This window comes from Coregonus lavaretus (genome assembly GCF_964263955.1).
Source record: "Coregonus lavaretus genome assembly, chromosome: 6".
NCBI classification, from domain to species: domain Eukaryota; kingdom Metazoa; phylum Chordata; class Actinopteri; order Salmoniformes; family Salmonidae; genus Coregonus; species Coregonus lavaretus.
Genome location: NC_139993.1, coordinates 8,308,637 through 8,439,149, shown reverse-complemented (window position 1 = coordinate 8,439,149; position 130,513 = coordinate 8,308,637). Strand labels below are relative to the sequence as shown.

General features: G+C 42.8%; 5 protein-coding genes across 8 annotated transcripts; 3 read left to right on the top strand and 2 right to left on the bottom strand.

Moving 5' to 3' along the window:
• The first annotated feature begins 3,125 nt into the window (after positions 1-3,125).
• Positions 3,126-7,163, top strand: LOC311130226 (CB1 cannabinoid receptor-interacting protein 1-like). The gene is made up of 3 exons (XM_084162924.1): positions 3,126-5,173; positions 5,728-5,872; positions 6,194-7,163. The coding sequence occupies exons 1-3, from the start codon at positions 4,992-4,994 to the stop codon at positions 6,356-6,358; spliced, it is 492 nt and encodes a 163-aa protein (XP_084019050.1). The 5' UTR covers positions 3,126-4,991; the 3' UTR covers positions 6,359-7,163.
• Positions 7,164-8,686: 1,523 nt separating this feature from the next.
• On the top strand, positions 8,687-22,990 carry LOC311131212 (calcineurin subunit B type 1). Its single transcript, XM_084164064.1, has 6 exons — positions 8,687-8,859; positions 13,847-13,886; positions 19,416-19,592; positions 19,978-20,037; positions 20,298-20,482; positions 20,757-22,990. The coding sequence occupies exons 1-6, from the start codon at positions 8,857-8,859 to the stop codon at positions 20,802-20,804; spliced, it is 513 nt and encodes a 170-aa protein (XP_084020190.1). The 5' UTR covers positions 8,687-8,856; the 3' UTR covers positions 20,805-22,990.
• A 5,509-nt stretch (positions 22,991-28,499) lies between these two features.
• Positions 28,500-32,740, bottom strand: LOC311130797 (ewing's tumor-associated antigen 1 homolog). Its single transcript, XM_084163594.1, has 6 exons — positions 32,404-32,740; positions 31,878-32,009; positions 31,690-31,769; positions 31,340-31,449; positions 29,529-31,243; positions 28,500-29,268 (listed from the first exon to the last, which is right to left on the bottom strand). Exons 1-6 carry the CDS (start codon positions 32,594-32,596, stop codon positions 29,144-29,146), a joined length of 2,355 nt encoding a protein of 784 aa, XP_084019720.1. The 5' UTR covers positions 32,597-32,740; the 3' UTR covers positions 28,500-29,143.
• Positions 32,741-50,322: 17,582 nt separating this feature from the next.
• Positions 50,323-84,194, bottom strand: LOC311130415 (homeobox protein Meis1). The gene is made up of 12 exons (XM_084163139.1): positions 83,980-84,194; positions 82,992-83,133; positions 82,730-82,780; positions 82,290-82,340; positions 81,569-81,715; positions 78,993-79,104; positions 74,420-74,571; positions 66,736-66,812; positions 55,847-55,905; positions 54,079-54,168; positions 53,518-53,619; positions 50,323-51,191 (listed from the first exon to the last, which is right to left on the bottom strand). The coding sequence occupies exons 1-11, from the start codon at positions 84,174-84,176 to the stop codon at positions 53,561-53,563; spliced, it is 1,137 nt and encodes a 378-aa protein (XP_084019265.1). The 5' UTR covers positions 84,177-84,194; the 3' UTR covers positions 50,323-51,191; positions 53,518-53,560.
• A 19,164-nt stretch (positions 84,195-103,358) lies between these two features.
• On the top strand, positions 103,359-129,380 carry LOC311130825 (sprouty-related, EVH1 domain-containing protein 2-like). 4 transcript variants are annotated; one of them, XM_084163623.1, is made up of 6 exons: positions 103,359-103,732; positions 117,900-118,077; positions 118,471-118,693; positions 118,897-118,961; positions 127,979-128,173; positions 128,456-129,380. In XM_084163623.1, exons 1-6 carry the CDS (start codon positions 103,707-103,709, stop codon positions 129,170-129,172), a joined length of 1,404 nt encoding a protein of 467 aa, XP_084019749.1. In that variant the 5' UTR covers positions 103,359-103,706; the 3' UTR covers positions 129,173-129,380. The 4 variants fall into 4 exon arrangements, with proteins under 4 accessions (XP_084019749.1, XP_084019751.1, XP_084019752.1 ...); XM_084163625.1 differs by having other exon boundaries at positions 103,361-103,732; positions 118,471-118,639; XM_084163626.1 differs by having other exon boundaries at positions 103,625-103,732; positions 118,471-118,639; positions 127,979-128,143; positions 128,456-129,250.
• Positions 129,381-130,513: the final 1,133 nt, after the last annotated feature.

Sequence of the window (130,513 nt, the reverse complement as noted above, 5' to 3'; positions counted from 1 at the left end):
ACTGTCCACTTAGGAAGCAACACTGATTGACAATACATTTCACATGCTGTTGTGTAAATGGAATAGACAACAGGTGGAAATTATAGGCAATTAGCAAGACACCCCCCAATAAAGGACTGGTTTTGCAGGTGGTGACCACAGACCACTTCTCAGTTCCTATGCTTCCTGGATGATGTTTTGGTCACTTTTGAATGCTGGCGGTGCTTTCACTCTAGTGGTAGCATGAGACGGAGTCTACAACCCACACAAGTGGCTCAGGTAGTGCAGCTCATCCAGGATGGCACATCAATGCGAGCTGTGGCAAGAAGGTTTGCTGTGTCTGTCAGCGTAGTGTCCAGAGCATGGAGGCGCTACCAGGAGACCGGCCAGTACTTCAGGAGATGTGGAGGAGGCCATAGGAGGGCAACAACCCAGCAGCAGGACTGCTACCTCCGCCTTTGTGCAAGGAGGAGCAGGAGGAGCACTGCCAGAGCCCTGCAAAATGACCTCCAGCAGGCCACAAATGTGCATGTGTCTGCTCAAACGGTCAGAAACAGACTCCATGAGGGTGGTATGAGGGCCCAACGTCCACAGGTGGGGGTTGTGCTTACAGCCCAACACCGTGCAGGACGTTTGGCATTTGCCAGAGAACACCAAGATTGGCAAATTCGCCACTGGCGCCCTGTGCTCTTCACAGATGAAAGCAGGTTCACACTGAGCACATGTGACAGAGTCTGGAGACGCCGTGGAGAACGTTCTGCTGCCTGCAACATCCTCCAGCATGACCGGTTTGGCGGTGTGTCAGTCATGGTGTGGGGTGGCATTTCTTTGGGGGGCCGCACAGCCCTCCATGTGCTCGCCAGAGGTAGCCTGACTGCCATTAGGTACCGAGATGAGATCCTCAGACCCCTTGTGAGACCATGTGCTGGTGCGGTTGGCCCTGGGTTCCTCCTAATGCAAGACAATGCTAGACCTCATGTGGCTGGAGTGTGTCAGCAGTTCCTGCAAGAGGAAGGCATTGATGCTATGGACTGGCCCGCCCGTTCCCCAGACCTGAATCCAATTGAGCACATCTGGGACATCATGTCTCGCTCCATCCACCAACGCCACGTTGCACCACAGACTGTCCAGGAGTTGGCGGATGCTTTAGTCCAGGTCTGGGAGGAGATCCCTCAGGAGACCATCCGCCACCTCATCAGGAGCATGCCCAGGCGTTGTAGGGAGGTCATACAGACACTACTGAGCCTAATTTTGACTTGTTTTAAGGACATTACATCAAAGTTGGATCAGCCTGTAGTGTGGTTTTCCACTTTAATTTTGAGGGTGACTCCAAATCCAGACCTCCATGGGTTGATAAATTTGATTTCCATTGATAATTTTTGTGTGATTTTGTTGTCAGCACATTCAACTATGTAAAGAAAAAAGTATTTAATCAGATTATTTCATTCATTCAGATCTAGGATGTGTTATTTTAGTGTTCCCTTAATTTTTTTGAGCAGTGTAGTTTAATACAGTGTGTGGGCCTACATCCTGCCGGTATGTCCATGCAAAGCATATAGCAACCAGAAACACCATCGAAAAACCTCAAAACAAAATACACTGAGTGTACAAAGCTCTTTCCATGACATGGACCGACCAGGTGAATCCAGGTGAAAGCTATGATCTCTTAGTGATGTCACCTGTTAAATCCACTTCAATCAGTGTGGATGAAGGTGAGGAGACAGGTTAAATGATTATTTTTAAGAGACATGGATTGTGTATGTGTGCCATTCAGAGGGTGAATGGGCAAGACAAAGATTTGCAGTGCCTTCAGAAAGTATTCATACCCCTTGACTTGTTCCACATTTTGTTGTGTTACAGCCTGAATTCAAAATTGATTCAAATTTTTTCTTCTTACCCATCTACACACAACACCCCATAATGACAAAGTGAAAACATGTTTTTAGAAATGTATTAGTATTTATTTTATTTAAACTTTTTTGAAATACAGAAATATCTAATTTACATAAGTATTCACACCCCAATACATGTTATAATCACCTTTGGCAGCGATTACAGCTGTGAGTCTTTCTGGGTAAGTCATAGGAGCTTTGCACACCTGGATTGTACAATATTTGCACCTTAATATTTTTTGTAATTCTTCAAGCTCTGTCAAGTTGGTTTTTGAGCATTGCTAGATAGCCAATTTCAAGTCTTGCCATAGATTTCCAAGCCAATTTAAGTCAAAACTGTAACTAGCCCACTCAGGAACATTCAATGTAGTCTTTGTAACTCCAGGGTATGTTTGACTCCGAGTGTCTGTTGGAAAGCAGACTAAACCAGGTTTTCCTCTATGATTTTGCCTGTGCTTATTTTCATCTTAAAATACTCCTTAGTTCTTGCCGATGACAAGCATACCCATAACATGATGCAGACACCACCATGCTGAAGAGTGGTACTCAGTATTGTGTTGTGTTGGATTTGCCCCAAACATAACAGGACATAAAGTTCATTTATTTGCCACATGATTTGCAGTTTTACTTTAGTGCCTTATTGCAAACACAATGCATGTTTTGGAATATGTTTATTCTGTACAGGCTTCCTTCTTTTCACTCTTTCATTTACGATGCATTCGGAAAGTATTCAGACCCTTTGACTTTTCCACATTTTGTTACATTACAGCCTTATTCTAAAATTGATTAAGTTAATTGTTTTCCTCATCAATCTACACACAATACCCCATTTTTTTTTTTTTTAAACAACAACAGATACCTTATTTACATAAGTATTCAGACCCTTTGCTATGAAACTCGAAATTGAGCTCCGGTGCATCCTGTTTCCATTGATCATCCTTGAGATGTTTCTACAACTTGATTGGAGTCCACCTGTGGTAAATTCAATTGATTGAACATGATTTGGAAAGACACACCTGTCTATATAAGGTCCCATGGCTGACAATGCATGTCAGAGCAAAAACTAAGCCATGAGGTCGAAGGAATTGTCCGTAGAGCTCCGAGACAGGATTGTGTCAAGTCACAGATCTGGGGAAGGGTACCAAAACATTTCTACTGCATTGAAGGTCGCCAAGAACAACCAAGACTCTTCCTAGAGCTGGCCGCCCAGCCAAACTGAGCAATCAGGGGAGAAGGGCCTTGGTCATGGAGGTGACCAAGAACCCGATGGTCACTCTGACAGAGCTCCAGAGTTCCTCTGTGGAGATAGGAGAACCTTCCAGAAGGACAACCATCTCTGCAGCACTCCACAAATCAGGCCTTTATGGTAGATTGGCCAGACGGAAGCCACTCCTCAGTAAAAGGCAGATGACAGCCCGCTTGGAGTTTGCCAAAAGGCACCTAAAGGACTCTCAGACCATGAGAAACAAGATTCTCTGGTCTGAGAAACTAAGATTGAACTCTTTGACCTGAATGCCAAGCGTCATGCCCGGAGGAAACCTGGCACCATCCCTACGGGGAAGCATGGTGGTGGCAGCATCATGCTTGGCACAAATATAGGTGTGCCAAGCTTGTAGCGTCATACCCAAGAAGACTTGAGGCTGTAATCGCTGCCAAAGGTGCTTCAACAAAGTACTGAGTAAAGGGTCTTATACTTATGTAAATGTGATATTTAATTTTGTTGTTTTTAATACATTTGCGAACATTTCTAAAACCCTGTTTTTGCTTTGTCATTATGGGGTATTGTGTGTAGATTAAAAACTATTTAATCCATTTTAGAATAAGGCTGTAATGTAACAAAATGTGGAAAAAGTCAACAGGTCTGAATACTTCCCAAATGCACTGTAGGTTAGTGGAATATTTGTATTCTGTTCCTTCTTTTCATTGATACACCATCCAGTGTGTAATTAAAACTTCACCATGCTCAGAGGGATATTTTTTACCCATCTACCAATAGGGGCCCTTCTTTGCGAGGCATTGGAAAATCTCCCTGGTCTTTGTGGTTGAATCTGTGTTTGAAATTCACTGCTCGACTGATGGACCTTACAGATAATAGTATGTGTGTGGTACAGAGATGACGTAGTCATTCAAAAATCATGTTAAACAATATTTTTGCACACAGAGTGAGTCCATGCAACTTATTTACATTTACGTCATTTAGCAGACGCTCTTATCCAGAGCGACTTACAGTTAGTGAGTGCATACATTATTTTATTTTTCATACTGACCCCCTGTGGGAAATGAACCAACTGAGCTACATCCCTGCCGGCCATTCCCTCCCCTACCCTGGGCCAATTGTGCGCGCCCCATGGGTCTCCCGGTCGCGGCCGGCTACGACAGAGCCTGGATTCGAACCAGGATCTCTAGTGGCACAGCTAGCACTGCGCCACTCTTATGTGACATTTTTACTCCTGAAATTATTTGGGCTTGCCCTAACAAAGGGGTTGAATACTTATTGGCTCAAGAATTTCAGCTTTTCATTTGTAATGAAAATAAAAATTGTAAAAACCTTATTCCACTTTGGCATTATGGGGTATTGTGTGTAGGCCAGTGACACAAAATCTCAATGTAATCCATTTTAAATTCAGGCTGTAACACAACACATTTTTGAAAAATTCAAGGGGTGTGAATACTTTCTGAAGGCACTGTAAGTGCCTTTGAATCGGGTATGGTTATAGGTGCCATGGGCACCGGTTTGAGCATCCCTGTGGAACGCTTTCGAAACCTTGTAGTCAATGCCCCGACGAATTGAGGCTGTTATGAGGGCAAAAGAGGGTGCAACTCAATATTAGGAAGGTGTTCCTAATGGTTTGTAAACTCAGTGTATAATTACGTGCATTCAGATCAGATCTTTATTTGTAGGACTATCTATGGCAAAAGGCTATGGATAATTTCAATCCGTATGGTGATTATCCTCAGTGAGGAACTGTGTCGGAGGGATGCAGCCATCATTATTTGTGATGTTACCCTTTTCGCCAGCTGTACACGTCACAGCATCCTCTCTCTGGTGCGGTTGGAAATACACAATCGCTGCATCATTCTGCTTTCTCTTTAATAATTATAGGGGGCCCCATTTCAATCATGGTCGACGATGTTCCACCGATTATAAATATTGCTATCGCTCTAAAAATTCAACCGAATGATGGACCGGTGTTTTTCAAGGTGGATGGGACCAGATTCGGCCAGAGCAGGACAGTAAAATTGCTTACAGGATCGAAGTATAAGGTTGAGGTGGTTATGAAGCCGGGCAATGCTGATGCCACGTAAGTACAAAACACTCTAAATCAAGAAAACCACTGGAAATTTGCATTAGTAGTATTGAATTCGTTTACAATACACTCAAATTAAATTCACCAGTCAGTCTTATTATAGCCCAGTACAGTGCGTCTGTGGATGTAGCCTGATGCAGGCGCTATATCCTGCCTTCCCAGAGTGTTTGATCAAATGTTGTTTTTCTGACGTATAGGCCTATGTATCTGCATGGTACTGTATCTCCAAATGGGTTGACTGCAAATGTATGTCTGCATTCCCCTTATATCTTACAGGCTATTTTACAATGCATAGGCTACAGTAGCCATCTGGGGGCCTATCCGATATTCTGCGTTAATAAATAATGTGTTGATGTGGTCTGTGAATGCATTTTTAATCAAATCAAGGACGGTGATGACAGAAAGCTGCCGATGGGAAATCAAGCAAACAAGCTAGAATAAAGTTAAAATGGGTCTGCCATTAGCCCATAATCAGGTAGGCTACAGGCCCATTGGGTGGGGTTGGGAATGATGCCCACTAACTAAAGGGTATGTTTCACGATTCCCAGCACCATGAACATAGGAGGTATCACCTTCCCTCTGGAGCAGCAGTCCAAAGATGAGGAGTCAGTGGTTTACCATGGACAGTATGACACCGAGGGAGTGCCTCACACCAAGAGTGGGGACAGGCAACCTGTCCAAGTCAGCATAGAGGTAATCCAGTAGAATACTTCATCCTAATTGTATAACTAAGCGGTAACTAACTGAGTTATTGATAATTAAGTGGTGTCTTCTGGCAATATAAATGTAAATTTTCTCATATTTAGACCTAACTCAAAAGAGTGATATTATCATCACCAATAACTCATCAATTCTCTTATCAAAACAATTATCAGACATTTTAAAATGCATTTGTAGTAAGAAATGTGCTATATACAGTAAATACAGTTTGATTGATTTAAAGTAATCTACAGCATCATCTGATTGAGTCCCTTCAATGAATGTCTTTCTTTTCGCTGTGTGTTTTTGTGTCAGTTTGGAAAGGCGGGCCAATTCGAGACAATATGGCAGGTAAAGTACTACAACTACTACAAGCGAGACCAATGCCAGTTTGGGAACAAATTCACCAATATCGAGTACGAATGCAAGCCCAATGAGACGCGCAGCCTGATGTGGATCAACAAAGAGGTGTTCAATTGAGGAGCACCAATCAACTCATCCTTCCAATACCCAGTAACGGAAGAAAAACAAGCAGAGGAGATGAGTTGCACACAATAACTCTTTTACCATCAACTTAAGAGGGAAAAAGCCTTACTGTAGGCATGCGTTTCAAGTCACTGAGCACCATAATTGTCTGTTTTAGAGAGAGGGGGGCAGTTATCTACCATGCTGATCTCGGGGGTTGTTCTTGATTGGTTTTAATCGAGACACGTAGTCAGGTTATTATCAGCAATATCATTGGGAATCACAGCTATACAACATCCGCTGTGTTGACTCTCAGCTCTGGCCACACGAGCTGAAGCTGTGACCCTCCTGGACCAGGATTTGAAGACAGCTGTGGGTGGAAATGTATCTAATCTGACTTATTACCTGTGAGGTGTGTGTGATGTGAGTTGTATGAATAAATTGACATCATATTTGAGTTATCCTATGTGTTAGTTCTAGTGTTGTTTAAGCATTTGAACAGTTTAGCTGTCTACTTCTGAACAGCACAATTGTGATTAGCCTATAAAGGGGTGAGACAGTCTTTTTGTTAAACTTCTATGTTATTTTATGGAGATATCCATATTTTATAATCTATTAAGTGCTTATATTCTTGTTATGTTGTGGGTCGCTATCATTGTTTTGTCTCAGTTTTGTCTGTAAATGTATGGCTGAATAAATCTATGCCTAAAGGTTTTGTTCTTCAAATGCAAAATGATATCAGATTGCCTCAAATGTTCCATTTTGTTATAGATGTAATTGAAAAGTGTGGAAGTAAATAAACCCATACCAGTTATTAGCCTACTTGATTAACAGAATTGTGCAATAATTTGAATAAGTAGTTTGTTGTTGCTGTTGTTTAAATTGTCCTATTGAAGACACTAATTTCACAAAGTGTTTATGATCCATTTCTCATTTCAGAAGCCTTCTTATAGATTGCAGTTGTGCCATTGCTTCCTTGTCCTCATTAGCAGTGTAAGCCCCCTTATTTACAGTGAGGGAAACAAGTATTTGATCCCCTGCTGATTTTGTACGTTTGCCCACTGACAAAGAAATGATCAGTCTATAATTTTAATGGTAGGTTTATTTGAACAGTGAGAGACAGAATAACAACAACAAAAATCCAGAAAAACGCATGTCAAAAATGTTATAAATTGATTTGCATTTTAATGAGGGAAATAAGTATTTGACCCCCTCTCAATCAGAAAGATTTCTGGCTCCCAGGTGTCTTTTATATAGGTAACGAGCTGAGATTTGGAGCACACTCTTAAAGGGAGTGCTCCTAATCTCAGTTTGTTACCTGTATAAAAGACACGTCCACAGAAGCAATCAATCAATCAGATTCCAAACTCTCCACCATGGCCAAGACCAAAGAGCTCTCCAAGGATGTCAGGGACAAGATTGTAGACCTACACAAGGCTGGAATCGGCTGCAAGACCATCGCCAAGCAGCTTGGTGAGAAGGTGACAACAGTTGGTGCGATTATTCGCAAATGGAAGAAACACAAAATAACTGTCAATCTCCCTCGGCCTGGGGTTCCATGCAAGATCTCACCTTGTGGAGTTGCAATGATCATGAGAACGGTGAGGAATCAGCCCAGAACTACACGGGAGGATCTTGTCAATGATCTCAAGGCAGCTGGGACCATAGTCACCAAGAAAACAATTGGTAACACACTACGCCGTAAAGGACTGAAATCCTGCAGCGCCTGCAAGGTCCCCCTGCTCAAGAAAGCACATATACAGGCCCATCTGAAGTTTGCCAATGAACATCTGAATGATTCAGAGGAGAACTGGGTGAAAACCTACCATTAAAATTATAGACTGATCATGTCTTTGTCAGTGGGAAAACGTACAAAATCAGCAGGGGATCAAATACTTTTTCCCCTCACTGTATATGCCCACTTGCACATCCTATTCCAATCAGTTAGAAAAAATAGGCCTCATCTTTTAAATCTAGTACAGTAAAGCTGCAATAGTCAATCTCACTTCCATACATCTTTATGGGCAAGCCTGTAGGTGTGGCATTCATATTCACTGGTCGATTTTTCCACATATTTAAACATTAGTGCATAGGTCTACATTTAGAAAATGGATGAGGAAATAGGCCTACGTCGAAAAGCATTAAACTCATCGCTTACATTTTTTTATTGATGGATAGCTTACAATTTTATGTAAATGTCACAATACATGGTTGGCATACATACATTAAAAGAAATAGACAGAGTACCCGGATGCACTGTATAGTCGCACCTCCCCCTATTCCCCTTTCAACCTCGCTCGCTCTCTACACCAACACAACCTCCTCTGCGGATCCACCGTAGCTACTGCAGTGAATCCGTCATCCGTAAAGAGAAAAGGCGAGAGCAAGTCAAGCTGGTCTATATTTATTACAACCAGAAATATATCCCTGAAACATAGTCTTAATTGACTGTGCAACGTTGTCCTTTCAAATTGTTTCCCTTGCGCAGTAGGTGAAGAAACCCAACCGACAGAATGGTAAGGAAAACTATAGCTAGCTATTCTAGTGTTTAACCAAATGTGTACAAAATCTTACACCATACGCATGCATAGCACTCAAGGCTATCCTAAATCTCGATGGCACTACGTTCTACTCTTCCGACCAAATGAGCTTGAAAGCGTTTTGTGGCGTTACATTTTTGCACGCACAATTTCATGTTTACATATATGACAATATGGCCAACGTTGTGTTTTGGTGATTTATCGCATTCTGGTGTGTTCTGAAAAGCTAGATTGAGACTTCTCAAATGTGTGACAAGTAGCTAAACCAACCACCTAGCCAGTTAGCTAAGCTATAGGCACATGAATAATGGCGCGAGCTTGTGGGGTAAAAGTGAAACATCGTATCGTTTCTGAACCTGCAAGCAGGCAACACTAACAATATCGATAGGCTGTCACGCCTTAGTTTGCGCATAAATTAGATGCGCTTGTCAACTTGTATCGGCAATATTCCGCTTTATAACGCATGTCCAACAAGGTTGGACTAGCACTAGTTACAACATAGCCACAACAAATGGGCACTTTTCCTGGTTGTCACTTATGAGAGCTGATCCGTATGTTAACGTGGTTCCCAATCAATACAGCTAACTAACTACTCGTGGAAATGTTTTTAAAAGAACAGGACTTATAGTTAGTCAGTCACATTTATAAATGTTAAACTACGTTTCCAGGAAGAAGCAATTGCTTCCCAAAGAGCCACCTTTTCTTACATTTTCTTTATATTACCTCTTGTTACATTATTTTATTTATATTTTTACCAGTCCTAGTACAGGGATCTGAAGAAATGGCTTTACAATTACATGCATTGCAGAAGCTTCAATACTACCTCAGTCATATCAATTTGCATCAGAGTTCCATTAAAAAAAGATTGATATCTTGTAGTACACTGCTCTATTACCATTTCCTGTTCCTCCCAATTTCCAACAGTCATAGGCCTACATTAATTTGCCCTTGCATAGCCCATGTTTGGGGGGGTTAGTAGGCCACTTGATTATTAAGCATGCATACCGGACCTGTATGCATTTCTGAAGAGCCTGCATTTAGCTCAGACCAAGTGTGCATAGTGGTTTCAGGAAAAAGAACACAAATGCATCAACCACAAATACCCTATAAGATCTGAATAATTGCTTCAAACTAAAATATAAACGCAACATGTAAAGTGTTGGTCCCGTGTTTCATGAGCTGAAATAAAATATCCTTGAAATTTTCCATATGCACAAAAAGCTTATTTCTCTTAAAATGTGTGCACAAATGTGTTTACATCCCTGTTAAGGAGCCTTTCTCATTTGCCAAGATAATTCATCCACCTGACAGGTGTGGCATATCATGACACTGATTAAACAGCATGATCATTACACAAGTGCACCTTCTGCTGGGGACAATAAAAGGCCACAAAAATGTGCAGTTTTGTCACTCAACATGATGCCACAGATGTCTCAAGTTTTGAGGGGTTGTGCAATTGGCATGCTGACTGCAGGAATGTCCACCAGAGCTGTTGCCAGAGAATTGAATGTTAATTTCTCTACCATAAGACACCTCCAACGTCGTTTTAGAGAATTTGACAGTACGTCCAACCGACCTCACAACCACAGACCACGTGTAACCATGCCAGCCCAGGACCTTCACATCCGGATTCTTCACCTGCGGGATCGTCTGAGACCAGCTGATGAAACTTTGGGTTTGCACAACCAAAGAATTTCTGCACAAACTGTCAGAAACCGTCTTGGGGAAGCTCATGTGCGTGCTCGTTGTCCTCACCAGGGTCTTGACCTGACTGCAGTTCAGCGTCGTAACCGACTTCAGTGGACAAATGCTCACCTTCAATGGGCACTGGCACGCTGGAGAAGTGTACTCTTCACGGATGAATCCTGGTTTTAACTGTACTGGATAGATGGCAGACCACGTGTATGGCGTTGTGTGGGTGAGCGGTTTGCTGATGTAAACGCTGTGAACAGAGTGCCCCACGTTGGCGGTGGGGTTATGGTATGGGCAGGCATAAACTACGGACAACGAACACAATTGCATTTTATCGATTGCAATTTGGATGCACATAGATACCATGACAAGATCCTGAGGCCCATTGTCGTGCCATTCATCCGCCGCCATCACCTCATGTTTCAGCGTGATAATGCACAGCCCCATGTCGCAAGGATCTGTACACAATTCCTGGAAGCTGAAAATGTCCTGCATACTCACCAGACATGTCACCCATTCAGCATGTTTGGAATGCTCTGGATCGATATGTACGACAGCGTGTTTCAGTTCTCGCCAATATCCAGCAACTTCGCACAGCCATTGAAGAGGAGTGGGACAACATTCCACAGGCCACAATCAACAGCCTGATCAACTATATGGGAAGTAGGTGTCGCGCTCCATGAAGGCAATTGGTGGTCACACCAGATACTGACTGGTTTTCTAATCCACATCCCTACCTTTTTTTTAAAGGAATCTGTGACCAACATATGCATATCTGTATTCCCAGTTATGTGAAATCCATAGATTAAGAACTAATGCATTTATTTAAATTGACTGATTTCGTTATATGAACTGTAACTCAGTAAAATCTTTGAAATTGTTGCGTTTATATTTTTGTTCAGTGTACTATATACTCCTATAGGCTGTCACTGCAGGCAGCCAGGACTCGGGATGACGCTGATTTGGTTTTAATGGATTCTTTCGGTAGATGGATTGTACACTCAAGCTGTCTCTTTGAAACCACATTCCAATTGTAAGCAGGCCCTCGGTGAGAACTGCTGAAGTCAAGTGTATTAGGCTATCGCTGCAATATATCACATTTTCACACAATGTATTAAGTTTGCAGCGCTTGACAGATAATGCTGTCATGTTGCTCACAAGCACAATGTGTAGCCTACTACCAACCTTGGCACATACTGTAACAGTTTTTCAATACAATGCGTGTCAGGAGACTGGCTTGCCTCTTCTTAACCCTTAATACAGATGTTTTAGATAAAACAAAGGGGATGGTTTTGGAAGAAAAGACTCCTCACTTTCTGAACCCAGTTGTAGTAATGTGAGAACTAACTGGTAACAATGTTGAATAGGCCTTTTTTTTTATGAGTCATTAGTGACAAATTAGTTGCCTGAAGGAAAGGATGTTGAAAGTAACAAGTTCATTCTTATTTTTATATGTCTGAGTTGGCAATTGTGGTACAAATTACGCAGCTGAGTTAGGCCTAAATCCAACCCATCTGCCCTACCACCATTTTGCAACGTTATAACTACAAAACTAGCTTGACTTCTAGAACTCCCACTGTTTGGTTACCACACAGATGTGACCTTACACCAAGTAAATGGTGTAATCCTAAACCCCTCAATCCACTTTAATTTAATGCTCTATCTGTGTGACATGAAGTCAGAGGCACAGTACTGTTGCAGCATCAACACTATTGTGCCAATGATTTGAAAACACTTTGAGCATGGACATCTATGGGCTTCTTGGAGTTGAGGTTAGCCTATATCAAATTAAGAAAGTGTGAAAGTACATTTGATATTCGCCAAACCAAAAGTAACATACACCAGTCATAGTGACAAAGGTCTCATGCGCTGGATGTTCAAGCCTAATCCTAAAGGGCCATCCCTGTCCTTGAAACAAATTGAATGATGCTTTTCTTGACTTCCTTTGCTCTTTTATGACTTCAAATGATGGGATATGGAGCCATAATTATTTTGTTATTTTATCTAAAGCTTAGCTAGATGGAAATACTCTAGAAAGATTCATGGCCATGTCTTTCTGGTTGTCAATTATCCGTCTTTGGTTATAATAGGCTTTGTGGTCGGCAGCAAGTCGAAACAGGTCTCCTACTTTCGCTGTTTTGCATTCGGCACAGAGAAAAGGAATTTCAGCTTGCACTCCCGATTTCAGATCTGCCACAGAGTCATCATAAGCACGTTCTGATTGATGTGTGGATTTACACAATGTAGCCTCGCTAGCCATTCTAACGTTTGGCAGACATTTCTATCCAAAGCAACTTACTGTACAGACAGTGCATAGATTTATTTTAATGTATGTGACCTGAGCAGGAACTGAACCCGCGACCCTGGCGTTGCTAATGCCTCTTACCAACTGAGCCACAGAAGTGCTCTATGATATTCAGGAGATGATGATACGCTCACATGTTTTCACTGGGATTTAAATTGATAGTTATTTAGAGGCATTTAGGATAGTCCATGCCCCCTTTTGGCTAGACATTCAGTTAAGGCCCAAGTCTTTTATTTAATGAGGAAGCCACAGCCTTCCTCTATCAGCCTTTTTCAATTCCTTTATGTCCCACAGAGATCCGGTAAGGCAAAGGCAGTGGATTGCCCTAATTTCCGGCTCTGGCAGAATCCAGTTCATTCTGTTGTTCTCATGCATAATGGAGAATGCCACTTCTTAGGGATAAACAGAATGCCTTGAGTGGGATGGACTGAGAATGAGTTTGAAATCTACCTGCTGTTTTAGAGGCAGGTGGCAGGATATTGTACCACTCTGTAGGGTTCATTTTGTTTCCCTATTAACGTACCAAACTCACATCAACATATTTGCACGTCATCATGTGTTAATGTTGAGATGGTAGTATACCCCGGATGTAAGGATCGGTATGGCGTTTGTTTTATGTGGTGCACACAATCAGGTCTTTAAATGAGATTGTCACCACTCAACACCCCCCCCCCCCCACCCCACAACTACCTTGATCGTCACTAAATCTGATTAGGAAGCTAAGACACTGGAGGACGCTATTTTGGTCTGTCCAGGGAGACTTGTTGCAATGTAATAATCAATGGTAAATGGCAATATTTCAGACCCTTGGTGCAAATGCCATCTTATTATAGCAACATAATTCCTATATTTGAAGAAAATACAGATTTTAATGGTGAATGTTATATGCTATGGTTTCTTGTCTTTATTTCTGAATAGACATTAAATCGGATCGTCATTCTCACAATTTTTCCTCTTTCTTTCTAGGGAAACGAAGCAAGTTATCCCTTGGAGATGTGCACACACTGTAAGTATTTGAGATTATGGCTGACAACATCTCCAATACTGCTGTCTGTGATTCAAACAATATCAGCTGTGGGCTGACCTGTATGTAATATTCAGATATGACTGGAGTTTAATCTTAATTTCTGCATGTAAATACGTGAGAGAGACAAACGTGTTTGTTCATTTGATTGACCGAGAATTATTTTGATGTCAAAAGTTTAGGCTTTGGGATTGCATTGTCTCTGGTTTAAAGAGTCAACTCAAAGGCCAGAATCTACCATGGGCATGGCAGTTCACAAAAGTCTGGGACACTTAAGCGGTAGACAACTGGTCCGGTCGGGGGAATCAATATGACAGCCAACGTTGAGCAGACCAATATATACATCGCCGCACGCTATACTGCATTCTTCAGGCCTCCGTCCTTCACAGTGTGACCCAGTCTCAGACGCTGCTGGGAGGCGTGAGCACTTTGCTGCCACGGCTAAAAATGCCTCCCCCCTCATAAAGGTCAGTTTCAGGGCTTGTGGGAGAGCCTTATTTATTTTTAGTCTGAGTAATATTCCATTTTTAATTGGTTTGTCGCCCTGCTGTGCCATCCCCCCCACCCTCATCAATCCCCCCACCCCTCAAGAGAAAAGGGGGCTAATTAGAGTTTCAGGACTGAACTTTCTGGCACTACTTTTTCGGGAACTCCCTCCTGTGGAGGATTGTGGCGTGCAGAGCCGGAGCTCGGACGTCAATGTTGGCCGGTGTCGAGTGTGTTCTGGTGAGGTGGGAAAACAGCGCAGGGCGCCCACCTCTGCACCTCCCTAACGAGCTGTTACGACGGCACTTGTTACTTTACTTGCCTTGAAACCCTAAACAATCTCCCTCTCTGTTTCTCCCCACCCAGGGCCCAGTCTTGTACAGAATGTGTTTGGTTGGAAAAGCAAATGCCAAATGCTCAGTTTTCAATCATTTTGAGAGAGACCGGACTATAACGTAGGACTTTGGCAAGGGTGCAAGGAGACGGTTCAACTTTCTGGAGTTGATTTAGAGGTCCCACTTCATAAAGACTTGCCACTTTGATGCTGGCCTCAGTTTTACATTTTCTCAAACAGCTTGGGCTTATGGACCAGCTGACACAACCCCTACCATCAAAACACACCTGTGTTTCAGAGTCCTGTCTGGGTTGTGCACCTGCAGGACAATAAAAACCAAAAGACTTCAACAGGTGTCTCAAATCTCAGCCAGCCGATGGACTTCCCCACAGTGGGATATTTTTGGGAGTCTACCACCCCCACCCTCCTGGGAGCAGGGCGTGGGGCAGCTGTTCACCGTGTCAAGAAGGCGCACAGCCTTAAATCAGCTGTGCGCTCTGAGCTGGCAGCGTCTGAACACTGGTAGCTCACCCAGATCCCTGTCTTGGTCCACTAGTCTGGGCGTTCATTAGTAGACCCCTAGAATGCTGGTCAGTTCAGTTTTTTTTTAACCCCGAATGGTAAAGGTTGGATATGGAGAAGGGGAAGCTGATCCTAGCAGAGGGGAAACGTCTACTCGGAGGGTTAGGTGACTCCCTGTGCACGGCTGAAGCTGTGGCTAAACAGAAAACACTACTGGTCCTACAAAGACAGTTTTTTTGCTTCAAGAAAACAACATGGTGACTCCCTGCATAACACCTTCAATTGAGTTGCAGACTTCCGCTTTTCTGTAGTAGTACCCACTAACTGTTCAAAAACGATGACCTGCTGCTCAATTAGCCCTCTGAAGTAAATTGTATCGAAATGATTTGAGATGCATCAGGAGAGTAAAAAGACAGAATCTAGTCAGTCTTTATTCATCCCCCCCCCCCCCCCCCGAAGTCTTAGCACAGTGTGCATAACGCTTAGTGGCAATCTTTAGCATCTGCGGAGAGCTTTGGGCGTGTCGTAAGGAGCACCAGTCAAGCATGGTGATGCAGCAGAACATGGCATGCATGCGTACACGCACACACACAGCCAGACATGCATGTACACACACAGCCATGTATCGGCTACCGTGTTCTTTGGAGCAGTTCATGATCTGTTCTTCATCAAACTATGAGTATCTGCATCTATATAGTATACAGGTTGTATTCACTTGTTTTTTTGTACACAGATACATTCACACAGGCACATTCCAATCAAAAAACTTCACAAACACATTATGTATGAAAAAAAACCAAGATAATAAACCATCTAAATTGAGCTACAAACCAGCACATCAAGAAAAACTAACTTCTCATATATTGTAGAGAGACAGAGCTGAGAGGATTTATTTGGCTGTTTGGGAGAGCTGCAGTGCTTTGATGCGCCCCTGTGGGCGCTGCTTTTTCAGTAAGATCAGTAGCGTGACTGGGCCCACATGTAGGGGGGGTTGTGTTTCTGCGGCAGTGAATTAAGAGAGATGGCAGCCCATTGAGATGGCACTCATCGTAGCCCCTTCACGTAAATGGCGGCGTAGTCACCGCTGCTGCCTCATTATCTGCCTCTTGTCAGATGCGTGTTTGGTTTATAGGTGTGATGTTGGCTAGCTTGTGTAGCCGTTATATCTCATTAGGGGGGAGGGGGGACGACATGATTTGTTTACAGGTCTCTAGAGCAAACCAGTGTCTAGAATGACTAAAATTACTATTTAGACTCTAATGGGGCTACATCTTGACACCTGCCTGAATGCTAGTAACATTAACATAACAAATTGTTGATAATCCATTTGTGGTGGTAACCCTGTTCCTAAAATATCATAACCGGGTCTTGATTCATGAGGACTCGAAGACAGTCTCAGAACTCTCAAGCGCACACTTGACTGCCCTGGCTTCAGCATTAGCCTACTTGCTGTTGTGTATGTGTGGTCATTGGTTGCGAGGCCCAGTGAGCCGAATTATGAAACCTATGTGAATGTAACACGTCGTCTCCTTCTGCAGCTCAGTTTGTGTTGAAAGCCTCTCCAGCTGGCTGTCTGACTGCAGCCCTCAAAATACCCTCCCTCCCCTTCTGTATGTTAGCTAGCAGGGCTTCCTTGTTGCTAGGGGTTTCCCGAGGGGAGGGCAGCACCAGCCATTTAGCTGTGTGTGTGTGTGGAGTGAGGGGTGTTTCTTACTGCCTTGTGGCTATAAATACTTTTTTTTTTTACTCTGGCATATGCTGTTGTGCCAGTGTAATTGAATTAATGCAGTGCTGTTGGGGCCTGTGCCTCTGCAGCTGCATTTTTGTGTCCCCGCTAGAGGTTGTGTCAGGGGAGGAGCTATTGAGGTATTTTAAATATTGTCTCAGTTAGTCTAGAAACTTGTATACAAGATTCAGTCCATCATTAACGCTGAAATTATTCAGTTATTAGTTAAATCAGTTTAACTAAAATGATCATCAATGGGCTGGCTATATCCAAATTATTTTCAATGGCATCCTTCCTTGTCTCAATGTTGGACTACTACTGAAGGGCTTTTGGGGGCTGGAAAAGAGCGCATTAGGCATCACTTTCTGGCTTATATTGATTTGTCTTCAATTCATTCTCCATTGAATGAATAAGGTTATTAGTGTAGAGATATGAAATTACCAATGCATAAGCACCTGTTGCCTGGTAGTTTCACGTAGCCATCCAAAATGTTGTATTAACAAAAATGCCTAGAATGGGCCGCTTAATTCCAGCGGCTACATTTTGATTGGATGTTAGATTTCAAGAACCCTCCCCCCACACGCCCGTAGAAAGGCGCTGCGTGTTTGTTTTCTTATTTAGGTAGGACACATTTTGCAAAGAATTGTTCCGTATGCTAGTTTGCAACATTGCATAAAATGGAAGAAAACCTAGAGTAAAAACTGAGTTCTGTTTTGCCAGAGGTGTGCTCTATACACACAATCGAGTCGATGAAGGCATTACAATTTCTCTACTTGAACACTCTACAAAAAAAAAGGAGAAGTTATATAAGTGGGCACCTTTTGGAGCTCCGCCCAAGCAAGGAATTTGATTGGTGTTGTGAGACGTCACTGTGTTTCCAACAATTTTTAGCTACTTTCTACCATTTGATTTCTAGCTTGAAGCAAGCTGGAAGCAAGCATGAATATTAACCACGAACCAAGCAAAATTGACATTACTTATCTTTTAAAATAGATGTTCTACTTCTCTTTAGCTGGAGTTGAATTGAAGCATTTTGTTTATCTTTAGTTTATATCTGTATCATTTTAGAATTAGTGCTGACCTTGTATTGGCTTTGTTATCAGCGTTTGGAACTGAAGCGCCCCCTGGCAGTGAGGGATCTGGGGAATTTCCCATATCTTTATTGAGCGATGCCTGCCCACGTCGAAAGGTGCTGCCAACATTGTCGTCTACACCCTACAACAGGAAGTCGGGGTGACCGGGAAATATCTAATGGCCGCAAACTAAGCTGTCCATGTCGTAAAAGTCAGTTCATTCATATAGGCCGGCCACTTAGCCATGCTAAGCCTAAGGGAATGCTCACATATAGATGTAAAAGGGCATCAGTTTTCAGTGTAGTGCTGTATTGGCACCGCTCACATAGCCACCATAGGGTTATTGGAGTTCTTGTGACATCCCACTCACTTGTGTTGTGGTACATCTAGTGGTGGGTCTCGGTTATGGCAGCAGCCGGTTCCTACTTGTTAAGCCTGTCATCATGGTACAACACTGCTGACTAAGACACAACTGCCATGTCAAGGTGCCCAGAGGAGCGGCTCAGCAAACCCAAACCATATCGGGTCAGAGAGAAACTCAGGATTGCCTGTAACTGTCAAATAAAGCTGATGCAAAAGACCTTGAGTCTGTAGATATGAATTGTGCCACTAAGACTGATAAAAATAGCTTGTTATTTACAGTGAGACTCTGTAGGTGATTAATACTAGTGCGAGGTTGATCATATTAACAAACTGCTGGAATATTATTTATCATATATGTAGAATTATATGTATTGTATGAGCCCCCTTTTGATAGTCCTTGGTTGGAGGCCTTAAAAATGATATGGTGTTTAAACGCTAAATATAGAGAACTGGATCAAGCATTGTGCACAGAGCAGCAGCAGGGGAAAGGTTCATTCTTTGAAGTCCCGCCCCCTCACAGCTCACACTTAGTCTCACTAAAGTCCACCTCATGCTGTTGTGTCCACGTTACGATTAATGGATATCAGTCCAGTGATTAGTGTGTAAAGGAGGCGTCACGTGACACAGTGAAAGCGCTTAGAGTGGGGAACCGAAAGGTATGCCGCTACTGGAGCTCAAGGTTGGCCACCAGTATCAAACTACACTAGGTGGGCGGTAGCTTGGGACAGATATGATATGGCCAGCACTCGCAAGAAATCGGGTAAGAATCCATCGGGGACGGGTGAATCGATTTTAAAGGCAGCGAAGGACCATAACACCAGATGTAAGTGACCGTGGCGAAAGTGTGCTTCCGAAACCCAGTGTGGTGGTGGTAGTAGCTACCCTAGCAAATGGAGTCTGCTGTGGAAGTTTTGTTCCCCTATATGTGAATAGGTCAGTTTTAACACCTCTCTCTCTGTCTCTCTCTCTCTCTCTCTCTCTCTCTCTCCCCCCCTTTTCTATTTCAGTTGATGCTGATGAGATTAAGAGGCTAGGAAAGAGATTTAAGAAACTCGACCTAGATAACTCTGGCTCCTTGAGCGTGGAAGAGTTTATGTCCTTACCAGAACTCCAACAGAATCCCCTTGTACAGCGAGTTATCGATATATTTGACACAGATGGCAATGGGGAAGTCGACTTCAAAGGTAAGACTGATATGGGGTTATTCACCTTTTTTAAATTATAACTTAAAAAGAGCCTTTGTTGTCTGGTGTCTTTGTGTAGGCTGTCCTTGTGGATAAAGACAGGTGCCGTTTCACCTTGAAATTAAATCACCAACCAAATGCTTAAATGTATAATGTTTTTTTTCTAGGAAGTGTTAGCCTGCAATATGTTATGCTGACCTACTTAAATCAGAAAATGCCTTAACAGTTGTGAAAGAGTTTGTTGTGCCGTTGGGCATTTTCCTCGAAAGCACCCTCAGGCTCTTATACAACTGAGTGAATGGAATAATGATCCGATGTGTATTCATGTCCTTGTTACTGACCTTAATTGTTGGTTGACTCAAAATGGCTTCACGTTCTTTTACAGAATTCATCGAGGGTGTCTCCCAGTTCAGTGTCAAAGGTGATAAAGAGATGAAATTGCGCTGTAAGTATAATGCCAACTTATCTCAACTGATTTCACTGTAAAGTTTCCTCTGATTACCCACCTTTGTTGATACACCAATGCTGAGCTCATAAAGCAAATGTTTGTGATTTGATTTCCTGTTTGAAAAATGATCCACCTTCTCGGATGTTCAGAAGTTCTTCCTTCAAAATCCTCAAAATATGCATATTGGCAGATCATTGCAATGAAAACCTCTTCAAATAGAGGTCTGACACAATCTTCTGTCTTTCCTTATCCTATAGTTGCCTTCAGGATCTATGACATGGACAAGGATGGCTACATATCCAATGGAGAACTCTTCCAGGTCCTCAAGATGATGGTGGGAAACAACTTAAAGGACACCCAGCTTCAGCAGATTGTCGACAAAACCATCATCAATGCAGACAAAGACGGCGATGGGAGAATATCCTTTGAGGAGTTTTGTGCGGTGAGTCGAAGAAACAAAGTTTTACTCTGTTGTAGGGTTGCAAATTTCCTGAAACCTTCCATAAAATGTTTTTGAGAAATCCTATTTGGAGGATTTCCGGAACCAGTAGGGAATAATCAGGGAAGAAATCCTCCAAGGATTTATTCTAAAAACTCAGAACTTTCTGAAATGTTGCAATCATATTCCCATGATCGCGGTGCATCACTTCTGTTAAAATTCAAAGGTGTCTGTTGCATCCGTGACAGTTTCTTGCCCCTCCTCTGTCTTCCATTAGGTGGTGGGAGGATTAGACATACACAAAAAGATGGTTGTGGACGTGTGACTGACCTCACGGGCCCCCTCAAAACCCCTTTTCGCTTTCTTCTCCATTTCTGAGGATCTGCTCAAGGCGTCATCCAGCAACGCTCTCTGTGTATTTTTCAATGGAAGTATTTTTCTCTGTGAAGCCACCGTTTTTCCAACCTGAGCCTTCTGAAGCCAACCATTTTTAAGTGTTATTGAACATGAATTCTCTCAATAACCCGGTGTAGCACTTTAAAAGCCTGAAGGACAGCTTTTTATCGTTGAGCGAGTATTTCAGTTTGGTGGAGGAAGGTTAGTGTGTTTCTTTTTCTTTCTTTTTGAGGCAGTTGGGATTTTTTTATATTTATTTTGGTCTTGGCTTTTTTGGGAGGGATGTGTGTAGCTAGCTGTGATGTAACTTGATTTCAACACAACACAAAAATAGAGCATGAAGTGCCAATCAGAACGTATAATAAACCGGTTGAATATAATGGTATATATCTTCTATAAAAAAATTGGTATAATTGCTTATTTCAACGTGCATACTGCACGATTCAAACAATCTGATTACATTTTCAGGACTAATGCTTTTCCTTCTTCTACTTTCACTCAATATTTTGAACAGCTAAGTTTAAGATCATGTAAGACAGCTTTTTTAATAAGGGGGATTGTACACTATATATGTTTATTGTCAGGGACATCTATCATCTTGCTTTTGGAGATGGAGTGGAGTAGAGAAAATAATATTTACATTTCTGCACATACAAGCTTACGGTTTACTTCAAGTCTTTTTTGAGTCACTGGTTTGTTATGCAAATCATTTTCACCTTAGTCTCTTATTCCAACAAAAAGCACGTCTTTATTCTGTAAGTTATGACATCACAGGCCATTAGAATATTCTCGTTAATGTGTTTTGTATTTATTGCTTTAACGTCAGCCATGTTAAGTTACAGATATGGATTGGTTACAGACTATCATATAGAAGTAGAGATGAGTGCTTTTGGTTTAAATGTTTGTGATACGGTAAATCTTGCTTTTTTTGGGTTGTATTTACCAACTTAACTGCAGGCAGAGCTGAGGTAACATTGAGGGATGTTGTTAAGTTGGTTAGGCTTATGAGAGGCGTTGATTTCAACGTGCACATTTTGCCTTCTTGACAACGTAATTAGCTTATATTTCATGAACATCTTTAATTCGGTTTCTCAAACATTGTATGGACTCTTGCCATGAGTTGGCGTAATAGTGCAAAGTCACAGGTGTGCTGTCCCTCTTCCTCCCTACCTCTGACCATTCTCTTTTTTTTTTTTTGAGTTTTGTTGAGAAGATGCAACCAACAACAGCATTTTATTACAAAGCTACCAATGTTTTTTACACAGAGATAGGGTTTTCTTTTTATCTGAACATTTTATGGAATTAAACGTATTTCAGTTTGTGGCTCTGCTTTTTTGCTCAAATGGATGCACCAACGGTGCGGGTGTTGAAGTGCGTGATCCTGTGCCGCATGCGCCCGCCCGCCTGGCGCCACTGTTTTCTTCAATGGCGTGCTGCACGACGATGGCTCTTAACTTCGGGGCCTTTTAGGATCAGATTTGTGGTGTGCTTGCATGACATGGAGTGTTCTCTTTTTTCCCCCTTTTTTTTCTTTGTGCATGTAGATCCATTTTTGGAAAAGCTCTATGTTTACATATGAATCTTAATGTTAATATATTATAACATGAATGAAAATGACATATACATGGATGTTGCCAAAAAAAGAATTGGTAAATGTTGAATAAATATGGAAATGACTAAAAGGAACTCCACTACATGTAACTGTTATTCTAAACAACTATAATCTTTTGGATACGTGTGTCACTTCTATTCCCGCAAAGCTTCACTTATGCCCCAGAGTAGACTACCAGTTCTGTTTCAGGGGGAAACCATTCAACATTTTCTTTTCTTTTGTTTTTCTTTTTACAGATATTTGTTATTAACATGGTAGTATTAGTGCTCCCTCCTTAGTTGTTGTTGGTCTGTGCTAAATAGGTCCACTATTGATGAATGGGATCTGTATAGGTGTGTGTATTTTATTATGGGGTGTATAGGGTGGAGGCAAAAACGGTTTCAGTCTTAGGTTTTACTTTTCTTATCCATCTCTGCATGCTGCGTCTGCTGTGGGAACCATCTGCTGTGGGAACCATTGAAACTTCATACGTGAAAAAGAGAAATAAACTATTTGAAAGTTGTTACGGAGGCTGGGAATTGTGTGACAATACATGTACTGTGTGCGTTATGTATCCATGCGTTATGATCGTTGCAAGATGGTGCTTAAATTCAAATGAATGCAGTTGTGATAGCACACCGCAGAATAAGTGTGAATGCGCTTTGATAGAATGCCAGCCGATTTGTTAAAGACCAGCAGCAAAGGGATATTTGTTCTATGAAAGTGGGGGAAATGGGTTTGTATTGATGATTAGTATCCCCACATGTATGATGATGTTTTCATAATAGGACAAGACAATTCTATTGTACTGAAAAATGCACTCAACCAAGCAGGAGCAGAATGCACTCATGGGTATGTTATTGTTATACTATAAACTGACCGCTAGATGGCAACATAAGAACAAAAAAAGTTGCTATTGAGTGTCTGGGTGAATCTCAAAAGTATTTTCCTTGTGTCCTCTCCTTGTCTCCTCAAAACGGTTCCTTCCCTCGGGCCTTGTTTTTAGGAGGCGAAAGGACGTGTGTCTTCAGAGTAGTGTTTGTTATTAGTTACCGAACGGCTATCACGAGCTTGCCCCGCACTTAATATCTTGATACTTTTACTGATGAGAGATTAAAGCAGTGTCATCTTAAGTGCTGCATCTTCCGTTCACATTGCCTTATTTTCCATGCAAGTACTGCACCCTACTGTCAGTTTTTTTTTTACGGAAAAGAAGAGGCAGGAAATGTTTCGGAAGCTGGGTTTGATTTCAAGCTCAAGGCCACTGGAAAACCATCAATTGTAATCAGATACCCTTATTTTACAGTAAGCCACAAAAAAATATACCCATGGATGCGTGCGCTCACACATACATCATACTTCACCAGTGAACTAGATTCCCCTACCCTCAGATAATGTGTCACTGTTTTCTGAACGGTCCTAATTGAGCTCATGTAGAATGTGGCCAGTTGCGCCTGTCACTGCCAATTAAAAGTCCCATTTGTATTCCTCAGCCGAGCCACACATGGACCTCCGAAAGACTGCCATTCTCATGGAACCTGCTCATCTGTTTGTGATTTGGACTTTCAGCGAGTCTTCAGATTTATTTTTACACAGCCCAACATGAAAGACCCCAAGAGCCAACTTCAAAAATGCCATTTTGGCCTCTCAAAATAATCTTGCATAATAGCTGAACCCTACACAAATACAATTACGACCGATGTGTAATTTCAGACACGTTTTAGAGGGGGAGAATTTCCCTTGATTTCAGCAAGTGTTTTGACAAGTGTGAGGTTGATTCCATTGCATGGTTCTATAGATGGAGGATGCAAAGGAATGTACCTGAGAGTATGAATAATGCATAGAAAACTGCATTTATGGTACCAAACAGTTTGTTGAACGTTTAACATTTTGCATCTCAAAGCTTTCATTGAACATTAGACAAAGACCATAGTTGTTCTTAGTAAATCCCAGCAGTACTGATGGCCATGGATAGATAACCTATGGAAAAAGCGCCAACTGGTGCACCTTTATTCTCATGAAATGAAACTGTACTCGATTTGAACCTCTGGTTGATCTTGAGGACCTTTATACTGTAAGGAAAACCTCCGGGAGGCTTAGTAGCTCAGGTTACTGAAAATGCCCCAATGTGAAAAGGGACAGCATAAGTTGGAATGAACTCCAGACATCCTACAGTTACACTAGCATGGGGGGGAACTCTGCCTCATTTGTACAGATGTCATAATCAATTTCTCTGAGGTGTGAACGGTTAAACCAAAACTTCTAGACCAGAACCCATAGCTCAACCTGAAGCAAACTGTCGAGCAATAGAGAAAGTACTGTAGGTTGGCTTTGAAGTGAGAATATAGAATTGGTGAGAGTTGCTTGACAGGGTTGGGGTCAATTATAATTTAAATGTGGTGAAGTACAAATTGTTGATCGTAATGGAACTACACATCTCTCAAGCTTTGACATTGAATTGTGGAAAAAATATTGGCCTTTCAGAAAAGTAGCTTTTTTATCAATGTCATTCTTGAATCGTGTGATGAAATTCCCCCCAAAAAGAGAAGAATGTATAGCTTTCCAAAAAACCAACTCCCTTGGTGATAGAGTCACTGTTAATGGAAACCACACTCTGACCGATCTCCCAGCTGAGCTACATGTGGTTCTGATTACTCTGGGCTACTTAGTTCCACAAAATTTCGTGCAGCCCAATAGTTTTTAAATGATTATGTCGGTTTTCCAGCTCTTTTAATGAGGTTCGCTCGTAAGTTGCCTGTGCCCTATGGGTGTTATTTCAAAAGCCATTTTCATCAAATTACCTGTATATTTGTTTGCTGTACATTAAAATCAGTAAGTTGGGTAATAAGAATTACTGATTGAGCCTTTAAGATTCTTCACCTCGCATGGCAACCGTCGTTAATATCCAAAATGCTTATTTTGGATTTGCTGACAACTCAACTCCATGGTTAAGAAAGTTTCTGATATACTCCACCACCGGAGTTGAGCAGAGACCAGGCTTTGTGGAATTCAGCTCAGACTATATACTTTTAAAAATTTAAATTATGAAATGCTTCCCTTGTACCTATGTTTGTCCTCTGTGGTTGCGAGACTTTATTTGTTTGCTGAAATCCATACTTTTTAAATAAACGTTAATCAAATGTTCCTTTCTATTCCTCGAAGATGGCAAGTGTGAATGTGCATGTGCCAATTAAATCTCCGATAACATAGGTCTGTCTCCAAATACTCATAAAATCACACAATCTACAGATGGTGTAAAGTTGCCATCTTCGAGAAACAGAAATGAGCAAAGTCTGTGCTTGTATTTGATTACTGTTTAATAAAAAAGTATGGATTTCAAACATAGGTACAAGGTAAGCGTTTCATAATTTAAATGTTTTTAAAGTATTGACCTTCGGTGAATCAAAAGGTCAATTTTTGCTGGTTTCTGCTCAACTCCATTGGAGGAGTTAATCAGAAACCTTACACCATGGAGTTGAGTTTAGTCAGCTAATTTTGTACCAAAAGTCTGTAGTTCCTTGTCTATGCCGCGTTAAAGCAACCAAATACATTAATTACCATCTATCAAGAATAAACTTGGTCTCGCCATCCATGCTAATATTAATCCAGTGAGATAATAACACTGTTTGTCAGCTTCCCATGTCAATGAGATTCGATATTGCTCAAATGACCTGCAAGCTTTCAGGTTTCCCTGAGATAGGTGAACTGACTTCACTGACTGATCGGTTGATTCAGGCTAAGCAACAAAGACAGTTATTATACGAGGATGGGCCCTGGTCAAAGCAGTGCACTATATAGGGAATAGGGTGCCATTTGGGACGAAGGAAGCCTAGAAATATCAGCGTCCTCACTGATTGGGACGAGACTAATTAATGGAACGCCGTGAATTGGGGCAAAGAAGGGGTCATTGGGAGTTCAATGCAATTCTCAGATAACGTAATTTCACCTGAAGCGATTGTTAGGTGGCTGCAACAGGGAAACATTATCTGCAGTTAACACTTTCGGCCATCTTGTTCTAGGTGTCAGGTGGGCCATAAAACAACAAACTGTTCCCCTTAGGTGTGTCGTGTAGGAGGTGATATCAATACAAAACTCCTCCCAGTTTTCTTTAAAATATGTGCAATAGTGAACTGTGAAATAGTGTTATTTACATTTGGCAAGAGAGGGTCTAGTCAAATCACTTTACAAACGGATAACTTTTTATAATGAAACGTTGTGAGACAATAGCTTTGTGATTAAGTCCGGTAGGTAGGAGATTGGCATCTTGGTGCCACTGATTTGCAGCAACAATACTGTGCACCCAGACTACCGGTACAGTTACATGATGATGATAACGCGACTCTCCTTACATGTGCCCCAGCCGGGGTGGGTAGCAAGCCTATCTCTCCATCAGACAGCTGCCAGCCTACTAATGAAGGGACCTGACGAGTCCGTCCGGATGGGTTGACTGCATAGGCTGGGCTACTGAGCAAGGTGCCTCGGAGCACTCCTCGGATGAAACTGAAACGCACTGAGTGGTGTGTGTGCTGGGTTGAATGATTTGCCAATCTTCATAGATTTAAAGATGCAGTTCAGAATCTTAAGCACTTACAAATTCGTAACATATCATACGAATTGCAAAAATAAATAAAACATGTAATTGCAGGTGACGTAGTACAAAATTGTGCACAATTTTCAGGGACCCATTTTGGCTCGTGAGCACTACTTTCAAAACGACTGTCTGAATTTATACAAAAGTCCTGGAGCATCACTTTAACAGTAAGATTCCCTCAAGGTTTTGAGTGGTGTGTGAGTGTGTGTGTGCGCTGGATTGAAGGGTTCACCATAGACATTACAGTAAGATTCCTTTATTGTCTCTAATGTCTATGCTTTGTCCCATCAAGACGGTGAGCAGAGCTTGCAGACAGACCAATACAGCTCCTCGAATAACCGAGTGTAAAGGATCTATGTAATAAAGTGATACATGGTGTGGATGTGATTGAAGTGGGGCCAAATCCAACCGAGTGGACTGTTCAGTCAGGGCCAGATCCTGAGGCTCCCACGGTGCAAACTGATATTCGACTATGGCTGAAGGATTCATAAGATCCCATGTTACAGGACCCTGAAAGGGTTCAGGTCTCTACTCACACGCTCTACCAGACTGCATGTGTGGTGTAGTCGAAGGCAAAGCCACTTTCAAACCTTTCTAAAGCCATGTTTATACCTGGTTCTAAGAGGCATAATTTGTTCTGATCTTGTCCACATTCAGATTGTGCCCACATTTTTAGACAGGTGTAGATGATTAAAAGATGCATTGTGATCTAATCTTCCTGACCAACTCCGGAGGTAGCCGGGGTTCCATTGTATCTGGATATCAATCAAGTGTAAACAAATCTGGATGATCAAACTATTGAAATCATCATTATACAGGTCTCTAAATTAATTGACAGGTATCACCATTGGCTTATGGCATCAATTAATTGCTTAGAATGAATAAATTAATATTATTTTGAAAGAATATCTGTCAAAAAATGTGCATACAGGGAGGGACCAGGATATCTGGTCACAATGTGGACAGACAAGAGAGACATTTTACAACCATGTGTAGATGCAATGGCTACAATGTGGGCACAATCAGAATGTGGATAGGATCAGGAGAAAGGATGGATGTTAGCACCAGGTATAAACAAGGCTTAAACCATGTGTGCATCCTAAATGGCACCCTACTCTCTATTTAGTTCCTTATGGCCCTGGTCAAAAGTAGTGCACTATACAGGGAATAGGGTGCCATTTGGGACATCTCCCATCTCTGTTGAAAGCACTACTCATTACTATGTGTGCCGGTCCTAAAGGAGCTCATCGTCCTGTGTTGGCTGTTGCATCGGAATGGTTATTTTGTGCTTAGTGATAGTAGTTCACTTACACTCAATTGTTGTATTCCACAAGAAGAAATGATGGTATGCTAAAGGAAGAGTGACCCTACATGATACAGAAACAAAAGGACACTAGATGTCACTGCTGTACACAAGATAGTATTGTCTGGAAAGGGGGGGGGAATCTTTTTGCAACTTTATTATCTGTGTGCCATCTTTTGAGGCAGTTTCATTATTGTGCAAACGACAAACATAAACATTGTCCAAAAAAAAGACAAGGTAAACATAATATATAAACATATGATCGTTTTTCCTGACAGAGCACAAGGCGACTCGTGTTTTATATCAGAAAACTGCTCATGTTGTAATGCTATGTAATTTACACAACTGATATACAATATAATGAAAAAGTGACAGGACAGGCTTAGCCTATTCTGCAAACACAACTGATAACATACTCCCTGAAAATACGTTATTGTTTATTTAAAAAAGTTAATTTATTAACATCTTTCCAACAGTTTATCGTAAATAAGAACATGTATATTCATATTATTAAAATCATATTCAGGAATGGATTGAGTGATGTAAATGATGAGTTGGAACACAGAGAAAGGCAGCACTAGCCTCGTCCAACCATCCCAGTCTAGCGAGCTTACATTCTGTTTTGCTACGAGATCAGGATGGTAGTACGAGGCTACAACAACTCTAGTAGGTTTACTTTCAAGAGCTCTGTATGGTCAGTCTAGCACAAGTCAGCGTTTAGAGTAAGCCAACACTGTCCAACTATAATTGGGAATCTTCTTGTATGTGTGCACTGTACCAGCCTCAGGTTGGAGTCCTTAGGTTGTGGGCAGTCTGCATCCGTTGCCGTCTCCTCTCCAAGGCCTGCTGTTTCTTCAGTTCAATCTCCACCACAGAACATTTCCCAGCTGCTGCGGTCGAAGCGAAAGCTGAAAAAATGAGGATAGGCAGATGAGTCAGAAAAGGGTTACGCCATCATTGACTCTCAGTGAAGTACAAGTCTAATGAATATGACTTACTATTTTAACACAGCAATAGAAGGGTCCAATATTCTGGGCCCTGATGCTTTAATCGAACGTCCACATAAAATAACGCATTGACCTCATAAAATATGCATTGACGTCAATACGTTTACACGTTTCAAGTTGAGATTCAATCATTTTTCACAGCTGCATAACACATTTCTTACCTTTGTTGGTCACAGTGATGACAGGGTTGGACGCGCAGCCAGACTGTCTCTTAAAGGTGAACTGAGTGGAGGTTTCAGTCACATTTACAGGTGACGGGAATGACGACGGCCGCGCTCCACTCCCAGTGCCTTGTTGATTAGCTGTGCTCCCAGCTACACAAGTGCTTTTGACCCGAGTACTTTTGTATGGCCCTTCTCCTCCTGCAGGGTTATGTTGCCTATACGTGGAATTAGCAATAGCATTTCCAGCTGAGGCATTGTAACTCGGTCTGTTAGAACCAGAGACCACAGTAACAGGTACTTTGTTGTTATGGAGAGAGTGGGTGAAAGTGTTACCATTCCCAGGGGCCGATTGTGAATAAACTGAAATGTTGGGATATTTGAATTGTGTGGTCTCGGTCGTTTGATTTACATTGTATCTGCTGCTATTCAAAGGTGCAGAGACAGGGAGAAACTTCTGGCTTTCTGTCTGATTACTGGGCAGGGAATGGGAGCGTGTGATAACAGGGTCCTCCATGCTCTGTACCTGGCTTTCCAGGTTATCACATGCTTGGCACAATAGGTCATCGTCTTTGTCATCCCAGATGGAGTCAGAAGCGAAGAGAGAGTCCAAGTCGTCCTCTGGGACGACGTTGTGGCTAGCTGGGGCCTTGATACCGGTTCCCTTCATATTGTTCTCTGTGGGCTTTTGGTAAGAGCTATTCTCAGCCTGAAGGGGCCACGTTGAATAAGGGTTGGTGGAGGTTGATGTGCTTGAGCTGGTTGAGATCGATGTACTTTGAAAAAGAGGCACCTGCGGCCAAGTCTTTATTCCATTAGACTGGTGCTGCGTTTGCTGGCTACGTTGGTAACTGGACTCCATAGACTGAGCTTTGTTGATTGGTTGGTTTTGCTGTACGTTCCTATGTGGTGCTGGTTTGACAGTGTCGGAGACATGCCCTGCTTTTGGTAATGCCTCTGAGAGGATACTTTCCGCTTGTACATTAGGATTTGCTTCAAGCGTGAAAGTTTTTCTGTTTTTCACAGTTTCACTCTGTCCTTTAGACACAGCTGGTTTTGTCTCTTTACTTCCTTGAAGAGCATTTTCGGAAATGGCTGAGGGGTTGTTGTTTTCATGTTTAGTTTCATTCGACCCTCTTTGGGTCGAACAATGATTAGGAGCGGCAAAGAGGTCTGGGTTTTGGGTCATCTCAAAAACCAGCGAGCCATCCAGCAAATTGTCATTTTCCCAGTCATCGTCAAAGTTATTATTTGTGGAGCTTCTTTTGACAGGATGTGATGAGGAGACGGTTGATGTGTGGCCATGTATGGAATCAGGATATTTTCCAGGAATGGCTTTGGAGGACCCAGTGAGAGCAGTCTTCACCTCCAAGGACTGAGGCAATGAATTCTGACTTAAGTTACCACTTATTTGTTGAGTTGGTCCATCAAATAAAAAATCCAAATCATCTTCCATCTCATGGTCAGGAGGTATCTGGTCTTTGGAGTTTCTTATGCTGTTTGTTTTAAGGGCGGACTGTGGGCTTTCAGGTGTGACATTACTCAGTAAGGGCGGAGGCTGGTTCTCGTTGCCATCTAAATCCAATATGTCCTCCGAGTCTGACAGAAGCTGCAAACTCTGCTCGTGCATATTATTGACTCGTTCTTCATCTTGCTGAAACATGTTGAAATCAAACAGTTTCGCCAACTTTAAAAGGTCGTCCACTCCATTTGGCCTGTAGGGAAGGGGAAAAAATGTAGCTATTTGCAAGTGACAAGCTCTATTCTAATAACTGTACAATGTAGAAGAGAGGAGGAGCATGTTATATTGCCTTGGGGATTTCTTCTTGGCCTTGGGCTGCTGCATCTCTGGGGTGCAGGGAATAGCACTGTCTCCAATCCACTGGAGCAAGGATGACTCTGGAACTACAGGTCTCCCATGCTTAAATAAGATAAATTATACTAAATATTACTACAGTAAATATTTCAGAATAACATAACATAGTATCTGTGAGTATTGAACAGCACTATACTAAGAAAGAGCCCAATGAAAAAGGTTGGATGATGAAGTATGAGAAAGTCACATCACTGGGTCTAGTAATGAATATTGTTATAAGTTCGAAAATTTTTATACATTTATTTGATGGCACACGTGTGGCTAGTTAGCCAGAGTGTTACTAACCGTGGGAGCTATCCTGTTGACGATTTCGGAAATGTCCACAATTCCAACATTTGCTGAGTACTTCTTGCCTCTTTTGCTACCTAAGAAAGAACATGAAAAAAGTTAAGACAGATAAGGTAAACTTTAAATTGATCATCACTGCTTAGCCTACTACGTGTGTAGTTATATTGACATGTAAATATAATTGCCTGTCCTAAGGGGTGAAGGGGAAGTTGCATCCCAAATTATATCCTGTTGAAGTTCTGATTCATTCATTGGCGATTCTCCTTTGTTGAATACATTGTTGTATCTCGATGTCACACGAGTTGGCGTCTTGAAATCTGATGATAGAGATGTGAATGATTATGTAATTGGCTCACGTGGTAATAGTTAGCTATCTAAACTAAACAAAAAAAGTAGCTAGCTACATGACATTAGCTCCTAGCTAGTTTGCGGACTAAACTTCCTTCAACATGGAGTGGAGTTCAGTCTGCTACTAACTAGTTTGCGTTGGGCACCATCTAGCTAGAAAATAGCCAACGTTATATAACTAACTAACGTTAGCACAAGGAACGTTAGTAGACCAACACTGCACATAAGTTAGCTAGCTACGTTACATAGGAGCTAATAAGCTGTTTTCATAGCTTACTGGCTACAGGAAGAGCTATTTAGCTAGCTAGTTAGCTGAATCAGTGACAGGTCAATTCAACACATCATGGCTTGCAAGCTACCGACCTTGACAGGTTTTTGGAGAATCAATAAGAGATGGGGTTGCCTGCGTTTGTCTGAGGCTTCTTCTCAGTCTGTTTGTTTTCGGCTTCCCTCCACCTTGCTTGCTCTCGTCTAAACCAGCTGTCATTCCCGACGCGGACGTTTCACAATATTTTCGCCATTCTGTCATATTGTTCGCAGGGATAGTAACTGGCATTTATAGTCAAACTTTATATAAACATATGTAGGTACCAGAATATCTTTAACTACATCGTGTAATAGCGAAATGTAGACAAGTTGTTTTGGAACTTCAAACATTCCGCCATGTTGTTCCCATGATTCAGTTCGACTTTTGTTCAAGAAATATTTGTTTTCGTGGTCATCCAATTTGCGTTGTTGCTGCGCATCACATACAGTCGTGGTCAAAAGTTGAGAATTACACAAGTATTGGTCTTCACAAAGTTCGCTGCTTCAGTGTTATGAGATATTTGTCAGATGTTACCGTGGTATACTGAAGTATAATTACAAGCATTCCATAAGTGTCAAAGGCTTTTATTGACAATTACATTAAGTATATGCAAAGAGTCAATATTTGCAGTGTTGACCCTTCTTTTTCAAGACCTCTGCAATCCGCACTGGCATGCTGTCAATTAACTTCTGGGCCACATCCTGACTGATGGCAGCCCATTCTTGCATAATCAATGCTTGGAGTCTTCTCCGGACAATGTGTTTTCCGGATGCCCCAAACAATCGGAAAGGGGATTCATCAGAGAAAATGACTTTACCCCAGTCCTCAGCAGTCCAATCCCTGTACCTTTTGCAGAATATCAGTCTGTCCCTGATGTTTTTCCTGGAGAGAAGTGGCTTCTTTGCTGCCCTTCTTGACACAAGGCCATCCTCCAAAAGTATTCGCCTCACTGTGCATGCAGATGCACTCACACCTGCCTGCTGCCATTCCTGAGCAAGCTCTGCACTGGTGGTGCCCCGATCCCGCAGCTGAATCAACTTTAGGAGACCGTCCTGGTGCTTGCTAGACTTTCTTGGGAGCCCTGACGCCTTCTTCACAACAATTGAACCTCTCTCCTTGAAGTTCTTGATGATCCGATAAATGGTTGATTTAGGTGCAATCTTACTAGCAGCAATATCCTTGCCTGTGAAGCCCTTTTTGTGCAAAGCAATGATGACGGCACGTGTTTCCTTACAGGTAACCATGGTTAACAGAGGAAGAACAATGATTTCAAGCACCACCCTCCTTTTAAAGCTTCCAGTCTGTTATTCTAACTCAATCAGCATGACAGAGTGATCTCCAGCCTTGTCCTCGTCAACACTCTCACCTGTGTTAACGAGAGAATCACTGACATGATGGCAGCTGTTCCTTTTGTGGCAGGGCTGAAATGCAGTGGAAATGTTTTTTTGGGATTAAGTTAATTTTCATGGCAAAGAGGGACTTTGCAATTAATTGCAATTCATCTGATCGCTCTTCATGACATTGCAAATTGCCATCATCAAAACTGAGGCAGCAGACTTTGTGAAAATTAGTATTTGTGTCGTTCTCAAAACGTTTGACCACGACTGTACAGGCATGCATAGGGATACAACGACAACATACAACTAAAATAGTTACTGTTCCGAATTGGAAATGTTAGCTTTGTTATGAATTATTTTGTTGAATTTGGTTAAATAAAGGATACATTAAATTATTATTTCTTCATTATTATTATTATTATTATTCTATATATTCAATAGCGTAGTCCATGTTTATTATGAGGTCTAGATCTTTATATGGCACATCTAGCTCTGAAACCACAGTGGCCAGTTATCATCATGCCCATCATCCAACCTGTTCCCTTAACTAACTAGGCCTACTGTTATTATGATAGATTTCTAATGTAACTTGAATGTAATTATACATTCATAAAATGTAATGTAAATGGATAATGTCTATTTTTTTTACATTTCACCCAAGGGGGGAAAGCAATGACTATTTGAAGGGACATTTAACTTTTTTGCTTTTTGTTCTTAAAAATTTAAATAACGTATGAGGTATTGTATAAATTGTATATACATTTTTGTCCTGGCACCTATAATATATTTTATATGGGCCTCATCAGGCTCTTTCTCGGAAAAGACTGGAGGCAATGTCTGCTGCAGCAGCACGGTGAAAAGTCACTATAACACCCTCTGTCACACCAAATGTGAACACTCCGCCCAAATGATAGTGAGATGAAAGAGCAGGGGCCATAGGCCCGTCACTTCCAATTTAGGTATGAAGCGTCAAACCCGCAGCCAGGAGATGCCTTGGTGGCCTCTTTTGTTGGAAAATTCAAAACCAAAATGTCATTCGCCTTGGAGGGAATACCATGACTGTACAGAGCCCCACACCTCAACACATTGGCCTTACTTCATTTGTTTATCTAGCCATAGGTGGTTATATGGCACCTAATGGTGAAGCACCTAATTGGTGAGTTCATTAGGGGAATGTCATTGGTGTAAATGGAGCCTATTGCAGATCACAGTAACAGCTGTGGTAGTTTGGTGGAATTTCAGAGAGAACACCAGCACCGTCTGCTCCTCTCGTGCCTGAGTGCTTTGCCACTGGCAGTGTAGGGGTTCATCAGAAACCAGTGGGCCTTAAATTTGAAGGGCAAGATATAAGCATACAGATACATGTAATTCCTTGCAGGCTACAATGGGTGATATTCTGTACACATAGAACATGTCAAATATTTCCTGGCTCCTCTAGGCTAATGTTGTGTGTTTACACACTGTTGAGCTTCCAATGAGGGTAAAGTTAGTTATGTATCCCTTGGTGATTCTGGACTATGACGAAAAGCCTAGCATTCATCAACATCCCTTCACTTTGAAATGCCGTACCACTGCAACTGGCTCCTGGCCAAAGACAGATATGCACGATATTTCATGGAGAGTGCCTCGGAATAGAATACCCTGCTGTGCTAAAGAAAACTTTGTGTTTCTATGCACTGAAAAATAATCCATCGCCGTGCTGTCAGAGGGAAAAAGGTACCTACCTGTTTTTTGCATTAGAGTGGGTAGGCTTCTATGGGGCTGTTTTCCCAAAAAACATTTAAAATGTGAGCCATGACAATGGCCTAGGCTCTAATAAAAGAGCACAGAGCTTTTAGGTTAGCAGATCTCTTTAGAGCCGTCTCAGATTATGTTCTGTAATCGCTCCTCAATCATTGTCTACTTAGGCCTACACTCTTAGGAAAAAAGGTTCCAAAAGGGTTCTTTGCGGAGGAATAGGGTTCTACCAATAACCGTTTTTATCAAGGGTTCTTTGTAAGGCAAAGGGTTCTACCTAGAACCTTTAACATCCTAAGGACTGTTTTTGCAAGGAAGGGTTCTTTGATGATTCTTTGGAAGGCAAGAAGGGTTCTACATAGAACCATACAGTGGCTTGCGAAAGTATTCATCCCCCTTGGTATTTTTCCTATTTTGTTGCCTTACAACCTGGAATTAAAATTGATTTGTATCATTTGATTTACACAACATGCCTATGGATTTCACATGACTGGGCAGTGGCACAGCCATTGGGTGGGCCTTGGAGGCCATAGACCTACTTGGGAGCCAGGCCCACCCACTGGGGAGCCAGGCCCAGCCAATCAGAAATAGTTTTTCCCCACAAAAGGGCTTTATTACAGACAGAAATACTCCTCAGTTTCATCAGCTGTCCGGGAACTGGTCTCAGACTATCCCGCAGGTGAAGAAGCCGGCTGTGGAGGTCCTGGGCTGGGGTGGTTACACATGGACTATAGTTGTGAGGCTGGTTGAACGTACTGCCAAATTCTCTAAAACGGTGTTGGAGGAGGCTTATGGTAGAGAAATGAACATTACATTATCTGGCAACAGCTCAGGTGGACATTCATGCAGTCAGCATGCCAATTACACGCTCCCTCAAAACTTGAGACATCTGTGACATGGTGTTGTGTGACAAAACTGCACATTTTAGAGTGGCCTTTTATTTTCCCCTGCACAAGGTGCACCTGTGTAATGATCATGCTGTTTAATCAGCTTCTTGATATGCCACACCTGTCAGGTGATGGATTATCTTGGCAAAGTAGAAATGCTCACTAACAGGGATGTAAACAAATTTGTGCACTACATTTGAGAGAAATAAGCTTTTTGTGTGTATGGAACATTTCTGGGATATTTTATTTCAGCTCATGAAACATGGGACCAACACTTTACATGTTGCGTTTATATTTTTGTTAAGTATAATTCAGGATTTTAGACAAATCTGACGGAGTTTATCAAATATCCGGACACATCTTTTAGGAATCCCAGTTTTGAGAGAAATAGTCTTTAAAGTCACAGAGGGCTATTGCAAGAAACTATATAAGATAATTTGTCAGTTAATATCCATTATTTAAAAAACTGGGATCCTTTGGTCCGGACAAGGGCATTTCCAGGCATAGAGCTGACATGGAAGTGAATAATATTTAAAGTATTTAGAAAACTCCCAAACAAATATTTTCCCTTATAACATTCTCCTAAATGTAAATTTTAAGCTCAAATAATGCTACAAAAATCAAATTTGTTCAACTGTAAAATTAAAGTTTCCCTACCAGACTATAGGATTGTCCTGACTTTCAAGAATCTCTGAGCTAATTTCCTGCGATTCTACACATTTTGCCATGAGGCTGAGAGAAAAATGTGCAGTTTTAAAGCTAATTTCCTGTCATTCTAAACATTTCCTTCATGGCTTATGACGTGTTCATATGCTATCTGGGGGGCCTGACCTCCGTGGGGATTCCAACCCCCTTCCCCTCCCAAAATATATATTTATTTTGTGTTGGGGGCCCCCAAAGCTTGTGGGGACGCAACTATTGTCTCATAAAGTATATCAACGTAACAGTCTCTGTGGACAAGATTTATTCCGGGGAGCTGCAACGGGTTTATTTGAGTTTTCCTGGTATTTTTAACGGGGCCTCCGAGAAACTGTCATTGTGTTTCAGACACATTTATTTGAAGAATAAAATGAGAGAAATTAGGCAATTTAACAGTAATGAGAAATAGGGTGCTTTGTTGAAATCTTAGAATTCCCCCAAAACTGGAAAATGGCTGCTTTCGTGGAAACATTTGGCCCAAAATGGTGTCATCCAGAAAGAAAGAAAAAATAATTTCAGTGATCAGGAATAAAGATTTCCTAATTCAAAACAGTGGAGTCATTGCTTATCTACTGAAAGACAAGGATATTTCTGGAAAGAATGTCGCCTGAGAAAAGCATGCACTTTTTCATTGAAAAACACTTAACTCAATGAAACATGGGTGTTGGCCCTTGACTCAGAGAAGAGGCTAGATGAAGCAAAAAAGACAACGGAGCAGACACGATGTCACAACTGCATTGAATGCCTTCCTTTGACTATCGGATTCACTTTTAATATTGGGAGATGTGCAGCTAAACCGTTGGCCACTCTTGAAACAGAACTTTATCGATAAACACATTTGTTAAGTCTCCCAGAGCGTTGGCATACCGTTTACACACGCTGCACTTGAAATATAATATTTCGAGAGCCCCCTTTAGATTTCCACTTCAACACTCACTTTAATATGTGAAAATTACTCTCAGTTAGAGTTTCATTACTGTACCATAAATTATATGATAAGTGGCTCAGTCAGATCCAACTGAAAGCGCTCCAAAAAGTTACCCCTAAAAGTGCCCACTTATTCACGTCAATGTAAAATATGCATGTGTTTAGGTTGAGTTTAATACAGCATTTATTGCCACTGACTGGTCTGAGCCATTGTAATGTAATGCATGTCATATGGCTCTCAGTTCCTAGTATTGTGAGAAACATGAATGGGAGACACAGAGCACAACTCCATAAAGTTGTGTGTCCTGAGGGAAAAGGGCAGCATTTGTCAGTTATGTCAAGAGGTGCCAATGAGATCTCCAACCATCCTTAAACTATGCTTAAAGTGACTAACATTGCATGCACATGGATTGCCTCATTGTGTTTGAGTTAGGCTAAAACATTACTCCTCCACCGCAAGCATGAAGTGTCAAAACCTGACTCTTAACAGGTCCTACATGTGATGGATAATTGAGAATGTGGTTATTTTAGGCTTTGTTTAATTTCCTAACATGGAAATCCTAGGATACATAACAGTACAGCAGCAGAACCCATTTCAATCAAATGATCTTGTTAGGGCTTCATTAAAAACAACAAACACTGTAATATCAAGGGTCTGCACTAAAGCATGTTCATGAAGCACCATTATTATTAAACCTCCAGACCACCTGTCATGTGATGTTCTTACACCTACCTGTATCCATAAAGCCTTTCAGAAAAGGAGTGCTAATCTAGGACCTTTTGCCTTTTAGATCATAATGTATGAGATTACAGGGGGGACCTGAGCATAGAACAGCACTCCTACTCTGAGTTGCTTTATGAATACAGACCCAGATCTACTCTGAGAGGGTTCCACTGAGCACTGTGTGTGTACAACAGCATAACTTGTTTCCCAGACTAATTTCATATCTGGTTCCCGGGACAGTTACTTCGGAGGCAAAGTGAAGCCTGCTTGGCTGTTCCAGGACAAGGGCTGTTTCAATTTATGGAGAAGCTTTACTGGACTATCGGGAACTAGCCTGCAATCACTGCACTGCAATGAAAAACTGAGATTATCCCGTCTTTGGCAATAGTTGCTTTTATTTTGACTGTACAGATTTGAGATATTACATTTCCCACACATGTCATATTGGTCTTCATAAGACTGTTTCATCCATCTGTGCAACTTTTATGGACACTATTTCTCCACTTGCTTGCGCCCCTGAGAGATGAACGTAAAGTGTGCTACCATCAGAGAGATGTAAAAAGTTAATGGAAATTAACTTCCTTTACAGAAAGGAGTTGAAGAGGACTTTTAGAACAGGGGCGTTGTCCTGCTATAGCCTACGATCATTTTGCAGCACAATGCTATTGCAACAGGTTTAGGTTTCTAATGGTACATGTGGTGCCGACTCATCCACCAGCCGGATCTCTATCTGCAGTAGCAATTAGCCTTGGGACAAGGTTACATGTGATGCCATATCGATACAATAGAAGAAGAAAAAAAAGGCAAAAAAAACTATTAAAAGCAATACAATAAACGTAATATGGAGAGTGCATTAAAAGCTGCTAAAATCTACCTTGATATGCATAGCACTTTTGCTCAAACTGTTTGATACAGTCAAAGGCTCCACAAGCTTCCTCCTTTCAATATCACCTCTATATCACAATCAGAGATTGCAGAACCTACCACGGTGATTCTATTTCCTGCAGGGGGTGCGGCGGCGGCTGGTGCTGACCCACTCCGACAGGGATCATTATGACTGTTTATGTCTCTTCCATCCCGGGGCCGACCCGGCTCCTGTGTCGCCATGCTTCGCCTGCGCCCACTCCCGTGATGGATGACCAAGCGAGGCAGCCTTATTGGAAAAAGGCTTGATTTACAGCAAGGCTGGCTGCCACCGGGCTAATGGCTTAATTTCTCTCTCTACTCCGCTCGGCGGCACGTGATGTCATCAGCCCCAAGGTCGTTTGTTAGTTGAGCCCCGATATGGCTCTTTGTTGTGGTGTCCAGAGGAGTATGGGGGGGGGGGGTTGATGTGCCTTTGATCAGTGGTACTTGCGAGACCATATGTGTGTGTGCACTCTATGAGCTTTTAGCTTAATTACCTTGATTCGGATGATTATTTATATATTCAGCGCTTTATTATATACACTTTATTGCGCTTGTGTTACAGTCACCCCCTACCATTGCGTTTGTGTTACAGTCACCCCCTACCATTGCCGCCTTCTATTTGCCTCCAATCATTCACCCGTGTTGAGTTGCTATTTCAACTCACTGGCGGCATGTCAGCCTACTACTCCCAGTCCCACCTACTTTAAATGAGTACCATCAAACAAGTGTAGTATATTCTCCGCATACATGATATCAAACATCTCCTAACTCACGTTACACTGCAGACGACAAAAGATTAATACTCTTCTGGGATATTTGGTTTCTATTGACAAAGCGACTTGCTTTTCAGATAACTAGCTTACCTAATTGAGCCATCTCTAAAGGTAAATGGACAAGCATTGGGCCAAGGCACTCAGTGTCATTAGTAAGATTAATTTGAGTTTCCCCGCGTACCAGTTTTCCTCTTTGCTATTGATTATTTGTCATTTGGTGTCATTAGGTGTATTGGTAAACAAGAAAAATGAATGGAGTCTAGACAGACTGGGAGTGCAAACAAAGGAGGAATCATTAACTGGAAGGGATGGTGATTTAGAAGTGCCAATGAATGGCGGCCATTTTGAACTGCACCTTTATTGTGAGCTCTTTAAACTTGTAATGCCTTTTTCCATAGGCATAAACACTAAAACACACACTAGATAAGAATAACATCAACATCGTGTGCCATAACACTCTTTAAAAAGTATAATGGTAGCTTGTGAATGGTTTCTGAAACTATTATATATTACATGTGTGAGGACTTAACAAATTCTTCATATAGACGGGTTGGCTGACAATGTCAGGAAAATGATGTGCACATATCGATAGGGCCGGAAGCCGTGTGGTGTTATGATTCTGAACGGTCAGATAGCTAGCAACAATGACAAGAAGCTGCCAATGACGAAAAGCTGCCACTAGCTGAAACGAGGTGGCTCATATCAGATAGTTTTACCTTGTTCTTGTCATGTCTATGCTAATATGGCTAAAATTGTAATGATGTATTTGAGAGACAACAAGTGCTCATTGTGCAAATTTATTTTATTTTTCAAGAAATATTTTGAGACTAAATCTAGTTTACATGATGTCAACAATCTAATCCAACTCTGTCTGTTTTGCCCCATAGTTGCACAGGTGTTGTTTTTTTTGCTAAACAACCAACCTGTCTATAAACTTTATAACATTTCAAACCACACTCCGCCACTGCAAGGACCCTGTACCGCTACCCTCTGTATGACATACAGGAATGGCAGTCATCTTTGATATGTTTGCCTTTGGTGGGTAAATCATGGTAATTGTTCCTTTAAATGCAGCAACTTCCTGCACACTGGGTCAATGTCTCCCGTCGGCGTAACCCGACCTCCCACCTTCCTCTCCCGGGGGTAACGATGATCCACGCCTCCCTGGATTCCTTGATCCTCTGTCCGTCACCCAATACCTTCCCCCTCCACTGGCGCAAGGAGGTACAACATTTAATCTCATCTTAAATCAAGAATGTAATTAAGAGTCATAAATTATCACATTTCTATTTGAACGCACTTGGATTCTACAGGCGGCCGGGAAACGTCCTAGACTTTCGGAGAGACAAAGATGTTGGACGCTTTTCAAGAGTGGGAATGAGCTCATGGCGAGTGTTATTCTAAAGCAGACTATTGATGGCCTAGGTCACGCACCCAGACCAAGACCTGGAGGAGTGGAAGGGGAAAACCTTGCTTTTTAGATTGATGCCTTGCTGGAATTTGGTTCTGTTCAGACTAATGTTGGTTATGTGAGTCCAAATTAGGAGCTGCTTTGTTTATATAAACCCCTTACCTCTCTCTGGGCTTTTCGCCTATAGCCAGAGAGGGGTCATTCCATGGGCACTCACTACTCCCATCATTTCGAAGGCATATATATCTCCGTCTGTATCTCTCGCATTCTTTCCTATTGAGCGAACACACAATGCGGGGAGAAGGGCCTCAGAGCGTTGCTTCAAATCAAAGTTCACCACACACATACATACACACACACACACACACACATGCATGTACATTACGCACACACATACTGACATGTGCACATACAGTGGGGAAAAAAAGTATTTAGTCAGCCACCAATTGTGCAAGTTCTCCCACTTAAAAAGATGAGAGAGGCCTGTAATTTTCATCATAGGTACACGTCAACAATGACAGACAAATTGAGAAAGAAAAATCCCGAAAATCACATTGTAGGATTTTTAATGAATTTGTTTGCAAATTATGGTGGAAAATAAGTATTTGGTCACCTACAAACAAGCAAGATTTCTGGCTCTCACAGACCTGTAACTTCTTCTTTAAGAGGCTCCTCTGTCCTCCACTCGTTACCTGTATTAATGGCACCTGTTTGAACTTGTTATCAGTATAAAAGACACCTGTCCACAACCTCAAACAGTCACACTCCAAACTCCACTATGGCCAAGACCAAAGAGCTGTCAAAGGACACCAGAAACAAAATTGTAGACCTGCACCAGGCTGGCAAGACTGAATCTGCAATAGGTAAGCAGCTTGGTTTGAAGAAATCAACTGTGGGAGCAATTATTAGGAAATGGAAGACATACAAGACCACTGATAATCTCCCTCGATCTGGGGCTCCACGCAAGATCTCACCCCGTGGGGTCAAAATGATCACAAGAACGGTGAGCAAAAATCCCAGAACCACACGGGGGGACCTAGTGAATGACCTGCAGAGAGCTGGGACCAAAGTAACAAAGCCTACCATCAGTAACACACTACGCCGCCAGGGACTCAAATCCTGCAGTGCCAGACGTGTCCCCCTGCTTAAGCCAGTACATGTCCAGGCCCGTCTGAAGTTTGCTAGAGTGCATTTGGATGATCCAGAAGAGGATTGGGAGAATGTCATATGGTCAGATGAAACCAAAATAGAACTTTTTGGTAAAAACTCAACTCGTCGTGTTTGGAGGTCAAAGAATGCTGAGTTGCATCCAAAGAACACCATACCTACTGTGAAGCATGGGGGTGGAAACATCATGCTTTGGGGCTGTTTTTCTGCAAAGGGACCAGGACGACTGATCCGTGTAAAGGAAAGAATGAATGGGGCCATGTATCGTGAGATTTTGAGTGAAAACCTCCTTCCATCAGCAAGGGCATTGAAGATGAAACGTGGCTGGGTCTTTCAGCATGACAATGATCCCAAACACACCGCCCGGGCAACGAAGGAGTGGCTTCGTAAGAAGCATTTCAAGGTCCTGGAGTGGCCTAGCCAGTCTCCAGATCTCAACCCCATAGAAAATCTTTGGAGGGAGTTGAAAGTCCGTGTTGCCCAGCGACAGCCCCAAAACATCACTGCTCTAGAGGAGATCTGCATTGAGGAATGGGCCAAAATACCAGCAACAGTGTGTGAAAACCTTGTGAAGACTTACAGAAAACGTTTGACCTGTGTCATTGCCAACAAAGGGTATATAACAAAGTATTGAGAAACTTTTGTTATTGACCAAATACTTATTTTCCACCATAATTTGCAAATAAATTCATTAACCGGCCGCGACCGGGAGGCCCATGGGGCGGCGCACAATTGGCCCAGCGTCGTCCAGGGTAGGGGAGGGAATGGCCGGCAGGGATGTAGCTCAGTTGGTAGAGCAACTGAGTTGATAGAGCATGGCGTTTGCAACGCCAGGGTTGTGGGTTCGATTCCTGACTGTAAGTCGCTCTGGATAAGAGCGTCTGCTATATGACTAAAATGTAAAATGTAAATGTAATAAAAAATCCTACAATGTGATTTTCTGTATTTTTTCTTCTCATTTTGTCTGTCATAGTTGACGTGTACCTATGATGAAAATTACAGGCCTCTCTCATCTTTTAAGTAGGAGAACTTGCACAATTGGTGGCTGACTAAATACTTTTTTCCCCCCACTGTATGAACACACATACACACGTGCACATACACACATACACACACCTCTCTCCCTCCCTCCACCCCAAAGCCTGTTGAGTACGACGGACCTGTCAGACAAGAGGCCGCTGGGGTACTTGTGGAGGGAAAGTGCCTTATGGAGAGAAGTCTGGAATGCACAAGCCTTTAGCGTAACCGGAAAATCTGCCAAAAAGGAAAACACTGCAAACCTATTCATTATCCACCCCGTGACACTTTTTTCCAACTTCGAGACTAGTAAAATATCTCCATACCTCCCGGGCCAGTGATTACGTGTGCATTACCGATTGCGCTCTTGCGAAAGGGTGACAAAATCCCATCATACACCCCATCAACTCTCAGAGACTAATTATCTGTTGGAGAGGACTATAGGTTTACAATGTACACACTGTGGTCTGTGTGCCAAATGGCACCCTATTCCCTATATAGTGCACTACATTTGACCAGAGCCCTATGGGCCCTGGTCAAAAGTAGTGCACTATATAGGGAAAAGGGTGCCATTTGGGAGGCACACTGTATGATGTTTTGACTGCCTGTATCGACACGCCTCCATACCACGGCATTAGCAGAGGATTAGAAAACCAACTGAAAAAAGTATGCTAAAGTAAGTGTAGCATGAGTATGGTTAATCCAAGTCATTGGAAGACATGACGTTACATTGAAGCTATTCCATGGACACTATTCTAGAGTCACTAAGGTGTGTACGAAATGGCACGCCATTATCTAGTGCACTACTTTTCACCCGAGCCCTATGGGCCCTGGTCAAATGTAGTGCACTACATAGGGCTCTGAGAAGTACAAAAAAGGGGCTGAATAGCACCATATAGGAAGTAGCAGACAAGAGAGACAGAAAAGGCTATGTGTTTTGGTTTCAATAATCACTTATTGGTCATTATCAATTAGGTAGGTTGAGGGGCCCGGGCCCATAGCAGCCACTGTGTAAATACACTGGCAAAGTTCAGCCAGCAGAACTCTTGACAAATAAATGGCCCTGTCACAGACAGCCTTTCATTAATCTCAACTTGTCATCCTTGTTTATTCAGGTTGGGGGGTTGGAAATCCAAGAATATTACATCTTGTATCTATAAGTATATACATGTTAAAGATGAAGTCCGGAATCTTAAGCACAACAAATTCGTAACATATTGCACAAATTGGATTCGTAACATACTGTTCCACTTGAATTGCCATTTCCTGGTTACTAAAATTCTAATAGTTTGCCAAATTTCAGTTTATGTGACAAAACAAGCAGTCATTGTGTAGAGAATCATTGTACCATCTAAATCGCTGTGGCATATCTTTTCCATAACCAAAAATATTGTATTTGTTATTTGTTTGAAGCTGGTGTACAAAACCCAAAGTAAAAGACGCAAAAACTAAACTTAAGAACGGGAAGCATAGAAATAGCTCACATAGAGCAGATCTAGCACTTTTTAGAATTGCTTTTAATGAGAATGACAGATCTAGAACTCAAATGTTTTATGTGAATTTGGTCGGGTCACCCAAAAAGTTACATATTGTAGCGTTAACATATCAAACGAAATGACTTAGTACAAAATTGGATGGTGTAGTACACAAAAAAACGGAGTCTGTTTTGGCTCGTGAGCACCACTTTAAAACGACTGTCTGAAATTATACAAACATTTGAGAGTCCATCATTAATGACAATGGTTTATTTGATATATTTTATTTTTTAAATAAACATAGAACAGTGATCTAACTGTACAGGACCTTTTTCGCAGTAGCACCACATTCATCATAAATACCTCTTCCGCAATATTTTCTGACATTTGGCATTTTTCTTTAAGCCTTCCTTACATTTAATTAGAAAAACGGCCCTGTACACGAAACACAGACAAGTGATTGATTGTTTTTGTGCAGGTTTGAAATAGCGACCAAATTATTTTTCTTGAGGGGATAAAGGTAGTAGTTGCCTTGGGTGGCCAACCAGCACAGATATTAGCCACTCTATCTGTCCTCACAGAGATAACATTGTCAGTCTGACTCACTCTGTCACTCGAAACCTGATAACAACTTTAACCTAACCATCTTTCAATGTTTTGGAAGTTTCTGCTGCTTGTACCAGCATGCCATAGTTGCATGTTAGTCTGCAAGGAATTTTTATGTCAAAATCTTATATACCTTTAACGGAATGTTCACTTCTGAACTTCACAACATTGGTAATGAGATATTGACCTTACTAGTCAAGACTTGTGAAATCGTTGCATGTGACTATATGGAGAATTCAGAAGGCAAAACTAGTAATGTAGCATTCGTTGTTTTGCAGTTGCTCTGAAATTGTTATATGGATTTGAATGGAATCTAATGGAATTTAATTTAATTGAAATTGAAATTAACAGAAATTCATTTCATAAAATGTAAGTTATCTAATCTGAAGTGAACTAAATGAAATATTCCCCACATAAAGTATTTCCATGGTCAGTGGAAATCTTCGTCTTCCTCGTCTTCCTCTCTCCTCTGGTAGGTCCAGGATGAGGTGAGGTAGTGGCCATGCCTTGGCCCCTGCAGCACCTTGACACATAGAGACCCAGAGCAGTGACCCACCTCAGGAGACCAAGTCATCCGTCACTGCATGTCGGGCCCCCAGGACCCCAGGGGTCGTGGCCTGCTGATTCCATCCATTGTTTCAGGGTGACTGCTTCTCCTAGTTGCCTCAAATACAAAGGATATTTACACACTGGCTCTGAGATGTCTCCAGTCCTCATCTTGATTGCCATTAGCATTACTTGTGTGCATCTTTAAGTCTGGGTTTCTTGGTTTTACGTTTTGTGACAAATTACTTTGTTAAAAGCTCTAAATTAAAATGAAACTTGATATAATTCATTGTGATAGATTAGATGGACTAGATACAGTGCTTTCAAAAAGGATTTATACCCCTCGACTTATTCCACATTTTGTTGTGTTACAGCCTGAATTCAGAATTGATTATATAAACAAAATTCTCACCCATCTACACACAAGTTTCATAATAACAAAGTGAAAACATGTTTTTAGAAATGTTTGCAAATGTATTGAAAATAAAATACAGAAATATCTCATTTCCATAAGTATTCAATACATGTTATAATTACCTTTGGCAGCGATTCCAGCTTTGAGTCTTTCTAGTCCTTGCCAATGACAAGCATACCCATAACATGATGCAGCCACCACCATGCTTGAAAATATGAAGAGTGGTACTCAGTGATGTGTTGTGTTGGATTTTATCCAAACATAACATTCATTTCTTTGCCACATTTTTCACAGTTTTACTTTAGTGCCTTATTGCAAACAGAATATGTGTATTCTCTACAGGCTTCCTTCTTTTCGCTCTGTCAATTAGGTTAGTATTGTGGAGTAACTACAATGTTGTTGATCCATCATCAGTTTTCTCCTATCACAGCCTCTGTAACTGTTTTAAAGTCACCATTGGCCTCATGGTGAAATCCCTGAGCGGTTTCCTTCCTCTCCGGCAACTGAGTTAGGAGGACACCTGTATCTTTGTAGTGACTGGGTGTATTGATACACCATCTAAAGTTCTAAAGTGTAATTAATAACTTCACCATGCTCAAAGGGATATTCAATGTCTGCTTTTTTTCTACCAATAGGTTGCCTTCTTTGCGAGGCATTGGAAAACCTCCCTGGTCTTTGTGGTTGAATCTGTGTTTGAAATTCACTGCTTGACTGAGGGACCTTACAGATAATTGGATGTGTGGGGTACAGAGATGAGGTAGTCATTCAAAAACAATGTTAAACACTATTATTGAACACAGAATGAATCCATGCAACTTATTATGTGACTTGTAAAGCTAATTTTTACTCCTAAACGTATTTAGGCTTACCATAACAAAGGGGTTGAATACTTATTGACACATAAGTAAGTGACACAACATCTCAATTTAATTAATTTAAAATTCAGCCTGTAACACAACATGTAGAAAAAGTAAAGGGGTATGAATACTTTCTGAAGGCACTGTATATATACTTTGTTGATTGATTTGAGCTTAGTTCAGAATTTATTACAGAGTAATAAATCAACACTGAAATTGCCACACACCATAATCCCTAAAGTGGCCCCACACAAACTTGATGTATTTTATATTTGTTGTTTACACTGCACTTTTAGCATATTTAATGAAGTGCCATGATGAATCCTCAGCTGGAGGAAATCTGCTACTGATGTCTAATCACACATTTAGGTAGCGTCCCAAATGGCACCCTATTCATTATATTGTGCACTAGTTTTGACCAGAGCCCTATGGGCCCTGGTCAAAAGTAGTGTACTATGTAGGGAATAGGGTGCCATTTGGAACGTAACCTTAGATGGGAAAAACAGTCAGATGAAGGCAGTTTCCAAAATCCCCTAAAGATGGCAGTCAAACATGGGACTTAGTTCACATTGGCTTTATTGGAGTAGACAACCATGTCCCTCAGGAATGTGAGACTTGCAGTGGAATCATGAGGAGCAGAGAGATTAGGGGAAAACATGACAGGAAAGAGTTACATTTTCTTAAACATTATGGTGCTATTTTATTTTTAAATTACATTTGTGGCAAAAAAAGATTTGTGGCAGCCACATTCACCCATAATCTCGACTAAAAGTCGATAACCAACCGAAATTCCACAATATCCTTCTGTCCTCACACCAAATTAGTAATTGATTTTAAGAGGAAGATAAATGATTCCTTTGTGGCCATCGGCTTTGAAATGAGGTGTATCTAGGGAACTCCCAGAGGATTGGGAGAGCACATCTATTGAGAGGGAGAAGTAGAGCGTGAGCAGGAACTAATCTCTCCATTTAAGTGTTTGGGGCAGATTTACGCAAATCTCTTCTTTCCCCCTCAAATTCCAGGGAAGACTCATTTGTATCTAGCTAGGCCTTTCTCACTATTTAGTATCTTGGTAGTGGATAGTGTATATAATTTGTCTCTGGAGAGTCTCACAAAAGGATATCATATAAATAGTAGGCCTATGTCTATAGTAGAAGATCATGTTTTAGTAAGTGTCAGCATATTTTCAGTCCCTCAAATTCCAAGGAAGACTCATTTGTATCAAGGCCTTCTCACTATTAAGCATATTGGTAGTGGATAGTGAAGTGTATGCCATTTTCCTAATGCTGGAGGATGCCACAATAACAATATGTTATATCAATAGTAGACCTCTGTCTATATACTGTATAACACCATGTTTTAGTGTCAGCATATTTTTTTGTCCCAGTTGCAGCAAAAGTAGCCACAGTTTGGGGGGGCTGGATTTCAGTGATGTGCATTTCAGCAGATATTGTATTGGTAATGATGCGGGAGTTCCAGATCTATACCACATTATGCTTCCCTATATAACCTCAATTTATATTCTATTCTTCCTAAATAAAGAAAAATACTGAAGTATTCTCAAACATTCTATTTGCCAAAACAAAGCTTCCAGTTAAGTTGATTTTGGTTAAACCTTTTTTTCTCACATTGTCATTCAAACCTGAGAGACTATAGGTCTTAGGCAAGTTTATAATGTATTATTCCAAGATACTAATATTGACCAATTAAAGACAAGAACAAGAAGATAGAGCAATGTGCTTGTTCATTTAGTGGACCTTCAAAGCCCACCTGGTCTGTTCTCGCCGGGGTTCGGACTTGACAACAACGTCCGTTTGGCAGAATAACCTTTTGGCCTCAACAGCCTGCTTCCTTCAGCCACACCTCATGCAGCAGCTGAGAAACCAAAGAGCGAGAGATAGCGACCCTGCTCTGTTCTTACCCCCACCACCAACACTGTGGATGCATCCCAAATGGCACCACATTGCCTATAATATATGGCACTTTTGACCAGAGCCCTATGGGGCCTAGTCAAAACAAGTGCACCATAAAAGGGATAGGGTGCCATTTGGGACGCAACCTGTGTCTGCATAAGCCCTTTCCACCACAGTCGGTGAATCAGACAATTAATTAGTCAGTAAATACGGAGCTACCCATGCGAGGCAGGGAAGGGGGCAGCCGGTAGGCATGGAAATCTACTGTGTCATTTTTCCCACCACTGTACTGTACCAAGCTGTACCCTCCTAACTGTCTGGGTTACTAACTGGGGTTATGGTAGCACTTTACATTGAGTTGCACTTATACCTGTGTAGTAGCCCTGTAATTACTACTCTTATAGGCTACCTGTGTTGTAACGCTGTAATTACACTCTAGTTATTTAAGTGTTACAAAGCTCGTTACCACATAATATAAATTGTTTGACAGGACCTCAAAGCATGGAAATGGTTCCTTTCTGGTTTGTTCATACAGCAAACTGAGAGAAACGGGTCCTGTTATTTCTTTTTATTTTCAAATGCAGATTTGTGGGGGTAGGAGATAAAAGTCTATGAAAAAAGACACACACATAGTGTGAATTAAACAAGTCAAGTCCTTTTTGAAAAACAGCATAGTACGGCAAAGCAATACCAGAGCACTTGCAATAGTTATCGTTACTCGTCTGTAGAGTTTGTGGTAAAACGGTAAACAGCACACTATTGCCTCACCTTATTGTCATTTTCCAGAATTACAACAATTTCATTATAAAAAAAAAAAAATGGTTTCCAGGGTGTCTGTTGTTTTAAAACGACCCCCCAGGAAATACAGACATCGGCTTCTTCTCTTGGTACAAGTCCACTGCCAAGACAAGAGTGTCTCCACCCTCTATAACTGTCCATGCCATGCAGCAGAGGGGGGGAAAGTTAAGGACGAATTGTTTGTTTCTATTGGTTGAATTAACAGAGTATCGAAGTATCCACTGGAGAGCTCCAGTAATTGTAGTCCCCAGAAGGGAAGTCCTCACAACGTCAGAAGTCCTTACAAGGCATGATGGGGTTTCCAAGGCCTCGCATAGTCAGGGTGGTGGTTCAGTAACAGTGGCTACTCAGACTAAACCACTTGAAGAAATGGGGGGAGTTGGAGAAGGGGGGGCACCAGCTCCACTGACAAACAGTCAGGCGATGGTGGTGAGTTCAGGCTGGGCACCCGCGCAATCGATATCGCTGGGTCACGGAAGAGTCACGGAGGGAGGGGCAGCAGCGAGAGATCATGCCCCAGTGGTGGGGCTGGTTGGTGGGAGGGTAGAGGTGATGGTAGGGACACCAGTGGAGGTCAGAACGATGCCCATATCCGTGCTGATTGGACAGCCATGGGACACGCCATCCTCGGGAATACCTGGCAGTTCTAGTGGGAAAACAAAGAAAAAACAAACAATGAGTAAAACTGAAAACAACACCAGTGTGAACAAGATACTTTAACAATAAAACTGTGTAGTGTTACTTTAACACTATAACACTGTGTAGTGTTAGTTTAAAACTACAGCACTGTGCACTGTTACTTTAACTCCCACAGAGACATGTACTATACATAAAAAAGAGGTAAAGTGAAGCAGTTGTGTTGTGTGCAGTTAAGCAGCACTACAATTGGGTGACATGTCGTGACAAATGGATTTCACCTATCCCGCTAACTCTTAGATCAGTGTTCATGAAGGAAAGGAGAGGAGGAGGGAGGAAAAAGAGGCCATTGGTCAGGCATTTAGAGCCGGCTAGAGTGCAGTAGTCTGCGGCTGAGCAAGAGAGCAGCGCGGCTGACCCATTCTGTTTCACTGACACCGGGGGACCCAATCAACAGGCGCTACTTCCCGATGGAGAGCAGAGGCTAAACGCCCCTGAAGCCTTATTTTCTCTTTCTTCTCTTTCGTTTCCTTTCTTTCTCCTGTTAGTCCCTTTACCGATCCTCCCCTCAAAAGATGGCAACCCTGACCCCTCGGAACGATGTTAGCAAACCTCGGCCAAATAATTGGCGGAGGGCTCCTTTAAACAATGGCCTCCAGCGGTGTTAGAGCGACGCACAGGGGTCAGTGAGGAAGTTCACCAAATGATGCCTGAGGGGGTTTCTGGGTAGAGAGAAACATTTTTACGGGGGGAAATAATCCTGTACGCTCGTTATTAATTTGTGGGCCCGTAATCGCCTATTGTCTGGGAAGGGAAAAGGACGATGTTGCCCAGCCTTGGCTAATTTTGTGGAAGAAGAAGAAAAGACAGAAAGAAAGGGGGCCAAACGACCAGGGACGGAGGGGTCCGGGGGCTTCTGCATGGCTTGCTTCGGATCCGAACTGACAGGTGCATTGTTTCCCAAGGACCCATAAGCTCGATAATCGCGAGGGGAAGAAAGCGTAATGCTCCTTCTGAGAAGTCTTTAATTGACTTTGGTTCGGAGTAATGTTGCAGAGTGACCGTATTAGAAAAACCGGCCGAGTCCCGAGTCTCTCTCAAGTCTCGGCCGTAAACGGCTCGCTTAATCTTCCCCATTCGCCGAGCTTAATGAAAATAGCTTATGAAGGAACTGGAGCCCTTAATCAAATAAGAGGGGGAAACCGTTTTATGTCCCTCGTTAATGATCAATTCATTCAATGGGACGTAAAATAATATTGCTCATCTCTTATGATTAATTGACCCTGCAATCTTTGAGCACTTTAGCTTAATTAGCCACTCTATAAGGCCGAAATGTAACTGTGAGGGAGCTGGATGCCACCAACACTCAATAGACGGCAGAGGAAGACTGACTCTCAGTCTGTCTGTCTTACTTCTGCTCCCATAGGATTTCAGATGCCACTTCCTACCCCATTAACCATTTTTACATGAGAAATTCGTTAGCACTATGGTTTTTCATTGAGCATCCACTTTGGTTGTTTCTAAACAAACATCAAATATGCACATCTGAGAAACAGAACTATGCTTTCTTTTTTCCGATGGTAGACCCTTTGAAAGTGGACAGCCATAACAGGTTCTTTCCCACAGTGTGTGTGAGAAGCGGGAGCAATGAAAGGTCATTATTTCTGTCCACAAGACCAGTCAAATAAATCAATTGGTCACACCACTGGCGTATACATATTTAATTTAGACAAAGTCAATTAGCTTTTGCCAGCCTTTTTTCATCCTACTGCAATGTGGCAGTAGCTTATGCTGCATTTATAAACAGTAGCCTTTTGCTTCGTGGGTCCGTGCTAGCATACCACTTAGTGTGCATGCCTTATACATTCTTCATGATACAGTGAGCTTGGGACAGTGACACATTTTTTGTTGTTTTGGCTCTTTACTCCAGCACTTTGGATTTTAAATGATACAATGACTATGAAGTTAAAGTGCAGACTGTCAGCTTTAATTTGAAGGTGAACCGTTTAGAAATTACAGCACTTTTTGTACATAGTCCCCCCATTCTAGGGGACCAAAAGTATTGGGACAAATTCACTTACATGTGTAGTAAAGTAGTCAAAAGTTTAGCATTTGGTCCCATATTCCTAGTACGCGATAATTACATCAAGCTTGTGGCTCTACAAACTTGTTGGATACATTTGCTGTTTGTTTTGATTGTGTTTAAGATTATTTTGTGCCCAATAGAAATGAATCGTAAATAATGTTTTGTGTCATTTTGGAGTCACTTTTATTGTAAATAAGAATAGAATATGTTTCTAAACACTTCTACATTAAGGTGGATGCTTGATACTTACAGTGCGTCCCCTTGGGCTCTGTGCTGGGTCCGTTAGCGAGGGGTCACATGTAGTGCCACTGTCCCTCCACGCCCATACCCATGCCCATCCCACCCATGGGTCCTACGGGGAGAGAAGAGGGACAAATTAGAGAGGTGTGAGTGAGGATGGGGGAAGAGAAGGGGGACAGAGATAAAGAGGACAAAGACTTATTATTTGGGTCAGTGAGGTGAGGCAATGCAAATATTGCAATGTGACCAATCACACCTGGTCAAGACCGTGTCTCGGCAAGGTGGGGGGAGAGGGAATGCAGGAGAGATAGGGTGAGCAAATTATACTGTGACAGGAGAGGGGTGCATGGGAACCAGTCAGGTCCATGGTGTGTGTTAGAGGGATTCAAAAGTGTGTGTGTGTGTGTGTGTGTGTGTGTGTGTGTGTGTGTGTGTGTGTGTGTGTGTGTGTGTGTGTGTGTGTGTGTGTGTGTGTGGTGCGTGCGTGCGTGCGTGCGTGCGTGCCTGCATGTGTGTGCGTGCGTGCATGTGTGTGTCTGGGACGTAGGAGTTAAGAGATAGGAGTCTTTACCAGGTGGTCTGATTCCCATGTGTGTCTGGCCGTCCATGACGAACCCTCCCATTGGTTGACCATCTGGGGTGTAGGGCCCTCCTCCAGTCACTGGCGAAAAAACACAGGCCAAGACAGAAAGAAATGCTCATTAAAATCTTACATAAGTTTTAATTACCGGTGCACCCCCATAAAACGTCCCCCCTCCCTCTCCCGGTTTGGTCTGTCCTGTTATTTGCTCTCTATTATCCTCTAATTACAAGATCATTTGGGAGGTCATTTTATTCATCAACAGGCTTAATTACTAGCAAATGACTTAGTATGTATTGGTAAGAGTTAATATCAAATTGTCCTTAAGGCTTATGCTGTGTAAGAGCAAGTTGATATCAGCAAATAGCTTACTGTTCTGGCAACTAGAACGTAATTACCTCGAATTACACAGCAGCACTGTAAATGGGAGACAAGTAACTTATAACAACACTTTGACTCATTAAACACGCGTTTAAGCAAACCGCTTAACCATGATTACAGTACGTAATTAAGGAACTACTTTTCCACCAGGTTACTATTTAAATCATCCACTATCGCTTATGGAACAATTAGTGGCGGAGGAAGGATAGGACAGAACGGGCTGTGATTCGGCTTTCTGTCTCCCTCATATCATAAAAGTGTAGGCAGCCTCAGGTAGAGAAGCTGGTTCTGGTTACATGAGCCGGAGCAACAGTTCATGCTCCTCGGTCTGTCTTTGAACTTTACAGAGTCCCCCTAATGCAACCCTAACCCCTAACCCTCATCACAGGTCATACATTTTACAGCAGCTCCAAAACAAGGCATGTGCCAGGGGACTGCTCTGTCTTTAGCAGAGAGGGAGAGAGAGGAAGCGAGAGAGAGAGGAAGAGAGAGAGAGGGGGGGGGGAGAGAGAGGGGGGAGAGAGAGAGGGGGGAGAGAGAGAGAGAGAGGAAGAGAGAGAGAGAGGGGGGAGAGAGAGAGAGGGGGAGAGAGAGAGAGAGAGAGGGGGGAGAGAGAGAGGAAGAGAGAGAGAGGGGGGAGAGAGAGAGAGAGAGAGGGGGGGGAGAGAGAGGGGTGAGAGAGAGAGAGAGGGGGAGAGAGAGAGGAAGAGAGAGAGAGAGGGGGAGAGAGAGAGAGGGGGGAGAGAGAGAGAGGGGGGAGAGAGAGAGAGGGGGGAGAGAGAGAGAGGAAGAGAGAGAGAGACTAACGAAGTAAACCAAAGTCCTACTCAACAACTTTTTACAGTAGTCAATATGTGTTTTTATCAAAAAGTAGTAATTCTGAAATTAAATGTCAATTTGTAAAAAAAGCAAGGGCAAATGACTGGTCATATTTTAGCTTCAGTTTCACTTGCTCCTTGTTTGTTTTTAATCCAAGGTTAAACTTTCAATGGACTGGCCAGTCAAAGTGATTAGTGTCTTTGTCTGGGCTAATCCGCTGGGTTTTAGTGGCCATTCACTCCCATAGTTAAGTCCGTCCGTTCAGTTAAACACATTGAAGACCAGAAGGGGCAAGGCTGGCGATAGTAGCAGGAGAAGTACACAGGCCTTGAGCTGTTTTGTTTGTTTTGTCAAAAACGGATTACATTTATGTTTTAATTTATGTTTACATTTTGAAAGGTTTTTATTTTATTTTATTAAATTCAAGATTTTTGTAAATGTATGTTGATCTGTTTTCTTGACAAATGTTTTCTTGACGAGTTCATATTCCTGCGTTGACTTGAATTGAAACAACTTTACCACATTCATTGAAACCATTCAAATTTGACGGCAGACTTGCCTGCTCTATTGGACTGGTCGATCATGGGCTGTACTATTCTTCGTCTCGCGTTGATGAACCTGAAAGAGAGGGAATGAGAGAGGGAGGGAATGGGGGGAGGGGGGTGGAGGAGAGAGAAGACAGCAACACGTTATAAATGAGGCCTGGCGAGCAGCATATGATTTCAATGTACTGTTTTGGGACCACAGAGGAAAAGCATTCATTCACTTTGGCGTTATGAGAAGAAGAAAAATACTCGCTGTCAGCGATGGTTGCCTGACGTTGTCCAGGCGTCTGGTCTACACTTCACTTAAAGAACATGGAAACCTCAACGTCCTCTCAAACTGTGGCTTTCAAAGAAAAAAATTGCTTCTTGGACAGTAACTGTGATTCTTACCAAACCAAACACCTGGAATATCTATGAGTTCATAGCAAACGGACGCTGCTGGTGCAAGCATATACTTCTTTGATACCTACCAGTACAGTAGACACTTGATATACTGTCTCTAAAAATGTTGGTCCTTTAAGTCCAAAACATTTCATGTCACAGCAAAATTATATTTAGCTTTTCATTACATAAAATACACCATGCACTGATAAAGTAAAGTCCTAAAGTACTAGTATAGTTTTTTACTGTACCATCCCTTAGCACACATCCAAACAAAGCTCATACAACTAAATCTCTCTGCAGTGGGATAGCTTAGGTGCATTATGGAATAGCTATGTTTGCAGAGAGTTGTCCTACATTCATACACGTCCTCTCTAAATATAATTGTGCTCTTGAAAGCCATCATCCTGGTATGCATGACCCCTGACCTTTGACCCTGGCGGCCCCGTGACCCGGCGCCCTCGGCAGAGGAGCACTCTGGTCTTGCTCAGCTTAAAGCCTTGTGAACCCGCCCCGCGACCCCTGCCGACCCGGGGAGTGAAAGCTCAGTGGTTCCAACTTGATTTATGTCCCCCTGCCTTTTTACCCCTGGTGGGATGGTTCCATTTCATCTTTTTCTTAAAAAAAAAAAGAGAAAAGAGAAAAGGGGAGGAACGGGTTTCCTTTTCAGGAAAACAAAAGCCACACCACTCCTTTCAGCAGGGCCCGAAAAAAGGCAGAAGCAGGGGGCGGGAGGAGGAGTGGAGGGGGGGGTGAAGATGAGGGGGAGAAGACGATACTAAGACAGAAGTGAGGAGAAGAGGCAGAGGACAAACTGAACTAGCAAAACAGAGGCATATGATGAAGCCTGTCTTGAGCCGCATGCTTTTTCAGTGTAATAACATACTGTATCTCTCTATCAGACAATAAAATGTGGCTATTAGGTGATGCTTTGGATGATAGAACCACAAAAATAAAGGAGAACCAATTACTTTCATATCAACAAAGCTTTGACAAATGAGGCGCAAAGTGCCTTAGGCCAGAGTGCTTCCACAAAAACCACAAGAAGTACATATCCTTGATGATACTGTGACGAATCATGGTGGGGAGCACAGGGGGTGTATGTAGTGTTAGGGGTCTCGAAGTAGAGAGAGATAGAGGGAGAGAGAGGGGTGGAGAGGCTGTGGGGCGCTCTGTTGTTCTGGGAGCCCGGGCGGCACCACACACCCCCTAGCTCCGCATTTTAAGCAGCCAATGAAAGGGGGAACAGAGCGCCATGCGGCGTGGCCAAGGCTGCGTCCTCTGTTAGGGAGTTAAAAGTTTCACCCCTGCACGAACCCTTCACACCATGGGACTGTGTTTATGGCCCTGCTTCAGCCCTCCGCTTCCCACCACACAATAAGTGCGACTATCCACCCCTCTCTGGCTCCCATTCCCACAATAGAGGCCTATTCTTCTGACTAGAGCTAGACGTGTCGTAAAAACCCTCCACAAGAAAAACATTATTTTACGACGGCTTTGTATGATATGAACTTGTATGCTTAGTGTGTAGTGAAGTAAGCACCTAAAGTAGTCACTTCTAGATACAGTCAGGGTATCCACAATAGGGTTGGGGTCAATTCCATTTCAATTAAATCATCTCAGGAAGTATTGCATTGAAAAGCCTTCACTTTACTTTAACTTCCTGAATAGAAATGGAATGAACCCCAACCCTGATACACAACTTTACAAATAATACCTCACCACCATGCACCATCAAATTTACACATAAAAACACAGCCCGAAAAGCATTTTTTGTTTAAAGGAATGCCCTCAAGAACAACCCCAACAACTGAAATATCCTCCTTTAGCTAATTTGGTGCGGTGGCATCTGTTCTCGTCCACTGCAGGCTGCAGAGCTGGAGCCTCAGCACGGTGACACGCCTCTCCTGTGAGGATTAAAATAAACGAGCGCTCCCCTCCAGTCTGGGCTCCCCTGGTCGTAAAATGGCCCCTAAACCCGCCTCCCCGGGTGTCATTCTCAGGTCAGCTTCCCCCCGCCCCCCCTCCCCCTTGGTCCCCCCCAACTCCCCCCTTGCACGCTCACCCCTGGGTGTGTTTAAATAAACCAGTCCAGCTGTTTGCCGTGAAAACGCTATTGACATCAACCCCCCCCTTCTCACCTGTTCCAATCAGCACATGGCCCTGTTATGAGGTGGGGGGGAACTTAAATGCTTCGGCAACCTATCCACAACCTCTCCGCAACCTATCCTACTGCACTTAGTATGTGACTGACAAACGAGCCCATGCATGTACAGTATGTTCAAAGCACTAACAGCAATGTCAATTGAACGATGACTATGCAATGCATGTGTATGTCAAGGAAATGGACTGTACTGCTGCTCCATTTAGATCAGTGGTGTAAAGTACTTAAATAAAAGTACTTTAAAGTACTACTTAAGTAGATTTTGTGGTATCTGTACTACATTCCTAAAGAAAATAATGTACTTTTTACTCCATTCATTATTTTCCCTGACACCCAAAAGTACTCGTTACATTTTGAATTTATTGTATTTATTATTTATTTTACCGTTATTTAACTAGGCAAGTCAGTTAAGAACAAATTATTATTTACAACGACGGCCTACACCGGTCAAACCCAGACAACGCTGGGCCAATTGTGCGCCGCCCTATGGGACTCCCAATCACGGCCGGTTGTGATACAGCCTGGAATCGAACCAGGGGGTCTGCCACTGATCTGGTGGACTCACTAAACACACATGCTTTGTTTGTAAATTATGTTGGAGTGTGCCCCTGGATATCCATAATAATAAAAAACAAGAAAATGGTGGCGCCTGGTTTGCTCAATACATTATATAGAATTTGAAATGATTTATACTTTTACTTTTGATACTTAAGTATATTTTTTACCAAATACTTTTAGACTTTTACTCAAGTAGTATTTCACTGGGTGACTTTCACTTTTACTTCAGTCATTTTCTATTAAGGTATCTTTACTTTTACTCAAGTATGACAATTGAGTACTTTTTCCACCACTGATTTAGATTAATAAGTTCCAGAGAGGACATAGAAAAAATGGGAGAAAAACGTCAGTGCCAGCCGCTGAGTTGAGAGGCCAAACGGCTCTGAATTCCTACACACACTGCTGGAATATCTGTAACGTTCCACCGCAGCCGGCAATTCCAAGAGTACTTGTGTGTGTGTGTGTGTGTATGTACAGTGGGGGAAAAAAGTATTTAGTCAGCCACCAATTGTGCAAGTTCTCCCACTTAAAAAGATGAGAGAGGCCTGTAATTTCCATCATAGGTACACGTCAACTATGACAGACAAAATGAGAAAACAAATTCCAGAAAATCACATTGTAGGATTTTTAATGAATTTATTTGCAAATTATGGTGGAAAATAAGTATTTGGTCAATAACAAAAGTTTCTCAATACTTTGTTATATACCCTTTGTTGGCAATGACACAGGTCAAACGTTTTCTGTAAGTCTTCACAAGGTTTTCACACACTGTTGCTGGTATTTTGGCCCATTCCTCAATGCAGATCTCCTCTAGAGCAGTGATGTTTTGGGGCTGTCGCTGGGCAACACAGACTTTCAACTCCCTCCAAAGATGTTCTATGGGGTTGAGATCTGGAGACTGGCTAGGCCACTCCAGGACCTTGAAATGCTTCTTACGAAGCCACTCCTTCGTTGCCCGGGCGGTGTGTTTGGGATCATTGTCATGCTGAAAGACCCAGCCACGTTTCATCTTCAATGCCCTTGCTGATGGAAGGAGGTTTTCACTCAAAATCTCACGATATATGGCCCCATTCACTCTTTCCTTTACACGGATCAGTCGTCCTGGTCCCTTTGCAGAAAAACAGCCCCAAAGCATGATGTTTCCACCCCCATGCTTCACAGTAGGTATGGTGTTCTTTGGATGCAACTCAGCATTCTTTGACCTCCAAACACGACGAGTTGAGTTTTGACCAAAAAGTTATATTTTGGTTTCATCTGACCATATGACATTCTCCCAATCCTCTTCTGGATCATCCAAATGCACTCTAGCAAACTTCAGACGGGCCTGGACATGTACTGGCTTAAGCAGGGGGACACGTCTGGCACTGCAGGATTTGAGTCCCTGGCGGCATAGTGTGTTACTGATGGTAGGCTTTGTTACTTTGGTCCCAGCTCTCTGCAGGTCATTCACTAGGTCCCCCCGTGTGGTTCTGGGATTTTTGCTCACCGTTCTTGTGATCATTTTGACCCCACGGGGTGAGATCTTGCGTGGAGCCCCAGATCGAGGGAGATTATCAGTGGTCTTGTATGTCTTCCATTTCCTAATAATTGCTCCCACAGTTGATTTCTTCAAACCAAGCTGCTTACCTATTGCAGATTCAGTCTTCCCAGCCTGGTGCAGGTCTACAATTTTGTTTCTGGTGTCCTTTGACAGCTCTTTGGTCTTGGCCATAGTGGAGTTTGGAGTGTGACTGTTTGAGGTTGTGGACAGGTGTCTTTTATACTGATAACAAGTTCAAACAGGTGCCATTAATACAGGTAACGAATGGAGGACAGAGGAGCCTCTTAAAGAAGAAGTTACAGGTCTGTGAGAGCCAGAAATCTTGCTTGTTTGTAGGTGACCAAATACTTATTTTCCACCATAATTTGCAAATAAATTCATTAAAAATCCTACAATGTGATTTTCTGGATTTTCTTCCCTCAATTTGTCTGTCATAGTTGACGTGTACCTATGATGAAAATTACAGGCCTCTCTCATCTTTTTAAGTGGGAGAACTTAAAAATTGGTGGCTGATTAAATACTTTTTTCCCCCACTGTATGTGTGTGTGCGCATGTGTGCCAGCGTGCTTGTACACATACATACGTGCATACATGCATGTGTCTGTGTGTGTTTGTGCACGTTTGTGTGTCTGTGTGTGATTCAAAGGTTGGTGCTTTTAACGAAGAGGACATACGCGGGGGTCGCCCACAACTCCCCATGGCAACATTAGGCTCTGTTGTTGAACAGTGGGCGGCCATTACCTCATTACTAAACCCCCCTCCCCATTACCCCCCTTACACCCCTCGGTGGGCACCTATCGCCAAACTCAGAGGAGTGTTTCCATTAACTAAACTGTGAACCCGCCACCTCTCCACACACAGACAGACACACACACACATTCTGGTAGAACATAGAAATACAGACATATACGTGCACACACACACACACACGCGCGCACAAGTCCATTTAAAAGCATATATGGGAGAGACACCAACAAGAAGGCCTCATTTGCAGTTTTCTGAAAGCAAAGTTGGCTAAACTTTCGAATTCATTTGTATTTCTAAGCATTATACAAGAGAAAACCCTGGAATCCCTCTGAAAATCAGCCCGTTAGCCAAGTTACCACGGTAACAGACGAATAATAGTTGACACAATATTAGCATTGCTGCTACACTAATAGCAGCAGAAGTCATCAATCTCCATCAAATTAAACAATATTTCCCATACACCACCCCTCACCCCCCATCCAGAATGTGTAAGCATCCTATCTGCCCCTCGCCATATTCTTCCTCTCCCTCCATTCCCCACCCCACCTCTCTCACAGCCCTGATTCCCATGGGGCCCGTGTGGTACCACTACCTGCATGCTAGGTTGAGCAGCTAACCAAATCCCCTGAGAGCCTATCCTGTCTGCATCCCTAATGGCACCCTATTCCCTATATAGTGCACTACTTTTGACCAGGGCCTATGGAGCACTGGTCAAAAGTAGTGTATGGGGCACTGGTCAAAAGTAGTTCACTATATAGGGAATAGGGTGTCATGTGGAACACACACAATGTGTCACGACCTCACCGTCTTTGAAAAAGGAAAAGTGTGTAGCTGAGTGTGCACTAGCAACACGCTGGGCTCTCCTCTCTACCTGGCTACAGCACATGTCCTTTCTGTATGAGTTTTGAAACAGAGTGAAACGGGAAGGTACTACCGTGAACTGTCCAATAACAATGCAGATTTTCGTTTTCCGTTGTAAGACATTTTTCTACTGTGTGCCCGACTGAACAGGACCCAGGCAGGCATAAGTGCTGATTGCAGCTGAGTGTGCAGGAACACGCTGGGTTCTCCTCTCTACCTGGCTACAGCACCTGGCCTCTCTGTGTGAGCCATTACCTTCCGCCCAATAACCATGGCAGGGTGGCACACCGCGGGCCATCTTCACATGTTTTTGCTAGTCATTACCTCACTATTCAGAGAAAGGCAATTTTGATATTTCAGACCTGATCTTTGTGGCACATGTATTTGTATTTGTATTTATTATGGATCCCCATTAGCTGCTGCCTTGGCAGCAGCTACTCTTCCTGGGTTCCAGCAAAATTAAGGCAGTTATATACAATTAAAAACATTACATTATATTTCAGATTTCACAAGTGTGTGCCCTCAGGCCACTACTCTACTACCACATATCTACAACACAAAATCCATGTGTACGTGTGTGTATAGTGCGTATGTTATCGTGTGTGTGTGTGTATGCGTGTGTCTGTGCCTGTGTGTGTGTGTCTCTTCACAGTCCCCGCTGTTCCATAAGGTGTATTTTTATCTGTTTCTTAAGCAGATTTTACTGCTTACATGAGTTACTTGATGTGGAATAGAGTTCCATGTAGTCATGGCTCTATTTAGTACTGTGCGCCTCCAATAGTCTGTCCTGGACTTGGGGACTGTGAATAGACCTCTGGTGGCATGTCTTGTGGGGTATGCATGGGTGTCTGAGCTGTGTGCTAGTAGTTTAAACAGACAGCTCGGTGCATTCAATGCATGTCAATACTTCTCACAAATACACGTAGTGATGAAGTCAATCACATGGCTGGACATTAGTCCAGGTGCGACAAAAATAGGGCTTGTAGGACCTGCCTTCTTGATAGCGTTGTTAAAAAGGCAGAATAGCGCTTTATTATGGACAGACCTCTCCCCATCTTAGCTACTGTTGCATCAATATGTTTTGACCATGACAGTTTACAATCCAGGGTTACTCCAAGCAGTTTAGTCTCCTCAACTTCCTCAATTTCCACATTATTCATTACAAGATTTAGTTGAGGTTTAGGGTTTAGTGAATGATTTGTCCCAAATACAATGCTTTTAGTTTTTGAAATATTTAGGACTAACTTATTTCTTGCCACCCATTCTGAAACTGACTGCAGCTCTTTGTTAAGTGTTGCAATGATTTCACTTGCTGTGGTAGCTGATGTGTATAGTTTTGAGTCATCAGCATACATAGACACACAGGCTTTACTCAGAGACAGTGGCAGGTCATTAGTAAAGATTTTAAAAAGTAAGGGGCCTAGACAGCTGCCCCGGGGAATGCCTGACTCTACTTGGATTATGTTGGAGAGGCTTCCATTAAAGAACACCCTCTGTGTTTTGTTAGACAGGTAACTCTCGATCCACAATATAGCAGGGGATGTAAATTCATAACGCATACGTTTTTCCAGCAGCAGATTATGATTGATAATGTCAAAAGCTGCACTGAAGTCTTACAAAACAGCTCCCACAATCTTTATATTATACATTTCTCTCAGCCAATCCTCAGTCATTTGTGTAAGTGCCGTACATGTCGAATGCCCTTCTGTTGTTCATTTCTTTACTGGGAAATAGCATTGTATCTGGTCAAACACCATTTTTTCCAAAAGTTTACTACGGGTTGGTAACAGACTGATTGGTCGGCTGTTTGAGCCAGAAAAAGGGTGCTTTGTTATTCTTGTTAGCGGAAGGAATTTTACTTCCCTCCAGGACTGAGGGCACACACTTTGCTGTAGGCTTAGATTGAAGAGATGGCAAATAGGAGTGGCAGTATAGTCCACTATCATCCTCAGTAATTTTCCATCCAAGTTGTCAGACCCAGGTGGTTTGTCATTGTTGATAGACAACAATACTTTTTTCACCTCTTCCACACTCACTTAATGGAATAAAAAATTACAATAGTTGTCTTTCGTAATTTGGTCAGTTATGCATGGATGTGTAGGTTCAGAATTTGTAGTTGGCATGTCATGCCTAAATTTACTAATCTTGCCAATAAAAAAATCATTAAAGTAGTTGGCGATATCAGTGGGTTTTGTGATGAATGAGCCATCTGATTCAATAAATCAAAATTTCATTTAAGGTGCTCCAAATCTTTTTACTATCATTCTTTATATCATTTATCTTTGTTTCATAGTACAGTTTCTTCTTCTTTTTGTTCAGTTTAGTCACATAATCTCTCAATTTACAGTACGTTTGCCAATCGGCTGTGCAGCCAGACTTATTTGTCATTCCTTTAGCCCCATCCCTCTCAACCATACAATTTTCCAATTCCTCATCAATCCACAGGGATTTAACCGTTTTTACAGTCATTTTCTTAATGGGTGCATGCTTATTAGTAACTGGAATAAGCTATTTCTTAAATGTGTCAAGTGCAGCATCTGGTTGCTCCTCATTAAACAGCAAATATTCTTTACATCTTCAACATAGGAATCACTACAAAACATATTGTATGACCTCTTATACACTATATTAGGCCCAGCCTTTGGAACTTTGGTTTTCCTAGATATGGCTACTATATTATGATCACTACATCTGATGGATTTGGATACTGCTTCAGAGCAGATTTCTGCAGCATTAGTAAAGATGTCATTAATACATGTGGATGATTTCCTTCCTGTGATGTTTGTAAATACCCTGGTAGGTTGACTGATAACCTGAACCAGGTTCCAGGCACTGGCTACAGTTTGAATATTTTTCTTGAATGGACAGCTTGATGAAAGCCAGTCACCCAAAAAATTGACCTCTGTTGATATCACATACATTATCAAGCATTTCTCACATATTATCCAGATACTGACTGTTAGCACTTGGTGGTCTATAGCAGCTTCCCACAAGAATGGGCTTTAGGTGAGGCAGGTGAGCCTGTTGCCATATTACGTCAACAGCATTTGACATGAGATCCTCTCTAAGCTTTACGGGAATATGACTCTGAACATAAATGGCAACACCTCCACCATTGGCATTCCTGTCTCTTCTGAAGATGTTGAAACCATGTATTGCTACCACTGTATAATCAAATGTATTATCTAAGTGAGTTTCAGAGATAGTCCGTTTATGAATGTTATCTATTGCTAGCAAGTTATTGCTTATTTCATGAACCTTGTTTCAGATTAAGATTCACATGTACAGGGTTGCAGGTGTGATTGGAGGGTAGAGTGAAAATCTTAGGCTTCGAGCTCCAACATGCAGGACTAAGTGAAATAAAATAATGAAAATTGTAATAAAAAAACAACAATAGAAATAGAAATAGCCCTATATACATAATAACAACTGTAGCAGTGATGAATAAATACATGTCCATTGGGGTGGAGGCAGAGTAAAGGCTGTTGAGGGGTGAGGTGGGGTGGAATGACCATAGGGGGAGCAGCATGACCATTGACTGGAATAAAAACAATACATATTGTAATAAAAAAAGTAATAATATACATTAACAACTGCAACAGTGATGAATGCCGTTGGAGTAGGCTACATATGTTAATGTGGGCTATTTTTAGCACTTTTCTGGGATTCGTGATTGTTTTTATTGCTTTACTGGGAGGCTTATCAGAGGTAGACATGACAGTGATATTTATGTTTGAGATGATAGTGCAGGGTGAGTTGCCACAGTGGACTTCCAACTCGGGCAAACCGCCACAGTGCTAACAGTATAACTCCGGTTCATAGGCAAATGATTACTGAATACAATAGCTATAGGATTGACAGAGGCATTGTTCTGTGAGTATTCCTTTTGACAGATGCATATAGGGAAATACTGTACATAGTGCATGCATATAGCAAAGGCTAAACAGTAGTTGGAATGGTGTAGAGTTATACCATAAACCATTGATTGCATTTTCTGTATTCTGTATTTGCTAATGTATATTGCTGCATATATTTGCCTAGGCTAGGGTTCAGTTGGCTAGGATGTCTGTACATCTGTACATGTGAAGATTGAGATTTCTCATAGAGTGATTGAATCATCATTCTTGTCTATGTTTTGCCTCCATAACCAGCCAGAATAAAACACCTTGCAGGCTATTACCTCATTCTTCGTTAATAACTGTTAATATTTATTCATAAAATAGATCAAAGTACAGTGAAATGTCCTAGTTTCATTCAGAGTAGTAAATAATGTAGTAAATGCACCCCGCACCACTGGAATTATTCTACAGGTTTCCTCTCATTCCAATTAACTGAAGCCAACCGACTGTAAGGGGGGATATTTTCAGTTGGGTGTTCCCAGAGGAATTAATCATTCAAATCATTAGACCTAGGTTGCCTGGGGCGGGGTAAACTAACTAAGGCTGCATCCCAAATGGCACCCTATTCCCTATATAGTGCACTACTTTTGACCAGAGCCCTATGGGGAATAGGGTGCCATTTGGGACGCAGCCTAAGTATTATAAGGGAAATAAGGGAACGGGGTATACCTAGTCAGTTGTACAACTGAATGCATTCAAGTATTACTTCCATGTAAACACATGTAGACACCAAACAACCCCAATACAACTCACCAATTGTTGACTTGTAGGATCGTTAACCCTGTGTCCTGGGCCAGTTGTTTCTTCTGCTCTTCCGAAGGGTAAGGATGCTGTTTCAACGAGAAAAAGAGAAAGAAAGAACACATGAATATAAAGGAAATAGTAACTGAAAGAAAACAAAAACAGAAAACGGCTTTTGTGTTGTTTGTGTTGTTGTGGCTGTGCTAGCTTAAAAGCAGCGCCGGCTAATTAGCGTGAACAAACACAAACGGAGGTGTGGCTCCAAAGACTCATTAGGGCAATATGAAATGGAGCATAATTAATGGTGTGTGTGTGTGTGTGTGTGTGTGTGTGTGTGTGTATATATGAGTGTGAATGTGAGTGTGTGTGTGAGCCAATTAAAGCGTTTAGCCGAGTGGAGAAACAGCTACATTAATTAGGGGTGCTACTGGTGCTTTGCACATACACACACAAAAGCTCCTGATATGACCTCGAGTAGGTTGAGCTGGTTCTCTTTGCAGTGGTGGGATATAGATACAGGCGTGTGTGCGTGAGTGCGCGTGTGTGTGTAGAGATGGGAGTGTAAGTCACACGGGAAGAATCCCAATGCATTTAACAGCGCTCCCGTTTCTATTTACCTTCCCCTCCTACTCCCTAATCTAAAAGAAATGGATAGGCGAGCACTATGTCAGTAACTAAACCAAGCTTATGGCTTTCAACCATCCCCAGACCTCTCAAGTCAGTGAGAATAAGGGAGCTAGGATATAGGAAAGGAGGTCAAACTTTGGATTGACCATAAGAGGAAAAGGTCAAAACATCTACTGTCCCAACGCTTCATAACATCTAATGCTATTTAACATTAGAAATCAGACCTCCACTGTGACCAGTTCAAACCATCTGAGACGCCAAACACCCGCAGGCCAATTCCACACAGGCACAAAGCTAGAAATGACACGCTTTCACCTGGAGAATATTTATCTACCACATCCGGTTTCTGTGGCGACAGGGAGAGGGTCTTTGATGTTATTGAGTTTTTTTTCCCACCACTGAATCAATTGGTAATGGCTGCCTCGCCCTCTTGTTTCCATGTGATTTGATTGTAGGTAATTGGCCTAAACTGAGTCTAATTCGCCACAGAAAGTTATTATCTCAGTGTCGCCTCATCAAATTGTCCCTCGCTGTCTGCCGGCTACGTTCCATGTTCCTCCCAGTGCCCTTTGTTCCTGAATAACGTGGATAATTCTATCAACTAAGAGAAGGATAAATAGCAGCAAAACATTTATGAGAAAGTTTGAAAAAACCCAGGGACACAAACTCTTTGATCTTCACATTGTCCTGGAGCGAACTAGAATTTTTATGACCCCTTGTAGGAATCATAACAGAACTATTTACATCAAAGTCAAAATGCTGACACCATCATGACAGACCATCAAACAACCAACATACCAGCGAATTTAACTAGCCTTGAACCAATCTCTACAATGACATTCATAAGGGAAAACAAGTTAAGATACCATAACATTTTCCCAGAACACAAAAGTGACAGCACAGTCACACACATGCACACACATGCACAAACGTGCACACACACTCACGCACACACACACGCACACACACACACACACACACACACACACACACACAGGAAAGGCTGGTAACCTCAGGCCTAATTTCAGAGATTCCACTCTGGGACCTAATCCCGACCCACCCGCTCATTATGAATTATAATCCTGTTAGCAAGGACTAGCGGCTCTAACCGATCCAGAGCTAACCGCCCCAGAGTTAAGGCCGGGCCATCTCCAACCCTGTAATCAGCACTGAGGCCTTCGTCCTGTTCAGTAGGGCACACTGTAGCGAAACGATTTGCAACCAAAACCTTAAAATATGTGTTCCTATTGGACAAGTTCAGTTCAGTACCTCCCCTTTTTGGTCTGTTTCAAAAGTTTTCTCCCTACTGGACATGACCCTTGGCTCTGACACGAGAAAGATACATTTGCCTCTCAACGCTGATCCAAGGTCAGTTTGTGATTTTTCACTATAAAGGTTAACGTTAGGATTATATATAGCATTTAAAGCTGATCCTAGATCTGTGCCTATAGGAAAATTATACTCGGAGCACTCTGACATGAGTGGCAACACAGATCTGCCGCCAGCTAGCAGCCACTCCATGCTCAAGCAAGGACTGCGTTCTAGCATGTTGGGACAGAATGAAACCATGCCCTCCAGGTGAATGGCTAACTGACGCCAAATCTCCAAGGAGACAGAGGACACCAACAGCAACAAAGTAGTGCAGATCAACACAAATACCTGGGGGCAACAGAGCTGCGCTAAGGCTTAGCTGTCAAACAACTAACCTGAACATTTATGTAACTTGGCTTAGCTTCCAAACAACTAACCTGAACATTTATGTAACTTGGCTTAGCTTCCAAACAACTAACCTGAACATTTATGTAACTTGGCTTAGCTTCCAAACAACTAACCTGAAAATGAATGTAACTTGGCTTAGCTTCCAAACAACTAACCTGAAAATGAGCCTAACTTGTCTTATCTTCCAAGCAACTAACTTTTACAAACAACAAATTCTACCTGAAAAGGAATATAACTTGTTTGACTTTTTAACACAATTGACTCTACCTGAAAATTAATGTCACTTGTTTTCAACTGTTAGCATCGGATACTGAGACTATCAACAGTCAACAGTTTCCCTCCCTCTCCCTCTCCACTTCCAGCCGGCCTGACCACTCCGAGGGGAACACCCCGTCGCCATCTCTTTCAGCACCACATTAACAGCAACAGAGGGAAGCGTCGTCAACCAGGCCGATCCTAGCAGGCAGGTCTGAACACATCAAATGTAAAGGGGGCTTTTCTCTCAAACTAGCGAGAGAGTGAGTGTTGGAGGGGTGTTGGTTGGAGGGGGGTAAACACACATGCACATGTGTGAGTATGCACGGATGCACGTACGCACTCACACATACACACATGGACATACTCTACACACACACACACACACACACACCATACACTCTTCCACCCTCCTACAACACACTACACTACAACTCACATAGTGGGCCCTGCCTGGCCTGGTGTCGACCACTAAGTGGCTGCCGCTGGGCTGTGGGTTGTGAGGCAGCCTAGGTGGTGACAGGCCAGCTGAACCAGTCTACCACCAGCCTCCCACCTAGCAGCCAGCCATCCAGCCAGGCAGGCAGGCCAATGAAGGCCTTAAACAGGGCCCAAAGCCCCAGGCTACATTCCTCTGCTGATAGCCCCAGCGATGGAGCGCGTCAACCAAACCCCCCCCCCCCCCAAACAAGGGCCTCTAATGAGTGGGAGTACCTACTACTGACCAATCTCATTAGTAAACGGCAGTAACAGAATACGTGGCATTTCACGGCTATGGGGTAAGAGGGGAGGCAGGGGGGCTTGCCACTCTGTTCCACACCTGCTGGTTGGAGGGAAGGGTTGCTGTGAGCAAATGGGGGTTTGAGCTGTGAGCTCTTTGAGTTCACGACTGAGTGATCAGCCCAGGCCAAATCAGGAGAAGTTTTGGGAGGGTGATTATGTTGTTTACTGGACCAGTAAACCTGTTAGGAGGTTGTAATTACTCCTCATTTGGAGTGAGGAGCCACTCCGAGGGCGGTCGGTCCGCCGTGCCCACAACCTGATACAGCTGAGGAGGACAGGCAAGAGGTGAGAGAACCGGCGGCGTAGTGGAGGGTAAATGTACTGTATCTGAACCAAATTTAAGGAGCTTTTTTAAACTTTATTTTTGTCATCACGATCTGCAGAGTTCACCCACCTTTATTTAACACTACATCCCTGGAGAGATCCCTAGCTTTAGATGGGATGCAATTGAACTAGAGTAAGGCTAAATGCTAAACTTCACAAAGCCTTCAATATCCAGTGCTCTCAACAAACTCAGATTTCTTAGCCGTTTGTGGCCTTTTGGCAAGGGTAAGGAGAGGGACACTCCAAAAAAAATGCAACAGGCCACACACATCCTACGTGTGTCCAGCTGCTATAGGGAAAAGCAATCAAGACAAAATAAGAAACAAAAAAATTCCAGCTCAAAGTATCGCTGCTCCCAAAGATGAATTGCAGAGCAACACCATACAGCACCAACAAGTCAGGTATAACTGCTGACCTCATCTCCCAGCGCACCCCCAATCAAACTTGGCTAAAACTTGAACCTGTGTCCACTTTCCCCCATTCACTGTGTACTGCCATCTGCCAATCTCCTCCGTCCATCGGCCCTCTTCTCCTCACTTCATTATCTTTTCGGATCTAAACACTGCCCATTTACCTTGTCAGAGAAAAAGGCCCGAGCCAGTGATGTATGTGACCACATGCTGGATTTCTGGGGAGGTCAATAAAGGTGACCCCCGCTGGGCGCTGAGTCCCAAGCCCCTGGGGTACCCTGGGGGCCTGTCAAAAAGGTAATGGATGATGTTTTCACTGCAGGGTGAGGGACCCAGAGAAAGAGCGAAGACCGTCCCCTGACACAATGGGGCGCCAGCATTGGATAAATGAACAGATGCCCCACAGGTCTCCTAAAAAGACCCTGTTTGGCTGCCCCTTCTTTCTGCCCCTCCCTTCTTTGTATCAGTCTCAAATGGCACCCTATTCCCTACATAGTGCACTACTTTTGACCAAAGCCCTATGGGCTAGTAGTGCACTATGTACGTAATTGGATTGCCACTGACTCCAATACTCGTCTTCTCATTACTTCCAAATGTTTCCCTGGAACTCAAATAACTCAAATGGGCATCGAGAACAAAGAGGAACTAAAAGAAAAGTTTAAAAACAGTGGTAAGAAGAACTTCAGATATTGCTGCCCCAACAAAGAGGAGCATTCAGCTAAAAAGGGAGGGTCATATTTTTAGTCCAAGAGGCCGAGACACGATTATACACCATGTGTAATGTTCTTTATTCTTTAATTGGGTGGCGCCAACGATTCTGAGTGCTTGCTTGGATGGAATTAAGGAATAATCAGGAACTGTAGGTCCCGGGACTAAATGTAATTTACAAATATGAATATTTTTGGATGGATTCGTCACACGTACATGAGTGGGGCTAGTCGGGGGGGGGGGGGGGACAGTAAATACACAGTGTGTATGGGGACAAGCTTGGGAAGTCCAGGATTTTTTTGGGGGGGTCAGGAGAGACCAGTCAGGCCATAGTACATTTTTTATTTGTATCATTTCATGTCCCAGATCTAATGACATCAGGGCAAGACCGCATTATAAATGTGCCTCTGGGTAGATGGGGGAGGGGGAACAGGGAGGGGGATGGGGTTGGCTGGCGGCCGTTGGCATGGGACAGGGATTCCTGCCAGGGTACAGGCTGCTGTGTGGCACACCACAGTTTGCCATGGGTGACTGGCGCGTCAACATCCAAGGGGGCTCTGGCAATAAACAACCAATGACGAATGGGTTCAAATGACCTGTCGAACTTTGACCTTTGATGATCCTGGGGCGAGAGGGGATGAGGTCATTCCAGAGGCTTCCTGTGAAACGCTAGCCAGACTCCTCTTTTTTCTGCTTAGGAAGGCATTCCTTTTTCCAGAGGACAGGAAAGCAGGATATAAATGTTTCTACATTGCATGGGTTATGTGCACTCTAAGGTACTCTGGGTTATGGGCACTCTAAGGTTCGGGAATTAGGCCATCTCCACCCTACTTGTCTAACTGAGCAGTTTGCCAGTTCAGAAGTTCTCTTCACCTCTGTGTAACCAAAGCATTCCGTAACTCACAGATGTGGGTGTTTTTTAATTACAGGTAACTTGTAATTTATTCAAACCCAACTTCAATAAACAAAGTTACAGTACACTTAGTGACCTAGCACAACTTCTTTCCCACCCGTTTCTGCTCAGGTTTGGGTAGAATGTGCTTGCAGGGTTGGAGCACACATTATTATTACAGCACATCTGTGAGCAAGAGGGTGGCAAATTAGCCTCTAATTGCATTAACAGGGATTATGGCTTCCAGTTGATTTTTGTTTTTTTACATGAAACACTTTGTAAAAAGAGAAGCGGAAACATGTGAAGAAAACAGCACGTTCTGTTGTGGTTTCTCTTTTACAAGCTGTGGCTCCCCTCTCACTCGCAGGCTTTAATATTATGTGCACAACTAAGAGGGAGAAATAAATAAATAATAATAATTAATAAATAAAAAATGAGGGCGGGAGCTTGCTAACCCCTTCCCCCTCCGTCGCTCCTCACCCCGCCTCCTACCCCCTCACCGTGGTAATGACCCACCAATCCCAGTGGAACCTCCCACAATGCAGTGGGCATGGCAACAATCTGAACGCCTGGGTTTCGTCCCATTACCCTATCACATAATGACCTTTTCATTGGGGAGCCCCGTGTGCAGAAAACAAGCAGAGGGGCTGTTTCCTAAATGGTACCCTATTCCCTACATAGTGCACTACTTTTGATCAGAGCCCTATGGGCCCTGGTTATAGGTAGTGCACTGTATAGGGAATGGGGTTCCATTTGGGATGCAGTCAGGGTCTCCTTTGGGCTTTTCTGGGCAATGGCTTTCGTTTACCACTCATTTCTTGATCTATTAAAAAGGAAAATACCATTTGTGTGAGTGGGTGAAGAGAGAAAGAAAAGACCTGTGGTTCCCTGTTGGAGGGGCAACAGTGCCGCCTATTTCTCACCAGGATTCGTGGTACACACACACACACACACACACACACACACACACACACACACACAGCCAGCTTGCTAGACCACATGCATAAACATTTACTTAGTCCTTGAGAATCGATATGGTGGAAATGGAAGATACTGTGCTCATAGTTCTAAATACCACTTAACTGACAATGCACACACACACCAACATTTTACTCTCCAGAGAACCTGGGAATGTCTATGGTCAACTCTCTCTCCCTCTCTTCCTCCCTCTCTCTCTCTACCTGGGTTATCTCTCCTCCCTCTCTCCCACATCCCATCTGCTGCAGGCTGCATCTACCCCCAGGTTCAGTGGTAGGTCCTGGCAGCCACCTTGACACCCATCGAGACATCCTGATTTAGCCTCTCCTTGTATGGAGCCCAGACAGGAAAAGGGGGGAAATGCCTGCATAGCAAAATCCTCTCAGTGTTTCTCTCTCAGAGGCCTGCTGGCCAATTGACTAGCTTGCTAGCTTTGGCCAAAGCTGTAAATCAGATATGTCCGTGTCTGTCAGATATGTCTCCCTTTAACAGTCTGTATCCGTGAGACTATGGACACAGAGAATATGGCCTCCCTTTTTACTGCTACTTCGTTCTAGCTCTATTGGATGGTGTAAATGTTAACCAAAGTCTTTTCTCACAACTCACTTCACTCGTAGCTACTGACAGGAGAGTTAGGGAGAAGTTATCTACAAAATAATTCTCACTATAGCTTTGACATGCCTAGTCAAACAAACACACACGTAAACACCCGCATGCATGGTTCACTTTGGCAACTTCGGTGGTCATTTCAAAAGTCATTTCAACAGCCAAATCCTCCTAAACCTGCTAGGCCGCAGTGGAAAAGTCCCCTCCCTCATCGCTACATTTCAGACTTGTCACAACAACCCTAAACACCCATAAAGAGTCTTGAGGTGACATGACATACCTGGGGCGTAACTGAGGCTAAAGGGCATAACATGGAGCTCAAAATGGCCGCCGGTATCGAGGTCTCACTGCTTGGCTTCTAAGAAGTGTAATGGTGATCCACCACTCTACTCACCGTCAAGTGCTGGAAGAGCCACGCCCTCATGATGTTGGTGGCCACTTTAGGGAAGATACCTCGCTTCTTGTTGTGACGATCCCTCTTTTCCTTGTCAGGGTCGTCGTCGTCCCCAGTGCTGGGAGAGGCCACCCCGTTGTCCATGCAGTCACCTGTCCAAACAAAGGCAACAGTTAGTGTGGGTGGCTGGTTCCATGGGGAGCTAAGGGGGGGCGGTTTGGGACATTTCGGCTCCAACCTGGCAACCGACTATCTCCTCTTGGACAAACAGACAGCAACTGCTCGTTTAACTTCAGAAACGTAATTTCTTGACACACTTTCGCCGGGTTATGGTGGGAATAACGACAGACCATTCTGCTACAACATGGTAACCTGCTATCTTCTCTTGGACAACAGTCAACAACTGCTCATTTTGCTTCAGGAATTCTAACCTTTCAACATAGCTCCTCTGGGTTGTGGAAGGAATATTTAAAAATTGTACATGATTAGCCAGCGATCGTGCTTTCCTGGCATTGTTTAGCTGAATGTGTTTCGTTGGTGCATTAAAACAGAAATGTTTTCAACCAAAAGGAGAGAATTCTGCTACAGCATCCTGGGCAAAAGACAGCAACGGATAATTTTTTCTTCAGAAATTCTACCCTTTTTACACAGTTTTATCACTGCTCTGAAAATATTGATCAAACTGTAGGATGCCGCAATAGAGTTACTGCTACAGTCTATCGGAATGCGAGGAGAAAGCTCTAAAGCTGAAATATGGATGGATCTGGTGAAAAATATATTTCTCTCTACATTTCTGACGATTGACTCATTAACATCGTCATCCAAGAAACCTTCATATATTTATCAGATGAGAGCGTCTGAACGAATAGGTTGATTCTTCAATGTTCCAATCAAAACACTCCCATGTACTGTACACGCGATGCACCAACCCTCCCCAGGACATTTTATTTTATTTTGTAAAGATTTATGAATATACATCTCAGAAAGCTTTTAAGCCAGGGGTTGAACTCTCTGACTCACTGTACTGTGGATTTGATATGACCCACCCAGAGCACCATCTATCCACCCCCAAAATCCATACAGTACATCTCCAAGATATCACAGACCTAGTGTGCGTCCCAAATGGCATCCTATTCTCTACATAGTGCACTACTTTTGACCAGGGTCCATAGTGCTGCACTATGTAAGGAATAGGGTGCCGTTTGGGATGCAGATGTCGTCCAAAACCAGCCAATGATTTAATACCCAGTTTGTTCCTCTCGCTGTTTTTTCCGCTAAAGTTCGTCTTCTATGTTTACTCAGCTCCCATCTGGCCGGGAGAGCTACACTGCTGGCCCTGGGTTCGTAATCCAAGATGTCTCATTGGATGTGAATGCTCCTTCGATCTAGCCTGGTCTCAGATCTGTTTGTCCTGCCTTGCCAACTCCTATGGTCATTGTCTGGGGCACAGCGGGGGCTTTGCTAAAGATGAACTGGAGGAAATGCTGGATTGAAGGTAGCCTGGCCATAGATCTCTCTGCACCGTCTTGCCAACTCTATCATAGGAGTTGGCAAGACAGCACAACAGATCTGGGACAAGACTTCCTTCGATCCAACATTACGTCAAGTTCATCTTTAGCAAAGCCCTCACTAACTGCTAACCTCTCCTCCACAAAATGCAATTACCAATCATGCCGTACGCAGTATTTTCGTCAAGTGCCAGAGAAACGTCTGAGCCAGTCCTTTTATTGCACCTCTTCTGCCCTGTAATGAGGTTCATTTTCATTTATTTCCCCCCCCTTTTAACAGCAACTGGCAAGGTTAGAGACAGTCAGTTAAAGCCGAGCAGAGCAGGCATATGGCAGCTACCGACCACATTAGTATAATACCAGTGGTGACTTCACTAATAATAAAAATAATAATATGCCATTTAGCAGACGCTTTTATCCAAAGCGACTTACAGTCATGTGCGCATACATTTTTATGTATGGGTGGTCCCGGGGAACTAGCTTGGCGGTTGACTTTGCTTAGGCTTCTCCTGCCATTACCTCTGCCGCCAAAACAGAGGTGAGATTCTACGGGGACCGACAAGAGTCTGAGAAGGTGGAAATAATCATAAAAGTCCATAAACAAGCTCTCGGCATCATTAGGGGGATGACGACGGGCTCCCTCAGGCTGATTTACACTCCACACTGCACCGTGTTGCGGCAGCGTTCTCTAGTCCAACACCACGAGGAGAGATACGCCGCCGCCGGGGTGACTTTGGGCCCAACCTACTAATGGTTTGTGACAGCTGCGAGCTTCACAGCGACAACCTGTGTACCGGGTGGAGACGGGGGGAGGATAGGTGTCTTGTGAAATGCCCTACAGTGACTAGAGCTGCACATGTCAAATCCTCGTCCTCTACATCCAGCTATGTGTGACTGTGAAGGGGGCTTGTGTGAAAAGACGAAGGAAGGAGCAAAGCGATGCAGTGACTTGGGGAGGTCCGGAGAAAGTGGTAGTGGCATGGGAAGTTGCTGCTACTCTCGGCTTTCCTGTCTGGCTTCCAGTGAAGGAGTGAGGCCATACAAAGGAATTTGTGGCCCCGAAAAAAACTCTGAACATGAAGTCAGCTCAGCTGTGGTTATGCAGCCTTGACCGTGCCCACGCCAAACCAAAGGGTTCATTGCTCACCCTCTTTCACTCTCTCTCCCTCTTCTTTCTTTTATTCCCGTTGCCCTCATTCTTTTCTCACCCTTTTTCTCTTCTACCGTTCAATATCGCTGCTCGCTCCTTTCTCTTCCAGCATCAAGATTAAGAGGCACAAAAATCCACTCGCACTGTTCACGCAAACATTATAAGTCAAGCTGTCAAAGCTCGGCGCTCGCAGCAGCTGCTGGCCTGCTCAATTGCTGAACTTTTCAGAAGTGTTTGCACAAAATGTTATTGGCCATGGTCTGGTGAAAGGGGCCTGGGAGGAGAGAGGACCTTTTATTTTGTACCACGCTTCCACCATTGGTCATTTCTTGCAAGACACACTTCTCCATAGGAGCGAGGCAGCCATGTGACCATTGCCGGCCAATCCAAGGGTCTGTGAAGAATGGCCTCGCTGCTCAGGTCTGTGATAACTTCAAGCAACCATGGACAACAAAACACGGACATTGCACAAAGGAAAGATTGAGATGAATTGACTACTTGTCTTGGATGGACTTTCTCTATTGGCTACCAGCAAGTTCAAATGAACAGAAGCTAAATGTCTGACCAAACTGCAGACATCACCATAGCGATGAACTAAGTCATTGAAACTGTTTGCCTTCTTTGGGACATTATTTACCAGCTTTCCCTCTGGTTTCTTTCTTCCTCCCTCTTTTTCCCGGCACTTACACCTCCCCTCCCTACAGTTAAAGTGAGAGATAACAAATCTCTCCTCAGGTATGCATCAGGTTTTTCCTGAAAAGTCAGAAAACCATGACTATCCAATGGTAGCTTCTCTGGCCTATCTAGGAGATGCAAGGAGCCAGTGTAAAGGTATCACTGGACTACATCCCCCAATATGGATCAACCAAGAATCCACTTTCCAACAGAAGCTCAACCAATATGTTTCTGTCAAATACTTCCCTTGAAGGAGCCACAATTCCCCAACCATCCAAATGGGGAATAAAAAGGGCATTAGGGGTGTTTGTGTTCTGGGCCTTGTGTTCTGGCTGTGTGACAGTATTTGTGTTTGGGAGTTAAAACACACAGATATCCCCGAAGCAGTCCACCCGTGGCGGTGCTAAACTGAAAATGTATGCGGGAGATAACAAAACCCCTGAGCGCTTGTTGCACTTGGCACACAAACAGCACTTTGCAAATGGCCCTGGTAATAGGTGATACACATCTGATTGAAACTATTTTGACAGTGTGGCGGGAGTCCACGAACCCAGATCCCTGCTCATAAAGACGGCCAATAGCAGAGGAGAGAGAGTCCCTTTAAGTTTTCTTCTCTACCTCAACCATTAGGAGCTAGCCTAGCATCGAATGTGTGTGTGTGTGTGTGTGTGTGTGTGTGTGTGTGTGTGTGTGTGTGTGTGTGTGTGTGTGTGTGTGTGTGTGTGTGTGTGTGTGTGTGTGTGTGTGTGTGTGTGTGTGTACTGCTCTCTGTTATTACACTTTCCCCATGTCCAAATAAAAGAGGTGCAGAGGCTGGTATATAAATCGTCGCTCAGTCGACTAGAACATAATGCGCCCTTTCTTCCAGATCCAGTCCCGGTCTGAGCTCCGCATTCACATTTTTCTGTCAACCCTCATCATTCACTCTCTCTTTCTCTCTGCTGTCTCTCTTTCTAGTCAACATCACATCCAATCCAAACTCGCCAACACGTGACACTCCCTCATTGGCTTGACATCGGATCAGTCCCAACACTGTCCCACTAATCTGAAAGTACCTGATAGGCGAACGCGATAATGGTGGACACCTTTCTAGTATTTTTACCTGTAAGTGAATATGATCTGTCCCAAAACTCTAAAATAGCTTCCTCGTTCCTCCCACTGATATGAAAGTATACTTGAAAGACAAAAGCAATAATGATGGACACCTATCCAGTTATCTTACCTATCAGTGAATCCTTACCTTCTTCACTGTTGTTGTCCCCACTGTGTGATGTGTGTCCCCCACTGGAGGGCCCAGGCGTCCCCGCCGAGCGAACTGACACTGTGTCATCGTGGTCTCTGCTCCACGAGATCTGATTGGATGACATGACACCGACAGTCAGCCAAGAAGCTACGATTTACCACAGAGAACGTGTCAATGGTCTATGCGTCATATTGAAACCAAGGGCTTTAAGTGAAGTTAGTCATAGAGAATAATCCACGGCCGACTGATTAAAAGAGATATGGATGGAGACCCAAAGGTATGTCGGCACGAAAGCCACATTCTTAGTTTCCTTACATATCATATCCATATCATACGCAGTACATATCATGTGGGGAAAAGGAGAAATAGCCTGTAGTCATTGCAAACACACAGCCAAACAGCCCTGTCCACACTGACTAGCTACTCCCCTCAGTTGGCGGTGCATCGTGGCTAACTCATTGCTAACTCCAGGTCAGAATGCATACCCATTTATTCATAATCGTTTTTGACCAGCAAATGACTAATAATAAGTCCTCTTTGGGAAGGAAAAAAATGAAAAATATATATAATGTATTACGCTGCATACCAAGTGAATGCCGTCAGGCTGTGGTAATCTAGAACATATGCTCAGAACACAAATGGTTAAAGCAGCGATGGCCAACTCCAACAAGAGGAGTTCCCAACTAAACTAGCAAGGGGGATGGAAGAGGGGGAGTGAGTATAGGGCTGAAGAGATTTGTTCTATCAGAATGGAACCACTCCCGAGAGATGGAGGGTTTCAAGTACCGAGACACACACACACACACGCACTCAAACATGTACACAAACACACACACACATGCATACACACACACACACACACACACACACACAACACCGCCACCACCTCCCACTATTCCCCCATAACCAGTGTTAGGTACTCCCTATACAGCCCCACTTGAGAAGAGAAATTAAGTGTGGAATTAAGTGTGAAAATGGTACACTATTGGGCTAGAGGTGTGGGGACAAAGTGCCTGCAAGGTAGGGTGTGTGTCGGGCGGGTGCTGTACCATGCATGGACTTATGAGTGGGAGAGTGACGGCTGGTGGGACAGGTTATTGGGTTGACCTCCACATCAAGGGGCTACACTTTAGTGTGCTACTTCATAATGTATCCCATTTAGCAGACCCTTTTATCCAAAGCGACTTACATTTGAGTCTATGTAACCCCAGTGGGAATCGAGCCTACGACAGGTGTTGCTAGCGCCACGCTCTTACCAACTGAGCCACACAACTTGTTTAATCAATAGTATAAATAAACAGTGCTTATAAGACTCAGGGGACCCGTGCTTATCAGTTGATCACGATGATTGATCGATAATAATAAAAATACTCTGGCAGGTGACAGCACAATCAACGAAGGCTATCAAAGTGCAAATCAGCAGATGTGATCAAAGTACTACTGGATGGAAGTCTCACTACCTGATATAATATAATAATATAATATGCCATTTAGCAGACGCTTTTATCCAAAGCGACTTACAGTCGTGCGTGCATACATTTTTGTGTATGGGTGGTCCCGGGGATCGAACCCACTACCTTGGCGTAACAAGCGCCGTGCTCTACCAGCTGAGCTACAGAGGACCAGTGAGAGGACTGAATGGGATACATATTAATTTGTGATATATTGTAGATTGATTCACACTAGAATACAGCTTGGATAGAAGACTATTTTATAATACAGAGCTTGGAAGCCTGAAGTAAAGTGAATGGGACACTCAGAACATCTCAACAACAGGCTGACATAGGCTAGGGAGGGTGTTTGAAACTAAACACCGAGACATATGAGTTGTGCGCCATTTGACACTCCACTAAGCTGCCTGAATTTATGCTCGTTGCTTTGGTAAATACATTGTTAAATGGTTAACAAGTCTCTGTGTGGCTGACATGGCACTTGGAGGAAGGGATTCCATATTCCTAAAGCCTTGCTTAAAGGGTGGGTGCAACTTGACTTCAAAACTGGCTTGATTGCATTCACACGAAAAAGGAGCAGACTTGACTCTTCACCTCTTGCCCCTTTTTTGGTCAACGGTAACTTTTTCGAGCACATGCAGCACAATGAACATAATTAACACATAAAAACACCATAAAATAGCATAATAACAATTAAAATGTTTCCCATAGTCCCTCGAAGCATTTAATCATGAAGTAATATAATAAAAGCTATTGTTTACCGGGATCCTTGCTTCAAACAAGTTTTTTCCAAAACATGTTAATGGTCATGTCAGAAAAAAGTAGAAACCATTTATTATGCTTGGAAATTAAATGGAATATAAACTGTGTTCACATTGTCATTTTGTCAAATGGGTAGGCCTACATTTGATATTTGATTTATTTTAAGGTCACTTATCAATCTATATCTCTAAGAGGAGGCCAACAATTTCCTAAATTATATTTTTTCCATAGGCCTATCTATTTTGATAAAACTATCTAGACAGCATAAAACGCGTGCGACGTGTTCTCTGTATAGGCCTACAATTCAAATGCACTTATTAGACAATTATATTAATACGCATGTGATAGGCAAGAGCTTACCTGATCAAGAGGCCCAGACGATCTTGTAAAATCTTCACTGTCAGATTTATTTCCACCGTCCCTGTCGTCTATGACCAAATCAATGGGCATTTTTCCTTTCAAGCAGCTGATGTATCGATGACAGAAATTATCGCATAGCTCGTGTACCTGCAAACATGTATCAAAACGGAGTGAACACTATACCCTATGGGAAAGCCCTAAAAAATAAAATGTAGATGGTGGTAATTAGTGATATTATAAAGAATTGCCTATCCCTTGCCCTTGTGACAGGCCTAAGTTACGATTCAAGCAAATTGGCTTCAAAAATAGCAGAACTACATTACATACATTTGACATGAATTGTAGAAAAACGAATGATTACTTTTTTTTCTTACTTTTTTTTTTATATAATTGTGCGAGAACTGTAGGATACTTTAGCAACGTGATCTCCTCACTAATGAAAGTTGCAATATAGGCCTAACATGAGCAATATGGCGACTATTATATAAACGCCCTCGCATAATATTTTGCAAGCGCATCCATCAATGGCAACATTATCAACTCCATAGCATAAAAATGTTATTTGGGCAACCAAATATACTACCACCACTATTACACCTCTACTACGAAGTTATAGCATAATGCTATTCATCATCGCAATCGATTGCGATAAAATATCTGATTTTTACAGCACGAGGCCTATCAGTCACACAGTGCATGAGATGGTTATGAGTAAATCTACCTTCTCCAGCTCGAGCAGATGAAACCGTAATACTTGAATTGCTTGTATCATCTAGGAGGAAAAGGTTTGCATTAAAACATTTTTATTCACATTTTGGAGCATTACATTATTATTAATATTGTGTGTGTGTGTGTGTGTGTGTGTGTGTGTGCGTGTGTTTGCACGCGCACGACCATTAAAAACGTGTAGACAAAATGGATCAGGATCAACATTATGAAAATAATTAGCATGAAAGCAAACAAACTTTATGACAAGAAAATCGTTTTGACAGAAAACGATTACACAAACGTGTATCTGTTATGACACCATTAATAACAAGGACTGTGATAAAGTCAAATTCACACTAAAGTGTCGGCTACTGTAGACAATGAATGCATGTATTCATAGGCCAACTGTTCGATACTGTTCTTGTGAATGACCTAAAGCAAGTGAGTTCTTACCAAATTATCAATTTCCGGATTTGATGAAAATATAGGCTTCTCTGATCGAATCTGAAACAAAAGTGTTACAAGTTCACTGTTTACTGAGCGTCGTACATCATTGATAACCATGGTGTTCACATGCATGGGACAGCTTTGCTTACAAAGTTTTCACAATTCAGAATTACACAACATGTAAATATGCACAACAGTTATTTACCCTAAAATATTAGAATTTGAACAATTTGAACTTCACCAAAACAAGTAAATAGATATGTCTAACCTGTTTTGAAAATACTGCTATATCCTCATTGAAAGACTCGGAGGAACACACGTCGCCTCCAGCGACCCCAGTTTCTCTCGGTGTGCAAGTTGCTAATTCACATTTTTCAAAAATCAGTGCTAGAAGTGGGAAAAGGGGGTGCCTAAAAGGAAGAGAGAGGACATTAACACTATACGCCGCCTTGGAAAGTTTGCGAGTCGGTATAGGCCCAAACTAAGAAAGTAGGTTACATCGACTTTCAATCACATTGCCTTCTGTTTTCAGTTGCAAGTTGAATAAATACTGCACTAATAAAACATTCAGAAATGTAACAGCACAATAATGATATACAAGTAGGCCTAGTCCTACTGCATGAAAATAGTTGGTCATATAGGCATAACTGGTCGTATGGCAACCTCAGCCCTCGAGTGCCTTATTTAGAACACGATTCAACATTTTAGGACAACGAAATAACACCATATTCTTCAGTGGGATTACATTATGAGCTTTACAATAGAGTATAAGACTATTAATTTTGCCCTGAAAATAGGCTTATATTATGGTACACAAATATAAACAACGCTGCCTATACATTATTGTGAAGTAGGCAGGGCAGTTTGAGAATGTGTTTGATGTACAATTGTTTAATTCTGAGAGTTGGATTTACAAACATTTTGGGAGTTAGGTTATCTAACTCAACCACTGGCTCCTGTTAAACAATAGGCTACATCCAAATCATGAATTTTGTGAATGCAAAATAACATTATATTTAGACTGAAAGCCAAATGCAAACGTAGCCTATGCATCTTTTCGAAATCTCAGGGGACAATGTCATAAATTAACATTTCAAAACAGATATACAATGTTTAAACAAGCCTACACAGAAGAGGTTCTAATTAGCGAGAATTTCCCAAAGCCTCCCTCTCTCTTAAACTTTCATCGCTCACATTTGTGGTGGTTAATATCCCCAATGGCTATACACTTTACGTTGGTAGTAAAATAAACGTACCCATAAATGGCATCTTTGTCTCTTTTTATAGCGTCGTTGACGGAGGAGCCCATACTGGGCGGGATGGCACTGGCGTGTGTTGAGTGCGGGTACTGGTGCGAGTGGAACTGGGGCCCGTGGTTCAGGTGAACCGCCTGCATGGAGCGCGCTGCATGAGGGTCCCCGTACATAGTCGAGGGCAGCCCTACTCCGTCCATTCCATAGTGGGGAAGGTCTTCATACTGTCAAAAGTGAAATATAGAGAATGTTCTAAAATAATAACCAGTGACTGTTGTGCTACCTCTCCTAATTTTGAATGAAGGCCTGTGTTGATAATAGCTATACTAAAAGTCATAATGTAATGATACTGACAATAAAAACGAATTATAAAGACTAATAACAAGAAAAATGTATTAACAACAATAGTAAAATAGCTAGAATGATGTTGTTGGCAGTCTATACTAATAATATCAAATACATCTAGGCCTACTAAATTAGTATATAAAAGAAGTGCTAATGTGTTAGGTATATGGTGCTAATAGTAACCTATGGTATGTTTAGTGGTGGGAATAATATTAGTGGCAATAAAAGCCTATGTTGATCATCTAATTGAATATCAATGGCAAATGTTCATTGTTTGTGGATTACGTTGAATCATTAACATTTTAAAACGTTGTGAAAAGGCTGTTAACTTTTATGTGTCTAAAACTTTCAAACGTTTTTGGTAGGCTTAATTATTTCAGCCGATTAGAACAACAGGGTCTAGTTTAGACAAAACAATATCACAAATGTCTACACTTTTCAGTCTGTATTCTTGATGATATTTCAAAGAAAGAAAATATTGTTTTGTTCATCTTGACAAAACTAATAGCTTAAAGAAACTTTAAAAAATGACAGATGCATTTTAGATAGGCTAATTGTTCATGCATGGCTACATGGCCTATCTAAACTATTTCGAGTATATGTTGAGAACGTTTTTAAGTAATCACATTTTTTACACTAAATGTTTAATTGATTTATTTGTATGTCATATATCAAATAAAAATGCAAAATATTATGAAATGTTGAAAAGGACAGATATCAACAAACTAAACCCAAAGCGAACATTCTCTACATACTTTTCATATCTGTAAAGACTGATATTGCATACACAAAAAACATTTGTGAAATGTCGTCCATGTTCTTGTTACCAAACTTACATCATGTTTTTTTTGTAAATCTTTTAAGTTGATGTGTAACAACTTGGTTATAGCCTACATTAAACACTGGACCCCCAAAGATGGATGCGGCGTTTACGAAATGCAGAATATCAAAACACGTCATAATAGTTGGGTAAAATGAATTATGTGATGAAGTTTGCAGTCTGCAGTCTATAGTTCTTTAGACAAAATGAAAATGCAAGTGTTTATTGTACTCACAAACGTTCAAATGCTGAATAGTAGGCTAGCATGTAGCAGGGGTATATATAACAACTTATAGCTCTACCAAAGGGCTGAAACACCCTCTTATTGCATAGCTGCCTGCTTGTTGTGCCATACAAATGGAAAATTGCGCACAGTAATCAGCCACGTCTCAATTGTAGCTTTATTGCCATTGCTAAAAGTTCTGTCAATACGCACCCGTTGCGCCATCGGCCTGTCACTCTAGCCGATTCCAATCGGACTCTAAACGTCTTCTACGAGGCCAGGGCTGAGGGAAAATAAACACCTAACTCCAAATGCAAGATTAAGAATACTGTGCTCGTCTCTCCAGAGAGGATGGTTGCCAGATCGTCAGCATAAATCCAGCAAGACAAAAACACCACAATCCAGTATAGAGCTCCTTCGCTTTCTCCTGGAGACCGTTCATAAAGAAGCGACACTAGGCTACGACTTCACGCTTGCGACTGGTATAATAAAATGCCCCTTACATGAAAAAAAACATTGAGACTCTAGTCTCGCTCAACAAGCAAGCTGTCAATCAATATCGAGGTTGTCAAGTTGCTTAATTAATGATGACTCGTCGCGCTCTTCCCTCACTTGGAATGCTTCAGATATTCATGTAGAGATGTTCAAAAACAGTCCCCATCGTCTCCTCGATCACTTGCAACTCCAGTGAAGGTTTTCTTTGATGCAATACCATCCAAGTGGAGATCTGAAGAAGGAGGGGTGATATTTTCTGACTTAGTTTTTCTTAAAGGAGCCGTCGTCTATCCGTCCGCGTTTTGGTGGATCCGGATGTGCAGTGTGAATGCCGTGCTTGGGTCTCCAAATGCGCGCGCGTGTGTGTGTGTTGTTGCAGGGCGCATAACGCAGAGAGGGTAGCTTGAACAATTTGTGCAAACCCGGAAGTAGTGGTGGCCATAACTGGTCACATATTGGCATGGGCCACATCAAGTGGAGAAACCGGTGGGGGCGTTTGAGAACTGTAAAAATAGCATATTCAATCGCATATAGGGTTGCATTATCTGGTGCTCAGCTGTAAGATTTGTTGTGGCAATGACGAGCATGCCTTAAGTTTATTTAAAGAATACATATAAATATTAACAAAAGATGGGCTATAAATAAGCAAATAACTAACCATGAATAGAAACAGCTGTCAATTTTTCCCCAACATAAAAGTAGTCTAACAAATAAGCAATTAACTTTTTTTTTCAGGTTTATAATAGCACTCTAAAACATTTATTTTATTGGAGGTTGAGTGTAAGAATTTGACACGCCTTCACAGAATTGATTGACAGACCTTTTGTCCAATATGACAGTAGAAGTGGGAAGAGAATGGGCGCAATTAAGCGGACGTCAAGCCACAGGCCTCTGTTCTCTAATACAAAAATGGATGGTTTGGTGCATTGGGGACATGGACAGCATTGTGTAATGAGAGCTTGCAAATAGATGACTAACTGTACTTGTATGTGTAAAAAGAAAGTCACTGAACTATAGCCTATCAAATTCAGTTTACTAGCTACTGAACTATAGCCTATCAAGTTCAGTTTACTAGCTATTGGGGATTAAATCTCCCTCACCAACCATGCATAAAATTACGAATTTCTTTAATCACTGTAATTACGTTGTAGTTAGTCTACAGTTTAGTGTGTAAACCCTTTAACTTTTGAGTCCGTATCCAACAAAGTATTAATGTTATCAGGTCAACTTTAAATGAAGATTGGAGGAGCAGTGATTTAAATATGGCATGAAAGTCGTTTAGAGTTTGTCCAAACTGTTATCCAAAGACGCATAGCCTTGCCAAGCTTCAAACTGGTAGGCTGGTCGTGTTGCCTTCAAAATACGTTAGCTTTACCCAGAGAGAGTGGCTACCTTCTCCATAGAAATAAATGTGGCCTTATCTCTCTCTCTCTCGAGGATATACCTATGAGTAGATTCAATTTTACCAACCTCTTAAATACTTGGAATATGTGACGTTGTTTTCATTGGATTGAGGTTAAGGAAATATCTAAATAATTTAACCTCAATAATTGTTGATATTTCAAATAGTGTAAACCTCGGTGGTAGGCTATTAAAGCTGCTTTCAGATTATAACATACATTTGATTAAATGAAGCATAGTTGCAGGACGTGCAGGCAGGAAAAACCGCTTTGAAACCAAACTTTTGATTTATTCTGTAATTGGTTGTATGAAGAAGCTATCCAATGAGGTCCTTATAATGACATATATTTGTTGAAGGTACTATGACTAGGTATCCCCCTTTCCTTTCCTTTCCTTTCATGTATTTTTCTGTCAATCTTAGACTAAACTCTGAAAGTTATGGAAGGACTTGTAAGAGGCAATTAACGTTTATTTTAGTTTTGAAATCGTCAAATCAATAATTAGTATTATTTGGAATGAAAATTAATTAATCAATTTGTAACGTGAATTAACGAATATTTGTGTCTATGGGCTACTTTTACAGACTTTATTAACACTCCTAACATGTTTTGAACTTTACTCAAACCACAATCCACAATCCACATGGTTATTAATGTCTAGACTAACCAAAACGTGAATTGGCTCATTTGGAAGAACCACATTTGTATTGTGGTCAAGAAAACACATAGCTGTAGATACAGTGTAAGTTAACATCCTTTACTGCCCACATTTGACAGTTTGTTTAAAAAGCTCCCTCTCTCTGAATAGCTCATCAAATGTTTGCTGAACAAACTCACATTTTCTATTGAGTGACCAGATTTTCTTTTGAAAACCATTCAAATGTTTTTACACATAGGCCAAAATTATCGTACATTTCACAGAAAACGCAAACGTAACCTATGGAATAGCCTTTCACAGCTGAAAGTAACACGGAAATACATTTAACAGGAACTGGTATTGTCCCCTTTTACATGAGTCCATTCTTAATAATGTGATAGAAAATGTGTAATTTGTATATCTCATGACACTGATAGTAATCTGTTTTCAACATTACTGTAATCAAATGAAGCAATCTGTTACATCACAGGTCTAGCTGATTTAGGCATGCATAGCCTACCATGAAATATCTTCTGCGACCAAGATATGGGTTAACAAGTCATCACTGTTTTTCACTGACGCTGTTTGGGTATGCAGTTTGTTTGGTCGTTTACTGGACCATTTGCGCCATCTAGTATTAGGCAAGCGCAAGTTCAATTAAGATGTGTTTGAGTTGTGGTATTTATTGTAATAGGTCTGCTATAGAGTTGTTGTAGCCACTTTGCGACAGAAAATAAACATTTCACTTTATATAAACGTCTTTTATGCAGACAAAACGTATAGCAAAAGACACCTGTTACACCTGAGTTCCACAGATAGTTAGGCCTACATGGAATTGCATTGGTGGAAAAAGTACCCAATTGTCATCCTTGAGTAAAAGTAAAGATACCTTAATAGGAAATGACTCAAGTAAAAGTGAAAGACACCCAGTAACATACTACTTGTGTAAAAGTCTAAAAGTATTTGGTTTTAAATATACTTAAGTATCAAAAGTGAATGTAATTGCTCCCGAGTGGCGCAGCCGTCTAAGGCACTGCATCTCAGTGCTTGAGGCGTCACTACAGACCCCCTGGTTCGATTCCAGGCTGTATCACAACCGGCCGTGATTGAGAGTCCCATAGGGCGGCGAACAATTGGCCCAGCGTCGTCCGGGTTTGGCCGGTGTAGGCCGTCATTGTAAATAAGAATTTGTTCTTAACTGACTTGCCTAGTTAAATAACGGTAAAAAAATGTAATTGCAAAAATGTACTTATGTATCAAAAGTAAAATAATAAATAATTTAAAATTCCGTATATTAAGCAAACCAGATGGCACAATTGTTTGTGTTTTTTAAATGTATGGATAGCCAGGGGCACACTCCAACACTCAGACATCATTCAGAAACAAAGCATTTGTGTTTAGTGAGTCGCCAGATCTGAGGCAGTAGAGATGACCAGGGATGCGTGTGAATTGTTCCATTTCTGTCCTGCTAAGCATTCAAAATGTAACGAATACTTTTGGGTGTCAAGGAAAAATGTATGAAGTAAAAAGTACATCATTTTCTTTAGGAATGTAGTGAAGTAAAAGTAATCAAAAATATAAATAAGTAGTACTTAAGTAGTACTTTAAAGTACTTTTCCTTAAGTACTTTACACCACTGTGGAATTGAAATATCTTGATGTGATGGTATGGAACTACACAGTAACTAAACTATTAAATCATTTGAAACAAAATTTGGCAAGTTCCCTTTCAAAACAATTACATTATATTTTATATTTCTGCTGTCACCATGTACAGCTGTTGTGTAACTACATAAGATTTTACATGGCGTAAGAGCAACTTGTAAAGTGTTTTTGAGGACCCATCAAAACTGTTAAACTTTCCTCCTTCCTAAAGTTTGCGACTAAAGTAGAAATGTCTCTGTCCGTTTTATGAGCTATGCATTTTATACATGCATTAATTCCATTTTACCACAGCATATCCTATCTCTGGTCCAAAATAATAACTTAAACTAATGGTTGGTCTCTGAACATTTGAAAGAAAAATATGATTTCAAATAGATTCATAGTCATCATACATAGTCAAGACCTAAACTGAATAGTTTTCACATTGACTGTTCTCTGATCAAAGTTGTTACACTATAGGGAACACAACTGCATCATCAGAGCTAAATACAGGGGACCTCAAGCAACAACACAGCATATATGTTTCATTCTGCAATATGTCACACTATTATTAATTTATGGAGACAGATAAGTGCCAATATTATGTACAGTGGGGGAAAAAAGTATTTAGTCAGCCACCAATTGTGCAAGTTCTCCCACTTAAAAAGATGAGAGAGGCCTGTAATTTTCATCATAGGTACACGTCAACTATGACAGACAAAATGAGACGGAAAAAAATCCAGAAAATCACATTTTAGGATTTTTAATGAATTTATTTGCAAATTATGGTGGAAAATAAGTATTTGGTCAATAACAAAAGTTTCTCAATACTTTGTTATATACCCTTTGTTGGCAACGACACAGGTCAAACGTTTTCTGTAAGTCTTCACAAGGTTTTCACACACTGTTGCTGGTATTTTGGCCCATTCCTCCATGCAGATCTCCTCTAGAGCAGTGATGTTTTGGGGCTGTCGCTGGGCAACACGGACTTTCAACTCCCTCCAAAGATTTTCTATGGGGTTGAGATCTGGAGACTGGCTAGGCCACTCCAGGACCTTGAAATGCTTCTTACGAAGCCACTCCTTCGTTGCCCGGGCGGTGTGTTTGGGATCATTGTTATGCTGAAAGACCCAGCCACGTTTCATCTTCAATGCTCTTGCTGATGGAAGGAGTTTTTCACTCAAAATCTCACGATACATGGCCCCATTCATTCTTTCCTTTACACGGATCAGTCGTCCTGGTCCCTTTGCAGAAAAACAGCCCCAAAGCATGATGTTTCCACCCCCATGCTTCACAGTAGGTATGGTGTTCTTTGGATGCAACTCAGCATTCTTTGTCCTCCAAACACGACGAGTTGAGTTTTTACCAAAAAGTTCTATTTTGGTTTCATCTGACCATATGACATTCTCCCAATCCTCTTCTGGATCATCCAAATGCACTCTAGCAAACTTCAGACGGGCCTGGACATGTACTGGCTTAAGCAGGGGGACACGTCTGGCACTGCAGGATTTGAGTCCCTGGCGGCGTAGTGTGTTACTGATGGTAGGCTTTGTTACTTTGGTCCCAGCTCTCTGCAGGTCATTCACTAGGTCCCCCCGTGTGGTTCTGGGATTTTTGCTCACCGTTCTTGTGATCATTTTGACCCCACGGGGTGAGATCTTGCGTGGAGCCCCAGATCGAGGGAGATTATCAGTGGTCTTGTATGTCTTCCATTTCCTAATAATTGCTCCCACAGTTGATTTCTTCAAACCAAGCTGCTTACCTATTGCAGATTCAGTCTTCCCAGCCTGGTGCAGGTCTACAATTTTGTTTCTGGTGTCCTTTGACAGCTCTTTGGTCTTGGCCATAGTGGAGTTTGGAGTGTGACTGTTTGAGGTTGTGGACAGGTGTCTTTTATACTGATAACAAGTTCAAACAGGTGCCATTAATACAGGTAACGAGTGGAGGACAGAGGAGCCTCTTAAAGAAGAAGTTACAGGTCTGTGAGAGCCAGAAATCTTGCTTGTTTGTAGGTGACCAAATACTTATTTTCCACCATAATTAGCAAATAAATTCATTAAAAATCCTACAATGTGATTTTCTGGAATTTTTTTTCTCAATTTGTCTGTCATAGTTGACGTGTACCTATGATGAAAATTACAGGCCTCTCTCATCTTTTTAAGTGGGAGAACTTGCACAATTGGTGGCTGACTAAATTCTTTTTTCCCCCACTGTACATGATCAGAATACACAATCCTCAAATGTACATAAGTCACAATCCACAGACAGATACAATTTGCCTTGTACTCATACAGTATTATTAATGTGATTGACTTTACATCCTCGACCCCTCACCACCACCCAAATATGAGCCCCAAGGGGTGGATAATGACGGTAGGGATATTCTGGGGACAAGGGGGGAAGTTTGCAATGTCACTCCTGTTGTTATTCTTATTACAACATGGGGATGCCTTCCAAATGGCACCCTATTCTCTATGTAGTGCACAACTTTTTTACCAGATCCCTATGGTCAAAAGTAGTGCACTACATAGGGAATAGGGTGCCATTTTGGATGCAAACCGTGGGACAATTCAGATTGTACAATTCAGATTGCCCTGGAATGTGAAAAGAGCAAGTTAAGGGCCACAGAAAAAGGTCTTGGCCGCAATTATCTCTGGCCTCGGCCTGACAGAGACAGCTGAGTAGGCCTGGTATTCTTCCTGTTGCCGCTTGTTGTTGCTGTTTTGGGAGCCAAATGGACAATGTTTCTTAACCCCCATGGGCCCACTTGGTAGCTATTCTCGTACTTTTAAAGAATTGTAAAAATGTGGAAAGATACGAATAGGCTACCCAGAAAAGGCTTCTGCTGAGGATGAACCTGAATGGGGCCAATTTGTGCATGATTTATTAGGAAACATAGTGTGCACACACAGACAAACACACACATACAGTTGAAGTCGGAAGTTTACATACACTTAGGTTGGAGTCATTAACATTCGTATTTCAACCACTCCACAAATTTCTTGTTAACAAACTATAGTTTTGGCAAGTCGGTTAGGACATCTACTTTGTGCATGACACAAGTAATTATTCCAACAATTGTTTACAGACAGATCATTTCATTTATAACTCACTGTGTCACAATTCCAGTGGGTCAGAAGTTTACATACACTAAGTTGACTGTGCCTTTAAACAACTTGGACAATTCCAGAAAATGATGTCATGGCTTTAGAAGCTTCTGATAGGCTAATTGACATATTTTGAGTCAATTGGAGGTGTACCTGTGGATGTATTTCAAGGCCTACCTTCAAACTCAGTGCCTCTTTGCTTGACATCATGGGAAAATCAAAATAAATCAGCCAAGACCTCAGAAAAAAATGGTAGACCTCCACAAGTCTGGTTCATCCTTGGGAGTAATTTCCAAACGCCTGAAGGTACCACATTCATCTGTACAAACAATAGTATGCAAGTATAAACACCAATGGACCACGCAGCCGTCATACCGCTCAGGAAGGAGACGCATTCTGTCTCCTAGAGATGAACGTACTTTGGTGCGAAAAGTGCAAATCAATCCCAGAACAACAGCAAAGAACCTTGTGAAGATGCTGGAGGAAACAGATACAAAAGTATCTATATCCACAGTAAAACGAGTCCTATATCGACCGCCATAAAAAAGCCAGACTACGGTTTGCAACTGCACATGGGGACAAAGATCGTACTTTTTGGAGAAATGTCCTCTGGTCTGATGAAACAAAAATAGAACTGTTTGGCCATAATCACCATCGTTATGTTTGGAGGAAAAAGGGGGTTGGCTTGCAAGCCGAAGAACACCATCCCAACCGTGAAGCACGGGGTGGCAGCATTATGCTGTGGGGATGCTTTGCTGCAGGAGGGACTGGTGCACTTCACAAAATAGATGGCATCATGAGGAAGGAAAATTGTGTGGATATATTGAAGCAACATCTCAAGACATCAGTCAGGAAGTTAAAGCTTGGTCGCAAATGGGTCTTCCAAATGGACAATGACCCCAAGCATACTTCCAAAGTTGTGGCAAAATGGCTTAAGGACAACAAAGTCAAGGTATTGGAGTGGCCATCACGAAGCCCTGACCTCAATCCTATAGAACATTTGTGGGCAGAACTGAAAAAGCGTGTGCGAGCAAGGAGGAATACAAACCTGACTCAGTTACACCAGCTCTGTCAGGAGGAATGGGCCAAAATTCACCCAACTTATTGTGGGAAGTTTCTGGAAGGCTACCCAAAATGTTTGACCCAAGTTAAACAATTCAAAGGCTATGCTACCAGATACAAATTGAGTGTATGTAAACTTCTGACCCACTGGGAATGTGATGAAAGAAATAAAAGCTGAAATAAATCATTCTCTCTACTATTATTCTGACATTTCACATTCTTAAAATAAAGTGGTGATCCTAACTGACCTAAGACAGGGAATTTTTACTAGGATTAAATGTCACGAATTGTGAAAAACTGAGTTTAAATGTATTTGGCTAAGGTGTATGTAAACTTCCGACTTCAACTGTACATACAGTGCCTTCAGAAAGTGTTCACACCCCATGACTTTTCCACATTTTGTTGTGTTGCAAAGTGGGATTCAAATGGATTGAATTGTCTTTTTTTTTTGTCAACGATCTACACAAAATACTCTGTAATGTTAAAGTGGAAGAACATTTGGACATTTGAAAAAAAAATAAACATGAAAAATAACACCAATACACTGAGTGCACAAAACATTAGGAACACCTGCTCATTCCGTGACATAGACTGACCAGGTGAATCCAGGTAAACACTATGATCCCTTATTGATGTCACCTGTTAAATCCACTTCAATCAGTGTAGATGAAGGGGAGGAGACAGATTAAAGAAGGAATTTAAGCATTGAGACAATTGAGACACAGATTATGTATGTGTGCCATTCGGAAGGTGAATGGGCAAGACAAAAGATTTAAGTGCCTTTGAACAGGGTATGGTAGTAGGTATCAGGCGCACTGGTTTGAGTGTATCAAGAACTGCAACGCTGCTGGGTTTTTCCACACTTAACAGTTTCCCGTGTGTATCAGGAATGGTCCAGCACCCAAAGGACACCCAGCCAACTTGGCACAACTGTGGGAAGCATTGGAGTCAACAGGGGCCAGCATCCCTGTCGAACGCTTTCGACTCTTTGTAGAGTCCATGCCCGATGAATTGAGGCTGTTCTGCGGGCAAAAGGTGGAGCAACTAAATATTAGGAAGGTGTTCCTAATGTTTTGTACACTCAGTGTGTATCATGATTAGATACATTTTCAGCCCCCTGAGTCAATACAGGTTAGAATCACCTTTGGCAGCGATTACAGCTGTGAGTCTTCTTGGATAAGTCTAAGAGCTTTGCACACCTGGATTGTGCAACATTTGCCTATTATTCTTTTGAAAATTCTTCAAGCTCTGTCAAATTGTTTGTTGATCATTGCTCGACAACCATTTTCAGGTCTTGTCATAGATTTTCAAGCAGATTTACAGTGCATTCGGAAAGTATTCAGACCCCTTGACTTTTTTCACATTTAGTTACGTTACAGCCTTATTCTAAAATTGATTAAATTGTTTTCCTCCCCTCATCAATCTACACAAAATACCCCATAATGACAAAGCAAAAACAGGTTTTTAGAAATGTGTGCAAATGTATTAAAAATAAAAAACGAAATATTACATTTACATAAGTATTCAGAAACTTCTTGAAGCACCTTTGGCAGCGATTACAGCATCGAGTCTTCTTGGGTATGACGCTACAAGCTTGGCACACCTGTATTTGGGGAGTTTCTCCCGTTCTTCTCTGCAGATCCTCTCAAGCTCTGTCAGGTTGGATGGGGAGCATTGCTGCAAAGCTATTTTCAGGTCTCTCCAGAGATGTTTGATCAGGTTCAAGTACGGGCTCTGGCTGGGCCAATCAAGGACATTCAGAGACTAGGCCCAAAGCCACTCCTGCGTTGTCTTGGCTGTGTGCTTAGGGTCGTTGTCCTGTTGGAAGGTGAACCTTCGCCCCAGTCTGAGGTCCTGAGCACTCTGGAGCAGGTTTTCATCAAGGATCTCTCTGTACTTTGCTCCGTTCATCTTTCCCTCGATCCTGACTAGTCTCCCAGTCCCTGCCGGTGAAAAATATCCCCACAGCATTATGCTGCCACCACCATGCTTCACCGTAGGCATGGTGCCAGGTTTCCTCCAGACGTGACGCTTGGAATTCAGGCCAAAGAGTTCAATCTTGGTTTAATCAGACCAGAGAATCTTGTTTCTCATGGTCTGAGAGTCCTTTAGGTGCCTTTTGCCTTTTGGCAAACTCCAAGTAGGCTGTCATGTGCCTTTTACTGAGGAGTGGCTGCCGTCTGGCCACTCTACCATAAAGAACTGATTGGTGGAGTGTTGCAGAGATGGTTGTCCTTCTGGAAGGTTCTCCCATCTCCACAGAGAAACTCTGGAGCTCTGTTAGAGTGACCATCGGGTTCTTGGTCACCTCCCTAAACCAAGGCCCTTCTCCCACGATTGCTCAACAACACAATGTAACTCCAAGTCAATCACACTTCTGTGAAATCAAACTGTCCACTTAGGAAGCAACACTGATTGACAATACATTTCACATGCTGTTGTGCAAATGGAATAGACAACAGGTGGAAATTATAGGCAATTAGCAAGACACCCCCAATAAAGGACTGGTTTTGCAGATGGTGACCACAGACCACTTCTCAGTTCCTATGCTTCCTGGCTGATGTTTTGGTCACTTTTGAATGCTGGCGGTGCTTTCACTCTAGTGGTAGCATGAGACGGAGTCTACAACCGACACAAGTGGCTCAGGTAGTGCAGCTCATCCAGGATGGCACATCAGTGCGAGCTGTGGCAGTCTCCCGAGTGGCGCAGTGGTCTAAGGCCACTAGAGATCCTGGTTCGAATCCAGGCTCTGTCGTAGCCGGCCGCGACCGGGAGACGCATGGCGGCGCACAATTGGCCCAGCGTCGTCCAGGGTAGGGGAGGTAATGGCTGGCAGGGATGTAGTTCAGTTGGTAGAGCATGGCGTTTGCAATGCCAGGGTTGTGGGTTCGATTCCCATGGGGGGCACTCACTAACGTATGCACTCACTAACTGTAAGTCGCTCTGGATAAGAGCGTCTGCTAAATGACTAAAATGTAAAATGTAAAAAATGTAAGAAGGTTTGCTGTGTCTGTCAGCGTAGTGTCCAGAACATGGAGGCGCTACCAGGAGACAGGCCAGTATATCAGGAGACGTGGAGGAGGCCGTAGGAGGGCAACAACCCAGCAGCAGGACTGCTACCTCCGCCTTTGTGCAAGGAGGAGCAGGAGGAGCACTGCCAGAGCCCTGCAAAATGACCTCCAGCAGGCCACAAATGTGCATGTGTCTGCTCAAACGGTCAGAAACAGACTCCATGAGGGTGGTATGAGGGCCCGACGTCCACAGGTGGGGGTTGTGCTTACAGCCCAACACCGTGCAGGGCGTTTGGCATTTGCCAGAGAACACCAAGATTGGCAAATTCGCCACTGGCGCCCTGTGCTCTTCACAGATGAAAGCAGGTTCACACTGAGCACATGTGACAGACGTGACAGAGCCTGGAGACGCCGTGGAGAACGTTCTGCTGCCTGCAACATCCTCCAGCATGACCGGTTTGGCGGTGGGTCAGTCATGGTGTGGGGTGGCATTTCTTTGGGGGGCCGCACAGCCCTCCATGTGCTCGCCAGAGGTAGCCTGACTGCCATTAGGTACCGAGATGAGATCCTCAGACCCCTTGTGAGACCATATGCTGGTGCGGTTGGCCCTGGGTTCCTCCTAATGCAAGAAAATGCTAGACCTCATGTGGCTGGAGTGTGTCAGCAGTTCCTGCAAGAGGAAGGCATTGATGCTATGGACTGGCCCGCCCGTTCCCCAGACCTGAATCCAATTGAGCACATCTGGGACATCATGTCTCGCTCCATCCACCAACACCACGTTGCACCACAGACTGTCCAGGAGTTGGCGGATGCTTTAGTCCAGGTCTGGGAGGAGATCCCTCAGGAGACCATCCGCCACCTCATCAGGAGCATGCCCAGGCGTTGTAGGGAGGTCATACAGGCACGTGGAGGCCACACACACTACTGAGCCTCATACTGACATTACATCAAAGTTGGATCAGCCTGTAGTGTGGTTTCCACTTTAATTTTGAGGGTGACTCCAAATCCAGACCTCCATGGGTTGATAAATTTGATTTCCATTGATAATTTTTGTGTGATTTTGTTGTCAGCACATTCAACTATGTAAAGAAAAAAGTATTTAATAAGATTATTTAGGATGTGTTATTTTAGTGTTCCCTTTATTTTTTTGAGCAGTGTGTGTATATATATATATATATATATATATACAGTGAGGGAAAAAAGTATTTGATCCCCTGCTGATTTTGTACGTTTGCCCACTGACAAAGAAATGATCAGTCTATAATTTTAATGGTAGGTTTATTTGAACAGTGAGAGACAGAATAACAACAAAATAATTCAGAAAAACGCATGTCAAAAATGTTATAAATTAATTTGCGTTTTAATGAGGGAAATAAGTATTTGACCCCCTCTCAATCAGAAAGATTTCTGGCTCCCAGGTGTCTTTTATACAGGTAACGAGCTGAGATTAGGAGCACACTCTTAAAGGGAGTGCTCCTAATCCCAGTTTGTTACCTATATAAAAGACACCTGTCCACAGAAGCAATCAATCAATCAATCAGATTCCAAACTCTCCACCATGGCCAAGACCAAAGAGCTCTCCAAGGATGTCAGGGACAAGATTGTAGACCTACACAAGGCTGGAATGGGCTACAAGACCATCGCCAAGCAGCTTGGTGAGAAGGTGACAACAGTTGGTGTGATTATTCGCAAATGGAAGAAACACAAAAGAACTGTCAATCTCCCTCGGCCTGGGGCTCCATGCAAGATCTCACCTCGTGGAGTTGCAATGATCATGAGAACGGTGAGGAATCAGCCCAGAACTACACGGGAGGATCTTGTCAATGATCTCAAGGCAGCTGGGACCATAGTCACCAAGAAAACAATTGGTAACACACTATGCCGTGAAGGACTGAAATCCTACAGCGCCCGCAAGGTCCACCTGCTCAAGAAAGCACATATACAGGGCCGTCTGAAGTTTGCCAATGAACATCTGAATGATACAGAGGAGAACTGGGTGAAAGTGTTGTGGTCAGATGAGACCAAAATCGAGCTCTTTGGCATCAACTCAACTAGCCGTGTTTGGAGGAGAAGGAATGCTTCCTATGACCCCAAGAACACCATCCCCACCGTCAAACATGGAGGTGGAAACATTATGCTTTGGGGGTATTTTTCTGCTAAGGGGACAGGATAACTTCACCGCATCAAAGGGACGATGGACGGGGCCATGTACCATCAAATCTTGGGTGAGAACCTCCTTCCCTCAGCCAGGGCATTGAAAATGGGTCGTGGATGGGTATTCCAGCATGACAATGACCCAAAACACACGGCCAAGGCAACAAAGGAGTGGCTCAAGAAGAAGCACATTAAGGTCCTGGAGTGGCCTAGCCAGTCTCCAGACCTTAATCCCAAAGAAAATCTGTGGAGGGAGCTGAAGGTTTGAGTTGCCAAACGTCAGCCTCGAAACTTTAATGACTTGGAGAAGATCTGCAAAGAGGAGTGGAACAAAATCCCTCCTGAGATGTGTGCAAACCTGGTGGCCAACTACAAGAAACGTCTGACCTCTGTGATTGCCAACAAGGGTTTTTCCACCAAGTACTAAGTCATGTTTTGCAGAGGGGTCAAATACTTATTTCCCTCATTAAAATGCAAATCAATTTATAACATTTTTGACATGTGTTTTTCTGGATTTTTTGTTGTTATTCTGTCTCTCACTGTTCAAATAAACATATCATTAAAATTATAGACTGATCATGTCTTTGTCAGTGGGCAAACGTACAAAATCAGCAGGGGATCAAATACTTTTTTCCCTCACTGTGTGTGTATATATATATATATATACATATACAGTGGGGAGAACAAGTATTTGATACACTGCCGATTTTGCAGGTTTTCCTACTTACAAAGCATGTAGAGGTCTGTAATTTTGATCATAGGTCAATCACATTGTATGATTTTTAAGTAATTAATTTGCATTTTATTGCATGACATAAGTATTTGATACATCAGAAAAGCATAACTTAATATTTGGTACAGAAACCTTTGTTTGCAATTACAGAGATCATACGTTTCCTGTAGGTCTTGACCAGGTTAGCACACACTGCAGCAGGGATTTTGGCCCACTCCTCCATACAGACGTTCTCCAGATCCTTCAGGTTTCGGGGCTGTCGCTGGGCAATACGGACTTTCAGCTCCCTCCAAAGATTTTCTATTGGGTTCAGGTCTGGAGACTGGCTAGGCCACTCCAGGACCTTGAGATGCTTCTTACGGAGCCACTCCTTAGTTGCCCTGGCTGTGTATTTCAGGTCGTTATCATGCTGGAAGACCCAGCCACGACCCATCTTCAATGCTCTTACTGAGGGAAGGAGGTTGTTGGCGAAGATCTCGCGATACATAGCCCCATCCATCCTCCCCTCAATACGGTGCAGTCGTCCTATCCCCTTTGCAGAAAGCATCCCCAAAGAATGATGTTTCCACCTCCATGCTTCACGGTTGAGATGGTGTTCTTGGGGTTGTACTCATCCTTCTTCTTCCTCCAAACACAGCGAGTGGAGTTTAGACCAAAAAGCTCTATTTTTGTCTCATCAGACCACATGACCTTCTCCCATTCCTCCTCTGGATCATCCAGATGGTCATTGGCAAACTTCAGACGGGCCTGGACATGCGCTGGCTTGAGCAGGGGGACCTTGCGTGCGCTGCAGGATTTTAATCCATGACGACGTAGTGTGTTACTAATGGTTTTCTTTTGACTGTGGTCCCAGCTCTCTTCAGGTCATTGACCAGGTCCTGCTGTGTAGTTCTGGGCTGATCCCTCACCTTCCTCACGATCATTGATGCCCCACGAGGTGAGATCTTGCATGGAGCCCCAGACTGAGGGTGATTGACCGTCATCTTGAACTTCTTCCATTTTCTAATAATTGCGCCAACAGTTGTTACCTTCTCACCAAGCTGCTTGCCTATTGTCCTGTAGCCCATCCCAGCCTTGTGCAGGTCTACAATTTTATCCCTGATGTCCTTACACAGCTCTCTGGTCTTGGCCATTGTGGAGAGGTTGGAGTCTGTTTGATTGAGTGTGTGGACAGGTGTCTTTTATACAGGTAACGAGTTCAAACAGGTGCAGTTAATACAGGTAATGAGTGGAGAACAGGAGGGCTACATAAAGAAAAACTAACAGGTCTGTGAGAGCCGGAATTCTTACTGGTTGGTAGGTGATCAAATACTTATGTCATGCAATAAAATGCAAATTCATTACTCAAAAATCATACAAATGTGATTTTCTAAGATTTTTGTTTTAGATTCCGTCTCTCACAGTTGAAGTGTACCTATGATAAAAATTACAGACCTCTACATGCTTTGTAAGTAGGAAAACCTGCAAAATCGGCAGTGTATCAAATTCTTGTTCTCCCCACTGTATACCCATGGTATACGGTCTGATACACCACGGCTTTCAGCCAATCAGCATTCAGTGCTCGAACAACCTGGTTTATAATAAAAAATAAATACTGTAGTAAAAAAAACTGTAATGTGTATATATATATATATATTAATTACTGTAGTGTTTTTGCAGACTACAGTATTTACTGTAGTGTTTTTGCGGAACGTAGTATACTGTAGTGTTTACTGTAGTGTTTTTGCGGACAATACTGTATTATTTACTATAGTGTTTTTGTTTTATTATCTTTGACCTAGCAGTGGGGGCTTCCTCCTTGAGGAAAACTACTGGACAAAATACTCAAAGAGCAAATTTTTCATAACCTTTACGTAGGAAGGTTTGAGGTCTGAACGGATAGTGTACAAGTGCACACTTCGGGAGAAGGGTAGAAATCTGAATGTAGCCAGGACTAACCATTGATTGGAGCATCCAACAGAGTTTGGCTCCCTCTACTGAATTTGGCCATAATATGCAATTGCTGCGGTATTGTAATCATTTTTATAGCCCTCACTTTGTTTTTGTTATCTGTTTAAAAAAACAAATAATATAATTTACAGAAATATATAAAGCAAAGTGTAGTATAAAAAACATTTTCTAGCTACATTGATTTTAAACTAAATGTATTACTAATAACATGAGGTGACACAATGCAATAATGTTACAGTACAATGCAAGAGTAGCATACCATGCAATGTCATGTCAGGTCGTGCTAGGTCATTTTACACCAAAATGTTATATATCAGATCATCTAAATTGCAGTGGTGTAAAGTACTTAAGTAAAAATACTTTAAAGTACTACTTAAGTCGTTTTTGGGGGGTATCTGTACTTTACTTTACTATTTATATTTTTGACAACTTTTACTTTTACTCCACTACATTCCTACAGAAAATATGTAATTTTTACTCACATACATTTTCCCTGACACCAAAAAGTACATTTCGAATGCTCAGGCAGGACAGAATTATGGTTCAATTCACGCACCTATTAATTTAACACGTTGTCATCCCTACTGCCTCTGATCTAGCGGACTCACTAAACACAAATACTGCGTTTGTAAATGATGTCTAAGTGTTGGAGTGTGCCCCTGTCTGTCCGTAAATAAAAAGGAAAACGTGCTGTCTGGTTTGCTTAGTATAAGGTATTTGATGTATAGCAATTACATTTACTTTTACTCAAGTATGACTATTGACTACTTTTTCCACCACTGTAGGCTACATTTAAAACCAGACACATTTAGGCTTTTACTGAAGTTGTATTTTACTGGGTGACTCACTTTTACTTGGGTCATTTTCTATTAAGGTATCTTTACTTTTATTCAGTATGACAATATTTGTACTTTTTCCACCATTGCTAAAATGTAATCTGGACAGATGTGAACGGCAAATGAATGTAAAGCATATGGTGACCACTAGTTGGTGGTAGAAGACAACTATTGTAGTTTGGACCATGGTTCCTTGAGCCTTCTCTGTGTGAGAAATTGAACTTATATTTTCATTGTCACTAAGGCTGAAACAGCGGTAATGTGATACAATGACCTTCATTGAAAACTATCTAATACAGCTGCTCTTCACTCAAGACCCCTCAAATATATATTTTCTTAATTTTTTTCTCATCAACTATTGTGTCAGTGAATGACAGATGTGTTTGGCAAATAATTGATGATGGTGCTATCAAAAATGTTGTATTCATTTTACATTTTAGTCATTTAGCAGACGCTCTTATCCAGAGCGACTTACAGTTAGTGAGTGCATACATTTTCATACTGTATTCCAGTAACTTCAGCTGTTATGAATGCATGATAATCATGATTGAGGTATTCAGGTTACTCACTCTCACAAGTTCATAAATAGGCTACATTAGGTATCATTAACCCTGTAACCACATCTTCATAAAATACAAAGCAGCAGCCCCCCCTCCCTCCCGAATGCATGATAATCATGATTGAGGTATTCAGGTTACTCACTCTCACTAGTTCATAAATAGGCTACATTAGGTATCATTAACCCTGTAACCACATCTTCATAAAATACAAAGCAGCAGCCCCCCCGTTAACCCTGTAACCACATCTTCATAAAATACAAAGCAGCAGCCCCCCCTCCCTCCCTCCCTCCCTTTGGACATCCCTAAAAATCCTATACCGTCTGCGGGCCTTCGGGTCTGACGTCATCGCTTCCGCAAGAGCCCCCCACCCCCCCACTTCCAGTGTCGGCGGCGTTGGCTTCTGCCTACAGAATCCAACATGGAGTAACCAGAGATGGGGCTCGTACGGGGCCATCCTCACCGACATCAACGCACGATTTCAATTACCGCATTTTAGCATGGGGCGCGACGGGATTAAATCGGTGGAGGTATTCCAAAGGGATTTACACTCTCATAGATGCGCTCGAATAATTGTAGTGAAACGCTGAGAGACTAAAAAGAGAAGCGAGAAAGAACGCAAACAAACAGAAAAAACTGTCAGAAAACTAGGCAGCTACCGTGTGTGATCGAGGTGTTGGACGAGGAGGGCAAGACAAAAATGAAGACACCGCACTATGTACCCTCGGTGGGATATTATTGTAGGTGAAACGAAAAAATGACCGAGGAAACACACCCAGACGAGTGAGTAGCCTATAGCTACTTCAAGAAAAGTAGCCTTAATTCTTATTTTGCATGTGATAAGTTTTCTCTAATTAAACCCATGTTATGCATGTCTGTTGATGGGATACTGAGATGGATGAGGAGAGTGGACCTAAAGTTTTTCCCCCAAATTGAAAATGCTTTGTTACAATGTAACGTTAGTGGACAGAGGAGCGGGATGGTTAGGCCCCCTCGCCCTCCTGAACGACTCCAGTCTTGAGAGAGGGAGAAGGGGGCCGAGGGGGAGGGGTTGGATCGGAAACATTTTGTAAAGGGTTTACAGTGAATAGTTTCAAAAATGCACTTCATATCACCATTTGCCGTGCAAATAACACTGTAGAAGTATAATAACTTTGTATGTTGACCACAATGTAAATTATGTGGGTGCACGGTCACGGAAAAGTAGCTTTCGTTTGCATTGTGACGCTGTTGCCTACAAAGTCTTTCTTTGTGGAGGACTGATATGCCATATCCGCCATTTCTTTTCGTGAATCGCTCTAATTTGCATACTGTCCTTCATTCATAAAAATACCAACCGCAAAGGCGGTGGGGTGCGCGCGGCGTTGGCAGAGTTTATGCGAATATTTAATTATTTTCTAAGTAGGATTAAATATGAATGTCTAGTTGGAAAGTTAATGCCGTTGATTCAGTCTCTAATGATACATCGCATTTTACTACAGTCACCGAATGATAGTTAACATTTCTGTCCTTAGAAATAATCCCTATCTACATTTTAAATGTTTATTTTATTATAAGGACCTTGTACATTTCGTTAGGCTATTAATAGGTTATTCATGGATTCTGCTGCAATAATAATACATAGGCCTTCACTGGAAATTATATTTTTTAATACACAGGTTGTTTTATTTTCTTCTCCCTCCAACGTATTTCTACAGGTAAACCCATTTTCACACAAGCCATTTTCTCATGTAAAGTCCATTCCGTCTTATAGGCCACACATTTTTTGTTTTCAAAATAGATATCCTATTGTAGCCTACATGTAGCCTCCACAGAGAAGGAAGTGGAGGACCATCCTATTCAGTGAATTTCATTTTAAAAAATTGAATAGTGAAACATTAAAAAATTTATAATTTTTAGATAACACTATAGGTACTAAATATTTTCACATTTCACCAAATAATAGGGATGGGCATCTGCCATTTTTTTGACTATGAGTAGTTGCATGATTGTTTTTCAAGTACTCAAAAAAAAAAAGCTATTTTTAGAACATAAGGTCCACACTGGAGAAAAAAAATATGTGCGCATTTATCTATATGCCATCGATGCATCATTTCTCATAACCATTGCAGGTAACACATTCTAATTGCTAAAATGCCCCAGTAAAAAAATAAAAAAGTGCAATTTTAAGAATAATTTATTTAAAACTGTAAAATCAACTGGTTATATTATATTGTGGAACACAATCTTCAAAAAGGTAGTAACCTCAGCAGTAGCGTTTGCTTGTAGAATCCTATGGCTGTGCAATGACACAGCCTTGTTTTGTTAATTTAGCAGCCAAAGACGGTTTTATTTCCCAAGGCCTTATCACAGTCAAGACACACCTATTTTATAGTTTAAAAAAGCATGATTTAATATAACAGAATAAAATAGAACAGAAGAGTGCGAAGTGATGCAGATCTCGTTTCTGGAACAGTTATTCTCAAAGAGTGATTATTAATTTTTTACGGGGCTCAATTTGGTGAGTTGAACATTTTTTCAGGGTTACAAACCAAAATCGTACTTTTCGATATACATACATTCGATTTAGTTGGCCTAGGCTTAATGATTCTGATGAAAATAGAGGGAGCGGTTGGAACGCAACTGAGTGAGACACGGTGGGAAAGGGAATTTAGGGAGAATAACAGTTTTATACATACAGTTTACATTTTAGTAATTTAGCAGACACTCTTATCCAGAGCGACTTACAGTAGTTAGTAGGCCTACAAAAAATGTCAGACTGGTGCCCTGTGGGAATCGAACTGATAACCCTAGCAATGCAAGTGCCATGCTCTAGGAAGCGCCATGTCCGTTCGAGTACTCATGTCCATCCCTACAAAATAACCGATTAAAACACACTGTTTGCAATGGTCTACAGTAGCCTCAACAGCACCCTCTAGGGTAGCACCAAGGTGTAGCCGGAGGACAGCTATTTTCCGTCCTCCTCTGGGTACATTGACTTCAATACAACACTTAGGAGGCTCATGGTTCTCACACTCTTCCATAGATTTATACAGTAATTATGACGACTTCCGGAGGACGTCCTCTAACCTATCAGAGCTCTAGCAGTACAAACTGACATGTTGGTCATCCAATCAAATAATCAGAGAATGAATCTTGTACTGAAAGCATACGCTACGCTGCAGTGCATAAAGTGATAAAGTGTGGTGAGTAGTTGACTCAAAAAGAGAGGAAAACAATAGTTGAACAGTTTTGAACAAATAATGTCTTAAAAAAATAACGAGGAGAAGCAGAGAGAGAGCTAGCTATATTTCGTTGTATTTTTTCTTCTTCGTTTACCTTTCACTTACTTAGCTAATGTATCTAATTTAGCCTACTCAATAACCTGACTCAAATAGAGAGGAATGCTATTTGTTAACTAGCTAGCTAAGGTTTTCCAACACTGCAACTCTTCCAAATCAAGATAAGCTTTTGGTTTTATTAATTTATTGCCACCGGGGCCCACCAACTGCTTGCTGTACACTACTGCGTGATTGTACACATGGATTTAATTTTGGGTTTGCTAACGTGTTAGTTCTAGTTTGTTGACTATAACGTTAATGTGGTGACAACGATGTAGGCTGTGTAGCGGTTAGCGGTTATGTTAGGAAGGTTTGGCTTGGGGAGGTATTTTGTGCCTGGTCACAGATATCTGTTGTGTTGTGCACTGAATTCCACAAGCGAAGGGAAAATGTGTGAGGAGGAGCGTAGATATGAGAAGGAATTAAGTTAACTGATGAGTCTGTATGTGGCTGCTATGAAAGTGAACTGTGTGTGCGGGTGAACAGATCAGCTAGTTGCAGGCAAGAGTGTGCAAGGCGGTATTGAATGTGTCACTTTGATTACTCCAATTTGTCTCTCGACCTGTGCACCTACGGTATAAACTTTCATGATGGGTATAGGGCAAATTCGATTATCATGTAGTACCCGAAACCTATTGATGTTACACTGAGCTGGGCGAATGGAATATGAATGACAGTCATCCATGCTGTAGGGAGAATTCAGAAAAAAATTGGACACTTTTTGCATTTCTGTCTTCTGTAACTTCTTTCGATGTCTATCCAACATAATAGCCCAACAAATGCTACATTTCTGAAATCCTGTAAAAAATACTCTGCCCTAATATTAAAACTGCACTGACCACCACTGGCCTACATGTTCTATTGGCATATGTTCTTGGGTGTAGAGTACACCTTGGAGATTTGGCAATAAAGGTTCTGTTGCTCATAGCTGTATGTCCTTTATCCTTCATGTAGAGATTTGGCAATAACCCATGACCTGAAAGAGTAGGCTATCTTTTCTTACAATGATTTATGGTACGCTCACACACACCCCTATAGGTAAACACATGACTCAGATGGTAATGTAAAAGGAAATCTAATAGTTTGAGCTTTCTGTTTTATCCAAACTGAAAGTGCTAAAAGAAGCAGGTTACTTCAATCCATAACTGTTGGCGTTGACATTTCTTAAGCAATTGAACATGATTGAAAGGTGGGAACGTTGGAACAAAGTCGTCTTGGCAACTTTTCATGTGTGCACAAAAGGATACGTGGGATGCTCAAGTTCTCAAATGATATCACAAGTTTTAGTACCCTCGAGCAACAGGCCAGAGTAGTTACACAACAGTGTTCCTGCAAATTCCAGCTACATACAGTACAGTACACAACTGTTAAAGACTGTTTTATTATATGTATCCAAATGGCTAATAGTGGTCCAGTTTTATGTATATATATTTTTTATAGCAGGCACAGTTTTATGTTTGGCAGTGCAATAAAACTCAGATGTACTGTTCTAGACAGCAAGTTTGTGAGGTGTTGCCTTGCCTAGCATTCCCCCAATTGTGCATTTGCACATCCCCCCCCCCTCCCCCGTTTCCAGAGGTTGGGTTGGCTAGTTGTATTGATCACGGTAATGACGCCCCAGAACCAGCAAACTCTGAGCTGTCAATAATGCCACCGAGGGGAGAAAATGCAAAATGACATTGAGGAAAGGTCAACACAACTGTCCCCGGCTTCCCAGCCCCATTACTGCCCTGGATCGATTTCATATCAACCCTCCCATTCCACGAGCTGGGCCAGCAGGGTTCAGCTCAACTACGGCAAAATGAAGCAGAGACGAGATGACTATTGGAGCCAAATAGTTGCTGTTAGTTAGGTCATTTTCCCCTCTACCGAAAGGTTGTTTGAACGTCAACAAAGAGATACCTCATTGCATTGGCTTATTGTCTATCACCAGTGACATGAAGCTTGTCATTACATAAATAATACTGCACTTCATGTGCTTTACTTATAGACAGTCTCTTTCGTTCTAAGGCCTCGATCTTGACTTGAACTTCCCTAAACTTTGAGGGACTCAAAGGCGACCAACCTGTACAATACATAAACCATTGGGGCTTTTTCCCAAGTGATTGGTAAGTCACAGGGCAGAGATGGCGTTGGCCTGTAGCCCAAATGGGATTGTGACATGACTAATGGAAGATGGATTTCCTTTACTTCAGTTCAATAGTGGCATTGCATGGGTCCACATTCTGCCTCTATCGACTTGGCCACACAGACCTGCTCACGTTTCGGATATCTGTCGACAGGGCATGTGAAAGCACCGCACAAGGTCACAGAGTGCCCTGTTCCCTTTTTCCCCGGTTTGGTTGACTTGGTTAAAGAGCATAGTCACTCTCTTTGTGACGGCGAGGGAACTCATTCTCTATGTTTGGCAGTGACCAAGTGAAGCACCATCTGCTCCATCTCTCCGCTGATAGGGGAACTGAGATCTGACCATTTTGTATGGGGACGATGTCATAAGCATATGTGGAGTTTGCATGCGTTTTCCCAGGTGTCAGTGGACACCTGAGGCAACAGTGTGCTCGAATGGCTGAACCTGTGCGTCCAGACGGTGGGCCTTTGGCACGAAGTTAGCTTTAGCAGCGCCAATGGCAAGGCCCCACCCGTTGCTGCTTAACGGTTTGACATCATAACTATGTACTGTACATTTGCACTAATTGAGGTTTGAAAAGACTGTCCCAAAAAATCACACACAAAAAAAACTCAAAAGATTCTAAGTGTAGTCTACAACTTCAAGACAATAATTTATCCAGTAGAAAATTGTCACTAACATACTCAGTCTTGATGCCCCATTGAGGACCAATCAAAACTATCAACAGGTTTCTTAGATCATTGGATTTTATGTGATTGTGTGCGTGTTGTGTGTGTTTTGGGGGTTATAGGCAGGCGAGGTAAGATTAGGGAAGCCTTATCACATCCTATTCTAATCAGCAAAAGGGTGCAGAGGTTGGAGCAATTTGAGCTTAGTTATTTTTTTTATTATCCCTGTGTGGCAGTTTATTTTATTTCTTTATTTTGGCAATGTGGTTATGGAACAGCTGTTTAGGTAACATTTCCGTACAGAAATGTAACTATCTTTCGGTATGCAAAAGTAAAAGTGCTGTTGAACTATGTCACCAGGTACAAATTGTTCCTCTAGTCTACCCTAATGAACTAATGTTTTCTCAAATCCTCCAGTAACAACTTTTGAATTGAATACTGGTTTTGGTAGTCCAAAGAAGTTTCTCCTGGCAGTTTCTCCTGTCCTATAGTAGTAGTGGTGATGGTGTGTGTCTGGAGTATATTAATAAAGTGTATTGCCGCACGCCGTCTGCATTGCAACCACTAGGCATGTGGTCTGTAGCCACAGATTACATGCCTCTCATTTTCTATCCAATTTCAGCTGCCAGTCATACTGTGACATCTTCATTCTGAATTTAGTATACCTTCCATATAAAGGTCCCCGTAAATACTAGAGCATACTATTGGAGATGTGTAGGGAGAAGAATGTTGGATAGAAAAGGGGTGAAATTGTGGGTTAGATATTAGAGGGGGCGAACAGTAGACGTGGGGTCTGTGGGTCCTCCCCCCACAATTTATTTCACATTTTAAAACAAATTTCCTGCAATTCTACACAGTTTGACATGACTAATTATGCCTCTCTTGAGGGGTATTTTGAGGGGTATATGGAGGGGTATTTTGAAAACACAGTATAAGTGGAAGGAAGGATACGTCGTCACTATCAGTAACGAATCAAGGCAAAGAATACACAAAAGATGAAGAGTTATTATGATGCACACATGCATATGTATTTATATTAAGAAGACAACAGATGAACACTGAGTTTTATTATAGTTGTAGTTCGCCTACCTTGTGCCTAATCCACATTTTATTTATATACACTACCTACCGTTCAAAAGTTTGGGGTCACTTAGAAATGTCCTTGTTTTCTAAAGAAAAGCAATTTTTTTGTCCATTAAAATAACATCAAATTGATCAGAAATACAGTGTAGACATTGTTAATGTGGCTATTGTAGCTGGAAACGGCTTATTTTTAATGGAATATCTACAGAGGCCCATTATCAGTAACCATCAGTCCTGTGTTCCAATGGCATGTTGTGTTTGCTAATCCAAGTTTATCATTTTAAAAGGCTAATTGATCATTAGAAAACCCTTTTGCAATTATGTTAGCACAGATGAAAACTGTTGTGCTGATTAAAGAAGCAATAAAACTGGCCTTCTTGAGACTAGTTGAGTATCTGGAGCATCAGCAATTGTGGGTTCGATTACAGGCTCAAAATGGCCAGAAACAAATAACCTTCTGAAACTCGTCAGTCTATTCTTGCTCTGAGAAATGAAGGCTAGTCCATGCGAGAAATTGCCAAGAAACTGAAGATCTCGTACAATGCTGTGTAGTACTCCCTTCACAGAACAGCGCAACTGGCTCTCACCAGAATAGAAAGAGGAGTAGGAGGCCTCAGTGCACAACCGAGGAAGAGGACAAATACATTAGTGTCTAGTTTGAGAAACAGATGCCTCACAGGTCCTCAACTGGCAGCTTCATTAAATAGTACCTGCAAAACACCATTCTCAACGTCAACAGTGAAGAGGCGACTCCGGGATGCTGACCTTCTAGGCAGAGTTGCATAGAAAAAATCCAGTGTCTTTTTCCCATCTTACTGTTGACGTTGAGACTGGTGTTTTGCGGGTACTATTTAATGAAGTAATTTTGATGGACAAAAAAATTGCTTTTCTTTTAAAACAAGGACATTTCTAAGTGACCCCAAACTTTTGAACAGTAGTGTATATTTGGGGAGTTTCTCCCATTCTTCTCTGCAGATCCTCTCACGCTCTGTCAGGTTGGATGGGGAGCGTTGCTGCACAGCTATTTTCAGGTCTCTCCAGAGATGTTCAATCGGGTTCGGGCTCTGGCTCTGGCTGGGCCACTCAAGGTCATTCAGAGACTTGTCCTGAAGCCACTCCTGCGTTGTCTTGGCTGTGTGCTTAGGGTCATTGTCCTGTTGGAAGGTGAACCGTCACCCCCAGTCTGAGGTCTTGAGCGCCCTGGAGCAGGTTTTCATCAAGGATCTCTCTGTACTTTGCTCCGTTCATCTTTCTCTCAAGCCTGACTAGTCTCCCAGTCCCTGCCGCTGAAAAACATCCCCACAGCATGATGCTGCCACCACCACCATGCTTCACCGTAGGGATGGTGCCAGGTTTCCTCCAGATGTGAAGCTTGGCATTCCAGCCAAAGACAATCTTTTTTCTCATGGTCTGAGAGTCCTTTAGGTGCCTTTTGGCAAACTCCAAGCGGGCTGTCATGTGCCTTTTACTGAGGAGTGGCTTCAGTCTGGCCACTCTACCATAAAGGCCTGATTGGTGGAGTGCTGCAGAGATAGTTGTCCTTCTGGAAGGTTCTCCCAGCTCCACAGAGGAACTCTGTGACCATCGGGTTCTTGGTCATCTCCCTGACCAAGGCCCTTCTCCCCCGATTGCTCAGTTTGGCCGGGCGGCCAGCTCTAGGAAGAGTCTTGGTGGTTCTAAACTTCTTCCATTTAAGAATGATGGAGGCCACTGTGTTGTTGGGGACCTTCACTGCTGCAGACATTTTGTGGGACCCTTCCCCAGATCTGTGCCTCGACACAATCCTGTCTTGGCGCTCTACGGACAATTCCTTCGACCTCATGGCTTGGTTTTTGCTCTGACATGCACTGTCAACTGTGGGACCTTATATAGACAGGTGTGCCTTTCCAAATCATGTCCAATCAATTTAATTTACCACAGGTGGACTCCAATCAAGTTGTAGAAACATCTCAAGGATGATCAATGGAAACAGGATGCACCTGAGCTCAATTTCGAGTCTCATAGCAAAGGGCCTAAATACTTATGTAAATAAGGTATTTCCATTTTTTATATTGAAGATGTTTGCTAAAATTTCAGGTTTTCACTTTGTCATTATGGGGTATTGTGTGTAGATTGATGGGGGAAAAATGTATTTAATAAATTTTAGAATAAGGCTGTAACGTAACAACATTTGGCATTAGAAGCGTTGGCTGGAGTGGTGTAAAGCTCGCTGCCATTGGACTCTGGAGCAGTGGAAACGCGTTCTCTGAAGTGATGAATCACGCTTCACCATCTGGCAGTCCGACAGACGAATCTAGGTTTGGTGGATGCCAGGAGAACACCACCTGTCCCAATGCATAGTGCCAACTGTAAAGTTTGGTGGAGGAGGAATAATGGTCTGGGGATGTTTTTCATGGTTCGGGCTAGGCCCCTTTGTTCCAGTGAAGGGAAATCTTAACACTACAGCATACAATTACATTCTAGATGATTCTGTGCTTCAAACTTTGTGGCAACAGTTTGGGGAAGGCCCTTTCCTGTTTCAGCATGACAATGCCCCCGTGCACAAAGCGAGGTCCATACAGAAATGGTTTGTCAAGGTCGGTGTGGAAGAACTTGTCTGGCCTGCACAGAGCCCTGACCTCAACTCCATCGAACACCTTTGGGATGAATCCAGGCTCTGTCGTAGCCGGCCGCGACCGGGAGACCCATGGGGCGGCGCACAATTGGCCCAGCGTCGTCCAGGGTAGGGGAGGGAATGGCCGGCAGGGATGTAGCTCAGTTGGTAGAGCATGGAGTTTGCAACGCCAGGGTTGTGGGTTCGTTTCCCACGGGGGGCCAGTATTAAAAAATGATGTATGCACTCACTAACTGTAAGTCGCTCTGGATAAGAGCGTCTGCTAAATGACTAAAATGTAAATGTAATGAATTGGAACGGCGACTGCGAGCCAGGCCCAATCGCCCAACATCAGTGCCCGACCTCACTAATGCTCTTGTGGCTGAATGGAAGTCCCTGCTGCAATGTTCCAACATCTAGTGGAAAGCCTTCCCAGAAGAGTGGAGACTGTTATAGCAGCCAAGGGGGGATCAACTCCATATTAACGCCCATGATTTTGGAATGAGATGTATTTCAGGTGGGGCTGGTGCGTGAATTGAAATTAATGGGGCAGGGGCGTGAATTGACAGCACGGCTAAGCGGTGGAGACGCATTTGGGGCACATACACTAAGCCAAAAATAATAATATATTTTTTTGATATTTATTTTGGGAGGGGGGGTGGCTAACTTCATGCATTTCAACACATTTTGCCATGGGGCAGACATTTTATTGCCGTGTTATGCTATTCTACACCCCCCCCCCCCCCTCCAGGGGAACCACAACCCAAAATAAAACATTATTGTGGGGGATGAATCGACCTGTTTTGAATATTGGGGGGGGACATGTTGTCGTCCCCCCCCCAACCCCATGTGGCAATTACACCTATGGGATAGGTAGTAAAGAGAAGATACCACCATTAGCACACAATAACTCCATTGGTTTCAGTTCTGGTGGGACTGGCCTATTTTGGGCTATGAATATCTAGGCCTTAACCCTAATTGTTTGTTAGAATCATTTGTCCCTATCAAAAATCAACCTATTTAATGTACAGTTGTCTGTGAACTTCTGAGCCTTGATGGACCCATTGCTGCTTTGCTTTGTCTGGTTCATCAAGTAACAGAACAGCCTTCTGCACACCTCAAACTCAAGGAAAGTATCCCATGACGTTAACTTTGTTACCGGCCAGCTCCTTGTATAAAATCCTCATCACTAGATATGCTTGGGCCATTTCTGATGGCCTGTGATCGAGAAACAAGAGCTTGGAGGGGAAACTGATAAGCTGTCCTGGATGGGAGATGCCAGAGAGGAAAAAGGAGAGGGAGAGCAAAGAAAAAGGACTATCGATCACGACGTTCCTCTATTCTGAGCCGTGGATGACATCACCCCAGGTCTTTCACACCTACCTGTGGGTTGGGTTTGTACATTGTAAACCTTTGACCTCCTTTTATGAGCCTGACCAAGTTAGGACACCGGGCACACACTCCTGATAAGAAGTCCAGTCAGAGCTGAGTAATATTCAAACCACATATTCTTCTGACCTGCATGCTAGCGAGAGCCATGAATGTACATGGTCTGTGCTCTCTGCTTTATACAATGTGCACAAACCTTTACTGATAGGCTGGTTGTTCCAGTTGCTTCAAATTCTTTTCGGGAATGTGTTTGGGTAGTGGTGGGCTTCTTAGGCCATGTTCCCGGTTCCCCCGTTTTTCCCCTTACCCCTCCTTCTTGACGGATGAGGATGGAGTGTGCTGTGTGCCACTGCAGGCTGCCGGCGAATGCGGAATGGCTGCCGGGCGATGACTCATGTTCAACACACATACACTCTCTCCACTCTCTCGCTCCCGCTCTCTCTCGCGCACACACACAAGCGCCATCTGCTTTTCAAGGAGACTGAATCATACGGTACGTGGGGAAGCACTTTTGAGCAAACAGCCTAGGAAATCAGGCACGGCCGCCGCTGCTTCCACCATGGTCAGGCTGAGGATTTGGATGTTGCGTCGTCTCGCACACCGCGACGGTCTGCCGACGGAGACCATGAGGAATTTGTGACCGTGGCCGCGTGATGTAGGAGAGATGTCCGATTATAAAAGGCAAGCCGTCCGGTTCTGTATTTCTGCTGCTTCCCTGGTTTCTGCTTGCCATGTCTTTCTGTGTCTACTCTGTAATGTCCTCCTCCTCGCACATATTCTGGGGGGCTGTTGCTGCAGGGGCTGCTGCTTGTGACTACTGCTTGGTTAGGATAAGGTTTTGTTTTGGCTGTGGTGGAATAGGTTAGATGAGCGAAGCTGCCACCTTTTACAGAGGAGATTTGGTGTTTCTGTAACGCTAGGGCTCTCTCTGGCTTGTGCACTCTGGGCTTAATGTGTAATCATAGGTGAGTACATTCGCTGGCACTCTGCGAGATTGTTATGAATCATCCATGTGGGCTCCATGTTCATGGATCTCAGGGAGACGGATCGTCGGCCTTGTTTGCAAAGACGGGCTTTATTCAGACATTTTCTTCCTTCCTTTACCCGGTTTATTGGTCAAAACTCAAAATGAATATTCATTGTGTTTGGAAGTGCAGCCAGGGTATCTGGGATAATCATATCATGGCGTGTGTTTGTGTGAGTGACAGAGAGAATATGTGGGAGAGAGAGAAGGGGGTGACCTCTGCAGAGGGAGAGGAATTACTCCCCCTCTTTAGTATGTACTATCATGGCTGCTGCATTCCAGGGGTGTCAACAAAACCCAAGCTTATCTCGCTCTGGGGGTGGGTGGGCTGTGGAGTCATCATCCCTCATATGATATCAAACACTGCCTGTCCGTCAGGATTTGACAAAGCATTTACCATGTCTAGGGACACATACACCCAATTCATACGTACTGGTGTAGTTGTCTGGGATTTTATATGTAAAGGATTGCTGCTGATGAATTCATTTGGAACCCTTTTGCATTTTTCGCTTCTAGCCAGGTGTCCTTATTTCTCTGGTGTGCATTTCTCATGCTTCTTGGCATGGTTTGTACATGTCTGTGAGTTAGGCCTAGCTTGTCTGAGGGTGGAGGTGTGGGAGTGTTAATGGAGGTGTACCATCACTCATGCCCTCTTCAAATGCCAGATGGACAGTTAGTTTACCATGTTAAAAGCCATGGGCACATAGACATCTTTCAACTGCAATGGATGGAAAATTCCTGCCTAATATATTGTCAAATAGTTAAACCTGAGGTAGTGTAATGCAGACAATTGTGCTGTACTCATGCTATAGCAACGCTGAATCTTACAGGACTAGACTTGCCTCAGTATCCCTTTGAGAGGCCCTGATGACTAGAAAGACAAATGTAATTAATTGGATGTCTTTCTTAACAGGTGTCCTGGATGTGCATGAGGAGTAGTGTAAGGGTGAGATTAGGAAAGTGACAGGTTGAAAAACAATGGAGATTTAGGCGGCCATTACTTTTTGTAAAGCTGCATCTTTCTGTGTTCTTCCTATCTGGTTTCAGGCAGCCACTTGAATAACTGATATTTGGTACCTTTTTCAGCAGCTTGACGATATGATTTTAAATACTACGTCATGCAAAGCCATACCACTGCTAATGGGGGGAGTTCTTAAAAGCTGTGGTAATTGGTGCTAGTTTGTTGTCGTTTAAATATGGCAGAAGGTGAGGGGGTGATGCAGAGTGCGTTCGCGGTCCATTTTCACAGCGCAGATGTACATGTGACTCATAATTTTAAGTTTTTTTTTTGTTTACGAAAAAGTGGTTTTATCCTGTGCCTGTATACAAATATGTAGGTTTCATTTGTATCAGCCATTTTTATTTGTTGCGTTTGCAATGTTAAGCAGGTCCACGATTGTGACCTCATGTCACCTCATGTTTCAGCATGATAATGCACGACCCCATGTTGCAAGGATCTGTACACAATTCATGGAAGCTGAAAATGTCCCAGTTATTCCATGGCCTGCATACTCACCAGACATGTCACCCATTGAGCATGTTTGGGAAGCTCTGGATGGACATGTACGACAGAGTGTTCCAGTTCCCACCAATATCCAGCAACTTTGCACAGCCATTGAAGAGGAGCGGGACAACATTCCACAGGCCACAACAGCCTGATCAATTCTATGCGAAGGAGATGTGTCGCGCTGCATGAGGCAAATGGTGGTCACACCAGATACTAACTGGTTTTCTGATCCACGCCCCTACTTTTTTTTTTTAAAGGTACAGTATCTGTGTCCAACAGATGCATATCTGTATTCCCAGTCATGTGAAATCCATAGATTAGAGCCTAATTTATTTATTTCAATTGACTGATATCCTTATATGAACTGTAACTCACTAAAATCGTTTAAATTGTTGCATGTTGCATTTATATTTTTGTTAAAAAATATAAACGCAACATGCAACAATTTAAACGATTTTAGTGAGTTACAGTTCATATAAGGATATCAGTCAATTGAAAAAAATTCATTAGGCCCTAATCTATGGTTTTCACATTAATGGGCAGGGGCGCAGCCATGGGTGGGTCTGGGAGGGCATAGTCAGAAATAGTTTTTCCCCACAAAAGGGCTTTATTGCAGACAGAAATACTCCTCAGTTTCATCAGCTGTCCGGGTGGCTGGACTCAGACGATCCCGTAGGTGAAGAAGCCGGATGTGGAGGTCCTCGGCTGGCGTGGTTACACGTGATCTGCGGTTGTGAGGCCGGTTACACGTACTGCCAAATTCTCTAAAACGACGTTGGTGGCGGCTTATGGTAGAGAAATGAATATTCCTGCAGTCGGCATGCCAATTGCACGCTCTCTCAAAACTTGAGACATCTGTGGCATTGTGTTGTGACAAAACTGCACATTGTAGAATAGTATTTTATTGTCCCCAGCACAAGGTGCACCTGTGTAATGATCATGCTGTTTAATCAGCTTCTTGATATGCCACACCTGTCAGGTGGATGGATTATCTTGGCAAAGGAGAAATGCTCACTAACAGGGATGTAAACAAATTTGTGCACAACATTTGAGAGAAAAAAGCTTTTTGTGCGTATGGAACATTTCTGGGATCTTTTATTTCAGCTCATGAAACCTGCGGCCAACACTTTACATGTTGCGTTTATATATATAAAAAAGCACCTGCTCTGCAACCTCACTGTCCCTCTTTCTCATGCTAACTGACTGACCCCAACTTTCTCCCTCTCTCTACAATACAGTGACAGCTACATTGTGCGCGTCAAAGCGGTGGTCATGACCCGGGACGACTCGAGTGGCGGCTGGCTGGCCCAGGACGGTGGATGCCTCAGCCGTGTGGGCGTGTGCAAGGTGCTGTCGGCCGAGCTGCTGGGTCGAAGCAGCTTCCTCATCCACGGCGAGCGCCTCAAAGACAAACAGGTAAAGCCTTTGCTAGTGCTCAGACCCAAATCCTGACTTGTTACAGTAACAATTATCTCACTAGCTTCCAAAGTAAGAAGTGTCGTTGGTAACGCGGGATCAAATCCCGTCCAGGGCAGATGAGGGTCGATTCTGTCACACACATTTAGAATGTATTGACAAATCCTTAATTGTCACCAATGAACGTTTTTCGGGAATGTTCATGTCACACATGTGTGTTTGTCAGATATCGGACCTCTGCTTTTTTTCCTCTGTTGCTCTTTCTGTTCCTTTATAGATTATTCAGGTAGTAGAATCAGTGTGGGCTTGCGTAAAGAGGATTGCACTTTTAGCCTACTTTGTTTGGAGCATGGTTTAGTTTATAGTCCATTCAAAACGTGTGCCTCCTCCCAGGTGATTCTGGAATGCTTCCTGAAGAAGGATCTAGTGTACACCAAGGCCACGCCCACATTTCACCACTGGAAAGTGGACAACAAGAAGTGTGGCTTGACGTTCCAGAGCCCTGCCGATGCGCGCGCCTTTGACCGTGGGGTCAGGAAAGCCATGGAGGACCTGACGGAAGGTACGGGAGGGGAAGGCGAAGACTATGAGGGCTGTATCGCAATGCTCTTGAATGGTATACATCCCTTTCCTTTATAGCCACTGTTAGGTGAAAGAGGTGGATAGGTAACCATGTTGGTTTAACTTATCAAATGCGTTCAGATCATCATAGTAAGAAAAGGAAGATGTTTGATGCTATGGGGATGTGGAAGTCCAGCTGAAGTGGTTCAGCCTCCAGGTTACTCACTATTGGCTTATTCTGCCATCTTTGTTTTCCAGGATCTACCACCTCTTCTTCGACCATCCAGAACGAGGCCGAGTTGGGTGACGACGATGTTTTCACCGTGAGTCCCTCCCCTTGTTCCTCTATTGTAGTTTCAAACACCAGCAAGTTCAGGGACATTATAAAACACTTGAGAGAATCCAAGTTTGTCTGTTTTGGTTAGGGTCAGGTTTATAGTCCCACCCAAAACTCTGGGCTTCATGTCAATAGAGACGCTATGTTTCCCATCTATGGTCATGGCTGTCCACTTGCATGTTGGACTCCATATTGTTTCCGTCTGCAAGATCACCTCTAGTCTGTGCTTGGTCAGGCTTCTCTCTCGACTTCACTTATAGTCCTTTTTCTTTTTTGAAGCGCGTGTGAAGGTTTCCCCCAAAAGCAGGGAAGGAAGTTATTTTTGTTTTGCCCATTTCGGGAAGAGATGGCCCTTTGTTTTTGAGCAGGAGATGGCTGGTGTGATAGTAACAGGCGGCTGGTAGGGGGGATGAGGGAGGGAAGGAGGAGGAAGAGAGAGGAGGGGTAGGTATCCTGTAGTGTTTTGACCAGACTCCTCTGCCGTTTGGCATTTGGTTTGTCGCCGTCACAGGAGATGAGGAGCAGCAGGCGGGGGTCGCAAGGTCTCTTCCTGCACCCCCCACCCCCTTCCCTCCACCCACTCCTCTAAAACTATCATTAGCAGCTGCTTCCTAGCAAACTGCCTCTGTGATTTAACACCATGGGAAGGGAGGGGGGAAGGAGGGGAGGACTGAGAGAAGGGAACGCCTTGTGTTGTCTCTCTCTCTTTCCTCATGTTGAACAGTCTGGAGAGAGCTGGGGTTTTTTGGCCGGCCCTCTTGGAAGAGGGAGTTGCTGTGCGTGTGCACACTGATGCTTCCTTCAGCTGTGTTTTGACTTGCCTCCATTGTGGATTTCTGCAGATGGATGTTTTTGTTAGCCAGCAATTGTGGATGTTCAAAGAGCACGTTTCGAAGCAAACGTTTAAATACCTTCATTGATAATACTCGAGATGATTAAACGTGCTAATTTACTTGAGTGCAGAAGCTGTGAAAGGGCATGTGGCTAGCATAGTTCAGTTTCTCAAGCTACCTGCTTTGACACATTAGACAAGATGGGCCACTTCCATCTCGTAAAGAACAAGAAGGCCCGCACACTCTTTAAGCTCCCAATTCACCGCTTTATTGACAACGTTTCCATCCCAAACGGATCTTCGTCAGAACAAACAGACGGAGTGCTCACTTTCCAAAATATACACATTTCACGTCACATGACCATTACGCACATGATGCATGGTGGGTATGGAAACAATTCAATTAACTTTTGTGCACATAATTAATCACAGAGATACATATGGTCATAAAGGATTATATACATACAAATGAGTTCAAGTTAAAACCTAGGCAACCGTAAAAAAATATTTTTGGAATACCTGCCCATATGACCATTACGCGCAAGAGGTGTGGTGGCCGTAGATATAATTCCAGTGACCTATTTCAAAAACAACTTGTGTATCTCTAATAATTTGATATCAATGAGATGGGCACATGAAGTAGGTACAGAATCTAATATATACAGTGCATTCAGAAAGTATTCAGACCCCTTGAGTTTTTCCACATTTTGTTACGTTACAGCCTTATTCTAAAATTGATTAAATAGTTTTTTCCCCTTCTCAATCTACACACAATACCCCATAATGACAAAGCAAAAACAGGTTTTTAGAAAATTATGCTAACTTATTAAAAAACTGATATCACATTTACATAAGTATTCAGACCCTTTACTCAGTACTTTGTTGAAGCACCTTTTGCAGCAATTACAGCCTTGAGTCTTCTTGAGTATGACGCTACAAGCTTGGCACACCTGTATTTGAGGAGTTTCTCCCAATCATCTCTGCAGATCCTTTCAAGCACTGTCCGGTTGGATGGGAAGCGTCTCTGCACAGCCATTTTCAGGTCTCTCCATAGATGTTTGATCGGGTTCAAGTCCGGGCTCTGGCTGGGCCACTCAAGGACATTCAGAGACTTGTCCCAAAGCAACTCCTGCATGGTCTTGGCTGTGTTCTTAGGGTCATTGTCCTGTTGGAAGGTGAACCTTCGCCCCAGTCTGAGGTCCTGAGCGCTTTGGAGCAGGTTTTCATTAAGGATCTCTCTGTACTTTGCTCCATTCATCTTTCCCTCGACCCTGACTAGTCTCCCATCCCCTGCCGCTGAAAAACATCCCCACAGCATGATGCTGCCACCACCATGATGCTGCCACCACCATGCTTCACTGTAGGGATGGTGCCAGGTTTCCTCCAGACGTGACGCTTGGCATTCCGGCCAAAGAGTTCAATCATGGTTTCATCAGACCAGATAATCTTGTTTCTCATGGTCTGAGAGTCCTTTAGGTGCCTTTTGGCAAACTAAAGCAGGCTGTCATGTGCCTTTTACTGAGGAGTGGCTTCCTTCTGGCCACTCTACCATAAAGGCCTGATTGATGGTGTGCTGCAGAGATGGTTGTCCTTCTGGAAGGTTCTTCCATCTCCACAGAGAAACTCTGGAGCTCTGTCAGAGTGACCATCAGGTTCATGGTCACCTCCCTGACCAAGGCCCTACTCCCTGATTGCTCAGTTTGGCCGGGCGGCCAGCTCTAGGAAGTGTCTTGGTGGTTCCAAACTTCTTCCATTTAGGAATGATGGAGGCCACTGTGTTCTTGGGGACCTTCAATGCTGCGGACATATTTTGGTAACCTTCCCCAGATCTGTGCCTCAACACAATCCTGTCTCAGAGCTCTACGGACAATTCCTTCGACCTCATGGCTTGGTGTTTGCTCTGACATGCACTGTCAACTGTGGGACCTTAAATAGGCAGGTGTGTGCCTTTCCAAATAATGTCCAATCAATTGAATTTACCACAGGTGGACTCCAATCAAGTTGCAGAAACATATCAAGGATGATCAATGGAAACAGGATGCACCGGAGCTCAATTTCAAGTCTCATAGCAAAGGGTCTGAATACTTATGTAAATAAGGTGTTCTGTTTATTTTTAAATTGGCCCCCCAAAAAATATCCTGTTTTCGCTTCATCATTATGAGGTATTGTGTGGAGATTGACGAGGAAAAATAGTATTTAGAATAAGGCTGTAACGTAACAATGTGGAAAAAGGGAAGGGATCTGAATACTTTCCGAATGCACTGTATGTACAAAATGACCAAGTAGGAGACCTGGAAAGCAAGACAAATCAAAGTGACATTCATGTAAGTAATGGTCTGATATCAAACTCTTGGTTCAGACCTTTAGGAGAAATGGTGCACAAACGGTAAATCCAATATAATTCTCTTCTCAATAATAGATTATCAGTATCTCCTCCCCTCCAAGGTGTCTTAACGTGTTCGATACCAATGTATCTCAGAGAGCTAATGTTGTGACTTCCATCTCTTGCCTGGAGAAAAGCCTGTATGTCCATTTGGCACACTCACACCACCATACTTGCAATCACAAACATACACAAGGTGCAAACACATAGCTCAATTGGTAGAGCATGGCGCTTGTAACGCCAGGGTAGTGGGTTCGATCCCCGGGACCACCCATACATAAAAATGTATGCACACATGACTAAGTCTCTTTGGATAAAAGCGTCTGCTAAATGGCATATTATTATTTTTTATTATACATATGGCTAGACACTAAACAGGCTTACACAAACAGAAGAAATTGGAACTAGTGGTCAATTGCCTATTTCCTTCCCTGTTAAGGTCTTGGCACAGGAAACCCTTAACCTGCAATAGTTTTATAAACCCACCAAGAGACAAATATAACCGCCCCAGAGCTAGGGATGGGCATCTTTAACAAGATATATTTTTCCCCACACAAATACTGTAAAACTATTTAGTTGATTTATTTCATAACTTTTGTCAAAATTAAAAACGTGTTATATTGAGAGAGTGGGGTTATGCTTGTCAAGCACAAATAAACGTTCTGAGGGGGACAAGCAGCAGCAATCTCACTTTGCCACTGCAAAGCGCTACTGTGATTCGCCAGAGCCGAGCAGGGTACACAGCTCATCACGTCAATGATAACGCAAGATATGTTGCCTCTCAGCTTTGTGGAGGGAGAAGGCTTCCTTGGCCTAATGGCATTTGTGGAGCCAGAGTACAAGGTGCCATCGCGAAAAACTATTACTGCGAGTAGAGAAGAGGTACGACTGAGTGCATTCGGAAAGTATTCAGACCCCTTCCCATTTTGTTACGTTAAAGCCTTATTCTAAGATTGATTAAATTTAATATTTTTCCTCATCAATCTACACACAATACCCCATAATGACAAAGTGAAAACAGGTTTTTAGAAATGTTTGCTAATTTATTACAAATAATAAATAAATAAAACTTATCTACATAAGTATTCAGACCCTTTGCAATGAGACTCAAAATTGAGCTCAGGTGCATCCTGTTTCCACAAATTGATTGGAGTCCACCTGTGGCAAACTCAATTGATTGGACATTATTTGGAAAGGCACACACCTGCCTATTTAAGGTCCCACAGTTGACAGTGCATGTCAGAGCAAAAACCAAGCCATGAGGTCGAAGGAATTGTCTGTAGAGCTCCGAGACAGGATTGTGTCGAGGCACAGATCTGGGGAAGGGTACCAAAAAATGTCTGCAGCATTGAAGGTCCACAAGAACACAGTGGCCTCCATCATTCTTAAATGGAAGAAGTGTGTAGATTGTTGAGGGAAAAAAGTAATTGAATCAATTTTAGAATAAGGCTGTAACGTAACAAAATGTGGAAAAGGTGAAGGGGTCTGAATCCTTTCTGAATGCACATTTTTTTCTTCTCCAGTGCAGGCCTTGTGTTCTAAAAATAGATTTTTATTTCCATACGAGTACTCGAAAAGAAATCATGCGAGTACTCGAACAGTCAAAACGTTTCAAATACCCATCCCTACCCAGAGCTAGCTAGAATGTGGCCACCTCCGGCAGTTCACCAGATCATTTCCCTGAATGCCAGTTCCGTTCCTGGCATGGATAACACGGAAACCTCATACAACAAGGCATCAAAAGCATCGGTCCAGTAAGGCATACATACACTCGTGCACAGCTATAACTGCAGTGTGTGTTGCTGTTATATCACAGGGTTTTGAATAGGCCTAATTTCCAGGGAGGAGAGAGCGAGGGATATGTACATGAGTCATAGTGGTGCATTTGCAGTGGAGGCCTCTGCCTGGCAGCCTCCATCCCAACTGCTGCTGCTGCCTGACCCACTGTACTTTACCCAGCCTACACACAGTTAGCGATCCTAGAGGACATGCTAACCCTTTACTACCACTGTACTCTGCCTACACACTGTTAGCTAGCCTAGCGGACATGCTAATATGTTACTTATTTATCTAGCAGATACGCTAACTCTTACAGGGACACTGCGAGATTTAGGTTGGTTTTAACACTATATCCATGGAGCTTTTAAACTACGGTGCACAACATGGTTCAATGTGCCAATAAATCAGCACTGTCAACTTTTTCAGTTTGACATATTGCCAGCGTCTTGGAGCTTAAATTGGGATCTGTATACTGTGCTTATGATGATACAAAAAAAAGAGTAGGCCTAACAGAGAGCGAACTTGGTGAACAAGGCATTTGTGGTAAGTGCATGGATCTATATACATCTTCGCCGTTCCTGGAAGTCTCCCAGTACAGTAGGCAGCTCCTCTCAAAAGCATGGAAATAGACGCTATAACTAAACCAAATGCTGGGTGGTTGGTAATTTAGTCTTACAAAAAGCTATACATAGTAAATGATATTGTATAAATTCGTTAATTTTACTGAAAATCATAAACGAGATTCTATCCTCTTCCTCATTCTCTGTCCCGTTGTTGGATAGAGATCAGAACATTGTATCTTTACCATTATGGTGTCTGTGAGCGCCATTGAGACAGATAAAACGTTGCGATCTCTAAATCTGTGACAACGGGAAAGAGAATGATGTGGATAGAAAATCAGTCAAATTAACACATTTACTATGTATAGCTTTGTAAGACACTAAGCTTTGGAGTAGTTGGAAGGTCTATTTCCCTGCTTTTGAGAGGTGCTGGCTACTGTACTGGGAGGCTTCCAGAAATTGTGTTAAGCTAACGATATACTAACTTTAATCATCTCCAAACTGCACGCAGAGACATAAAAATGGTTTTCAATGGGTTCGTCTGACTCTGGGTAAGTAGAAAACGACCTAAATCTAGAAATCTGTGTCCCTTTAAGCTAGCAGACATGCTAACACATAACAAGACACGCTAAAACGTGATGCTGACAAGACTACCAAGCTCAAGAGAAAAGACGCTACTAAAGAACACGACTAGGAAATGGTAAAGTACTACACTACTACTAAAAGAAACTGAGATGGGCCTTCACTGCTACACAATTTTATCCACTCTCAACGTTAATAATAGCAACCTCTGTTGATGATACTAGGCTAGTGAATCCGTCCATTGTAACTCATTTGCTTTCCTCTTGTCTGGCGTACCTAGCCTTTATCCTAAATCTGATAGTGATGGGAAGTCCAGGTCCTTGCTTCCCCTCTTTCTCTTCTTTTTGTTTCTCCGTCTCCCTTCCGATGGCATCAAAGAGGAAAAGGGCCTAGCGTGTCATTACCACAGGATGTCTAGTCAGGGGGAAGAGGGCCCGTCAGTAATCCGTCACTGCCTCCCTGTTTACATAGCTGGCCATACTTAGAAAAAGAAGGTCCGCTCAAGGGAACGCTTCAATTCGCCTCGGTTGCAGATTCCCCCCCCCCCCCCCCCCCCCCCCATTTTGTAAAATTATTTTTGAATCTAGCCACATTCCCCTGTGGCCCAGAGAGCTAGCCTGAAGGAGGGGGAAGGTCACATTGTATTAGATAGGATCTGTCTTTTTCTAAAAGCCTGAGGGAACTGAAGTCCCGGCACAGATGGAGGAGAGAGGACAATGACGAATGACCTTTACCCCCATCTCTCAACCCCCCCACCCCCCCCCCCCCCCCCACCCACCCCAAAGGCGCTAGAACAATATTAGTCAAGAGTAAATAAGACACTCCCTGGGATGATGCAATACTTCCTCCTCTTTTTGGAAGGTCCGGTGTGACTGGTGAGATTTGGACAGACTGTTGGAATGTCTCCCTTTGGGGCTTGCGGGGGGGGACGTTTAACAAGGGTGCGGGAGGCTCAAACACCTCACACTGTGTGTATAGTATCAGTCTTTTGGACATCAGGTTCTTTTTGAACGGGCTGCTGGTGAGGATACTGTCCACTCTGTAATGTCGATGAGGCCGAGGGTAGTTTTAGAATCGCCAGCTGCCGCGAGTTCCATTCCTGTGTCTGGTCTGGAGGCTAAATTGATAATTAGCTCAGCCACAAATACACCCCTCCCCCCTCCCCAACCACAGAAATCATACCGAGCACAGGAACACACATGCACACACACTTACAAATATATCTTACATATGCACACACACACAAACACTCACAATTAGACCGCGGCGCACACATGCACACATCCCCCAACCGGCCCCACAGTAATCACACTTAGCACAACACATACACACACAGGTCCTACTATTTGGCTTTTCTTGTGCTCTAGGGCACAGTGGCTAGTAGCTGGCTTGTGTGTGTGTGCTTGTGTGTGTTACTCTGTAATTACCTCAAAGGGCTCCTGCCCCCCACCAGAAGCAGCCCCTTGCCTTAATCTCCAGTCTTAATTCGCCTCCATTCACACCCAAACCAAGAAATGATGAAAATCTCCAAACAAGGCAGAGGTATGCCTTTGAAATCCAAGGCTGCGCCACACACATCTCACATCTCCCCTAATCAACACGCCTGGTAGACTTCCATGGCTTTTGTGATGAACATGGGTAATTTAGTCCTTTTACATTCCATAGGCCTTGCGCTATTAGTACTCTGTAGCATTTCTTTCTCCCTCTCTTTTTATGTTTTTCCCCCTCAAGAAAGCCCCGCTGTTGGAGTAAATATCTGAACAGGGTCTGTGTTTGTAATCATCTCCATCAGACAGGGGCCCCGGTTCGCCTCCTAAAGAACATTTCTCAACCCTAACCAAGCTCTTGGCATCGCCCGAGGAAGGGATGCTACTTTTAGCTTTGGCCGGGCTAGCCGAAGCCCTTTATAGCAAGAGAGGTTGTCTGTCCAATAAACTTGGGACTAAGAAACCAGAAACCGTCCAAAGTGAATGAGAGTGGACGAGAGAGGTGGTGCTCTCATTTTGATATCATATGCCGAGGCCGGATTCCCTCTCGTTTGATTACCGCAGCCTAGCAGTGCTCTGGCACACACCTTGGCAGCGCAGTGTTGTGGTGAGGCGAACGGGGGAACCGAGTTAGCTCAAAAGCGCGCCCCCACATGAAAGAGGTGCCCCTCGCCGGGCCTCAACTGGTGACGCAATCAACCACACTTCTGGTCTTGCTCGACGCTAAAGGGGCTGTAAGTCGTAAGTCTCCTAGCTGGAATGAATTTAACCTACCCTCAATATAAATAAAGTGAGACTTCAGAACAGTTTTTACCACTTTTGTTCTTGAAGGCATTATTTTTTGGAGGCGTGGGGGGTTGTTGGTTAATTGCATACAGAAGTAGGGAGATTTTGACTCTGAGCCATGACACGCTTTTACCTTAGCAATGGCCCATTGAGTGCGTGCCATGTGCAGGTTGGTTTGTTGGTCTCTGTGTAAATTATACCACTCCAAAAGTAGTGGTATCATTCATTACATCGCTAAGCCAAAACGTCTCAAAAACCTTGAAAAGTTTATTTTGGTTAGAAGAGCCTGTTGTTTTGTGGAACATCTTTGGTCCGCTAAGTACTGTGTGTTGTGTTAGCGTAGCCAAACACAATGTGCCAGAAAGCGGTGATGTTTTCTAATGTAAAGCTTGGGCGGATATTCCTCCCATGCAGTGTAGTCGTGGGTCGTGTTCATTATGCACCAAGCGGAAGAAAACGGACCAAAACAGGGAGGGGCTATCTGAAGCTGTCCAATAAGAAATGCACATTTTCAGTTGCAAAATGTTGTCCGTTGCGTGCCCTAATGAACAGGACCCTGTCCTGACTCGTGTTTGGTTTGGTCTTTTCTCTCAGAATGCCACCGACAGCTCGTCCAACTCCTCCCACTCCCAGAAGAAGGAGCCGCCGCAGCTGCAGACCCTGGCTCCGCCCAGCTTCTGCGAGCCGCGCCTGCACCACTGCATCCTGGGCCACTTCTACGACCAGCACCGACCCTCGGACCACTACTTCCTGGATCAGGTGGGTGGCTGGGGGACGACGGTGGCGAAGGTGGGTCACCAAAACTTTGATCTTTAAAAAAAATAATATGTATTGGAGCTAGAGGGTTGTGGCTACATTTACTACAATGGGTAGGTGAGGGAATGAGTGTAAGTGTTCTTGAAGCATAAACTATGGTGGTAGTGTGATAATGTATTTTCAAGTTGAGAATATCTAGATAGGCCTGGAAGTTGACTGCTTGTTGGAAGACGTTTAGATGCCCCATGTTAGTTTTGTAGTTTGTAGACTGGTCTGTGTAGTTCTCATCGTTTTTGCTCTACTTTATCTCTGCAGTCGGTTCCCATGTTCCCACGCCACGTCAGCTTCCAGGTGGAGGAGGAGGAGATCGTGCGAATCAACCCTCGCGAGCGGACCTGGCTGACGGGGTACGAGGACTACCGGCACGCCACCGCAACGCGCGACAAGCTCATCCAGCACCCCGAGGACACCGACGCATACGTGCACTTCGCCAAGAGCGAGCCGCCCAAGCACGACTACACCTACCCTTACCCCCTGGGCCTTGATCCCCACCAGCACGCAAGGGACCCCAAGATAGGCTGCATGGAACGACTAGGTGGGGGCGGCCTTAGCGGCGGACACAGGGCGGTGGTCACAGCCCAGCCCCGCACCCTCCAGCTCAAGGGCAAGCGGCGGAAGGAAGACGGCGAGCGCTCGCGCTGCGTCTACTGCCGGGACATGTTCAACCACGAGGAGAACAGGCGTGGGCGCTGCCAGGAGGCGCCGGACCCCATCCAGACGTGCATCCACCGGGTCAGCTTCATGTGGTGCGCGGACAGCCTTCTCTACCACTGCATGTCGGACCCGGAGGGCGACTACTCGGACCCGTGCTCGTGCGACACCAGCGACGAGCGCTTCTGCCTGCGCTGGCTTGCCCTGGTTGGGCTGTCGCTGCTGGCCCCCTGCATGTGCTGCTACGCCCCCCTGCGCGCCTGCTACCGCTGCGGGGTGGCCTGCCACTGCTGCGGGGGCAAGCACAAAGCCGTGGGCTGAGGGCCCGGAGGTGCCAGCGGAGAGAAAGAGAGAGGGCAGAGTGGAGAGTAGAACAGAGACGCATGGAAGGGACCGGAAGAGGGTGGCCTGCTATTCTTTTGTTTTGTGTTTTTTGTTTTCGTTGTTGTTGTGTCTCTCGGCCAAATTCCAGATGGGAAAACAATTGGCTTGTCCCGATTCTTTTCGAAATGGAAGTTTCTGTTGGTGGAAAGAAAGGAAAAAAAATAGTTTCCTATTGTTTATTTTAATTTTTATTGTTTTTATAGGGGTACCCTGCCTACGGCTTCAACGTCTTGCATTACAAAGACTAAAACAACGAATATTCATTTATATATAAATATATATAAACAGGTACTTTATATTTTTACACTCGTGTTGTAAAGGCTTGAATATTTTTATTTTTCTCAGTGTTTTGTGAGGTCAGTGTGAGCGTTGTTTTCTGAGGGGGGTTCTCACTTTGTGTTCCCCTCGCCATGGCTCACCACCAATCACAGATCAAGCTGGTTCCCGCCTGTAAAGCAGAGGCACTTAAATCAAGGATGTGTCCTAAATGGCACCTTATTCCTTATAAAGTGCACTACTTTTGACCAGAGGCCAATGGGCCCTAGTCAAATGTAGTGCAATATATAGGTAATAGTGCCATGTGGGATGCAGGCCAACTGTGATCACATCTGCCCCTCCACAGCCAATGAAACAAAAGAAAAGGTAAACGTTTAACCAGTGTCCTCATTCTGCTCCTTGACTACTCCTGACCTAGCCTGGTCCCAGATCTGTGCTGTCTTGTCAACTCCTATGGTTGTCAATGGCTATAGGAGTTGGCTATACAGCCCAATTAGACCTGGGGCCAGGCTACCCCTGACTATAAAGATTTTTTAAACCAAATTCAACCTAATCTCAATTAATGTCAGTGGAGAGACACCTGGAAAAAAACATGTAGAAGTACCATTCTACTGCTCAGTCAAGTTAGACTGAATGTATTGTGGATTCGGCCCAGAACAAACGAAAAAATGGGTCAGGGGTACTTGAGGATTGGATGGGGAAACACTGCTTTAGACACTTAATCTGTAGGGTTGTGTGTGTGTGTGTGTGTGTGTGAGACTTCCTATGTGCAAAGGTCTGGAAAATGGAATGGGCAACAATGTATCCCTGATTGCTATTGTTGTGACTTCAACTAAAAGCCAAAATGACAAAATAAGCTGCAGCATTTATATAGAGTATCTAAATTAGTCATTAAAAAAAGAAAAGTATATCCTCAATCAACCGTTTATTACAGTGGAAGAGGAGAACTCAAGCATTAGGTGAATTTTTATTCAGTTGATGCTAATGTTTGACATGTTTGAT

Coding starts and splice junctions, on each gene's coding strand:
- LOC311130226 (XM_084162924.1), top strand. CDS start 4,992: ATGGTCGACGATGTTCCACCGATTATAAATATTGCTATCGCTCTAAAA. Junction 5,174..5,727: donor CCGGGCAATGCTGATGCCAC/GTAAGTACAAAA, acceptor CACGATTCCCAG/CACCATGAACATAGGAGGTA. Junction 5,873..6,193: donor CTGTCCAAGTCAGCATAGAG/GTAATCCAGTAG, acceptor TTTTTGTGTCAG/TTTGGAAAGGCGGGCCAATT.
- LOC311131212 (XM_084164064.1), top strand. Junction 13,887..19,415: donor CTTGGAGATGTGCACACACT/GTAAGTATTTGA, acceptor TTTCTATTTCAG/TTGATGCTGATGAGATTAAG. Junction 20,038..20,297: donor TAAAGAGATGAAATTGCGCT/GTAAGTATAATG, acceptor CTTATCCTATAG/TTGCCTTCAGGATCTATGAC.
- LOC311130797 (XM_084163594.1), bottom strand. CDS start 32,596: ATGCCAGTTACTATCCCTGCGAACAATATGACAGAATGGCGAAAATAT. Junction 31,770..31,877: donor CCCTTCACCCCTTAGGACAG/GCAATTATATTT, acceptor GTTCTTTCTTAG/GTAGCAAAAGAGGCAAGAAG. Junction 31,244..31,339: donor GCCAAGAAGAAATCCCCAAG/GCAATATAACAT, acceptor CCTTCCCTACAG/GCCAAATGGAGTGGACGACC.
- LOC311130415 (XM_084163139.1), bottom strand. CDS start 84,176: ATGGACGGAGTAGGGCTGCCCTCGACTATGTACGGGGACCCTCATGCA. Junction 79,105..81,568: donor CGTCTGGGCCTCTTGATCAG/GTAAGCTCTTGC, acceptor TCATCCAATCAG/ATCTCGTGGAGCAGAGACCA. Junction 53,620..54,078: donor CATGGGAATCAGACCACCTG/GTAAAGACTCCT, acceptor CTCTCCCCGTAG/GACCCATGGGTGGGATGGGC.
- LOC311130825 (XM_084163623.1), top strand. CDS start 103,707: ATGACCGAGGAAACACACCCAGACGA. Junction 118,694..118,896: donor TATCGCAATGCTCTTGAATG/GTATACATCCCT, acceptor TTTGTTTTCCAG/GATCTACCACCTCTTCTTCG. Junction 128,174..128,455: donor GGGGGACGACGGTGGCGAAG/GTGGGTCACCAA, acceptor TTATCTCTGCAG/TCGGTTCCCATGTTCCCACG.